Source organism: Hibiscus syriacus, unplaced genomic scaffold (assembly GCF_006381635.1).
Source record: "Hibiscus syriacus cultivar Baekdansim isolate YM2019G1 unplaced genomic scaffold, ASM638163v2 tig00000916_pilon, whole genome shotgun sequence".
Lineage (NCBI taxonomy): Eukaryota > Viridiplantae > Streptophyta > Magnoliopsida > Malvales > Malvaceae > Hibiscus > Hibiscus syriacus.
In genome coordinates, this window is record NW_024061833.1 from 2596959 (window position 1) to 2741137 (window position 144179).

General features: G+C 35.2%; 5 protein-coding genes and 1 long non-coding RNA gene across 7 annotated transcripts in view; 5 read left to right on the top strand and 1 right to left on the bottom strand.

Annotated features, from left to right (window-relative positions):
* Window positions 1–2669, bottom strand: part of LOC120118085 (probable transcriptional regulator SLK2) — a 6662-nt gene extending 3993 nt beyond the window's left edge. Inside the window, exons 1-4 of the mRNA XM_039138223.1 lie at window positions 2585–2669; window positions 944–1957; window positions 538–669; window positions 275–323 (exon numbers count right to left, since the gene is read on the bottom strand). Coding sequence (XP_038994154.1) covers window positions 275–323; window positions 538–669; window positions 944–1861 — 1099 coding nt within the window. The 5' untranslated portion in view covers window positions 1862–1957; window positions 2585–2669. The remainder of the gene's footprint in view (window positions 1–274; window positions 324–537; window positions 670–943; window positions 1958–2584) is intronic.
* Window positions 2670–4895: 2226 nt separating this feature from the next.
* Window positions 4896–8149, top strand: LOC120118096 (probable transcriptional regulator SLK2). Its single transcript, XM_039138228.1, has 6 exons — window positions 4896–4940; window positions 5755–6490; window positions 6776–6907; window positions 7117–7165; window positions 7750–7964; window positions 8045–8149. The coding sequence occupies exons 2-6, from the start codon at window positions 5885–5887 to the stop codon at window positions 8114–8116; spliced, it is 1074 nt and encodes a 357-aa protein (XP_038994159.1). The 5' UTR covers window positions 4896–4940; window positions 5755–5884; the 3' UTR covers window positions 8117–8149.
* An 8191-nt stretch (window positions 8150–16340) lies between these two features.
* On the top strand, window positions 16341–18049 carry LOC120118119 (probable transcriptional regulator SLK2). 2 transcript variants are annotated; one of them, XM_039138242.1, is made up of 2 exons: window positions 16341–16501; window positions 17466–18049. In XM_039138242.1, the coding sequence occupies exon 2, from the start codon at window positions 17531–17533 to the stop codon at window positions 17984–17986; it is 456 nt and encodes a 151-aa protein (XP_038994173.1). In that variant the 5' UTR covers window positions 16341–16501; window positions 17466–17530; the 3' UTR covers window positions 17987–18049. The 2 variants fall into 2 exon arrangements, with proteins under 2 accessions (XP_038994173.1, XP_038994181.1); XM_039138250.1 differs by lacking the exon at window positions 16341–16501 and adding an exon at window positions 17136–17235 and having other exon boundaries at window positions 17455–18049.
* LOC120118133 lies at window positions 17146–47551 on the top strand. Its single transcript, XR_005515718.1, has 4 exons — window positions 17146–17252; window positions 26873–26883; window positions 34187–34193; window positions 47540–47551. It is a non-coding gene; the product is annotated as an uncharacterized LOC120118133 (long non-coding RNA).
* A 27612-nt stretch (window positions 47552–75163) lies between these two features.
* LOC120117185 lies at window positions 75164–78561 on the top strand. Its single transcript, XM_039137492.1, has 5 exons — window positions 75164–75206; window positions 76002–76329; window positions 76564–76986; window positions 77310–77991; window positions 78085–78561. The coding sequence occupies exons 1-5, from the start codon at window positions 75164–75166 to the stop codon at window positions 78559–78561; spliced, it is 1953 nt and encodes a 650-aa protein (XP_038993423.1).
* Window positions 78562–78564: 3 nt separating this feature from the next.
* LOC120117196 lies at window positions 78565–78972 on the top strand. Its single transcript, XM_039137499.1, has one exon. The coding sequence runs from the start codon at window positions 78565–78567 to the stop codon at window positions 78970–78972; it is 408 nt and encodes a 135-aa protein (XP_038993430.1).
* The last annotated feature ends 65207 nt before the right edge of the window (window positions 78973–144179 follow it).

The window sequence follows — 144179 nt, forward strand, 5'->3', positions numbered from 1 at the left end:
GAGAGCATTTACTTGGGTTAAAATCAAGTGGTCAGTTGTCAAGTACCATCCAATATGTCAATATATAAGGAGAGAAAAAAAGGATATTATATAATCACAGAAGTGTGACAGATAAAAATGAAAATCAATGAAAAGAAAGGAATGAATTTACTGCAGATAGCATCCTATACCAAATATAAAATAAGGACCACCTTTTGTTTCTTACCGTACTCCTAAAATGTAATTCCTACCAAAATGAATATTCTCTACAAGCAAAAGCACATAAATCTCTTACCAAAGCCCCTTCCAGACTTAGACCCACAAATATCACAATGCCAGGCATCCTGAAATTTACATAAAGAAAATCAGAATTCTACTGATATAAGACGAGTAAAAAATCAAGAACCCAACTGATGGATATTATTATTCATGCAGAAGAATGCATGCAGGATACCAAATCAGTGCAAACAATTCAAGAAAAAGGCCCTACACTTCATGACATTAAGATAATTTTCATATGTTACAAACAAACTTGAGGAAAAAAGCATAAAGACTAACCATAGCAGCTTGAGGGAAAACACCAAGTGCAGGACTCCCAACATTATCATACAGTGACAAACACCATCTTTTCTTTGCACTAGGAGAATAATACTCTGCAACAAATTTCCTCCAGTACACAAATGCATTATCCTACAAAATCAAGGGAGACATAATAGGATTCTCAGCAATTACCAAGTTGAAAATGAGTTGATGTCAATTCTGCAACAAGAAGATAGTATATGGTAGATTTCTACACACAAAAGGGGGTGGGGATGATAACTTCATGACAGCAGCAAATTAACTAAGTATACATATTTCCACAAAAAATGCAATCTTCAAGAGCAGCGAAACTGTTAAATGAAACCAATTAAAATTCAAGATGCTTAGCCACGAGATGTAGAAAATAAAAAAAACATAAACTCACAGGTGGCCTTTGCCGTTGGTGATATAGGTATTGCATCAGCCGGCGAGCACATACACCACCATCAAATGGACGCTTCATTCCAGCTACTTGCTGCATGCCCTGTTGTTGCAATTGCTGCCTCAACTGCATTTGCTGCTGCTGCAACTGTGCTCTCTGCAATGGTGGCATTGACTGCAAAATTTGTTGCTGTTGCCTAAGTCTCTGTTGCTGGATCAAAGCTTGTAATTGCGGGTTTTGAGCTTGCAACTGCATGGAATCCTGTCTTTGCAGCAACTGTTGCAGCACCTGCTGCTGCAAACTGTCTTCTTGCTTGATGTCTAATCGAGGTTTCTTCTGCACCTGAGATAGATTATTAGGATCTTGCATGAAGGACCCTGGGGCTCGTGGACCCATGGGAAGTGAAACTTGCCCGGTTTGTGACGCAGGCAAAGATGTAGCAGTTGAGGCCCCTTGCTGCAGCGGCTGACTGTGATGCATTTGTTGGACACTTGGGTCCTGATGAGAGCACTGCTGCCCTACAGAAGATCCATCAACTACCGATGAACCCGACATGCTTATATAGTTGGACGAAAACGACATCGGCGATGCTGGTAAGCACATATATGACTCGGTATTAAAGCTAGCACTTCTCTGCAAGTGGGGACCTCCTGACAGCGCCGAATTTGTGTCTGTGACTAAAGAACTTGCCCCAACACTAGCTCCTGAGGTTGCCACACCGTTCAACACCGCACTGTTTATATCGCCCAAAACCGGACCCAGAATAGGATGCCCAGTTCCAGGAATTGAATTAGATGAGTTCTCATAAGGTGAGCTCAAGCGAGAGTTAACTACAGCCTGAGACTGCCCATCTCCTTGGGAGAAAATTCCAGAACTCGAGGAAGATTGGGTTAACCCTCCAGCCACCTGAGAAGGTGCCATTGGAGGCACTGCCCCCTGCTGGCTGGTGTCTAAATAGCTATTCAGAGCCAGACCTTTATAATGATAAATACACCCTCACCAATTTGATGCATATATCTAAAATCAATATACGATAGGTAAATATAAGAAAAAAGAATTTGAATTGCAGTGCTTCAAGAGAACAAAGTTGCAAACTTTTCTAACATTACTTCACTCAGACAAGTCATTCAATACTAGAAACACTGTGAAAACAAGTCCCAAAATCTTGAAGATTAATCAACAACCAAAAGAAAACCTAATTCTGAAACCAACTCACTAAATCAATAATGTCTAACTAGAATAGTCGAAACCAAAAATCTTTGCACTTTAAGAGCACATATCAGCTATCAAATCACAAAATACGCGAACAAAGTACTAATCAAAGTTTTCCCAAAGTGATCACACGCGTACCCATATCCCAAAGTGCAATCCAATTTAAATTATAAAAAAAAAGAATGAGGGTCCAAACAGAAGCAACTACAAATTGACCTTTAATTAAACCATTAGTAGCAAGTTAAACAATAAGACAAAAAAAAAAAGCAAGCAAGAATCACTTCAAAAAAAAAAGGAACGGAAAAAACAGTAAACTTCCCTGGTTTTAGAGATCGAGCAAAGCAGAATCGAACTAAAGAATTTTTACACTATTTTAATTAAATAAAACGGATTAAACAAATGAAAAGAAGAAGAAGAAGGGAAGCTATTAACCTTAAATCGCGAGCTGCAGACGAGAAAAGAAGAATACAAGCTAAACTTTACCTTTTTTACTTTTTTCACTTAATTTACAAAAATGGAAAAAATGGTAGATAAAGAGAGAGAAGGTGATATTTCATGAAATCTGCTTTTATACCTAGCGGGAATGGCAGTGACGGAATTACCGGCAGCGCTGGTAGCTTTACCCTTCGATTTTGGAGTCCCTAACATGATAGCCCGATGAATTCGAATTTTAGATCTCGGTACTGCCGATGCAAGCTCACGATTAATGATGTTAAAATTGTCCGGATTTGATAGGTTTATATTTCATTTAAATTTTTTAAAAATAAATGTTTTATAGGATCAAAATATTTATAATTACATATGTTTTAATTATACTTAAAAAATACTATTTTATACTATTTAATATTTTAAATTTCTTTATTTTTATGTGATTTTCAAACTTCTTCATTTTTTTCTTTTCAATTATTCTAATTAAACTCGGATGGAACGAAATAATCAAATTCAGGAGTAGTTACTTGTAGAGGTCTCATTCGAGATCATACTAATAATTGGTTAATAGATTACTTTAAACCCATTGGTATATGTTCAGTGTTTGATGTGCAATTATGAGGTTTATTCAAGAGACTACAAATGATATAATAAATACAAATATCGACACTCATCGTGGAAATAAATAGTATAGAGGCTCTTTCTGTACTTGGTTGGGATATAATCATATAAATGCATGAGGTGGTTTAACGATGACATCACATGTTGTTAACCTCATTAAACGAAATTGGCGGTCGACGTTTAAACACATTCCGTGCAAATACAATAAGAATACGTTTGGTTCACGGAATGTAAGATTATCAGTGAGAATAAAATATTACTAGTGATAATAAAAGATTATCAGTGGGAATAAAAGATTACCAGAGAATAAGATTACTGAGAATGTTGTATTTTGTGTTTGGTTGGTTTAGCAGGAATGTAAGATTATCGTGTTTGGTTAAAGAAATAAAATATTATTGGAATGTATATTTGATCAAATTGTCCTTATTATATATTTGTATAATATTACAAATTGTAAAATATTTATATATTTTCTTTAAAAAATTAAATTCATAATATTTATATAATTTTTTTTACAAAATTAAAAATATAAAAAAGGTTTAATGAAAGGGTAAATTTTTTTTAACTCCTGAACTTCATATAAAATTTTAATTAGACTTTTTTTTGTAAATCTAAAATAATTTAAGGATAAATTTGTAATTTAACCTTCGTAGAATTTTTATTATTCAATGACAGAAGAAAGATATTTTTGAAAAAAATAAAAATTTAAGGGTATTTTAGTCCAAAACGCCGGTAATATTAAAATACCTAAGGGAAGAGAGATAATAACATTCTCGGTAATATATCTAAAAAATCTACTATTGATAATAAAACATTACCGAGAATGAAATTTTCGATCAACCAAACATGAAAATATCACACAATCCTTAGTCGTAGATGGGATGACCAAGCTAACTTAGACTGCACATTTTGGTATTAGATCATTCTACGCTCTCCTAATAAATATTGATAATGCGCTCCAGATTAATGTTGCGCCTCCTTGACATATTTCTTATTAAAAACATTTTATTTTTTTATTATAACAAATATGTAACTTGTTGAATTTTATATTTTTATAAGAAAATGTTTTAACTTATATAATTGTCTCTATCAAACTTATTTTTCCTACATTTTTTTTATTTTCTATATTTGTATATTTTTAATATTGTTAAACAATAAATTTAATAATGTCATAATCACGTATATCTCACATTTTATGATGAATTTATATTTTTATTAAATAAAAATATATTTTATTTTTTTTTAAAAATATATTATATTTCTAAGACAGACAAGATAGACCATCTTTAATCATAAATACACATCAAAATAATTGGACTAATCTTCTAGCTTTAATTTTTAATGAAATATGAGAAACAATTTTTCATAAATTAAAATTGAGAGTTTAGTTTCCAACTTTAATAAAAACAAAAAATTATTTTAAATCAAATAGTAGCGGGCCATCTCAAAAAGTGCTGCATCGTCCTCACTCACGAATTAGATCTTAGCATGTCGGTCGCTAGCTCACATCGGCACTGTCGAGATCCCACACCGAGTTCTCCGGGCTATCATACGGGGACACGTGTTGGTAAAGCTACCGGCGCTGCCGGTAATTCCACTAGCTATAAAAACAGCTCCCATGAAATCAATCTCTTTCTATATCTACCATTTTTATAAATTAAGTGAAATTTTTTTTGAAAATAAAAGTAAAGTTTCGTTTTTGTATTTTTCTTTTTTCGGTTGCAGCTCGAGATTTCAGGTTATTAGCTTCCCTACCTTTCTTTATCTAGTTAGTTTCTGCTTTAATCGATCTTTAAATTACTCTTTTTTTTTGAAGTGATTATTACTTGCTGTTTTCTGATTCTTGTTTGTCTTGTTATTAAGTTCAATTTATTGTTGCTCCTGTTTGGACCCTCATTTTTTTGGGTTTCTAATTTGAGTTACACAATGGGATATGTGTATGCGTGCGATCACTTTGGGGCAAACTTTGATTAGTAGTTTTTCTTTTCTTTTTCTTTTGCGGAGTGTTTTGATAGCTGATACGTGCTCTGAAAGTGCAAAGATTTTAGGTTTTTGATTATTATATTTAGACATTATTGCTTTAGTGAGTTGGTTTCAAAATTAGGTTTTCTTTTGGGAGTTGATAAATCTTCGAAATTTTGTTTCTAGTCTTTATTAACTTATCTGAGTGGAATAATGTTAGAAAAGGTTGTAACTTTGTTCTCTTGAAGCACACGCAATTCGAATTCTAATTTGTGATTTGGTCTTCCTATCGGATATTATTTTTAGATATCTGCATCAAATCATTGAGGGCGCATTTATTATTATAAAGGTCTGGCTCTGGATAGCTATTTAGACACCAACCAGCAGGAGGCAGTGCCTCCAATGGAACCTTCTCGGGTGGCTGGCGGGTTAACCCATTCTTCCTCGAGTTCTGGAATTTTCTTCCAAGGAGATGGGCAGTACCGGGCTGTAGTTAACTCTCGCTTGAGCTCGCCGTATGAGAACTTATCTAATTCAATTCCTGGAACCGGGCGTCCTAATATGGGTCTGACTGCGGGTGGTATGAACAGTTCACTGTTGAATGGTGTGGCAAACTCAGGACCTAGTGTTGGGGCAAGTTCTTTGGTCACAGATGCAAATTCAGCGTTGTCAGGAGGTCCCCACTTGCAGAGAAGTGCTAGCTTTAATACTGAGTCATATATGCGCTTACCAGCATCGCCCATGTCGTTTTCCTCCAACAATATAAGCATGTCAGGTTCGTCGGTAGTTGATGGATCTTCTGTAGGCCAACTGGGATCTCAGCAAGATCCAAGTGTCCAACAAATGCAGCCCAGTCAGCTACTGCAGCAAGGGGCCTCCACTGCTACATCTTTGCCTGCATTTCAAACTGGACAGGTTTCACTTCCCATGGGTCCACGAGTCCCAGGGTCCTTCATGCAAGATCCTAATAATCTATCTCAGGTGCAGAAGAAACCTCGATTAGACATCAAGCAAGAAGACATTCTTCAGCAGCAAGTGTTGCAACAGTTGTTGCAAAGACAGGATTCCATGCAGCTGCAAGCTCGAAACCCCCAATTTCAAGCTTTGTTCCAGCAGCAGAGACTTAGACAACAGCAACAAATTTTGCAGTCAATGCCACCATTGCAGAGAGCACAGTTGCAGCAGCAGCAACAACAAATGCAGTTGAGGCAGCAAATGCAACAACAGGGCATGCAGCAAGTAGCTGGAATGAAGCGTCCCTTTGATGGTGGTGTATGTGCTCGCCGCCTAATGCAATATCTATTTCACCAACGGAAAAGGCCACCTGTGAGTTTATGTTTTTTCCCCCACTTTTTGGTGACAAAATATATTGAATTTTAAGTGGTTTCAATGAATGGTTTCACTGATCTCGAAGATTCCCTTTTTTGTGGAAATATGTAAGATTAGTTAACTTGCTGCAGTCATGGAGTTATCATCTCCCCCCCTTTGTGTGTAGAAATCTACCATATACTCCTATGAATGCTCAACAATCCTCTTGTTACAGAATTGACATCAACTCATTTTCAACTTGGTAATTGCTGAGAATCCTGTTATGTCTCCTTGATTTTGTAGGATAATACATTTGCATACTGGAGGAAATTTGTTGCAGAGTACTATTCTCCTTGTGCAAAGAAAAGATGGTGTTTATCAATGTATGAAAATGTTGGGATTCATGCACTTGGTGTTTTCCCTCAAGCAGCTATGGTTAGTCTTTATACTTCTTTCCTCTAGTTTGTAACATATGAAAATTATCTTTCTATCATGAAGTGTAGGACTTTTTATTGAATTATTTGCACTGATTTGGTATCCTGTATGCATTCTTATGCATGAATAATACTATCCATAAGTTGGGTTCTTGATTTTTTGCCCGTCTTATATCAGTAGAATTCTGATTTTCTTTATGTAAATTTCAGGATGCCTGGCATTGTGATATTTGTGGGTCTAAATCTGGAAGGGGGTTTGGTAAGAGATTTCTGACCTTCTGCTTTGTTGTAGAAAATTTTAATTTTAGTTTATTTGCTAGGTTACATTTTAAAAGCATGGTACGGGAAAAAAAAGATGGTCCTGATTTAATGTTTGTTATAGGATGCTATCTGCATTAAATTCATTGCTTTCTTTTCATTGATTTTCATTTTTATCTGTCACACTTCGATGATTATAAAATATCCTTCTTTTCTCTCCTTACATTGACATATTGGATGTAAGAGAGAAATGGAATTTCTTTAATTTTTAGGGTTATAGATTTCCTGATATTCTTTTGCCAGCTTAAAACTTTCCTCAAATAAGGTCTTATCATTTATTGTTTTCTCAGTTAAACAATATATTATATTCGAATGGCTTGAATTTAATATGTATCAGCTCATAATATCTCTGGATGTATGGACTGCATTGTTTATTCTTGTTTGGTCTCACTATTTAGAGAACATAGGCTCCATGCTTTCGGCTTGAATCTAGATTTTGCACTTCAGAAGTCACTTATAATCACTTTTTCTACTTGGCATCTGACCACTTAATTTTAACTTAAGTAAATGGTCTCATGTTTACAGAAGCAACTTTTGAAGTACTCCCCAGACTTAATGAAATCAAATTTGGTAGTGGAGTGGTTGATGAGCTTCTGTTTTTGGACTTGCCTCGTGAGTCTAGATTTCCTTCTGGAATAATGATGTTGGAGTATGGAAAAGCAGTCCAGGAGAGTGTATATGAGCAGCTTCGTGTTGTTCGTGAGGGGCAGCTTCGCATCATATTCACTCAGGACTTAAAGGTTAACAAAAGCTTATTCACATTTTGCAGTTTTTATTTCTTCTATTTAGGGAATAACCTATTGTCACTTCCCTTTTGCAGATATTATCTTGGGATTTTTGTGCACGTAGACATGAAGAACTTTTTCCACACCGTTTAGTTGCACCTTATTAGCTATAACTTCCTGTTGATGATTCTTCTGCAAATACAATCACTCCTTTGCTATTTCTCTTGCATTTTGTAAGAGTTATGATGTTATTTCTTTAATTATGGTTGTATCATGTATAATTGTACATACAATTGTATTTTCGTTTTTAATGAAAGATGAGAAATCGTACGAGTAGGACAACTGAAAGCCACTTGCAATGGCGGACATATTTACTCAAATAAACCGTAAGTGGTGTTATTTTAGTCCTGCCTTGTTTTCTTTATTTAGATTTGCATAGCACAGATACCAAATTGAGTAGAACATGTAAGGGAAAGAGATTGAATAGACAGAAACACTTTGGGATGAACAAAGGAAATCGAGGGAGGAAGCCCTACACTTTGGGATGAACAAAGGAAATTGAGAGAGGAAGCCCTAGGGGATGGAACTTGAAAGATTCAATTGTAATTTTTTTTTATATAAGTTGGAGGTCTCATTAAAAACTCCCTTCGTATTCGTCCACATACTAACAGGTATGTTAACGAACATTGGAAGGAAGAAAAGAGTACTTCATATTTCATTAAATAAAACACCTAGTACATTTAAAAACACGTAAAACCCTTAAACGGGGATATACACCATTACAAAAAATCAGAACCACCTAAATCTCTCGCCATCTCAACCACAAAAACCCAAAGACAATCACCCTATACCTAAGATATACTTCCAGCAAAAGAAAAACAACCCAAAACTTAATGACATAACATAATATAAACACAACAACTGCAACCATTAAAAGAAAACAACCTCCTCTGAAGGGAACTCCACAAAAACCATCACGATCCAAAGCCTGAAGGTATTTTGAGTTTTATTGCAACGTATTTGGGATCTGAAGCCTGAAGGTAAAGGACTTTGGAGTAAATAAGGTGAAAGATGAGAAAAGTATATTAGAGAAAATTTGAGAGTTTATGTGCTATTACATTGCATATAAACCATTACTAAAATCAGTTTGAGTTGGGAAAGGATTGCCGGTACTCTTATACAAGCCCTTTCAATTGAGATAACTTCTAAAATGAGGATTTTTACCATATACAGGTTAGGGATAACAGAATTCAAACATGGTAGGTTAATCCCTTCACTTCTTTCTGCTCTACTCTATTTTATTCCCTTTACATCCCAGAAGCTGTAAATTTTGCTCTGAATGTGTTGATAGTATTAGGGATCATAACAAGGAAGCCCAAAATAATGTTATCTAGATGACGATAACCCGTGACCTAATGTCATCCCTGATTAAAACAATTTTTACTGCTTTCATTTTATTCTTTATATATATATATATGTATATGTAAGGGGAAATGGTTGCCACTGATCGAACCCAAGACCTAATGTCACACAGGATTAAAACGACGTCTCTTACCAATTCTATCTTAAAAAAATGAAACTTCCTAAATCATATAAGGTCATATGCTCTTTGTTTTAAGTTCTTTAAGGACGCCTGATATAACTTGACTTCTGTAAATCATGTAGGTAAACCAGTTACTTCAGGTAGCACAGAAGTGCCAGAGCACAATTTCTGAAGGTGGATCTTTTTTTTTTGATAAGAATTCCAGGCCTCATTAAAAACCCCCTTCTTGATTAATAGAGCTTGTAGAGAAGCTCCTTAATCAGCGGAAGGAGGAAAAGAGTACCTTAGGTTTTTATTGAACAATAAAAACATAAGATACAACCAACAATACAACCGACAAAACCACCCCAACAGAACCAAATAAGCTGAAAACACCCATAAAACACCCTAACTAAAGACACAAAATCAACGAAAACAACACTAGTAATCCCCTTACAAAACACATAAATCCAGACACCACCCTAAACAGCCATCAACAACTTTACTGACTCAGCTTATGCCTTCTTTAACTAAGGCATCAGCCTCTAAATTGGCTGTCCTACTAACCCACCTAACAACACCTTCCAAGGCATTAAGCCTATGAGCAATATCTTTAATCAAGAAGGCATATACAACATGACATAATTCATCCCCCTTAATCCAATCCACAGCCACCTTACTATCACTCTCTATAATCAGACGGTCCTTGATCCTCTGTCGATAGTTTGCAAAGAAAGACAACCCCATAAGAATAGCCTTTAACTCCATCAACGTAGGAGGTCCCGGACCGACAGTTTCCTTGAAATAGCCTATAGTAGAACCTGAGGAATCTTTTAGAACTCCTCCTAACCCGTTTTTCTTCCAATCCCTTGTAGTGGCAGCATCAACGTTTAATTTAACAAAACCCAAAGGAGGAGGAGACCAAAGTAAAGTAGGAGAAATCTGAGTAGAGCAAAGAGAAAAAAGTCCCCAAGAGAAGGATCGGAAATGAGTGAGTCCTTAGGAATAGACGCATCTTTATACTTTGCTGAGAACCAAGAAGCTAGCCTAAACCTTGCTAAAAAGAATAATTCTGCCTTATCAAACTTCCCCCCTTCAAACACCACGAAATTCCTCATTTTCCAAGTGGTCCACAGAACGACCCCTGGAATAAAAGGCCAAATCAAAGAGTTAGACTTTAAACCATCCCAAGCTAGAAAAAAGCTTTTAGCATCCGCTGGTAACACAAAACAAATCCTCCAAAACCTTAAAAACTTATTCCAAAGGGACCACACCATCGAACAAGAGAAAAACAAATGAGAGGGAGACTCATCCGACATCTTGCATAGGGGACACAATATATCTTCAATTCCTTGAACACCTCTTTTGACAAGTTCAGTCCTAACAGCCAGATTCCCATGAGCGATCTGCCAAAGAAAACACTCTACTCTTGGAGGTAGTAGACCTCTCCAAATGATTTTTTTCCAGAAAAAGACCTCCTCCGATCCCAAAGTCTCCAATGAACCTAGATTTACAGCTGATCTAACAGTAAAAACCCCATCCCCAGTACCTTTCCAGATCACACGATCAGGAAATTCCGAAGAGAGTGAAAATTCTGTAATGATAGCCAACAAGTTAGACCATTGTTCAAGTTCCCAGTCATGAAGATTTCTTCTGAACTTGACATCCCAAGTCCAAACGGAAGAGATATACTCCCCAAATTCAGATAATTTCCCAAACTAATTTAAGGAAATAGAAAATAGTCTCGAAAAAATGACATAAAGTGGATGATCCATAGCCCAAATATCTTGCCAAAACCGAATATTTTTACCATCACCAACATGAACACTACTCATGCTTCTAAACTTAGTGCCAAAGAAATCTTCTTTAAAATAATTATTTAGCAGTGATCTCCAAATCTAGGATACCTTAGGTAGAAGCTGTCCAGAGTTAAAACTGAAGAATCGAGTCTATATTTGGCACAAACAACTTCCCTCCAAACCGAGTCCCTATCATTTGCAAACCTCCAAGTCCATTTCCCCAAAAGCGCTCTATTCATCGGGTTAAGATTAAGAACTCCTAAGCCCCCTTCACTCTTCGGCTTACTAACATTGGACCAGCTAACCTAGTGAATTTTTCTAATGCCATTTCCCCCTCCCCATAGGAAATTAGACATAATAGAGTTAAGGGTTTTAAGAAAAGAAGCTGGAATTTTAAATATGGAAAGATAATATGTAGGAAGCGAACATAGAACCGCCTTAATTAACACTAGCCTCCCTGCTAAAGAGAGAGATGATGCTTTCCACCCGGATAACTTGTTAAAAAAATTATTAATAACAGGTTCCCAAATAGCTGCAGAATTTCTAGTAGCACCTAGGGGAAGTCCTAGATATTCAGAAGGTCTCCCAATTGAACATCCAATAGAAGTAGCCCATTAGCCATTGGGAATTCTTCATAATGAACTCCATTTACAAGAACTGAAACAGAAGTTGTGGTTACACACTGCTCAATCCAGCCCCTCCATCTGGACCCGAATCCCATTTTCTCCATTAATTTAAATAAAATAGACCACTCAACAGAGTCGTAAGCTTTCTTGAAATCAACCTTGAATACACAGCCCTTGAGTCCATTTTTTCTCCAATAATCCACTCCTTCATTAGCAATTAAAGAACAGTCCAGAATATGTCTACCCGGTATGAAGGCAAACTGAGTTGGACTAATGATGTCTGAAATGCAACCCCTCAACCTCCTCGACAAACACTTAGAAATGATCTTATACAACCCACCAACTAGGCTAATTGGCCTAAAGTCATCTAGACCACCAATGTTAGAGACCTTTGGAATGAGAGTGATAAAGGTATGATTAATCCCATGTTCCCATTATTTCCCCAAATAAAAATCATGAAAAAATTTCATAATATCAACCTTGAGGACCTTCCAAAATCTTTTGAAGAAGCCCATATTTAAACCATCCGGTCCCGGTGCTTTATTACTATCACAAGATTGTAAAGTCTCCCAGATTTCCTCCTCTGAAAATTCCTTCTCTAAACTTAGATTCTGCTCAATTGAAATGCTAGGAAAAATCAACCTGATCTCTTCCGCCTCTAAAGTGGAATGCTCGTTGAAAATCTTAAAGAAGTGGTCCCTAATAGTGGTCTTAATGACATAAGGTTCTTGAATAACATTACCTCCAATATTCAAGGCATTCAAAGCATTCCTCCTCTTCCTAATCAAAGCACAATTATGAAAAAATCTTGTATTTCTATCTCCATCTTCTATCCATTTTGATCTGAACTTTTGGAACCATATTTGCTCCTCTATTTTATATAGTCTCCACAATTCTGTTCTTGCTGAAACTAACTATGTTGTCATTCCATTGTTAACACCATCCTGCGACTTTTGAATATCCAATTCTAGACTGTGGATCCTCGATTCTAAGGCTAAGATACTAGCCCCAGGAAATTGGTCCCTACGGCCCGCCCAATTCTTGATATCAGTTTTTGTATTTCTCAATATACTATAAATTCCAGCCTTCCTCTGTTGATTCTTCCTTTCTTGAATAGAAGATCTGACCAAATCCTCAAACCCAACTTCTTCCATGAGATAGTTAAAAAGTTTAAAAGGCTTTTTACCCCAATTGACACCTCCATTCTCCAGCAGAATAGCATTATGGTCTGAAAGAGATCTAGGCAGTAAGGTTTGCACCAAATCAGGAAATGCACCAAGAAATTGGCCATCAACCAAAAATCAGTCCAATCTAACATGTGTAGGGGTATCTTGGTTATTGCACCAAGTAAACCTTCCTCCATTTAAAGGTAAATCAATTAAGCCTGTTTGCAGCATAAAAAGATTGAATATCCTCATTGAATTCCTGTTCTGAGTTCTTCCGATCTTCTCTCCATCATGCAAATAAACATTAAAGTCCCCCCTATACAAATAGGAGCCCTCTGACCACTTATGAACATGCTCAACTCTTCAAAAAAAACTATTTTTCTCCTCCTCACTGAAGGGCCATAAACATTGATGAAAATACAACTGAAATTATTGACACGAAATTTTCCGGATAAGACAATGAATCTTCTGTAGATAGACTAATTTTCTAATTCGAAAACTTTATCATCCCAACAACTCATTAAACCTCCTGATGAGCCAACCGATGGAGATTCAAGGACTCCATTAAAATAACTAAATCCCTTTCTTCTAAGCATAGATCTAGGAATCTTCTCCATTTTCGTTTCTTGCAGCCAAAGAAACTGTGGGTGATTTTTATCAATTAACCTCTGAATAGCCCTCTGTTTTTCTTTCCTCCTCAATCCTCTCACATTCCATGAAGCAATGATAAAATTAATCTTCATCAATAATTAGTCCACAATCTACATCCCCATCAAGCTTACCTTGATTAACCTTATTCAAAGCTTTCTCCAAGCTGATAATCTTATCCAGAAAAGCCTCCTTCCCTTGCTTGAAGGACACCCCCAATAACTTGCTGATTTCCCAAGTTGCTAAGGCTTCCTCCACTAAAATCGAAAAATCTGAAGTAGAAACTGTTGAGATTGATACCTGTTCATAAGCTTCCCTTAACAAGCATCTTTTAGCTCTTCTAAAGTCCGAGCCGGAAATGAATCTAGATCTATCGCCTTCTGAAAACTCTCTTGCAACCTCCACTTTCACTATCTGTTGAACATCTTTTGAGGGCTGAAAATTCTCCTCCTTATTTGTCCAATCCTCCTCTCTTTCAGGAGTAACATTCTGAACATTTCCATGCCAGAATTTCCTATTCGTCGACCTTGAATAAAACCTCTTATAGCTTCTTGTTTTCCTTCTCTCTAATGAGACACTTTTTGAAGACATCAATCTTTTATTTCTGTACCGCGATCTCCCCCTTGAGAAGCTTTCTGCCATATTTATACTTGGCTCTAACAACATTAACTGCTGCCCAACTTGTCTAACTTCAGCCTGAAGACACTTCTCTGAATCTGACTCATTTCCCTCTTCTTCATTCAAATTTCCAGAGTTAACATTTTAACTTTCTAATTCCTAAGCCTACATAGTCACCAACTTTTATACTCCCAATACTCTGACTTTCTGATAGTCCACCATTAATGCCATTCCTATCTATAGAAAGTCTACCGAGCTGTTTTTCCCCACTAACTACCCCAGAACCAGAAAATCCTCTATTGTCAAACCAGCTGTCAACTTTTTGCCGAAAATCTTCTGCTGAACCATCTATATCATTCCCACTTTTTGATATCAATTTGAATTCTTCCTCTACAATGACCTTCTCTCCACAATGTCCCTCACCGTGAACTTCCACCGGAGAGTTGCCAAAAAAAGAACTTGAAGACTGGCACGCCGATCCCACCTTGATGCACACTTTAAATGATCTTCCATAGGAACCCAGAGAGATCACCTCCGGAACATCAAAACAACTTGCCACCCTTAATAAAATTTTCGCCGTTGTGAGGTCTTCTTTTTTCCTAGTGGCTTCGTGAATGTCAACAACTATCCCCCATCTTCATGCTATTTGTTTGAAGAACTGATCATTCCAACATAACAGAGGGACCCCCACTAGTTCCACCAAACAAAAGGCCATTGAGACACTATCATCATTCAACAAAGGGGCTAATCGATCAAACCATAACTCTAGTTCTTCTTTCCTCTTCAGCCAAGTATCCTTCATCTCTTCCGATGAATTAAAGACAATCACACAAGAATTCCACACATGTCCCCATCTAATAATTTGGACTTCGAAAACCTCCTTAAATAGCACATTCTTGACTGACTCAATCTACAATGAGTGCTTCATAATCCCCGTTAATGATCTTTTAACCCAATTGAAACTTTCAGAAGGAATATGCATTTCCAAAGTATTTTTCTTGACTTTCCCCCTATGAATATCATCGGATGAAATCGTCTTATTTCCCATTGCACTTCTGTTTAACAACAAAACCTCTTTATAAGACCTAGTATCCCTAAAACAATTGTTTAAAGCTTTCGTCTGATTGGAATTGGATGTTCCAACAATGTTCTGACTGAGGACCTTCATAGTAGCAACCTTCCTTCCCTCAGACCAGGAAGAAGCTCCCTTATATCTTGCAGGACCAACTGAAATCTTCCTCCCATCTATCAGAACACCATTTAAGACCTCGACTGCCCTCTTCAAACCATCCTCACTTCTAAACTGAACAAAAGCAAACGTTGAAAATTTGTATTTTGGGTTCCTAGTGACTTTGGGAATGAAAACTCTCTCAATAAAACCATGTACTATGAAAATATCCCTTAATGAATGATGAGACACCCTCCTACTAAGATTGTCGATGAACACCGTCCAGTTCTCATCGGAGACTGACTTTCCTTTGAGACTCTTCCTCTCTACGTTTTGCTCTCTCTCTCTCATCGGATCTGAGGGGGTTTCTCAGCAGGACTTGAAAACAAACAGCAATATGTGAGTTAATTGAACTAATATCACTTAACAGATTACTTTTGTCAGAGCCCTTAAGATTTCAAGAGATTACTTGCTTCAGAAACTAAGGAAATATGGTTTTTCTGATTGTTACTCTCCTTGAGTGCAGTAAGCCAGAGGCACCAGAAAAGTGATTTTGCAGGGTCTTGAAATATTGCTGTTTGTTTTAGTTGAGCTTTTGGTTGTAGGACCTTATACTTTTTATTTATTTATTTTTTAACTAAGGATTAAGTGAGTTGTTATTTACAAAAAAAAAGTGAGTAGTTTAGCTATTACATGTTTATTACTCATTAGAACTTTGCTGATTCAACATGATTACATGGCTGCTTTCTCTTAGGGTCCTGACAGCTGGACGGCAGCTTGTGAAGAGTTTGGAGTTACAGTCGCTGAATGACTTGGGGTTTTTGAAAATATATGTCGGGTGTTTGTAGGTACAATTTTAGCCTTTTGCATTTAACCTGCAGTAAATAGATACTCAATTTTGAGTTCCCTTACAATTTTTGCATAATTTGTTATAGATTGCTGAGGTTGTAAGTAGCATGAAAGATCTAATAGATTTTTGTCGAGAACACAAGGTTGGGCCAATTGGTAAGTTGTGCATTTTCCTTACTGACCTCTGACATTTTGATTGTTTTATTTTGTTCATCAAATCAAGAGGTCACAATCGTGGAATTGTATTTAACAGGCAACTGCTTTCAATTCTATCTATAATGTGGCATGCTTTCTTCTTTTATTAATGTCTAGAAAATAATAATTCCATGCTTTTTTAGGACCTTGTTCTCCTATTCTTGCTGAGATTTTTGCTATTAAAGTGGGGTTAGCAGTGTTTTTTGAGTCAGTTTGGAGGGATAAAGGTATTCTGATTTTGGAAAGTGACTCGTTCCTTGCTGTGAAGTGGATCAACAGCCCGAAAATTTGTCCGGTTCACCTTGTTGATTTGATCTCAGAAATTCAGAAGACAGTTGTGCAGTCTAATATTATTATTAAGCATATCAGTAGATGTATTAATGTGGAAGCTGATTGTCTAGCTAAGTCAGGAATTGGTTAGAGAGAGGAGTTTGTTGTTTTGAGTAGTGGTTATGGTGTTTTATTTTGGTTATGTTTCTATGTTAGGTAATTTTATGTAATGGTTGGTAATCTTATGTAATTATGGGTTATTAATATATTAAGGCACTATTTTCCTCCTTCCGCTATTCCTATCAAAAAAATAATTCCATGCTTTTAATTCTTACTCATGTAGCATGAGATGATATTCAGCTGCCTCATGCTAGTGTTTCATTTTTGTTTTGGGTTAATATGAAAATTTGGCTCCTTAATTATACCAGTTTTATGGGTTGGTGTTAGTCAAAATGATAACATGCAGATATTGGCCAATGTACACGTAGCATGTCACTATTTATTTATTTTATAAATTACTATTGATGTTAGTCAAAATGTTTCATTTGCATCATCTACCTATTGGTTAGGGACAACAGTTTATTTTATTTGAAATGGGAGAAATTTTATAGCTGTGATCCTAAACCATCTGTTTGCTTAAAAACCATATTTGCAGATGGCTTGAAAAACTATCCTAGACATGCCAGTGCAGCTAAGCTCCAAATGCAAAAAATGTAGGAAATGGAGCAGTTAGCGAATGCACAGGGTCTGCCAACTGACAAGAATACCCTCAATAATCTAATGGCACTTCGTCCTGGAATAAACAACCCAATGGGTACCACTCAGCAGATGGATGGTCGAGGAACTTTAAGCGGTTCAGCACAAGCTGCTTTGGCACTTTCTAACTACCAGAATATGCTCAGTAGGCGAAACTCGATGAATTCAAACCCTAACTCACTCAATCAGGAAGCCTCTTCTTCCTTCAATAATTCTAACCAGAGTCCATCTTCAAATTTTCTAGGACCTGCTACGGTGTTATCAGGATCCATGCAGATCCTGCCTATTAGTGGCTTATCGAGTCCCCATTTACCAACTCAACAGCAGCAACAGCTTACAGTAAGCGGTAATAACTTAATCCAAAAAAACCATCCGCAGCCTTTTCAGGGTAACCAGGTTTTACAACAACAAATGATTTAACAGCTGTACCGTGAGATGTCTAATAACAATACCGGAGTTCAACAACAACAACAGCATTCCCTGAGCGGGGAGAATGAGAATGCCAGTTCGGGAAGAAACTATGGTAGCAACACCACTGCTCAACCAGCTGCAGCCACCCATAATGTATCGGGAAGTGCAGCTGGGCCTGCCCCGAGTCGAAGCAACAGTTTTAAAGGTGCTTCAAACAGTGACTCCTCAGCAGCAGGTGGCAACGCTGGATTCAACCAGAGAGCACCTGATTTGCCTCATAGTCTTCATTTGCATGATGATATAGTTTCAGATATAGCTCAAGAATTTTTGGATAACGGGTTTTTTAACAGTGAACTTGACGACGATTATGGCTGGAAGGCATGACTAACATTATGTGGCCCAGTTAAAGGCTCTCCCATTTGGTGAGTATCGGGGCAAATCGTTGTACATATCATTCTAAAAAGCTGCCATTTCTTCCCATTATTTTATCTTTCTCGACCTCTTTAATATGGCATTGTTGCGACAACACTTGCTTTGTGCTTTCAGTAGGGATTTAGTTAACAATTTCCTTCCTCTTCTCTTTTTTGTTATATTTTTTTTTAAGGATTTCCAGTTTTCAAGTCTTGCAAGTGTAATCTATTGAACAAACTTTGGGAACAGATTCTGTTTCTTATAATATGATGTTTACATGTTTCACTGCCCATTATTCATTGCATCATTAGCATCAGCTGCCCTAGAATGAAATAGTGCATTCAATATCTTTTGTTCCCAACCTCTTGTGCACTCAAACAGACAAAGAGGGGTCAAAAACCATATCTTGAAGCTTAGAATGAAAAAACGAAGAAAGAAATAAAATGAAAATGAAGAATGCATTGTAAAAACTTTATTTCTTACACCAACAAAACAAAAATATCATTTTTGTCAAAAGTGTCAAAAATTCTCACTTTTAGAGCTCTTGAATTCATCTAGAAGCTCATGGAAAGAGGAGGAAAAATCTTGCCTTGACAGAAATGATAGGAGCAATGATATTCAGAAATATATCTCCTTTGAAAAGGCTTCAAGCTAAAGGAAAAAAGAGGGAAGAAGATGAAGGTACGAAAGAAAAGGATAAGAAGATGAAAAAGAGGGACAATGACATGTTCAGTCATTATCCCAAATAACTCAAGTAAAATACAATAAAATTATGCACAAGTTAAGCACAAATGGTTTAATAAAATTATTGATCATTCTTCTTATCACCCTTATTAAAAAAAATCTCCCATTTACTTCACTTTTGGCCCAATACGTATCACCCTAATGAACATATATAATTCATAATTATTGAAGCTTGAGGCAACACACGAATGTTGACTCGAAATTTGAGTAGTTAGACTGTGATTATAGAACATTGGGCTGAATCATTAGTGAGAAAGAAGAGAGTCACGTTGGGGTTCTTATCTACACAATTTTTGTCCGGCTCCATTATTGTGTTTGATTTAACAGATATATGGCATAGTTTTGTTGAATGATTGATTCATTTGATTGAAATCTACTATGTAAGAAACACATATCATTTATATGTTTTGTAATTCGGAGACAACCCATAATTGAGTAGTTTAAACTTATGGCCTCTAAAAGGTGTCAAATAAATTAAGATTCAACCACTATGTTCTGAATCATTAATTCTTTACTTGAAGAAAGGTGATTAAAAAGTGGGATTCAGAATTCTTAGTCCTTTTAGCTTATCTTAGGATCTATGCCCTCTTTTACTCTCTCTCTCTACAAAAGAAAGGGTACCTTCCCCTTCTCCTTTCACTGCACGCATTTACAGAAAGTTTGTTTTTTTACATCATTAAATCTAATATCTATTATGTTTCCATGATTGCTTGCATTATAGTAAGCTTACGAAGTATTTCATCTATGTATGGTTCCTTTCATTTTCTTTAACGACCCTGGAAGATAATTCTTGGGGATGCTGTATTTCATCTATGTTTTGTTCTTATCTTCTTTTGTGATTTATCTCGATGAATATTTGTAATTGTAGACAAATTGTGGATTTGATGTTTTTGTCCCCGTGCTTGGTAATTGAATCTTTGTAAGTGTTTCCCAAGCTGTCTTTTTGTTTTTCTGGCGTTATGCAGTATTGGTGAAGCTTACAAAGGATCCCAAATGGATGGTTGTGGTGATTTTATAAAATTTCATGGACCTGATACCCTTCCCTGAAATCTCTCGTGTCGTCCGCACCATCGAGGCGAACTACTTGACATAGCCTGTAGAATTTTAAAGAGCACGAGCAATAAGAGTTGGAATGCCATAGGAGGAATCATAGTGTATGCCTTTTTGTCTCAAGAGCTTAACCCTTCCATAACAAAAGATAACATATCGGAGGCCATTGATGCATCCAACAGAGACAATTAAACGGACTTGCTATGGTGAAACTTTTATGAGTGATAGAATTGTGTTTGCATATAAGCTTCTTTTGGTATGGCTTCCCTATAAATCCGTCTAAGGGTACCTGAGGAGTTGCAGAGTGAAACAGCGGGACAGTTCAAGTCATAAATTGGCTGACAACAAGTTCATAAGTACATGTTTCACCGGAATTTCCAATGGCTTGGGTGAGCTTCGTGTCAACTGGCTGCATTAGGCTTTCATTCGATGTTCAGTCAGAGAAATGAAATTCAGTAGGCTACATGGAAAGGAAGGCTGAGAATTATATTTCTAAATTGCGTCACCATCTGCTTCATTTAACAGCTCGAATAACGAGTTGTCAGAAAAACGGTCTTGCAAGTCGGGTTACTGGGCGGAGTTCAGCAACAAGAAACGGATAGTTCAGAGATGCTCGATTCCACAGGAAAGTGTGCTTCAAGTTACTTGCTCAAAAAAGAGAAATGTAAGCTTTCCTCGGCATCACCTGTAACAGAAAAAGGTGCATCTTCATCTAGTTTTCGTACTTTCACCGAAAGCTTAATACAGAGAGGCACAAGAGGTTGGGAACAAATGATATTGAATGCACTACTTACTACTTCATTCTAAGGGCAGTTGATGCTGATGCTGCAATGAATTATGGGCAGTGAAACAAGCAAACATCAAATTATAGGAAACATAATCTGTTCCCAAATAGATTACATTTGCAAGACTTGAAAACTGGAAATCCTTCAAAAAGAAAACAAAAAAGAGAAGGGGAAAAGGAAATTGATACCTAAATCCCTACTGAAAGCACAAAGCAAGTGTTGTCACAACAATGCCATATTAAAGTGGCCGGGAAAGATAAAACAATGGGAAGAAAGAGCACCTATGTCCAATGCTCCGTACAACAATTTGCTCCAATACTCACCGAATGGGAGAGCCCTTAACTGGGCCACATAATGTTAGTCATGCCTTCCAGCCATAATCGTCAAGTTCAATGTTAAAGAACCCGCTATCCAAGAACTCATGAGCTATATCCAAAACTATATCATCCTGCAAATGGAGAGACTCAGGCAAATCATGTGCTCTCTGGTTGAATCCAGCATTGCCACCAGCTGCTGAGGAGTCACTGTTTGAAGCACCTTTAAAACTGTTGCTTCGACTCGGGGCAGGCCCAGCTGCACTTCCCGATGCTACCAAAGTTTCTTCCCAAACTGGCATTCCCATTCTGCCAACTAAGGGACTGCTGTTGCTGTTGTCGAACTTCGGTATTGTTATTAGACATCTCATGGTAAAGCTGTTGAATCATTTGTTGTTGTAAAACCTGGTTACCATGAGAGGGCTACAGATGGTTCTTTTGGACCAAGTTATTATCGCTTACAGTAAGCTGCTGTTGAGTTGGCAAATGGGGACTCGATAAGCCACTAACAGGCAGGGTCTGCATGGATCCTGATAACACCGTAACAGGTCCTTGGAAATTTGACGATGGACTCTGGTTAGAATTATTGAAGGAAGAAGAGGCTTCCTGATTGAGTTGGGGTTTGAATGCATCGAGTTCTGCCTACTGAGCATATTCTGGTAGTTAGAAAGTGCCATAGCAGCTTGTGCTGAACCGCTTAAAGTTCCTCGACCAACCATCTGCTGCTGGCTGCTATCCATTGGGTTGCTTATCCTAGGAAGTGCCATTAGCTTATTGAGGGTATTCCTGTCAGTTGGCAGACCCTGAGCGTTCGCTAACTGCTCCATTTCCTGCAATTTTTGCATTTGGAGCTTGGCTGCACTGGCATGTAGAGGATAGTTTTTCAAGCCATCTGCAAATATGGTTATTAAGCAAACAGAAGGCTAGAATCAAATTATCATTATTTTTCAACAGGTACCAAAACAAAAATGAAACGCTAGCATGAGGCATCTGAAGATCATCTCATGCTACATGAGAAACAGTTCAAAATAAAAGCATGGAATTACTATTCTCTAGACATTAATAAAAGAAGAAAGCATGCCGCATTATAGTTAGAAATAAAAGCAGTTGCATGTTAAATACAATTCCATGATTGTGACCATTTGATGTGATGAACAAAATAAAACTATCAAAACGACATAGGTCAGCAAGGCAAATGCACAACTTACCAATTGGCCCAACCTTGTGTTCTCGACAAAAATCTATTAGATCTTTCATGCTACTTACAACCTCAGCAATCTACAACAAATTATGCAAAAATTGTAAGGAAACTCAGAATTGAATATCTATTTACTTAAATGCAAAATGCCAAAACTAATAATTAAACTAATAACTTTTTTTGGTAAATAACTTTACTTGATCCTTAGTTAAAAAATAAATAAATAAAGAGTATAAGGTCGTACGACCAAAAGCTCAATTTAAACAAACACTAATATTTCAAGACCCTGCAAAATCACTTTTTTGGTGCCTCTCTGGCTTAGTGGCACTCAAGGAGGGTAACAATCAGAAAAATCATATTTACATGGTTTGAAACAAGTAATCTCTTGAATCTGATAAGTGTCATTTGATGGAAATATGGACTGCAAAATAACACCGCTAGCACTGACAGGAAAGATAAATAGTAATTTAAAAAAAACAGATTCATAAACCGTGTCGTGGTAAAACCACTGCCTTAGAAACGAATTCGCCCCGATGTGTATAATCACTGCAATAGGTGGACTGTTCCCCCGAGGTTAACACGGCTGTCCAAGAATTCGTACACCCGAAAATTGGAGTGAACTTGGTGGTATTTCTCTTGTCTCAACTCAAACAACACTCAAAAGAGAAGAATGTTTCAAAGCAAATGTTTGCTTGGGATATATCAAAATGAATGAAATTGCTCACTATTTATAGGCTAAATAATGAGGGCAAAATCATCATTTCCAATACTAGTGGAAAAACCTAATTTGAGCATATTTCCAATGCTAGTGGAAAAACCTAATTTGAGCATTTTTCCAAGTAGAAATTCCTAATTTGAGCATTTTTCCAATATTCAAGTATAAAAACCTAATTTGAGCATTTTCCAATATTCTAGTGAGCATTATCAACTTTCCCCCACTAACGCGAAATAATTCCTTCGTAAAAATGAGAGTAATGAAGTTAAAACATGAGAAGAGCAATAGCGAGATTAGTTGCTTAAGCACTAGTGAAACTAGTCTTGAACTTTCTAAGATTAGGGTAAACTCATAACACAACTAACCCCTTCATCCACCAAAGTCCTCGATGTGTCTACAAAGAATATATACAAAAGCGTATATATGTTTAGTCCTCTTTCCTCATGATTCTAATAAGTGTACTAGAAAAACGGCCCAACATTTTTCATAGAAGGTGGCTAATCCTTCTCACTTACGTAGGTTATTTCATCAAGTTTATCTCAAAATAAACCACTCAAATTGAGCTATGAAATAATTAAGAGCTTTTATAATAGCTCAACCTCACAAAGGGTATGATGACTTTCTTCAAGTTCATTAAAAATGAACCACCCAAACTCTGGGATAAGAAATCATTAAGAATAAATATTCAACCTCATAATTCGGTGAATTCAATATGTCCTTTTCACTAGGAACTCCCATTCAATATGTCCTTCTCACTAGGAACTCCCAAACTCTTGGGTTTGAATTCATTAAGAGTTTAATAAAACTCACCCTCTCAAGCGGTAAGTTCATATAGTCCTTCGCGATTAGAACTACCCACTTAACTCTGGGTTATGAACGTATTAAAAATAGATATTTAGCCAAAAAATTGATAAATTCACCAAGTCTTTCTGACTAAGACCACCCAAAGCCTGGGCTATGAATTTATTAAGAGCAATTAAGCTCATCCTGGGCATGCACATTATTCATCATAGGGATAGGCAGTAGGAATGTGCACTATGAGTATTTCCATGGTTTCGCTTGACCACATGGAACTTAGATAACTAAGTTGGGTATCCACCATGAATTCCTCAACTAATGGGCTTTAGACCCATCCCCCTCGACAAATCTAGGACCAGCTTCCTACTTAACCCTTTGGTAAGTGGATCTGCTAGGTTCCTTTCCGACTTCACATACTCTAAAGAGAGCACTTCATTCTTTATTAAGTGTCTAACTTGTAACATCCTCAATTTCGGGTTAGAAACTAAATTGTAAAGTTTTAGAATTTGGTGATTTAAAGTATAATAATTGATTAGTGCAAGGACTTATATGAAATGTTGTGTAGGATCAAATTATAAAAAAAGAAAGAATAGAAGGATAGAATGGTCTTTTGCAAGGAAAATAATTAAGGAAGGGATTTATATATATTAGCTCCACATGGAAGAGAAGAAAGAAAAACCAAGGTTCCAGAGTTCTCTTCTTCTCTTCTTTTCTCCCAAACGTGAAGACTTATAGCAAAGGTGAGATTTTTCATAAGCTAATTATTTGCTGAAATTTAAGTTTGGTTTTGCTCCTTAGATGTTAATTAAGCTTAAGGAAAGCTTAATTTACTTTAAAACAACAAGATAAAGAGTGTAGGAATAATTAAAGATTAGGAGTACTTGAATGGAATTTTGAAAAAGAGTTTATATTTGGAATCGGAGGTTGAATTTGACTTGTTATCGACTTAATTAAGACATACAAAGTGTTAGAATTAGATTTAGAACATGTTGGAATTTAAGGGAGATTCTTGAAATCTATGTGGAGGATTGAATTTTTTAAGTATAAGAGGTATTGAATGGGTATTAATTAGTTTAATGTGATGTATGCAAGTTAAGGAGATAAAAAGATGGGAAATATGAAGTGTTGAGAGGATTATGAAGAGATTTTTGTGCTAAAATAAATTTTTGGGTTGTGTGCATCGATGCACATTCAATGTGTACCGATGCATCAAGGGTAAAATCCCAGAAATTGTTCAAGGTGTATCGATGCACATGAGGTGTATCGATGCACTCCTTTAAAATAAAAACATCGAATGTCATTAGTATATCGATGCACAAGTAGTGCATCGATGCACCCCCTTAAAATACAAACATCGAATGGGATTTATGTACCGATGCATAGATTGTGCATCGATGCACCCGTCAAGGGATGCATTGTTACATGGTGTAGTGCATAGATGCATACCTTCATTAAAAGATGAAAATAACTTTCTTTTTAACCTAAGGAGTGATAGTTTAGAATATATTAATTAGTATACTGATTAGTATCAATGTATTACTATATAGATATAAACCGTAATTTCGTTTCGGAACAAACAAAGGATTAGGATCAAGTCAAAATAAGCAAGGCCAAGGTGAGTGCATATCCTAGATGAAATGGAATTGAGACAAGACTTGCGATAAGTCTATCTCTAATAATTGAATTTATGATTTTATATTCATGCACATGCATACATATATATGTGTTAACGTTATAGTGATTTCATGCATTTTTCTTTCATGATTAACATGGTATTATATGAATGAATGCCATTTTCAGAGAATTCTTCCAGATATGTGAAATAATGAAAATGATCATATGAAGTGACTTATGTGTTTACATGGACAATGATGAAAGATATATGAAATGAGAAATATATTTATAATTAAGCCCGTGTTATTTAATATGAGAGCTATAGGTATAATTGGCATACCAAGAGTCGAGGGATTATCAGTGGTCCTTCGGGACACAGTGGTTCTTCGGAATAATAAGTGGTCCTTCGGGACATAGTGGTCCTTCGGGACAAATATTCAGTGCCCCTTGAGGGAATTATACGAGCTGTGGTGATAGCATATTGCACAACCTCTATGTACTCACATACCTTTGTTCTCCATAATGTACATGGGCAATTAAAAGATAAGTTAAAGTGGAATTAACATAAGAATATATGTTTTATATGTGCATGTTACCGTTATATATGTTATAGTGAAATAGATGCATACAAATAAAGATGTCATGATCAGATGGTAAGAATGCATGTTCATGAATGCATTGTTATATATATATATATATATTTATATTATGCCTCACTAAGTCTATGACTTAGCGTGTAAGTGATTTACACGTAGGTACCAAGAATCAAGAGGAGCAGTAATAGAGGCGGCAAGGACAACATCACTACTAAAAGACCAGATCAGAAGTAATTGACAAAGTAGGTATTTTGGTTGTGTATAGAGTGTTGGCATGTAATACGTGGTTAATTACGAATGCTCTGATCGATTTTGTATTTTGTGGTCTCTTTTATGTAAATTAATGTATTTGGTTTTAATGAAAGTTTAAAATTTCCCTGTTTTTCTTTAAGTGTCAAAGTTTGAAAAGTCAATGTGACACCTCGGACTCATATTCAGGTCGGATATGGGTTAAGGGTGTTATATTTAATGGTATCAAAGCTACGATTTAGTCGATTCTCGGCATAAACCGAAGTCTAGAGTGTCCTATAAAGTATATATGCCAACAAAATAGTAAAAACTTCTGATATGATATAATAGTAAGTATACTGTTTTGCTGATAGAATGATATGGGTATGTTTTTATAGATGTCCAGACATGGTAGCTCTAGAAGTGAAGTGGGAGATGATAGGCCCGTTGAAAGTAGTAATTCACCTGCCCTGGCCAGGCAGAGTGAAGATCAGACACCCTCTGGAGTACCTGTAAGTGATCAAGATGTGTTCTTCAGAACAATGGACGCGGTATTGGTGCGTTTTCAACCTTCTGTTACTTCAACTCCAAGAATGAATATTGCAAAGAAGTTGAAGGGTTTAGGAGCACCAGAGTTTAGAGGTGAAGCCGAAGAAGGTTTTGTTGCTGCAAACCTTTGGATTAATGATGTAAAAATCATGCTTGAGGGACTTCATTGTTCCGATCCAGAGAAGCTGGATGGAATAGTCTCATTGCTCCGAGGGCAAGCAAGGATTTGGTGGACCAACGTTACATTAAGAATGCCCGGTAATCAAGTAACTTGGTCTTTGTTCTTAGAAGAGTTCAAGTATAAATATATCGGAGATCAGTTCATCCGACAGATGAAGCAAGAGTTCATGAATTTGAAGAAATAGAATCGTACAATGTATGAGTACGAATGTGAATTCAACAAGTTGAGCCGTTTCGCTGCAGAGTTAATTCCTACAGAGAAGGATGTTTGTGATTGGTTTGTTGAGGGATTGCGTCCTCGTCTGAAAGAGATGCTTATTGTGTTGAATTTATCTTCGTTTCAAGAAGTGGTGAACCGTGCTAAAGCTCTGGAAAGAGCTTAAAATGAGAGGTTCGGGGATTCTCGAGTTCAGACTTCAAAAAGATCGGGCGCATCATCGAGTGCTGTACTATAAAAAAGTGGCAGAGATGTGAGTTCTTGACCCCAAGCAAGATCAGAGTCAGTTGCATCTTCTGCAAGGGGATCAAATCAGATGAGGGGTCGACAGACACAGTCAGTGGGATCTGGAGCTGGGAGATCTAACCCGAGCCAAGTCAGACAATGTACATAATGTGGAAGGAACCATTCGGGGATATGTAGAATGATTTCTGGAGCCTGTTTTAAATGTGGGGACACCGGACTTTTTGTTCGGGTTTATTCCATGTTAGCGGGTAAATCTGCTCATCCAGAGAGGTCTGCCTCGGCTATCCAGAGAGGAAGAGGTAGAGGTAGAGGTAGAGGAAGAAGTCAGTCAGAATCCTCGACTCCACAAGAGATACTCTCCACAGCTCGGGTGTATAATCTCAAGACTAGCGAGGATAGAGATGACCCAGAAATAATAACAAGTATCTTTCAGTTGTATTACAAGAATGTGTTTGTATTGATTGATTCGGGGTCTACATATTCTTACATTTGCAGTAAGTTAGTGAAAGAATTGAATATTTCGTTAGAATCTACTAGCAGTGAGGTAATAGTGACTAATCTGTTAGGACGCAGTGCTCGAGTTAATATGGTATGTCGAGGGTGTCCCATACAGATTCAGGGAATTAAATTCCCAGCTAATCTGATGGAATTACCTTTTGACAAATTCGAGGTGATACTGGGAATGGACTGGTTATATCGTTATTACGCTAATATTAATTGTAGACTGAAAAGAGTAACGTTGAGAAGTTCAGAAGATATATAAGTTATTGTATTTAGTGAAGGATGAAACCCATTGGCTAATGTAATATCAGTGATGTCGGTAAATAAGTTATTACTACAGGGATGTCAAGGGTTTATTGCAAGTGTGCTGGATGTGAGAGAAAAAGAGAAGGGGATTGAAGAAATTCCTATAGTCAGAGAGTTTTTCTGACGTTTTTCCTGCAGAGTTACCGGGTTTGCCTCCAGACAGAGAGGTATAATTTCAGTTTGAAGTAATGCCGGGAACTGGACCTATTGCCATGTCACCATACAAAATGGCCCCAAATGAGTTACAAGAATTAAAGATCCAATTACAAGAATTACTGGACAAAGGGTTTATCAGACCGAGTGTCTCACCATGGGGAGCTCCAGTTTTGTTCGTAAAAAAGAAGGATGGATCTATGCATCTTTGCAATGATTATAGGCAACTCAATAAAGTGACCATCAAGAATAAGTATCCCCTCCCCCGAATTGATGATTTGTTTGATCAGTTAAAGGGAGATTTAGTGTTTTCAAAGATTGATTTACGTTTTGGGTACCATCAATTGAAGATTCAAGATAAAGATATTCCAAAGACGACATTCAGAACGAGGTATGGTTATTATTAGTTTATCGTGATGCCGTTTGGAGTTACGAATGCCCCTGCTGCTTTCATGGATCTCATGAACCGAATATTTTAACCTTATTTGGATTAATTCGTTGTGGTATTCATTGACGATATTTTAGTGTATTCGAAGTCGGAAGAAGAGCATAGTTCGCATTTGAAGATCGTTCTACAAACTTTGAGAGAAAAGAAGCTTTATGCCAAAATCTCCAAATATGAATTCTGGTTGAAGGAAGTGACATATCTTGGATATGTAATTTCTGCAGAAGGGATTCGAGTAGATCCCCAAAAAATGAAAGTTATTTTAGAGTGGGTAGTTCTAAAGAATGTGTCAGAAGTTCGGAGTTTTCTAGGGTTAGCTGGCTATTACCGAAGGTTCGTTAAAAACTTTTCGATAATAGAATTACCCCTAACCAAGTTATTGAGGAAAGAGGTAAAATTTTCTTGGACTTCAGAGTGCCAAGAGAGTTTTGAAAAGTTAAAGAAGATTTTGACAGAAGCTCCAGTCTTGGTTCAACCCGAGTCTGACAAGAACTTTGTAGTGTATAGTGATGCGTCTCATAACGGGTTGGGATATGTGTTAATGCAAGAAGACAAAGTGGTGGCCTATGCTTTGAGGCAATTAAAACCACATGAGAAGAATTATCCAACACATGATCTGGAGATGGCGACAGTAGTGTTTGCTCTTAAGATCTGGCGTCACTATTTGTATGGTGAGCGATGCTACTTGTATACGGATCATAAGAGTTTGAAATATTTGATGACTCAGAAGGAGTTAAATTTAATACAATGAAGATGGGTGGAATTCTTAAAGGATTATGATATAGTGATCGTTTTTTCATCCGGGGAAAACGAATGTGGTAGCGGATGCCTTAAGTCGAAAGATGTTTGCAGCCTTAAAAGCTTTGGATGCCAGACTATCATTAAGAGGAGACCGTGCCATATGTGCAGAATTGACTCTCAAGCCATCATGGCTAGATCGAATTAAAGAATTGCAAGCTAGAGATGAAAAATGTTTAAAGAAGTTACAACAGATAAGGAATGGAGAGGTTACAAATTATGAAGTGAAAGCTGATGGGAACCTATATTATCAAGGGAGGCTAGTAATTCCAGATGATGATGAGTGGAAGAAAGACTTGTTAATAGAAGCTCATTGTAGTCCATTGACTATGCATCCGGGAGGAAATAAAATGTATATGGATCTCAAGAGTCGATATTGGTGACCTGGAATGAAGAGAGACATTACGAAATTCGTATCCAAATGTTTGACGTGTTAGCAAGTCAAAGCCAAACATCAGGTTCCATCCGGACTGTTTCAACCTATGTCTATTCCTCAGTGGAAATGGGAGAATGTAACAATGGATTTTGTAATGGGGTTACCTTTGACCCCGAATAAAAGAGATTCCATTTGGGTGATTGTAGACAGATTGACTAAGTCAACTCATTTTATTCCAGTATAAGTTGACTTTTCCATGGATAAGTATGCTAAGTTATATATCAGAGAGATTATATGTCTACATGGTGTACATGTTTCTATTGTTTCAGATCGAGATCCTAGATTTACTTCACAGTTTTGGAAATCATTACATAAAGCGTTGGGAACTCGGTTGAACTTTAATACAACGTTTCATCCATAAACCGATGGGAAATCCGAGAGAACAATCCAAATTTTGGAGGATATGTTGAGAGCTTGTGTTATCAAGTTCAAAGAATCATGGGAAAGGTACTTGCCTCTTGTTGAATTCGTATACAACAATAGTTATCAATCAAGTATCAAAATGGCACCTTATGAAGCTCTTTATGGAAGAAGATGTCGTACGCCTCTAAATTGGTTCGAGATTAAAGACAAAGAAATTCTTGTCCGGAGTTGATACAAGAAGTGGAAGAAAAGGTTAGAGTAATTCAAAGTAATCTCAAAGAAGCAGATGATAGACAAAAATCATACGCGGATCTAAAGAGAAAAGAGATCAAATATCAAATAGGAGATAAAGTGTTTCTCAAAGTGTCTCATTGGAAGAAGGTTTTGAGATTTGGTCGAAGAGGAAAGTTAAGTCATCGATTCATTGGACCTTATGAGATTGTAAAGAGAGTTGGACCAGTGGCATATCAATTAGCATTGCCACCTGAAATGGAAAAGATTCATGATGTCTTCCATGTCTCAATGCTTTGGAAGTATCGATATGATCCCTCCCACATTGTGACTCCAGAAGAGATCGAGATTCAATCGGATTTAACATATGAGGAAGAACCGGTCCAAATCTTAGCTCATGAGATTAAGCAATTAAGGAACAAGATTATTCCATTAGTCAAAGTATTGTGGAGAAATCACAAAGTAGAGGAAGAAACATGGGAGCATGAAGAGGATATGAGGAATTGGTACCCCCATCTCTTCATGCAATGAAAATTTGAGTACGAATTTTCTTTAGGGGGAGATTTGTAACATCCTCAATACCGGGTTAGTGACTAAATTATAAAGTTTCAGAATTTGGTGATTTAAAGTATAATAATTGATTAGTGCAAGGACTTATATGAAATGTTGTGTAGGATCAAATTATAAAGAAGAAAGAATAGAATGATAGAATGGTCTTTTGCAAGGAAAATAATTAAAGAAGGGATTTATATATATTAGCTCCACGTTGAAGAGAAGAAAGAAAAACCAAGGTTCCAGTTCTCTTCTTCTCTTCTTCTCTTCTTTTCTCCCAAACGTGAAGACTTATAGCAAAGGTGAGATTTTTCATAAGCTAATTGTTTGCTGAAATTTAAGTTTGGTTTTGCTTCTTAGATGTTAATTAAGCTTAAGGAAAGCTTAATTTGCTTTAAAACAACAAGATAAAGAGTGTAGAAAGAATTAAACATTAGGAGTGCTTGAATGGAATTTTGAAAAAGAGTTCATATTTGGAATCGGAGATTGAATTTGACTTGTTATCGACTTAAATAAGACATACGAAGTGCTAAAATTAGATTTAGAACATGTTGGAATTTGAGGGAGATTCTTGAAATCTATGTGGAGGATTGAATTTTTAAGTATAAGAGGTATTGAATGGGTATTAATTAGTTTAAGTAGATGTATGCAGGTTAAGGAGATAAAAAGATGGGAAATATAAAGAGTTGAGAGGATTATGAAGAGATTTTCATGCTAAAATAAAATTTCTGGGCTGTGTGCATCGATGCACATTCAATGTGTACCGATGCATCAAGGGTAAAATCCCAGAAATTGTTCAAGGTGTATCGATGCATATGAGGTGTATCGATGCACTCCTTTAAAATAAAAACATCGAATGTCATTAGTGTATCGATGCACAAGTAGTGCATCGATGCACCCCCTTAAAATACAAACATCGAATGGGATTTATGTACTGATGCATAGATTGTGCATCGATGCACCCGTCAAGGGATGCATCGATACATGGTGTAGTACATCGATGCATACCTTCGTTAAAGGATGAAAATAACTTTCTTTATCACATCATAAGCAATATCAGGCCGAGTATAGTTCATTAAGAACATTAAGCTTCCGATTAATTTAGCATTTTCTATTTGGAAAATGCTACTTCCTTTATTCTTAAAGAGATGTATGTTAGGGTCTTAAGGAGTTTTAATAGGGACGACATCAAAACTGTCAAATTTCTTTATCACTTTCTTTATATAATGTGCTTGATTAATTTGGCATCTCTTGACTCACAAATAGAATAATCTTGTAAAAATATGAATCTGTATGCAATACTATTCATAGCATACCCTATAAACACTGCATCAACGGTTTTAGGTCCGATGGTAGACTTCATAAAGTATGGCAAACCCACTTTGGCCAGACACCCCCACACTTTCAGGTATTGTAAATTAGGAGCGTATCCTTTCCATAATTCATATGGGGTAGAATCTAATTTCTTATGAGGAACTTGGTTCAAGATATGATTTGCCGATAGAATGGCTTCCCCCACATATTATTAGATAACCCTAAACTTACCAGTAAAGAATTCATCATTTCTTTTAAAGTTCTATTTTTCCTTTTGGCTATACCATTTTGTTGAAGAAAATAGAGGCTGAAGTTTCATGAATTATGCCATTCTTTTCACAAATATCTTTTAAAAAATTAGATCCATATTCACCACCTCTATCAGATTTAACTCGTTTGGTTCTTCTATCTAACTGATTTTCAACTTCTTTCTTATAAATAACAAAGAAGTTTTCATCTTTATCTTTACTTATTAGGAGATAAACTTTTGTATATCTTGAATAATCATCTACAAAAGTTATGAGTAGTGTTTTCCCCCTTTACTTTCAGTGTTTCTAAAATCTGCTAGATCAGTATGAATGAGTTCTAACAGTTCAGTCTTTCTATTAGAAACAATCTTAAAATGAGGTCTATTATGGTTGGCTTTTACACAAATTTCATGTTTGTTAAAGCTAGTTATGTCTAGTTTAGGCAGAACATTCATATCCATCAATTTATTTAAAGCATGAATATTCAAGTGTCCTAATCTAGCATGCCACATATCAATGGATTCAACAATATAAGCAGAAGTGGTAGCTTTATTTTCACTAAATTGAGTTTCTCTGACAAATAAACCATTGTTTAAAAAACATTTCCCAACATAATCACCATTTCGGGAAAATACGAGTTTATCTGCCTCAAAAACTATCTTAATGTTTGCCTTATTCATAATCCCACCACTTATCAAATTTCTACGCAAAGCAGGTACATACAGAACATTATTTAAGGCTAGAGTTTTACCAGAAGTTAACTTGAGTAAAACCTTGCCTTTTCCTAACACTTCAGAGCTGCCAGAGTTCCCCATGTACACACGTTCACCTATGTTCCCATTCTCGAATTCGGTTAATAACTCATTCCTTGCGCAAAAGTGCTTTGAAGCACCAGTGTTAACTACCTATTCCGAATTATTTTCCACTAGATTAACTTCTGAGACCACCGCAACAATGATTTCATCATCTTTTTCTACAACGTGCATCTATGACTTGTTATCATTCTGGTGGTCTGAGCGGTGTTGGCATTGATAAGCTTTTTGGCCAGCTAAACCACATATATAACACTTGAACATCTTTCCTTCAGGTTTGGCCTTTCCTGACTTCTTGAAGTTGGTAGCCTTATGAAGTTTTGTCTTATTATCTTGATTCCCTCGTTTCATGATCTTCTTGAATATAGACTCAACCAAGTTAGCTTTAAAAGATAAATTACTCAGAGAATTAGTAACCTTATCTTTTAAACGATTGGCTTCTTCAATCTTCATATGGCCCACCAACTCTTCAAGTGAAATTTCTCTCTTCTTATGCTTAAGAGAATTACGGTAGTCGGACCAGGACTTGGGAAGCTTCTCAATGAGAACATTGGCTTGTAGTACCTCATACATTTGCATCCCTTCGGCAATGATGTCAGCGACCAAGTTCTCATAGGCATGAACTTGATCCATTATCGGTTTGTCGTCTTTCATATAGAATTTAAGCCATTCACCGACAACGTACTTTTTTATGCCCGCATCATCTGCACCATACTTTTCCTCCAGAGTTTCCCAAATCACCTTGTCACTCCTTTCTCTAAGAAACATATCAAATAATTTATTTGACATGTGACTGAGCAGATGTCCTCACACCGTTTTATTGTCTTTCTCGTAGGTAGCGAGAGCGGCGGTGGCAGTTACTAAGGCATCATTATTCAGGACTGAATCCGTATCATTACCAGTAGTTGGGGTTGGCGGCATGGTAGGTGATGGCTTGAGCAGCACGTAGTCAAGATCAAGCTGCTCGAAAAATATCAGAATTCGTTGGGACCACATTCTATAATTCTTTCCATCAAGTGCATCGAGCTTGGAAAGATTGGGAATCAGTTTGCTCAAAGGTGTTGTCATGATTGCAGTATATAGAATTCGTTTCTAAATTGTTGGAAATATGGACTGCAAAATCACACCGTTAGTACTGACAAGAAAGATAAATAGTAATTTAAAAGAAACATATTCATAAACCGTGTCGTGGTAAAACCACTTCCTTAGAAACGAATTCGCCCCGATGTGTGTAATCGCTGCAGTAGGCGGACCGTTCCCCCAAGGTTAACACGACTCTCCAAGAATTTTTACACCCGAAAACTGGAGTGAACTTGGTGGTATTGCTCTTGTCTCAACTCAAACAACACTCAAAAGAGAAGAGTGTTTCAAAGCAAATGTTTGCTTGGGACATATCAAAATGAATGAAATTGCTCACTATTTATAGGCTAAATAATGAGGGCAAAATCGTCATTTCCAATACTAGTGGAAAAACCTAATTTGAGCATATTTCCAATGCTAGTGGAAAAACCTAATTTGAGCATTTTCCAATGCTAGTGGAAATACCTAATTTGAGCATTTTTCCAATATTCAAGTGGAAAAACCTAATTTGAGCATTTTTCCAATATTCAAGTGAGCATTATCAACAACATTAAGTCATGGAAAAGAAAGAATTTCACATTAGTTCAATTAACCCACATATTGCTGTTTGTTTGCAAGTCTTGCTGAGAAACCCCCTCAGATCCACCTTCAGAAATTGTGCTCTGGCATTTCTGTGCTACCTGAAGTAACTGGTTTACCTACATCACATACAAAAGTTGGGTTATAGCAGGTGTCCTTAAAGAGCTTAAAACAAACAAATCTCCTTTTCCATTTCATAGTATTTAAGTACAATTGAATCTTTCAGGTTTCATCCCCTAGGGCTTCCTCTCTCATTTCCTTTGTTCATTCCCTAATGTTGCTGCCTACTCTCTCTTTCCCTTATCTGCTCTACTCAATTTGGTATCAGTGCAATACAAATCTAAATGAAGAAAACAAGGCAAGAATAAAATAACGCCACTTGTGGATTATTTGAGTAAATACGTTAGCCATTGTAAGTGACTTTCAGTTGTCCTTGTACGATTTCTCATCCTCATCTTTCATTAAAAACGTAGCTACAATTGTATGTACCATTATATATGATACAAGCATAAATTAAAGAAATAGCAAAGGAGTGATTGTGTATTTGCAGAAGAATCATCAACAGGAACATAGAGCTAATAAGTTGCAAAATTTAGAACCTTAGGTGCAACTAAATGGCGCGGAAAAAGTTCATGTCTACGTGCACAAAATTCCCAAGATAATATCTGCAAAAGGGAAGTGCCAATAGGATATTCCCTAAATAGCAGAAATAAAACTGCAAAATGACAATAAGCTTTTGTTAACCTTTAAGTCCCGAGTGAATATTGTCATAATCATTTTTTTTAGAAAACAATTATGTATTATTTTAAAAAAAACAGTTATGACTTTTATTTGAAAAAATGGGGATTTATTAATTAAATTGAAAAGGATTCGCCATTGACCTTTAGGCTAGGTAGGTCGAATACCTAAAAACGTATTTTAAAACATTTTTAAGGAAAAATCATTTTTTAAGACAAAAATTGGTCTGCGTTTACCAAAAACTCGACTTAATAGGTCCGGGAGTTGGTTACGAGTGGGGAAGGATTAACACTCCCACAACGTTAAAAAACTGGTACTGGATCGCTTACACGTTGTCGTAACGGTGGTGGAACTTATAAATCGAATGTAAAGTAAAATTATGATCCATTTATTTAAATTTGATTAATTTATTTTGAATTATTTATTAGGGAAAATTCTTTAATTTGAAAAGAAATCTCGAGAATAGTAATCCTCCGTCGGAAAAGCTAATTAATCTATTTCTTTGTTTAAAAGAATATTCCCTCATTGATTAAAAAGCACAAATCGAATATAAATTGGTCATCAACATTTGTATAAGATAGAATAAGTTGATATTTAGCGAGACACGCATTGTATTAAAATAGAATAATAAAAATGAATTAATTAATAAAATAAAATCAATTTATTTCAAGTTCACATTTTGTTTGAACGTCTTATTGGATTACACTACTTCGACCAATCGGTGTTTTCCATGCCCATTCTACAAATGACGTTCTTGAAAATAATTTGAATAATATTAATAATTAAGGAAATACAATAGGAATAAAATGCGATTGGAATCATGTGAACTAAAATATTTATAGTAAAAACATAACATATTACAAGCACTGAAAATAAGATAACAAACGAAAGGGATTAAATAATAAAACAGGAAAGATAATGCCTAAAAACAAAATAAAATAAATAATACAACACATACTGTAAAAACAACACATTACAAACATTGAAAATGTAATAAACCCATACATTTAGGACAAAAATACAAATATCCAAAATTACATGATAAAAATCAAAATAATTAAAAATACATAATTTATAGTGACCAAAATAAATACGCGTAAAATAATATGTCCAAATCAGAAGCAATAATCTCTAGTGAGGAACAAACATGTAAATAAACCAAAATAAATAATATTATAACAATACAGTGGCTAAAATAAAACGTATGTAAAATAAAAAAGATCAAACATAATAATAACCCATTTCATTTCATGACCGAAATAAACAGATTACAATAGTGAGGGACCTAGGGTGTTATTATCCCCTAACTAGAAAACACGAAGAAGCCCCTTTTAGAACAACGTTGTTCTATACGGGGTATTTAAGGCCAAAACCGAGACCTATTCTCTCATCTCCCTTATTTACCTCGTTTCTAAAACTAGAGAAAGAGAGAGAGAGATTAAAACTCTCTCAACTTTTCTCTCGTCGGGTAAAAGAAGCCGCCGTTCATCAACGGCAGCCACGACAGAGCCCATGGCGACTTACGGTGGCCGGAGGGATCATATGATCCCAAAAGGTTCATTTCACTCTCAACTCCCTAAATCTCCACCTCTTTCGGCCTAAAAATGCCCCCACATGCCTAGATATTAAAAAGGAAACCAAAAGGTTTACCTTACGTCGCCGTTAAACCCACCGTCTGATGGGGCCACCACTGAGATATGTTGGTTTCCTCACTTCCACACACCTTTTCGTCGTTCGAATCCGTCATCTGACCATTGGAACTGCCGTCATCGAAGACCAGAAGGTAATTGTTTTTTTTAAATATATTTATTGTTTTCTGTTTTTTTCTATTTCCAACCCCAAATATTTCTCTCTGTATTTCCTTTCATTTTTTATGGTAATGGCTTATGATGGCTTTCCCATTGACTTGTTATATTTTCCTTTTTTTATTTGGGTTGTTGGTTTCTTCTCCTTTTTTTAGTGCATACGGGAAAAGTTTGGTGGTAACAGTAGCAATGATAGGCGACGACAACAACATCATACCCCTAGGGTTAGGTTTCAGAAACCCTAGGGGGCCGGGTGAGATCCTGGGTCGGGTCTGTATCCGGGTCGGATGTTGGGCGGGTTGGTTGTTGAGTAGATTCGGGTTGGGTTTGCTTGCTTGTAATTTGGGCTCTGTTTTGTAGGCTGCTGGTTGGCCTCAATTCGGCCTCGAGTTGAGGGCCTATATTGTAAATTAATTGTAATAATAATAATAATAATAACAATAATATTAAAATAATAATAATTATTTTAGGACCCGGACAAAAACGAGTGTCTACAGTTGCCCCTATTTGCACATTCTTGTGTTAACAAGAATAGGGCAAAGACGAAAAAGACATCAAGTTTTTGTCCTATTATCTTTTTTTTTGGTTTTGAAAATATGATATGTTTGTTGTTGGGGGACGACACTGCTCATACATGATGAAGAGTTCTTGTCATTTAAGGGTGACACGGATCCTATGTGATGAGGAGATCTGGTCGGTGGATTACACAGTTCCTACGCGATGAGGATGGTAAGCCATCTTTAGGAAGGGTGATAACACAATTCCTATGCGATAAGGATGACTGGTTATCTAGGGGTTTCACGGCTCCTACGTGATGAGGAGTCTGGTCGGTGGATGACACGGTTCCTACGTGATAAGGATGATAGACTATCTTTAGAGATGATAACACAATTCCTACGTGATGAGGACGACTGGTTATCTAGGGGTGACACGACTCCTATGTAATGAGGATGCCTTGTCAAGGGATGACACAGTTCCTACGCGATAAGGATGGTAGGCCATTTATAGGGATTTATTTCAAGAGAAACTGTCTCAAGAGAGACAAAATTCGTTTCAAGGGAAACCATCTCACAGATTGGTGTTTCAAAAGAAACTGTCTCAAGGGAGAAAACTTGTTTCAAGGGAAATAATCTCAAAGGTTTGTGTTTCAAGGGAAACCGTCTCAAGGGAGAAAACTTTGTTTTGAGGGAAACAGACTAAAAGATTATAAATTTTGTTTCCAATGAAACAATTTCAGAATTTGTGTTTTAAAGAAAAATTGTCTCAAACGAGACGAAATTGTTTTGAAAATCTCAAGTAAGATTAATTTTGTTTCAAGTAAAACAACTTTGATATTTTTATTCCGAGGGAAAATGTCTCAAGTGAGATGAAATTTGTTTTAAGAGAAAACTGTCTCAAGTGAGACAACATTTGTTTTTAAGAAAAATTGTCTCTAGCGAGACGACACTTTGTTTTGAGCGAAACAAGATCAAAGGAGACATACAATCTTCTTGTTCCTGTATGTTGAGGAGATCTAGCTGCCTTTAGAAGATATGATCGTTCACTTCAGGATGTTGAATCTTTAGATGACATGGTTTCTTCAAGCTAGAGACATTTGGTCATTTCGAACATTCATTTCATGAAAAATCAATAATGCATTTATGGATGATTATATTGGATGTTAATGAGTGTCATGATGAAGTTTATTTTACGTGTTTGATTTGATGAATTATTGAGTTTATCCTCAAGAGAGGGAAAAATGTCTTTAATTCATATGATGATGAATGTTTGATGCAAAGTTGAAAATTTCATGTATCATGTATGTATATGTTGATGTATGTTTTCTCGGTGGGAATGATTGCATGAGCAATCTTCATTCTATCCCTAATCCAGTTTGTCTTTATTTCTGCCAGGGTGTACTCTTACAAACCTCGACCTGAGACACTTTATTTTCCTTGCCCTAAAAATTTGGCTTCCTTTGCCCCAGCTTCGATCATGAGCTTCGGAGAGATATTTGTTGAATTCCAAGATATGCTTCCAGAGAAATTATCTTGTTTGAAAATGTTTTTCTTCCTTTGAAAACAACTTAACGAAAAAAGAATATGTGAATTTCATTGTCAAATGAACTAAAATAATGCCCCATCTTCGACCTCGCAATTGGAGTAAATCACAAAACATGAATTCATTGAATATCATAAAATCAACTGTTCTTTTAATATTTGATAGCTGCAAATCTTTGACAAATATCAAGATAGAATGGTTGGTTTTGAGATTAGCTACCTAAAATCTAATGTTTGTTTTATCAATTCGGTCATCGTGAAGATCATGGCATGCCCCTCTTTCTTGGTTTGTCATTTTGATCGGAGGTGGACAAAATATCGCAACTAGCATAGTCAATTTCTAGACTATTTAGATACTTTTGTTTCAGTTATCTGAAATCTTACATTTGTTCAAGCCTCATAGACTCCTCTAGTAAAAGGCAGTGCATAAATATCAGTCTAAAAATGAGTTTTCTGAGTGCTCATGTGAATTCGACTATAACAGGTGTTCCTCAACTCCCTTAGCCCATATTCACCAAAACTCCTTTTTTTTAGTAAATTTGATTTAATCTGCCATTGTTTGGCTAGCTGAATTCTGCTTTATTGTACAAATAATTTTTATAATTTCCTTTGTTCAGCTAGCTGAAGGATTTATGTCGTCACAAAGTCTTCGACTTGACAACCACATTAGAGTAAACACCGAATTACCAAGTACCCAATCAATGTCATGGTTTGAATATAATCTATTCATAAAGCCAGGGCTTTCAAGTTTCCTCTATAACCAATTGCTTTAGCGAAATAGCTCAACTTTATTGTACACACACACACACACATATTACGTGTATACATATTTTATTTTTTAAGCTTGCCAGAGAGAACCTGTTATAGTCCCGATGTTTGTTGAAAGTCAGAAAATCTCATCATTAGAGTTCAATTCCCAAGAAACTGACCTAAACTATATTCACCTACTTGACCATTCCATCTGAGAAGATCATGATCATCATTGAACGTCATCAACAGAAATAGAAACCAAATAGTTATGCAAACTCATGTGCCAGTTGCCCCATTTTGTCCACTCCTAACACATACCTGAATGCCAAACCCTGATTGACTCTCCATGATAGCATATAGTTAGCTTGATCCCTGCAAGAGAAGTGTATATATTCTGGTGTATCGTTTGGAGTAAGATTGGGGTTCTTCTTTTGCTGGGGTTCAATCTTGTCATTTGTCAAAGATTTATAACCTCAATTATTAAAAAGCTTTTAATTAAAGTGATATTTAAAGAATTTCAAGATTAGAATTTGTTCATTGTTCATTTCCTCAGAAGGAAGCATTTTATTAAAATGTTCTAACATCAAGTGACTTACAAACATTTAAAAGTAGGAAGAAAAAGAAAAACAAGTTCAAACAAGATGACATGCATTTGATGAGAATGCAACAAAACTTCTTATGGATGCCCCAACCTACTCTTGATTAGAATGCCCCATTACACATTGAATGTCAATGCCCCTAAATCGATCAGATCTTGGTCCTTGCGCTTCAATGCCCTATAATTCTCAATGGTGTGCCCTGAGCTTCTAATATGATAGATGCATATGACTTTAACATCATGACCTTCAAGATATGGGGTCTCTCTTGGTTTGGATTGAACTGGAGTCATAAGTTTTTTCTCAACTAGCATTGGGTGCAATTTCTCATACGTCATTGGGATAGGATTGATACGAGTTTTTTCACGGAATACATTATGAGTTCTAGTTCCTTGATTTGCTAGATAAGACCCCACTATGTTAATCTCAGTTCTTTCCTCAATGTCAGTACTGCTAGTTCTTCTTATCTGCCATTCTTGATAGCTCTTTTGATTATTTTTTCACACATGACGATGTCATAGAAACTCTTAGTAGTAGCTCCTATCATGTAGTTGATATATGGAGACTTCAATATGTCGATGAATAGAGTACTGATGAACTTTTTTTCAATTATTGGTGGATGCACTTGAGATTCCACATCCCTCGATCGTTGAACATATTGTTGGAAACTCTCACCACTCTTTATTTCCATATTTTGTAGCGTTGTTCGATCAGGGGCCATATCATTCATGTACTTGTATTGGCCCAGAAAGACACTAGCCAAATCCTTCCAGGAGCAGACTTGAGAACGACTTAGTTGATTATACCACTTAGAAGGGAGTCCAATCAAATTGTCTTAGAAGCAGTGGATTAACATATGATCGTTGTTGGTGTATCAAGTCATCTTTTGAAAACTAATTTTGAATTTGTACTTCTCAAATTTGGGCATCTTGAATTTGGACGGAAGTACCAAGTTAGGAACCAAGACTAGTTTTGTTGCATCCATCTTATTGTGAGAGCTTTGTCATCTCATTCCCTTGAATGTCTCTCTGCACCATTTTTTCAAATTCTCTAGGATCTCATTGTTGGCTCTTTTCATCTAATTATGATATGATCTATTGTAATCAGTAGAATTATCCCGATGATCTATCACAGTTGTATGAGTTTTAGTGGCAGAGAAACTTACTTGATGGCTTGGAAGCTTGTGGGGTGAAATGAGTATCGGTTGATTAGCATGGGCCATCACATGTTCGGAGGTTCTTCTGGTTGAGGAAATATTCTCTTTGCCTCTTTCTTGGTTGAGCTCAGCCAATTTTGCTACCTTTTGGTCAACTAGGTCTTTTTGGTTTTGCAAGATACGATCCACAGTGGCCTTTTACTTCTTCTCTATTTTAGCTTCCCACTCTTTTTGCATCCTTCGCAAATTCTCTTCCAACTCTTTCTTCAGTTTCTCAAATTTAGCTTTCATTCTCAGTACTGTGTGAATGCAGTTTCACAGTTAGAAGCGCTTCCTCAAAGTCCCCCACAAGATATAATTAATGCATGTAAAAATGCTTAAATGAATGTCATGCAGAATACAATGATGCAAATACAAATGAAAAAATATTGATCCCAACGGTGAATATCATAGAACAATTTTCATCAGAAATAAAAGGCTTCACATTACAAGACAATCCATTTTATAGACATACTTTCATTTAGATATTGAGTCTGGAGTGGATCACTACTTTGTCTCAGATCTTCTTCCTTGAAAATGATGCCCCTCAAGCATTCTGTAACCTAACTCTATTAATACCCCAACGGTACTGAAGTCAGTGAGTGATGACATGATTGTAGATAAGACTCCACTGTTGAATTACTCCTTGGATCATCATTTTAGTCTTGAATGCTGCACGATCTTCGAGCAAGTCTCATTCTTGTATTCTGAACTTCTTTTAGCCTTCGGTGCATGTCTGTGTACGTAACTGCTTGATTGAAAACTATTATCTATTCTTGTGAAGATTTTCTCATGAATATTTCCTTGCGGATCAACACTTTCACATTATGTTATGTCAATGAAATGTAATGCAAAGAATGATGAAAAATAACACAAACAAAAGAGAAAAACGAGTTAGTAACACAAAAAAAGAGAGAAACGAGTTAGTACAAGCAAGATAATCAATAGAGTTAAAAAATGTTATCTACAGGTAAACATAACACCTACCCAATCATGATATCTACCGGAGCATACTTTTATTAGATAGTAATCCTACCCATACATGTTTTCTACCCACAATGATATATTTCAAGAAAATAATCCTAATCGCATGGTATCTAATTCACATGCTTTTATTCAAAAAGAATAAATATATTCTACGAATCTTAAAGAAAAATGTAAGGGTTTAGAAATTCTCCTCCTTTGTGTACACTTATTTTGGGTACTTACTGACGGGAAAAGGTTCGATATAGCTATACCTAGGGTAACCATTCTACGGTTCACTATATGCATGGTTTCGGCTCTAACAGGAAAATGATACTCGAATTGTCCTTGATGTCGGTGCCCCTTTGGGCTGCCAATCCCTCGATCCTCACCCATTATATGTTTTGAACAAAACGAGTTCAATTCGAGGGGATTCACTGCCTTATACCTATATAAGGAATAAAGCCCTACGAAGGTATAAGGTATGTATCTTGTGGGTATTTGCTAAAACTCATACGAAGAATAAATTCTTACGAGAGTAAAGCATGCACCCCAACTTATTTGGATCGAAGCTCAGGTCTAGAGCTTATGTCATGCAAATGCACGTGATGTGTGTGAGGAGGAACATACAAACCTTTGACTCAAAAGATGAACAAATAAAAACTCTCAACACAAACTCGGACAAAGCTGAAAGTAAAAATTAAAATGTTAGTATGACAATTAAAAATGGAGAAATTAAAAACTTTAATAAATGGATCATAAGTTAACTAAAGACTAGAACTCATAATTTCCACCTCAACGACAATGTGTAAGTGACTTATAGCCTAACTCTCTAAAAAAAAGGTCAGTGGAGTCGCACAACTGTCATAACCATCTTTTAGAAAACAATTATGTATTATTTAAAAAATAACAATTATGACTTTTATTTGAAAAATTGGGGATTTATGAATTAAATTGAAAATGAGTCACCATCGAATTTTATGCTAGGTAGGTCGAATATCTAAAAACGTATTTTAAAACAATTTTAAGGAAAAATCATTTTTAAGACAAAAATTGATTTGCGTTTACCAAAAACTTGACTTAACGAGTCCGGAAGTCGGTTACACGTGAGGGAAGGATTAGTATTCCCACAACGCCCAAAAATTGGTACTGGATCGCTTACATGTTATCGTAATGGTGGTGGAACTTATAAATCGAATGTAAAGTAAAATTATGATCCATATATTTAAATTTGATTAATTTATTATGGAAAATTCTTTAATTTGAAAAGAAATATCGGGATTAGCAATCCTCCATCGGAAAAGCTAATTCATCTATGTCTTTGTTTAAAAGAATATTCCCTCCTTGATTAAAAAACACAAATCGAATATAAATTGCTCATCAACATTTGTATAAGATAGAATAAGTTGATATTTAGCGAGACAAGCATTGTATTAAAATAGAATAATAAAAATGAATTAATTAATAAAGTAAAATCAATTTATTTCAAGTTTACATTTTGTTCGAACGTCTTATTGGATTACACTACTTCGACCAAGCAGTGCTTTCCATGCCTGTTCTACAAATGACGTTCTTGAAAATAATTTGAATAATATTAATAATTAAGGTAATACAATAGGGATAAAATGCGATTGGAATCATGTGAAATAAAATGTTTATAATAAAAACACAACATATTAGAAACACTGAAAATAAGATAACAAACAAAAGGGATTAAATATTAAAACCAGAAAGATAATGCCTAAAAAACAAATAAAATAAATAATACAACACATACTATAAACACAACACATTACAAACATTGAAAATGTAATAAACCCATACATTTAGGTCAAAAATATAAATATCCAAAATTACATGATAAATATCGAAATAATTAAAAATACATAATTTACAGTGACCAAAATAAACACACGTAAAATAATATGGCCAAATCAGAAGTAATAATCTCTAATGAGGAATGAACATATAAATAAAACAAAATAAATAATATTATAACAATACAATGGCTAAAATAAAACGCATGCAAAATAAAAAGGATCAAACATAATAATAACCCATTTCATTTCATGGCCGAAATAAATAGGTTACAATAGTGAGGGACCTAGGGTGTTATTATCCCCTAACCAGAAAACAAGGAAAAGCCCCTTTTAGAATGATGTCGTTCTATACAGGGTATTTAAGGCCAAAACCGAGGTCTGTTCTCTCATCTCCCTTATTTGCCCCGTTTCTGAAAATAGAGAAAGTGAAAGAGAGATCGAAACGCTCTCAACTTTCCTCTCGTTGGGTAAAGGAAGCCGTCGTTCATCGGTAATAGCCACGACGGCTTACGGTGGCCAGAGGGATCAAATGATCCCAAAAGGTTCCTTTCACTATCAACTCCGTAAATATGAACCTTTTTCGGCCTAAAAATGCTCCCACACGCCTAGATCTAAAAAAGGAAATCGAAAGGTTTACCTTACGTCACCGCTAAACCCACTGTCCGATGGGGCCACCACTAAGATATGTTGTTTTGCTCACTGCCACACACCTTATCATCGTTCGGATTCGTCGTTCGACACCGGAACTACCGTCGTCGAAGACCAAAAGGTAATATTTTTTTCTTCTTTTTTTGGTTCAAATCTATTTGTTGTTTTTTTGTTTTTTTTCATCTCTAACCCCGAATATTTCTCTTTGTATTTTCTCTTTTTTTATGGTAATGGCTTCTGATAGCTTTCCCCTTGACTTGTGATTTTTTCTTTTTTTTTGGGTTATTGATGGTTTCTGATTGATTCGGTCACTGTATGATGGATTAGTGCAGGCGGGAACAGTTCGACGGCAGCAGAAACAATGACAGGCAGCAACAGCAGCATCATACCCCTAGGGTTAGTTTTCAGATACCCTAGGGGCCGGGTCGGATCTTGGGTCGGGTCTGGATCCGGGTCGGATGCTGGGCGGGTTGGTTGCTGAGTGGATTCGAGTTGAGTCTTCTTGCTTGTAATTTGGGGTCTCTTTTGTGGTCTGTTGGTTGGCCTTAGTTAGGCCTTGGGTTGAGGGCCTGTAATGTAAATTAATTGTAATTAGAAATACTAAATAATAATAATAATAATAATAATAATAATAAAAATAATATTTTTAAGATCCGAAAAAAATGAGTGTCTACAAATATGATGCGGAACTGCCCCTCACGAACAACACGAAGTTGCTCATAAACACTCTCTTGGACTACTTTTCCATACTCCAGCATCATTATTCCAGAAGAGAATCTACACTCATAAGGCAAGTCCAAAAACAAAAGCTCATCAACCACTCCACTACCAAATTTGATTTCATTAAATCTGGGGAGTACTTCAAAAGTTGCTTCTGTAAACATGAGCGCATTTACTTGGTTAAAATCATGTGATCAGATGCCAAGAAGCAAGGGTGACTATGAATGACTTATGAAGTGTAAAAGTTAGATTGAAGCCACAAGCATGGTATATAATATCTTGTCTAATTGAGAAAACAAAAAATGATAGACCTTATTTAAGGAAAGCTTTAAGCTAGCAAAATAATATTGGGAAACCCATAACCCTAAAAATTCAAGAAATTTTACTTATCTCTACCATCCAATATGTCAATATGAGAAGTGAACTATTATCCCAGAAGTGTGATTGAGATAGAAAAATAAAATCAATGAAAAGAAAGAAATGAATTTCCGACAGATATACCAAACATAAAATGACAATATTTTTCTCTTATCGTACTTCTAAAATGTAATTCCTACCAAAATCAACTAAGAAATATATTCTCTAAAACAAAGTAAAGGCTCAGAATCTCTTACCAAACCCCATTCCAGATTTAGACCTATAAATATCACAATGCCAAGCATCTTGAAATTTACATAAAGAAAATCAGAATTCTACTGGTATATGGCTGAGCTAAAAATCCAGAACCAAAATGATGGATAGTATTATTCGTGTAGAAGAATGCATGCAAGATACCAAACCAGTGCAAACAATTTGATAAAAAGGCCTACACTTCATGATAAAAAGATAATTTCATATGTTACAAACTAGAGGAAAAAAGAAGCATAAATACCAACCATAGCTGCTTGAGGGAAAAAACCAAGTGCATGACTCACAACATTTTCATACAATGACAAACAACATCTTTTCTTTGCACGAGGAGAATAATACTCTGTAACAAATTTCCTCCAGTATGCAAAAGTATTATCCTACAAAATCAAAGAGACAACAAGATTCTCATCAAATTACCAAGTTGAAAATGAGTTGATGTCAAGTTGGTAACAAAAATATAATTGAGCATTCATTGAAGTACATAGTAGATTTCTACACACAAAAAAGAGGGGAAGGATAAGTTCATGACTGTAACAAGTTAACCAAGTATACATATTTCCATAAAAAATGCAATCTTCAAAAGAAGTGAAACCGTTAAATGAAACCAATTGAAATTCAAGATATTTTACCACAAAATGTAGAGAAAAAGAAACATAAACTCACAGGTGGCCTTTTCTGTTGGTGATAGAGGTATTGCATTAGCCGGCGAGCGCATACACCACCATCAAAGGGACGCTTCATTCCAGCTACTAGCTGTATGCCCTGTTGTTACAATTGCTGCCTCAACTGCATTTGCTGTGAAATATTTTACTATTGCCTGGATCAAAGCTTGTAATTGGGGTTTTGAGCTTGCAGCTTCCTGGAATCCTGTCGGTTGAAAATAGGGCTAATGTAAAGTGAAGTAAAAGGAATTAAGTGACAAAATAAATTAAATGACAAAGGTAGGGAAAAGTGAAAAACTTCACTATCGTATATTCATCTAAAACATGTTACAAGTTTAATAAATAAATACATTAGGTGAGAACAAGCATTTAATTTAAACTAAGCTACTTAGTATTTATCCTTATCTATCTAAATTTCTAAGAGTTAGTGTTATATTAAAATACTAACTAATTATCCTTATCTACCACATAACCTAAACTCCCCCTCAAGTTGGGGAGTAAATGTTGAAAAGACCTAACTTGGATATAATCTCAACAAAGGTAATTCTTGGAAGTGCTTTGGTGAGAATATATGCTAACTGAGTCTTCGTTGAAACATAATTGAGTTTCACCGTTCCACCATTCACCTTTTCAGAGATGAAATGTCTATCAATCTCCACATGCTTCATTCAGTCATGATGAACTGGATTCTTTGCAATACTTATTGCAGATTTACTGTCACTTTAAAGTTCAAACTATTTGTTGGCACATAACCCTAACTCAGTTAACATTCTTTGAAGCCAAATTCCTTCGCAAATTCCAAGTGCCATTGCTCTAAACTCCATTTCTGCACTACTTCGAGGCACCACCGCCTGTTTTTTACTTCTCCAAGTAACCATATTTCCCCAAACAAATGAACAATAACTAGTTGTAGATCTTCTATCCGTTAATTCACCTGCCCATCTTGAATCCGAAAAAATTCTTACTGTACTATCATCACTCTTTCTAAAAATTAACCCATGTCCTGGTTTCATTTTCAAGTATCTTAGAATTCTATTCACATTCTCTAAATGTTATTCTCTTGGATCATTCATTTATTGACTCACTATACTGACATGGAACGCAATATCAGGTCTAGTAAGTAATAAATAAATTAGTTTACCTACTAGCCTTTGATTCTGTTCTTTGTTCACAACACTTCCCAATTCTTCTCTCCTTAACTTAAGATTTGCTTCCATGGATGTTTGTGCTGGCTTACATCCCCTCATTCCAGTTTCTGATAGTAGATCAAGAATATATTTCCTTTGATTGATCACTATTCCTTCTTTTGACCTTGCAACCTCCATGCCTAAAAAATACCGTAAAGTTCCCAAGTAGACAATCAAAATTTTCTTTTTGTTGTTTGAAGCTGTTTTGACAAATAAAGTGTGATCAGACTGACATTGCTTGTAACCATCCTGAATAATCACCTTTGTAAATCTGTCAAACCAAACTCTTGGAGATTGCTTAAGTCCATACAAGGACTTTAGTAATCTACATGCTTTTCATGTATTACTCTTCACACCCGGTGGAATTCACATATATACTTCCTCATCCAAGTTTCTATTTAGAAATACATTTTTGATGTCTAACTGATGAAGCACCCAATTCTCATTAACTGCTAATGACAATAACGCTTTCATAGTGTTTAGTTTTGCTACCGGAGCAAACGTTTCATGAAAATCAACTCCAATAGATTGAGTAAATCCTTTCGCCACTAATCTCACCTTATATCTTTCAATGTTACCATCAGCTTTGTATTTTACCGTGAATACCCATTTGCAGCTGACTGTTTTTTATCTTTCGGAAGATCAACTATAATCCAAGTATTATTGTTTTCTAGTGCTTTTAATTCCTCTTCTACTGCCTCTTTTTACTTGGGATCTTTTAATGCTTCTTCCACCGTATCTGGAACAATAATGCTATCTACACTTGTTGTAAAGTTATTAAAACAAGGCGTCAACTTTCCATATGCAACAAATCTCTCAATTGGATAATTTTTGCATTTTCTTACACCTTTCTTTTGAGTAATTGACAAGTCATTATCATCAATTAAAACATTTAATTCAGTGGAAAAACTCTGATTACCTTCTTCATTCTCCAAAGGATTCTCATTTGGTTTCGGGTAATGAAAGTGTCCATGTTGTGTGGAAGATGATCGCTTGTAAATATATATGCTAAGGCAAGCAAATATGTGCAAGTAATACAGTAGTGAGTGAGTATCATCTCCATTGGGATTGGATTAGAAATATATTTTCACAACAACTAGAACTAATGTCACAAACTAAATCCTACTAAGTATTCGAACTAAGAACTAATACGAATAAACTAAGAAGAATGATTCAATGATTTCAGAATAATGTAGTCGAGACAAAGGAAATATGCAAACATATAAAACAAAACTAAACAAGTATTGGTTTAAATATAATGCAAACAACCTCTTATATTAAGACGTGTCACAGAGCACTGATGCTAAACTACTGTCTTGACAACAATTATTCTAAGTTCTGAATGAATTATTATACCTCACTAAGCTGCCCAACAGGATTACTAGGTATTCTTGGATGGTTGCTATGGTAATACCTCTCGGCGTTAACTATAGACGTTGTCTTAACCTACTCTAGCAATTATCCCTTTTAGTCGCTTGAAACTCACTCCTTATCTCTAAGGTAGACAAGTTAGAACTTCACCATCCCGGATTCATTCCTTTGTTCACGTTGATCTATCTTAATTATCTCGAATCTAAGAATCACTATCTAGATAAAAGGCTATCTCTCGATGCTCTCACAATGCCAAGACATGTTTTACCGAAACCCCAGGCGATCTCTCGATGCTCTTATAGTGTTAAGGCAAAATATTTAAACTATGAGCAAAATAGACATAAGCAAACATAATTCATCATTCATAAACATAAAAATATTATTTAGGCAAAACAAAGTTTAACACTAAGTAAAGCATTCATGGTGTTATCAAAGATCATCCAAGATTTAACCATTTAATATAACCCCAAATAAAATAAGAATTAAGAAAAAGGAAGAACGACTCCCAAAACCAGGGGATCTATCGCGATAATCCTGATCAGCACCATGCCTGCCTTGGTGATCACCCTCTCTCGAGGCCTTATCACTGCTCTGCTATCGTCTGGCTATGGAGGACACCAAGGAATATTGGTGGGTAGATGGTGAGAAAGCACTGCAGTTGCTTGCTCATGCCTTAGGTAAAACGCTTTTCTCTTCTTCTTCCTTGCCTCCTTTCTTTTTGTGACTACGACTGAATATTTATAAGGAAAAATCTCCTAGGGCTTTGCATGCTTTTGGAGTTTCCTTAATTTGCCGTTATTAATTTCCCAAGATTAAAAAGGAAAGGCAGCTAGCGGCTGTCAGTACAATCAAGGCTTGCTTGCACGTGAAGTAGGTCTTCCAGCTGGCATGTGACATAGGCGGTTTTGCCACACCTGCTTCAGACTTCTTCAGATAAATGTTTCCTCGGCGAGATAATTCTGCTCTTCATGTTCTCTTCTGTTCTGTTGACCTTTGTAACTTTGCATTATCACGACTGAAATGTTCTTCCTCTATAGTATTCCTGCACAAACATAACTAAAACAACCCTTTCTCCCCAGCAGCATCAGTCAAACCAAATAAATCTTGCCTAAGAAAAAACTTATCCACCACAGGCTAATATAACATATATGCAACTAAATGCAACTAAAAATGCACTACATACTTTGTTTAGATGAGCAATAACTTAAGTGAAAAGACTAGAAATTGAGTCTTTTTACAGAGTTATCACACCCCCAAACTTAAGCTATTGCTTGTCCTCAAGCAATGGATAATAGCTAGAAGAAAATCAAAATTGTCATGGCAATGTAGTATCAAGAACATAATCAGGTTTGAGATTTCAGCCCTCAGCAAAAATATTTGGCCTCAACATGTTTGACAGTCATATCAATCAAGTCCCTTCCATAGTCAGGATCATTTGCTATGGTGTGTGCGTGATTGTAACCAGTCTATGCATAGAGGTAATTAGAAAACTTAAAGTAAGCACCTCTAGGTTGTCAAGGCAATAAACTATTCATCAGGCTTAGTTTATACTATTAGTTATTTATCAACTTCTATTCTCTTTATTCACACATTTTTTTTATAGGGGAGTCAGCTCATCACACCTACCGTTCCACACTCTAGGTGAAAGGGAGCATACCTTCCACCCCTAAGCTAGTCGGGCAGAGTCATCATGTGACTACTTTCATTCACTCATATGCATTGTCTACTCTTAATTTCTTTTGGAGTTTTTCTTGTTCATGCCTTTGCACAGAAGAGTGTCCCTTTTTGTTTTTCGAGTTTTTCAAGTTTTTAAACACTAGAGAGTTTTTACTTTACCCTTAGAATATTTTTTTGAAGTCTCAGCAATTAGAAAGTTATTTCCTAAAATTTTTACAGATTACCTAGAGCAAAGACAACCTACAATCGTGTTTATAAATGTGCTACTGCTTACATTGTAGTTGAGGATAACACTGGGAAAGGTTGGTAGTCTGATCATTATGGTCGGTAGCAACTCTTTGATGAAGGCATTGAGTTGCGTGTCCCTTGCCTTGGCATACTCGAAGTAAATTTTATGTGGTTCTCCAGGCGTCCGATCTTTTCACGCGTCTCTCGCGTGTGCGTGACCACAACAATCATTATAGCTGCGAACACCAATTTTGCACCCCGTTCCAGACCTTTCTTTGGGTCGTCATCATTGAAACTCTTCAACTCGGGGACCTTTTTCTTTGTAATATCCTCCTTGGGTTTGATAAAATCTTCGAATGGTTCCTCAAGAACCTTTTTCTTCCTGCACGGCGCGGTTCAGTTTGGTACAGTCATGGATCTGCTCAAAGATGATTTCACCCACATCGATCTTCCTACCATATATGATCGAGTGCAAGAGCATCAGTCGCTTGATGAGGACAGTGGTATTGTGGGACGTTGGCATAAGTTTGTCTTTAAGAAAGTGGTTCTATAATTTTACGTGCGGTTTTAGGGCTCGACAATCTACTCGTTTCCTTGTGGAGACATTCCCTTCGAACTTGGCCCACCCAAATCATAAATCCTGTAGAACTCCGCTATACATTTCTTGATCTTCTTCGGCCACACATCTCTTGTGCTGGTCATCCACTTTCCCCAACTTAAAGTATTTGTTGAGTGTAGAGGGGGAGAAGCGAATGAGTTTTCCTCGAACATATACTGTGTGGTTGGAGGGGTCATTAAGATGAGCATAGAACTCCCACACCATTGCTGGTGATGCGATGTTAGGATTTCGAGCAAACTTCTCTCATGTATACTTCTTTATGATGTCCATTACCTCGGGTCCAAACAGCTCCTCGCCCTCGGTTATAAAAATAAATCATCTTTCAAATATACTTGGTGTTGTTGAATGGTTTTGAAGCGTACTTCTGCTTCAACTGTTTGGAAATGTTTGAAACTCTGTTTGGGGGCTGGGGCCAGTTTTAATCTCACCATTTTTCTTGGCTGAATTTAGTGGTGGCGACGAGGAGGTATTTTTCAGAGAAAGAAGAAATTTTTTTTCTGGTTATGGAGAAAGAGGGAAACACGATGAAGAAGAGGTGGGTGGGTAGTTTTTCTTGAAAAGTGATGGGTGGTTTCGGGGTATTTTAGTCTTTACATGATGGGGAAAAGATTTCTCATTAAATGAGAAATATGTGATTTGACATAAAGGAGGAGAAAATATTTCTTTCCCCCTTTACTCTGCCGCCAAAACCTTTTGCCCTAGTTTGTCCTTTTTCCTTCATGCATGCTTCAACTCCCCATGTTGCCACATGTTTATTGCTTGCCTACAATATGAAAGAAGAAAATAATAAAATAAAATGGATTAAAGCAAAAAATAACTTAACTTATTTATGTACATATTTTAGATTTTCGTTGCCTAGGCAACGAATATTTGCTTAATTAAGTAAAGAAAACTCTTGGGCATCATGTGCCAACGATGCCGGTTTATCACGCATGACTGGGGCTCCTTTGTACTCCTTGAGTATATGTCCGTTCACCTTAAAGATAGAACCATCATTTTGGTTCTGGATTTCAATTGCTCCATTGTCATAGACTTGGTGAACAATGAATGGTCCTGATCATCTCGATTTTATCTTGCCTGGGAATAACTTAAGGCGTGAATTATAGAGCAGTACTTGTTGTCCAGAATAAAATTACCTCGACAATATTTTTCTGTCATGCCATCATTTTGTTTTCTCCTTGTAAAGGTGGGCATTCTCATATGCATGTGCTCTAAATTCATCCATCTCGTTCAGCTCCAAGAGTCTTCTTTCTCCAGCAAGCTGAGCATCCATGTTTATCTTTTTGATGGCCCAATAAGCTTTATGTACAAGTTCAACCGGTAAATGACATTCCTTCCCGTAGACCAGCTTAAATAGGGACATTCCCAGTGGTGTCTTGAATATTGTGCGATAAGCTCATAGCGCTTCATCTAGCTTCGGCGACCAATCTTTTCGACTTGGGTTGACCACTTTCTCAAGGATCTACTTGATTTCTCGGTTAGACACTTCGGCTTGTCCATTCTTCTGAGGGTGATATGCCATAGCAATTCTATGTCGTACTCCATATCTTTTCAGTGCCTTGGCAGTCAATTTATTGTCAAAATGTGTGTTTCATCGCTAATGATAGCTCATGGTGTTTCAAAGCGGGTGAATATATTTTTGTGCATAAACTTTAACACCGTCTTGGAATCGTTCTTAGGTGTTACAATGGCTTTAACCCATTTTGATACGTAATCCACTGCCAAGAGAATGTACATATCTCCGAATGATGTTGGAAACGGTCCCATGAAATCTATTCCCCATACAACGAAAAGTTTGATTTCCAAAATGTTTTACCATGGCATCTCATGTCATTTCGAGATGTTTCCTGTTCATTGGAATATATTACATGACTTATAGAATTCATGTGCGTCTCTGAAAAGTGTTGGCCAATAAAATCCTAACTGAAGCACTTTTGATGCTATACTTATTCCACCAAAATGCCCTCCATATGGTGACGAGTGGCATTAGCGTAGGATATCTTGCTGCTCTTCTTCTAGAATTCATCTTCGGATTATTTGGTCTATGCATTTCTTGAATAGAAATGGTTCATGCCAGAAGTAATGTCACACATCATGTCAAAATTTCCTTTTGCCCTGGCTAGATAAAACAAGAGGAACAATACCACTAACAAGAAAATTAACTATGTCAGCATACCACGGTGCAGCCGTGACAAATAATATTTTCTCATCAGGGAAATCCTCTTTAATTTCTGTAATGTCAGGACAATCAGGTTTGTTATCTAGCCTAGACAAATGGTCTGCCACTTGATTTTCTATACCTTTTCTATCCTTGATCTCTAAATCAAATTCTTTCAGTAATAATATCCACCGAATTAGTCTAGGCTTTGCATCTTTTTTATTAATCATAAATTTAATGACTGAGTGATCTGTGTGTACAATTACCTTAGTGCCTATTAGATATGGCCTAAACTTATCGAATGCAAATACTACTGCTGAGAGCTCTTTTTTAGTGGTGGTATAGTTCACTTGTGCATCATTAAGAGTTCGACTTGCATAATAGATAACATGAAAATTTTACTTTTTCGTTACCCTAGCACTGCTCTGACTGCATAGTTACTAGCGTCGCACATGAGCTCAAATGGTTCGTTCCAGTCTGGTGGGATAACAATTGGTGTTGCCGAAAGCTTTTTCTTCAAATCTGTGAAGGCATTCAAACAATCATTAGTAAATTCAAATGGATGATTTTGTTGAAGCAAAAGACATAAGGGTTTAGAGATTTGAGAAAAGTCTTTTATGAACCGCCTGTAGTATCCTGCATGTCCAAGGAAACTGCGTATACCTCGCACATTAGTAGGTGGGGATAGATTTGCAATTGCATCCACCTTGGCTTTGTCGACTTCGATGCCATGGCATGAAATTTTGTGACCCAATATTATTCATTCGGTTACCATAAAATGGTATTTTCCCAATTCAGTACTAGGTTGGCTTATTCACATCATTTTAACACCTTGGATAAATTGTCGAGACATCGATCAAAGTCATCACCCGAAACGGAGAAGTCGTCCATAAATATTTCCATGCACTCTTTCACCATATCTGAAAAGATTGCCTTCATGCATCTTTGGAACGTAGCTGTGGCATTACAGAGTCCAAACGACATTCGTCGAAATGCATAGGTACCATACGGGCATGTGAAAGTTGTCTTTTCTTGGTCCTCGAGTGCTATGAAAATTTGGTTATATCCCGAGTATCCATCGAGGAAGCAATAAAATGCTTTTCCCACTAATCTATCTAATATTTGATCGATAAAAGGGAGGGGAAAATGATCCTTCTTTGTGGCTTTATTGAGCTTCATGTAGTCCATGCATAGGTGCCAGCCCTTGACTATTCTCGTGGTGAGTAACTCATCATGCTCGCTTTTGACCATGGTCACACCATCTTTCTTTGGTACGTAATGTACTGGGCTAACCCATGAACTATCGGATATAGGATAAATTACTCTCGCATCCAGCCATTTTATTATTTCCTTCATGACTACCTTATTTATGATTGGGTTGAGCCGTCTTTGGGGTTCTATCGAGGTACTGTGGCTATCATCGAGATTGATTTTGTGCATGCATATGGTCGGACTGATTCCCTTCAAATCTACCATCGTCCAACCTATAGCTTTCATGTGTTGTGACAAAACATTCAACAAACTATTCTCCTGTTCAGAGGTTAGGTTGGCTGAAATAATCACTGGTAGGGTTTCATCAACTCCTAGATAAACATATTTCAAATGTGATGGCAAAGTTTTAAGTTCCAATTTCGGTGCATGTTGTGAAGATGACTATTGAGACTTAACTTAATCATAATCTAAAGGTTCAAATTTCATACCTGACCTATGAAGAAATCTCAATTGGTCCTTTGTCTTTCCTTCGCATCTTACCTTGGTATCACTTTCAGAGTGTTCATTGCTCAGATTTCTATGGTTGGGGCCATAATTGTCAGATTCATCTTCTGAAAATAATTCGTCTCAGCTAAAGTTTTCTACTTCATGAATCTCGGTTGTAGGTTCATGGTACAAAGTACTGTATTCATTAAGCCTTAAGGATTCACCTCGTCCAAGGATTGCCTTTTCTTCATTCTTTTTAATGCATTGGCATTCCTCTGGATCGTCCACGTATTTCATAAAGTTGAATACATTGATCGTGACTCTTTGCTCTCTAACTCTCATGGTGAATTCTCCCTTTTCACAATCTATTAAAATTCTGTCGGTGGCTAAGAATGGGCGTCCCAAATGATTGGTGCATTTTCATCGGCTTCGCAATCCAGGATGAGAAAATTAACAGGAAATACAAATTTATCCACCTTTACTACAACGTCTTCAATTCTGCCCTCAGGTCGCACATAAGACCGGTCAGCAAGCTGTAGGATGAATGATGTGGGATGGGCATGATATCCATCTAGTTTCATGGATATGGACTTTGGTATCAAGTTTACACTTGATCCCAAATCAATAAGAGCTCTCCCTATGAAGTCATTACCAATGGAACATGGTATCACAAAGCTGCCAGGGTCTTTTTTCTTTGGTTGGAGTTTGCTCACTACTGAGTAGATTTATGTTGCCGTGGCGACACGTTCTACCTTCCTTTTTTTGTAACAATTTCTTTTAGAAACTTGGCATAGGAAGACATTTGCTCAATGGCTTCAAGTAGGGGCACATTGATTCACAACTGATCGAGAACATCAACGAATATCTTGAACTAGATGTCATCAGTATACATCTTCAACTGTTGAGGGAACGGTGGTGCAGGTCTCATATCTATTGCTGATGGTGTTGAGGAATCGCTGGCCGTGACCATGAATTCCTTCTCTTCAGGCACTTGCTATCGTTTAGCATTCTCATATTGATCAGGTTGTGTTATGCCTTGGAAAGACTTGTTCAGGTGATCTCCCCCAAACTTATCATCTTGGTCGACTTGTTTTTCACTCCTTAGTATTAGTACAATGCATTGCTCCTTCCCATGATGCTTGGTGACTTCAGTATCACTAGGGAGATTTTCATGTGGCCGAGAATGTAATGTCATGGCAATTTCTCCCACTTGATTCTCCAGCGCTCTGAAAGATGAACTATGGCTTTGCAACAGTGTTGCTTGGCTTTGTAACAAATTTCCTTGATTTTTAATTGTTGCATAATGTTCGTACGTCAAGGTCTTCGTAGAAGCCATGAAATCTTTTGTCGAGGCCAAGAATTCCTGCAAGGATGATTCCAAGGAGTTAGTATTGGAATGAGTGTTAGAGGAAGAAGCTATACCTTTATTGTTGATGGTCAGAATTATTTTGCTGTGGCCTGTAATTTGCGGTTTGATTGTTGCTTCCTTGATTATTCCATGAGAAATTTGGGTACTGTCTCCAACCAGGATTGTACGTGTTCGAACAGGGATTATTGTTATTCCAATTATAGTTGCCCATAAAATTGGTTGACTAATGGTTTTCAGAACATTCGCTCTCATGATGGTTGCCATGAAAGAACAGGCACACATTATTGGTTGCTTTGACTTCTCTTACCTCATTAGGACGTTGCAAAATTTTAAACATGTTGGTTATGGCAAAAAGTTGAGATGCTACCGAATATTTACTCTCTAATTTATATGCTCCATGGGTTTTTTTGCCGGTTCCCAATCTTCCACTTGGAAATTGATAGTCATTATTTGCTATTCTGTCGAGAATGTCAAAAGCTTCCTCGGGTGATTTGTCTAGTAAGGTGCCATTCGCTGAGGCATCTAGCATCATTCGAGTTAGTGCGTTGACTCCATTATAAAACATCACCACTTGCGTCCAATTGTGGAATCTATGGTTAACACATTTACGAAGTAAACTTTTATACCTATCCAAAGATTTGTACATTGATTTATCATCTCCTTGGCGAAAACTCGCAATGTCATTCCGAAGCTGTGTATTCATATTGGGCGGATTATATCGGAGTAGGAAACTCTTGCATAAATCTGCCCATGACTCCATTGATCCGGAAGGAATTCCGCTAAGCCAAGCTCTTGCCCTATCACGTAAGGAGTAAGGAAAAAGCTTCAGTTTGAGCACATCTTCATGTACTCCTTGTTGTCGAAATGAATCACATACTTCAAGGAAAACACATACATGTTGGCTAGCATCTTCATTGGGTGTACCTCCAAATTGGCCGATAGAGTTCAGCATATTAAACATCACTGTTTAAGTTTGAAATGAGTGACTTGTATCTCGGGTACCACTATGCCAGGATTAAGGTCATCGAGAATGGGGTTCAAATGATCTCGTATCTTTCTTGGTCTTGCAACTTGGAGATTAATCGCTGCATCTGGGTCTCATAGATCTCCCATGTCGTTTTGCATTTGATTCAAATGTTCTCTGGTTCTTTGGGCACGCAACCTTTGTCTTAATGATTACTTAACTTCGGGGTCGAATGGTTCCAAAGGTTTACCAGCAGATCTTAATGTCATGCAATAATAAAAACCTATAAAAGAAAATAAAAACTATGTTAGACTAAATAAATATAAAGTGACAAAAAGAACTTATTATGGAAAATATATTTTCGTCAGTTGCCCCTCCCCGAAAACAGCGCTAAAAACTTGATCGCTTGTAAATATATATGCTAAGGCAAGCAAATTTGTGCAAGTATACACAATCGATGCAAGTAATATAGTAGTGAGTGAGTATCATCTCCACATGGATTGGATTAGAAATATATTTTCACCATAACTAGAACTAATGTCACAAACTAAATCCTACTAAGTATTAGAACTAAGAACTAATACGAATAAACTAAGAAGAATAATTCAATGATTTCAGAATAATGTAGTTGAGACAAACAAAATATGCAAACAGATAAAACAAAACAAAACAAGTATTGCTTTAAATATAATGCAAACAACCTCTCATATTCAGACGTGTCACAGAGCACTGATGCTAAACTACTATCTTGACAACAATAATTCTAAGTTTTGAATGAATTATTATGCCTTACTAAGATGCCCGACAGGATTACTAGGTATTCTTGGACGGTTGCTATGGTAATACCTCTCGGTGTTAACTATAGACGTTGTCTTAACCTACTCTAGCAATTATCCCTTTTAGTCGCTTGAAACTCACTCCTTATCTCTAAGGTAGACAAGTTAGAACTTCACCATCCCGGATTCATTCCTTCGCTCACGTTGATCTATCTTAATTCTCTCGAATCTAAGAATCACTATCTAGACAAAGGACTATCTCTCGATGCTCTCACAATGCCAAGACATATTTTACCGAAACCCCAGGCGATCTCTCAATGCTCTTACAGTGTTAAGGTAAAATATTTAAACTATGAGCAAAATAGTCATAAGCAAACATAATTCATCATTCATAAACATAAAAATATTGTTTAGGCAAAACAAAGTTTAACACCAAGTAAAGCATTCATGGTGTTATCAAAGATCATCCAAGATTTAACCATTTAATATAACCCCAAATAAAATAAGAATTAAGAACAAAAGAAGAAAGACTCCCAAAATCGGGGGTTCTGTCGTTGCAATCCTGATCAGCACCACGTCTGCCTTGGTTATCACCCTCTCTCGAGGCCTGATCACCGCTCTGCTATCGTCTGGCTATGGAGGACACCAAGGAAGATTTGTGGGTAGACGGTGGGAAAACACTGCAGTTGCTTGCTCACACCTTAGGTAAAGTTATTCTCTCTTCTTCTTTCATGCCTCATTTCTTTTTTCGGCTACGGCTGAATATTTATAAGGAAAAATATCCTAGGGCTTTGCATGCTTCTAGAGTTTCCTTAATTAGTCGTTATTAATTTCCTAAGCTTAAAAAGGAAAGGTGGCTAGCGGTCGTCAGAACAATCAAGGTAAATTTGATTCAGAAGTCTCGGGATTAGGTTCAGGGATTGATTTAGAAATAGGTTTTTGTCATCTCTTATAAATTTGCAACTCGGATTGAGGAATTTGAGGTGAAGTGATATGTTGATCATGCCGAGATAAATGTGTTTCGGTGGACTTGTTTGACAAGGATACTTTTTCTGGGTTCGGTAGTGTTGTTTGGTCTGGCTGTAGTGATTTTATAGGCTTATTCGACTGGTTTAACTAGTTTGAAGGTGCTGGTTAATCAAAAAGAGCTGGTTGCAAATAAAGTGACAATTGTTGTGAGTCTACAAACTGATATTCATTATATGACTCCCCCTGAATAGCAGTTTTAAGGAAAAAAAGGTGTTTTTTCAAAGAAAGTAACATCCATAGTAATAAAGAATTTCTTTGTACGAGGATAATAACTCCAAAAGCCTTTTTGAGTCGATGAATAACCCAGAAACACACACCAAAATGCTTGAGGATCTAATTTGGACATGAAAGGAACATTGTTATGAATGAACACATTACAACCAAAAACTCTGAGGGGTAACAATGAAGTCATCGGTTTAAAATTGGGAAAAAACTGAAGAAAAACATCTCTCGGACACTTAAATTGTAACGGTTTACTAGGGAGACGATTAATTAAATAAGTGGTAGTTAAAAGGGCTTCCCCCAAAAATAGTTAGGAACATTTGTGGAAAAAAGTAGAGACTGAGTAACCTAAAAAAGATGCTTGTTTTTTCGCTCAGTAATCCCATTTTGTTGAGGATAATTGACACACGAAGTGAGATTGACAATCCTAGTTTCCTAAAAGAAAGAACCCAAAACATTGGCGAAATACTCACTACCATTGTCAGAATGAAACATTTGGATTAAACACTGAAATTGGGTTTCAACCATCTTATGGAACAATTTAAATATTTCACAAGCTTTAGATTTGGTTTTCATGAGAAAGGTCTGGGTAGTACGAGTGTGATCATCAATAAATGAAATAAACCACCGAAACCCATGTAAAGATGCGACCCGATATGGTCCCCAAATATCACTATGGATCATGGTAAATGGTTTGGAAGGTTTATATAGGGAAGGTAGATAAACACTCTTAGTTTGTTTAGCAAGTAGACAAATATCACAAGAAAAAGATTTTGGACTTTTATTGACAAACAAATGTGGAAACAATTTTGTAAGATAAAAGAAATTGGGATGTCCTAACTGAAAATGCAATAGCATAACATCGGTTGAAGGTTCAAGTAAAGGAAATTGGTGTATAACATTGAAAGAAGTAGATGGGTGGGAAAATAAAGTTGTTGGAAGTAGGTAAAGACCCCCACAAAGCCTAGCACTGCCAATCACTTTCCCCGAGCTATAATCCTGAAATTCACAAAACTCAGAGTTAAATTTCGTGGTACATCATAAATCGGCAGACAACTTGCTAATGGAGATAAGATTGCAAGTGAGATTGGGAACATAAAGAAAATGACAACAAAATTTCCTGATTTATTCGAATAGACCTATGACCGACAACACCAAATAGAGAACCATCAGCTGTTCGAAATATGACAGATAGACGAGTCGACATGAAAACTGTGAAAGAGCCGAAGATCACCTGTCATATGATCACTTGCACCAAAATCCACATTCCAAGTAAGAGTGGTGGATGTATTAGCCAAAGTAGCATATGGAATTCCACCTACAGGTTCTGATTGGGAATGAGTGTTTAACTGACTAAAAACTGCTGCAACTCTTCCATTTGTTTTTTAGTAAACGAATTTCCTTGTAAATCAGTATTCATAACACAATTTCCTTGAGTATCACGTTGTTGATGATATTTTGAATACTTCCCATCAGTAGGCTTCTACGACATTTGAATATCATGAGGCAAAGAACCAAAGGGAACTTTTGTTCCTGATGCTTTTGTTATAGGATCAGGTTCTGGATCACGTGACTTTTGTTATTATCCATACCTGGAAAATCTAGCCTTCTCAAGTCATCGTTCAAAGCTCCTTGATTACCAACGAATTGGTTTCTCGATGAATACCAAGGGTTTTGGGGAAACCCTAGAAAATTAGGCGTGAAAGGTGGATGGGTTATTTGCGGCCAGAGAGTCTGGAGATCCCGTGCATTAGATCGCCAAGATGGCAGCAAAGGGAGTGCACACCCAACTGCTGCAACGGCCGGATCTAAGGGCAACGGCTCTGCTGCCACTATTGCGGTTGAGGAATAAGCATGGCAGTAACACTGGACATTAATGGAGATTGTTGTTGTTGTTTCTCCAACGCTTCAGTGGGGAAATCAATTGGCACAGGGAGATGTGAGAACCTATCAGGTTAACTGATGAATCAACTAGATTTAGGTGAAGGATCGGTCACCTAACTGATACCATGTTGAAAATAGGGCTAATGTAAAGTGAAGTAAAAGGAATTAAGTGACAAAATAAATTAAATGATAAAGGTAAGAAAAAGTGAAAAACTTCACTGTCGTATATTCATCTAAAACATGTTACAAGTTTAATAAATATATACAGTAGTTAAGAACAAGTATTTAATTTAAACTAAACTACTTAGTAGTTATCCTTATCTATCTAACTTTCTAAGAGTTAGTGTTATATTAAAATACTAACTAATTATCCTTATCTATCGCATAACCTATATTGTCTTTGCAGCAACTGTTGCAATATCTACTACTGCACAATGTCTTATTGCTTGATTTCTAATCGAGGTTTCTTCTACAACTGATATAGATTATTAGGATCTTGCATGAAGGACCATGGGACTTGTGAACCCATGGGAAGTGAAACTTGCCCGGTTTGTGACGCAAGAAAAGATGTAGCAGTTGAGGCCGTATGTTGCAGCTGCCTGTGGTGCATTTGTTGGACACTTGGGTTTTGAAGAAATCCCTTCTGGCCCACAGAAGATCCATCAATTACTAATGAACCTGACATGCTTATATTGTTGAAAGAGAATGACATGAGCGATCCTGATAAGCGCATATATGAATCGGTATTAAAGCTAACACTTCTCTACAAGTGGAGACCTCCTGACAATGTTGAATTTTCATATGTGACCAAAGAACTTGCCCCAACACTATGTTCAGAGTTTGCCACACCGTTCAATAGAGCACTGTTCATATCGCCCGAAACCGGACCCAGATTAGGATGCCCAGTTCCAGGAATTGAATTTGATGAGTTCTCATAAGGTGAGCTCAAACGAGATCTAACTATAGCCTGGGACTGACCATCTCATTGGAAGAAAATTCCAGAACTCAAGGAAGTTTGAGTTAACCCGCCAACCACCCAAGAAGGTGCCATTGGAGGCACTACCCCTTGTTGGCTGATGTCTAAATATCTATCCAGTACCATACCTTATAATAATAAATACGCCCTCAACAATCTAATGAAGATATCTAAAAGTAGTACATAATAGGAAAATCATATGACAAAAATGAAAATTTCAACGTGCTTTAAGAGAACAAAGTTCTAATTTTTACCAACAAGATTCCACTCAGATGAATCAAACAATACTAGAAACACTATGAAAACATGTCGCAAAGACTTCGAAGATTAATCCCACATTTTTAAAGAAACTAACTTCTTTAATTATTGGAAAACCAATGCAAACACCATAGAAAGAAAAAAAAATAATGTAGAAATCAGCTCATTGATCGCGTGTATAAATGTATGTTGTGGTACGTAATTTTGTGCAAGTATACACAATCGAAGCAAGTAATATAGAAGTAGGTGAGTTATTATCTCTATAGGGATTAGTGAGAATCTTTGATGATTACTACAACTAAAACTAGGTGTCACTAACTAGTCCTAAGATTATTTTCTAATAGTATTCACAAAAGAAAAACAAGTAATAGCAAACAGATGAAAAAAGGTATGGTCGAGGCAAGAAAAATTGTAAAGTGAAGTGAATAGAAAAGTTTTGTCGTGGAAAGAAAAATAAGAGAAGGTAAACAAATAAATGTTGTCAAGGCAAAGAAAAATGTTTAGTTCAATATATTCTGAGAAACCTCACATAATCAAACCTCTAATGGAGTACTTGAGTTGGATTCGCTAAGGCAAGAAATTATTCTATGTCTAGGATGATTTAGTATGCTATGCCTATGTTGTTCGACATGATTTACTAGAGTGTTCCTAGAACTTTTGCTACGAAAATACTAGCCAACGTGAACGAGAACCCTTGGTTTGTCAAACTGTTGCTGCAGCAATACCCCTCAGCGTAAACTATAGCTCTAGCCTATCTACTCAAGCATTTACCCTTCTTGGTCGAATGAAACCCTCTCCTTATATCTAAGGCAAATTAAAACATCACCATCCCGGATTAGTTCCCTTGTTCACGTAGATCTAACCTAACTCTTTCAAATATTATGTACCAACTCCTAGAAAAATGGCAATCTTTCAAAAGCTCTTACAAAGACTAAAAAAGTTTTTTCGTGGCACCAACAATCTTTCAAAAGCTCTTATAGTGCCAAGGCAAAAGATTAAAACAATGAACAAAACAACATTAAACAAAAACATACTTAATCATTCATTAATAATCGAATAAAGTATCATTCAAGCACTTCTAACACCAAATAAAACAGTTTATGGTGTGACAAACATTATCCCAAAAATAATCTTTAAATACAAGCCATTAAATGATATGAAAATGAAAAACAATAGGAAGAAAAACTCCTAGAACAGAGCTGTGTTGTGACATCAGACCACCACCATGACTGATCTAGTGGCCAACCCCTCTCGAGGGCCTAGCCGCTGCTCCAGTAAAGCCTGGCTATAGAGGGCACCAAGGACGGTCGAGTGGGGGATGGTGGAAAAGGATGTGTTGCAACCACCTTTCTCCAAGCCTCACTTTTAGGGTATTTTCTCTCCTCTCTTTTAGGGTGGTATAACGAAATATTTATAGTGGGAATTTTTGGGGTTTAGTACCCTTGAAAATTCCCTAAATACCATTGGTTTCATGCCTATTGTGTGAATAATATGGCAGTTGGTAGTGGTCCCAAATTCCTTAGCAGGGGCATGGTTTCACGAGAGGTGTATTGGACAGCTTGCCAAGTGATGTCAGCAGTTTCATCTCATGTTGCGTCAGACTTGTGAGATAAAAACTCACATGGGCAAGAAAATTTGTTCCTCACTGTCGTTGTCTTCTATCTGCTGACCCTAACAAATTAATCTGTCTCGGCAAATAAATTCTTCCTATTTCCTGTATCATTACAACCAATAAACAACCCTTCTCCTCAACAGTATCAGTTTAGTCAAATAAACTTTGCCTCGATAAAACTTATCCACCACATGCAAATATGTCATAAATGCAAATATATGCAGCTAAAATGCCATGTCAATGGCTTTTAGACAATCAATAACTTAAGTAAAAAGACCTAAAATATAGTCTTTTTACGGAGTTATCACACCCCCCAAACTTAAGCTATTACTTGTCCTCAAGAAATGGATAATGAGCAATAGAAACATAAAGTGTCAATGCAAAGTATAAATTAAGACAATCAAGTGGTTTAAAATTTCAGCCCTCAGCAAAAAGTTTGACCTAAACATGCTAGACTGAATGAGAAATCAAGCACCTTTCCTTAGGCAGGACTCTTTATCAGTGTGTGTACATGATTGTATCTAGTCTATGCTTAACGAATTTAGAAAACTCCTAAGTAAGTTCTTTTGTTTTGCCAAGGCATAAAATTATTTATTAAGCACAACTTCTCTCATGTTTATTCAACATGTAACTTTATTTTTTTTCAACACTACTTCAAGGGGAGTCAGCTCATCACACCTACATTCCCACACTCTAGGTAAAAGAAAGCATACCTTCCACCCCCGAGCTAGTCAGGTAGAGTCATCCCATGACTGCTTTCATTCACTCATGTGCTAAGGCTACCATTTATTTAAGGGGGTTTCCAGGTAAAGCTGTTGCATTGAGCATTGTCCCTCTACATTTATGCAGAGGCATTTATTTACAATCATTTTCAATCTTAATCTTCATTTTTATTCAACATGTAATTTCATTTTTTTCAACACTACTTCAAGGGGAGCCAACTCATCACACTTACCTTCCCACACTCTAGGTGAAAGGAAGCATACCTTCCATCCCCGAGCTAGTCAGGTAGAGTCATCCCATGACTGCTTTCATTCACTCATGTGCTAAGGATACCATTTATTTAAGGGGGTTTCCAGGTAAAGTTGTTGCACAGAGCACTATCCCTCTACATTTATGCAGAGGGAATTTATTTGCAATCATTTTCAATCTTAATGCTAAGGAGTTTATCTTAATCTTTTCAATCATTTTATGCCATGACGAGAAAAAGTTATATCCTAAAAATTTTCTAAGTACCTTAAGCATAGAAAACATACAATTATGTTAACAGGATCACAAAGAATCAAGTCATAAGGTTGGCTCCATCATTCTAAATAGTCATGTACAATAATTCTTGCCTAGGCAATAAAAAATTTCTTTCATCATTGGGCATCCTTAATTCATTCTAATAAACTATCCTAACCATAACTCATATTATGACAAAAATATTTCTACTAATCATTATCAATGCAATTAACTAAGTGTGAAACACACCACATCCCCCAAACTTGAGGGATACATTGTCCTCAATGCATGAAAACGAGAGCAAGATAAATTACTCTAAAATGCTATGCGAATGCAAATGTAAAGATGTACCTTATTATGGTGGTTCAATTCTGCTGGACGCTTGAGGTTTAGCGTTTCTTGAGAGGAAGGGTCTGATAGATCCTATTTTATATGAGGGTTACGGTGATTGAGGTTAAATATTAACATGACCAATTGATCATTTGATGCGACGCCTGGTCCTGAGAGGACTATCTTGTAGTAGCATCTTCTCGGTGGGTGAGGTCTCAGCAGGTGCGTTCAAGGGCTGGCTAGCTTCAGGATCGACAACCGGATCAATGGTCAAATCAGGTGGCTGATCTGGGGTGGGATGTGTATCAATTGGTTCAACAACAAATTTGGTCGTGGTAAATTCTTCTTCGAACAATTCGGGTGAAATCACCTGAATGTGCTTCGAGGAGGAGGAAGAGGTCGATATGAGGTAGTCATAAGTCTTGGCTGGTGCCACAAACTTCAGGTGCCTTGAAAAATTCTCCCACTTGTGTTGCTTGACAATATCCATCACTTCAGGCCCAAAAGGCTTCTCATCAGCTTCATAGAACACAAATCCATCTTCACGATAGACTTGACATTGTTGTAACATTTTAAACTTCTTCTCAATTCATTAGCACTTTGAAAGCTCCTGGGTTTGATTTGTAATTAACCATGTTGTCTTGGCAGCAGATTTTGAACAGAGAAAGAAAACAATTAGACTTGAAATGGAAAGCTATGGAAGTTTCGGGGGAAAAGGAAAAAAACAAAGAAAGAGAAAAAGATGAAGATGAAGAGGAAATAAAGAGAAACTGTGATAGAGAAAAAAAGTGGGTGGTTTTTTTAGGAAAAATAGGTAAGTGGGCAGTTTTCTGGGGTTAACAAAGGAAAAGTAAAAAAACAGTAAGATAGGATAATAAATAAAAAAGATTTTAGGATGTGATAAAAAAGAATAAAATAATAACGGAAAAGATATCTCCCTCTCAAAATTGTCACCCAAAATTTTTTATTAGGGTTTTGCTTCCTCCCATGTGTGTGCCTCAACCCTAAGTTATCATGTGTCAAAAGATTACTAAAGATACAATATAGAGAATAAAATAAAGATAAATAACTCGTGTAGAATAAAGTAAAGAAGAGTTATTTATGTACAAAATACAAAATATTATACTTGGGCAAAGAAATTTGTTCATAGAAGAGAAACACACTCTTGGGCATTGTGGAGTAGCAACTCTGTTTTGTCACGTAGGATTGGTGCTCCATTGTATGCATTCAGTCTTTGACCATTCACCTTAAAAGTTATCCCACTATCCAAGTTTGTGATTTCTATTGTGCCATGGCTATAAACTTGAGTTGTAGAGTAGTACTTGTTGGCCAGGAAAAAATTATCGTGGCAAAATTTTCCAGTTGTGCCACTTTTTTGTCTTTTCTTTGTAGAGACAAGCATTCTCATACGCTTGAGCTCTAAATTATTCCATCGCATTTAGCTCCAACAACCTTCTTTCTCTAGCAAGCTGTGCATCTATATTAAGTTTCTTGATGACCCAAAATACCTTGTGTTTTAGTTCCATGGGCAAATGACATGTTTTTCCATAAACTAACTTGAATGGAGACATCCTTAGTGGCGTTTTAAATGTTGTACGATAAGCCCAAAGTGCCTCATCGAGCTTTGGTGACTAATCTTTTCTTATTGAGTTAACCACATTCTCAAGTATTTGCTTGATCTCACGGTGGAGACCTCAGTCTGTCCATTAGTCTGGGGGTGGTATGCCGTGGCAATTTTATGTTGCACCCAATATCTTTGCAATGCCTTGACAATTAATTTGTTGTCAAAGTGGGTGCCCTCATCACTGATAATTGCTCTTAGAACTCCAAAACATGTGAATATATTTTTGTACAAGAATTTTAGCTCGGTCTTGGAGTCATTTCTAGGTGTTGTCACGGCCTCAACTCATTTGGATATGTAGTACACAACTAAAACTATGTACAAATCATTAAAGGACGATGAGAAGGATCCCATAAAATCGATTCACCATATATCGAAGAGTTCAACTTCCAAAATATTTTGCTATGGCATCTCATTTCTCTTCGATATATTCTCGATGTGTGGGCATTGATCACGTGACTTATAGAAGTCTTGCACCTCCTTGAATAAGGTGGGCCAATAGAAGCTAGATTGGAGGACCTTTGTAACAGACCTCATCTTACCAAAGTGCCCTCTACACGAGGATGTATAGCAATGAAATAGGATCTCTTTGCATTCTTCTTCGGAGACGCACCTCTGGATTATTTGATCTACATATTGCTTGAATAAGAACGGTTCATCTCAATAATAATGGCGTATATCATGTCTAAACTTTTTTCGGCCCTAGCAAGATAAATCTAGAGGCATAATACCACTAACAAGAAACTTAACTATGTCATCATACCACAACACTGCCGCGACAAATAAAATTTTCTCGTCAGGGAATTCCTCCTGAATTTCTTTCATGTCATGGAAAATGTTTTTGTTCTCTAGCCTAAACATGTGATCTACTACTTGGTTCTCGGTTTTCTTCCTATATTTTACCTCTAAATCAAATTCTTGCAGCAAGAGTATCTATCTACTAAGTCTAGGCTTGGCATCATTTTTATTCACTAGGTATTTAATGGTTGAGTGATCAGTGTGTACAATGACCTTAGTGCCTATAAGGTATACCCTAAACTTATCAAAAGTGAATACTAAGGCAAATAATTCTTTTTCAGTGCTGTTATAGTTAAGTTGTGCATCATTTAGGGTACTACTAGCATAATAAATAACATGAAAGATTTTACTTTTTCGTTGCCCGAGCATTTCCCCTACTGCGTAGTCACTTACGTCGTACATCAGCTCAAAAGGGGCGTCCCAATAAGGTGGAACATAAATTTTTTTAAAAAATAATTCGTACCGAGGTAAGTTTTTTCTTCAGATTTGTGAACGTGCTGAGACATTTATCATTGAACACGAACGACTGATTTTGCTACAGCAACAGACATAAAGGCTTTGAAATCTTTGAAAAATCTTTGATGAAACTCCTATAGAATCCCACATGCCCTTAATAGTGGTGGGTGGAGGCAGATTCTCAATCACTTCCACATTAAGTTTATCAACTTCGATGTCGTGGCGAGAAATTTTGTGTCCTAACACAATTCCTTCTGTCACCATAAAGTGACATTTCTCCCAGTTTAGCACAAGGTTGGACTCATCACATCGCTTCAGTACTTTAGATAAATTTTCGAGGCATTGGTCAAAGTCACTGCCCTAGACGGAAAAATCATAAATGAATATTTCCAAGAAGTCATCTACCATGTCTGAGAAAATGGCTATCATACACCTCTGAAAAGTTGTTGAGGCATTGTATAATCCGAATGACATCCTTCTAAAGGCATATATGCCATATGGGCTGGTGAAGGTGGTATTCTTCTGATCTTTGGGCGCTATGGCAATATGATTTAACCCATAATATCTGTCGAGAAAACAATAAAATGCCTTGCTCACCAAATGATCAAGCATTTGATCGATGTAAGGGAGGGGGATATAGTCATTCTTCATCGCCTTGTTTAGTTTTCAATAGTCCATACAAATCCTCCACCCCATGACAGTTCTTTTTGTCAAAAGCTCATCATTCTCTTTCTTTACCACAGTCACGCCACCCTTCTTCGGTACACATTGAATCGGGCTGACCCAAGAGCTATCGGATATAGGATAGATCACCCTAGCATCTAGCCATTTGATGATTTCCTTCATCACCACTTTCTTTATTATCGGGTTAAATCTCCTTTGAGGTTCCATAGAATTACCGTGGTAATCATCTAATTGGATTTTATGCATGCATAATGTAGGGTTGATTGCCATCAAGTCTTCCATAGTCCACCCGAGAGCTTTTTTATACTATGACAAACATTCAACAAATTACCCTCTTGCTCGGGGGTTAGACTAGAAAAAATTATAACTGTTAAAGTATCATCACTACCTAGGTAAGCATATTTCAAATGTGATGGCAAAGGTTTAAGCTCCAAGGTAGGTGCATGCTAGAGCGAAGGTTTTGGAGGAATGAATTCATTAAAATCAAAGGGTTTGAATCTCATACCTGGTCTAGCTTGAAATAAGCTAGATTGTTCCACATCCCATGAATAATCCTCGGACTCCGCATTTGCTCTATCTTCAGTATGTCTGTCATTTGCCTCAATCGAAAAAATTTTGCCTAGGCGAATATTTTTGTATGCCTCATTCTGAGAAAATTTGCATGGGCCAAAATTATTGTATCCCTATGGCTGTAAAATATCAATGTGGTAAAATTTTTTACATTCATTCACCTTAAAGATATTATCTTAGCAAAGAGTATCATACTCGTTTAGATGTAAAAAATTGTTTTTAAAAAAAATTTATGTTCCAACTTCTTCCATTGACTTCATGTCTCCAATGCAATGGCATTCTTTTGAATCATCAATATATTTAAAAGTATTGAAGACATTGATTGTAACGTTTTGATCAGCCACCCTCATCGTGAACTCTCCCTTCTCACAATCTATTAGGATGCACCAATTGGCTAAGAAGAGATGCCCAAGAATAATATGTGCATTTTCGTTAGCCTCGCAGTCTATAATAAGGAAGTCTACTGGAAAAAAAATTGTCCACTTTCACTATAACATCTTCAATTTTACCCTCGGGACGAACATGTGATTGGTCAGCTAGTTGCAAAATCACGGTGGTTGGTCGAGTATTACCCATTCCAAGCTTCAAAACTATGGACTTGGACATCATATTTACGATGGATCCTAAGTCAAATAGGGCTCTTCCAAAATGATTTTCACCTATGGAACATGGTATAACAAAGCTGTCAGGATCTCTTTGTTTCGGCAAAAATTTACTTAATGCAGAACAATATTCTTTTGCCATGGAAACATTTTCTAGTCTTTACACCTTTATCTTTTTCGTGACAATATCCTTCAAGAATTTGGCATAGGAATGCATCTGCTCAATGGTTTCGAGCAATGGAACATTGATATACGACTTATCAAGGACATACACAAACTTTTTGAACTGGACCTCGTTGTTATGCTTCTTCAACCGTTGAGGGGAGGGTGGTGGGGGCCTGACTTCATCTGCTACAGGTGGGGGGTGAAAATTTTGCATTGACAATGAATTTTCCACCATCAGTTGGGTGACTTGTTGAACCCTCGTCCTTTTCTTTCTCATTAGGAAAATATTATTGTTTAGCATGTTTAGCTTGACCTTCAGTTCTTCATGTGTCATGCCTTAGCGAGAAATTTCTTGCTTCTTCCCCCCCAAAACATATCATCAAGATTAATCTAGGTGTCACTCCTCAGCGTAAGCGCACTACATTTCTCATTTCCATGAGGCTTAGTGACCTTAGTGTCATTAGGGAGGCTTCCTTGTGGGCGAGAATGTAATGTCGTGGCAATTTGGCCCACTTGGAGTATTTACCTTTCTTAGTCAAATGAAAATCTCTCCTTATCTCTTACGTGGATTATAACCTCGCCATCCTGAATTAGTGTCCTTGTTCAAGCAGATCTAACCTAACACTTTCAAATATAGGTGTCAACTCCTAGAAAATTGACAATCTTTCAAAAGCTCTTACAAAGAGTAGGAATATTTTGTCGTGGCACCAGCAATCTTTCAAAAGCTCTTATAGTAACCGTCGTAACCATTTTTTCGAAAAAAAATAATTAAATATTATTTTAAAAATAGTTATAACTTTAATTTGGAAAATTTGGCGAGTTGGAATTAATTTGGATTAAATTGAAAAAGGAGTCGCCATCGACCTTTGGGCTAGGTATTTCAAATACCTAAAAACGTCTTTTAAAACAATTTTAAGGCAAAATCATTTTTTAAGACAAAAATTGGTCTGCGTTTACCTAAGATTCGTTTTAAAAAGATTCGGGAGTCGGTTATGCGTGGAGAAGGATTAGCACCCCCACAGTGCCCAAAATTGGTATTGTGTCGCTTACACGTTGTCCTAAATGGTGGAAATCATGAATCAAATATAAAGTTAAAATATGAACCCTTTATTAAAGTTAATTAATTTGTTTTGAATCAATTAATTAGAGAAAATTCTTTAACTTGAAAAGAAGTCTTGAGATTAGCAATCCTCCATCGGGAAAGCTATTTCTACTATTTCTTATCCGTAAAAATTATCCCCTCATCGATAAATATGTGAATCGAATATAAAAAAATCGATGTTTACAAACAACAAAATAAATTATTTAACTTAAAAATGAATCGAATATAAAATGTAGAATGATGATCGATAATTTGCATGAAATGAAATAAATTTATTTAGAGACATTCATTGCAATATTTGACTTAAAATGAAATGAATTAATAATTATCAAAATACAATTGATTTATTTCAAGTTCGTATTTGGTTCGAATGTCATATTGAATTACATCACTTCGATCAAGTGGTGCTTTCCACGCCCATTCTACAAATTTCGTTCTTGAAAATAAAAATTGAATATTTCATCCATGGATATAATACAATGGAAATAAATGTAATTAAAAATACAAAATAAAATGGTTACATTAAATGGAACTAAAAAAAATTATTTACATAATACAAATAACCACGTAATATGTAAAATACATTCATACATAAATGACTAAAATAAAAATAAATAACTATTACAAACCAAAATAAAATATCAAAAATAAGCATTTAAGGGACTAAAATATTATTAACAAAAATTTAAAGGATTGAACAGTAAATATAGAAAGTTAAAGGACCAAAATAGCAAAAATAGAAACTTAAAGGACTAAAATAGCTAAAATAGCAAGTTAAAGGACTAAAATAGAAAAAATAGAAACTTAAGGGATTAAACAATAACTACAAATAATCCAGAGCCAAAATCACAAATACTAAATAATACATGTACTAAAAATGAAAATAACCCAAAAATAATATAAAGGACTGAAATGAAATAAACAAGAACACCAAGGAGCAAATAATAATTAATCTTAAATACCAAATAGTGCCTAAAATAAAATATTTAAAAATTCCATGGTCAAATTAGAATATCAGCTAAAATACAAACCACACAAAACCAGTGACTAAAATGAAACTTTTGAAAATATCAAAACCAGAATCAAATATAAACAAAAATGGTATAATACATATGATAGTGACTAAAATGTAAACATGGAAAAATAAAGGTTCAGAACAAAACAACGTAAACTCCATTCCATGGTCCAAATCTTGAGATTACAAAGAACGGGGACCTAATATGCAAATATCCCACATGTAAAATTACAGACCCCCTCCCCCATCAAAACTACGTCGTTTTGGACATGTTATATAAGCCCAAAAACAAAGCCAAAATTGGCTAACCATTTCATTTTGTTCGGTTTCAAACCGAGGGAGGAGAGAGAGAGTTTCAGACTCTATTAACTCCTTCATCGGAGAGAATAGAAGCATCTGTCGCTGGTGGCACCTCACAGCGGTGCAAGGCGGTCGGCATGGCGGCTGGAGGGACCCAAACATCCTCAACCAATTCTCCTCAACCCCCTCCACCCATATCTCAACATATTTAATCCTAAAAGCAACCCATTAACCCTAGATCTAGATATTACCTTTCGAAAAAATGAGGCTTCCAACGACCCTTGGATTTTCAGCACCAAATCGAGGTAAGAACCCCCTATTCTTCTTTGTTTTTTTTCTTTCGTATGGTTCGAATATGGGTGGTTGTTAGGTTCCCCTTCTTTCTCTATTTATTTTTTAAAGCCCTCTATTTTTTTCTGTTCAAAGCTATCTCTTCCCTCAATTTTCTTCTGCTTTTTCTCTCTCTCCAAAACTTGTTCCCCAATCTCGAATATATCTTCTTTCTTTGATTGCATGTCTTCTTATTCCTATTGTCGAGGAGATAGGATAATGATGTCCTATCTCCATTGATTGACATAGTAAGATTGCCTTACGATAGTGCTATTTTATTATAATTATTATTCTCTGATTTCCCCGCCAATTTACTGTTGATTGATATGTTGTCACTGTTCAGTCATATTTATCGACAGCAGAGTCAGAGGCGGTCGGTGAGGGAAAGCCTCGGCTTGAGCGGCGACGGCTGAGCTGGTGTTAGGGTAAAAACTGTAATCTGAGTCCACTTGGACCATTGGATCAAATCTTATCCAACGGTCATGGGGATTGGTGTCTGAAGCATAAGGGTAAAACCCTAATCTGTTGGGTTATCCAATGGACTGGTTCGGGTTTCGGGTCACGGGTCTAGTGATGGGCTTTAGTCGGGTTTCTTGGTAAATGTAATATGGATTGGGCATTTTAGTGGCCTGGTTGGTTGGGTCTGCTGAGTGTTGAGTGGGTTGTATTTAATTGTATTGGGCTTTAATGAGGGCCTGTATAAAAATATGTAAAATGTATTTTAATAATAATAATAATAACAATATTAAAATATGATCCCTGGTTGATAGAGGGTGATTTCAACATTATTTTGAAGCTGGAAGAAAGCTCTAATCCAGTTAACTCCAATATCATTAGTGACATCTCTGATTTCCAGGAATGTGTTGAGGATCTGGATGTTTTTGATCACCAATTCATTGGTCCATTGTTCACTTGGTCCAATAAGCAGCAGTACACCTACCTATCTCGCAAACTGGATCGAGTCCTCATCAATCATTGTTGGATCGAGGCTTTTCCTTCTTCTGAGGTTGAGTTCCAAGCGCCAGGGGACTCACATCATAGTCCAGCCCTAGTCTGGATGCACAGAGATGCGCCTACTGCCATGCCAAAACCCTTTAAGTTCTTCAACTTCTAGGTACTGCACCCAGATTTTTTTACCATTGTTAACGATTCATTGTAACTCCCGGCCTCAGGGAACCCTGCACAAGTCCTTTTCCTTAAACTGAAAATATTGAAGTGCTACCTTAAGTAATTGAATAAAAATCATTTCTCTGATATTACGGGGCAAGTTCAAAAAAAAGATGAGCTAAGGGCTTTTCAACTTGCTAATCTTAACGCTGCTACTGCTGGTAGCCTCATTTCTGATGAGCTGAGGACAGAGGATGAATTAAGGGCCCTTGAGTACATGGAGCTCCTTTTCTACAAACAAAAAGCGAAGGCTGATTGGATCAAAGAGGGGGATCAAAGTACCCGTTTCTTTCATGCTATGGTGGCTAGTAAAAAGTTGAGTAGAACCATTCGGGTCCTTTATGATCATGAAGGAAATAGACTTAGTACATTTGATGCAATGTCAAATGAAGCTATTAATTTCTTTTACAAACAACTAGGGGTGGCTGATCCGGATGTTAACTGCTGTAATGTTAGCATTATCAAAGAACTTCTTGGCTACTCTTTGCCAGAGGGTGCAGCCGAGTCTTTAACCAGAGATGTCTCTGATTCAGAGATCAATGAAGCTATATGGGGGCAAGGGAACAATAAATCCCCTGGCCCTGACGGGTACAATTCTTTCTTCTTCAAAAAAACTTGGCATATTATGGGGAATGATTTGGGGCAGCTATCTAGTATTTCTTTGATACCTCATTCATGCTCCCTTCTTTCAATGCTACTGCTGTTGTACTTGTTCCCAAAATCCCTAATCCGAGTATGGTCAAGGACTTTCGGCCTATTTCTTGCTGCTCGGTTATTTACAAGACTGCCACTAGAATATTAGTGAATCGTTTGTCATCTATATTTCCAAATATAATTTTGATGAATCAATCTACTTTTGTGAAAGGGATAAGCATTATTGATAATACCTTACTAGCGCATGAACTTGTTAGAGGATACGCTAGGAAGAAAATTCCCCCTAGATGTGCCCTCAAAATTGACTTGCAAAAAGCTTTCGACTCCTTAAATTGGGATTTTGTGGGAATTGTTTTGCATGCATTAGGACTTCCTGAAAAGTTTATTGGCTGGGTCTTGGCTTGTATTACTAAACCTAGCTACTCAATAGTGTTCAATGGGAGTCTCGTTGGCTATTTCAAGGGTGCTCGGGGTGTTAGGCAGGGAGAACCCCTATCACCATATATTTTTGTTATGGCCATGAATGTTCTATCATGCCTTCTGAATGTGGCTGCTATGAAAGAAGTTTTTAGATTTCATCCTAAGTGTATAAAGGTTGGGCTCACCCACCTTTGCTTCACGGATGATCTTCTTGTCTTCTGCAAGGGTTCGTTGGACTTTGTTATTGGTGTGCAGGTAGTTTTAGACATGTTCTACTCCATGTCTGGTTTAAAATTAAATGTCAGCAAGTGTGAAATATTTTGCACAGGGATTTCTGATGAGTGTTGTGCTGCTATTAAAGAGGCCACTGGCTTTAAGTTGGGTTCCCTTCTTGTTCGATACTTGGGAGTCCCTCTTGTAACCAGGAAGCTCGCAGTTAAGGATTGCCACAGTCTTATTGACAAGATCAGGGCCAAGTTGAACTTGTGGGCCAACAAGTACCTCAGTTTTGTTGGGAGGGTTTAACTGATTCGTGCTGTCCTTATCAGCATGGCTAGTTTCTGGTACAGACAACTTATTCTTCCATAAGAAGTTATTCATTCTATTGAACAGCTTTGCTCCAGATTTTTCTGGAAGGGATCCGATTTACCTGCTAAAGGTGCTCGGGTTAGCTGGAAGAATATTTGTTTATTGAAGTCTGAGGGTGGGTTAGGTGTTCAAGCTGTCGGTGACTGGAATAAAGCTTGTGCTGTACACCTAATCAAGAAATTACTAGCAAATAAGGGCTCTCTTTGGGTTGCTTGGATGCGAGCCTACGTGATCGGGAATGATGACTTCTGGCAGATGAATATTCCCATGAATGTGAGCTGGGGCTTTAAGTACATTCTGAAAATCAGACCTAGTGTCTCCCATCTATTTGCTAGCCCAGACCGTAACTTAAGCACTAGAAGCATATGGGAAGCTCTACGATCTAGAGCTCCTAAGGTTCCTTGGCAGCATATTGTTTGGTTCCCTGGGCGTATCCCTAAGCATAGTGTCAAAGCGTGGATGACCATTCTTGACAGGATCCCTACTCGGATTAGGCTTTAAAGAATGGGATTAAACATTGAGAACGTTGATTGCTTACTGTGTGGTTTGGAGGCTGAGTGTAAAGACTATTTGTTTTTTGGTTGTACCTTAGCAAAAGGCTTATGGGGAGCTATTCTTGCTCTTTGTGATGTTTATTGGGGGGTCAGTTGCTGGGATGGTGAGTTAGCTTGGGCAATTCGCTACTTCAAGGGAAAGTCTTTCATTGTGGGAGTGCTTCGACTTACTTGGACTAGCCACATCTATGGTATTTGGAAGGAGAGAAACTGCAGACTCTATGGAGGTAGAGCGCGGTTAGTGGATGAGGTTCTACAGGACATCAAAGATGCTTTGCGTGTCCGTATGGAGGGTAAAGCTATCAATAGAACTGATCCTAGAAATGCTATCATCTGTGCTAACTGGGGCATTTCCTAAGCTGATGTTTTTTGTTTTGTTCCTCCACTATGTTTGTTGTTTTACTGTGTCTGCTGATTTATTTCAGCTGATTATTGTACGTTGTTAACTGTAGCAGATTTTCTGCTTTCTTGGGTAATGAAATGGAATTATCCAAAAATAATAATAATAATAAGATAAGATAATATTTTTGTAGATCTGATCCAAAACGGGTATATATAGCTGCCCCTCTTTACACATTCTTGTGTTAAGAAAAATAAGGCAAAGACGAGAAAGAAAACAAGTTTTTATCCTATTCTCTTTTTTTGGTTTAGAAAATGGATATGATTTTTGGTGGGGACGACACGACTCATACGCGATGAAGAGGTCTGGTAGTCAGGTGACACGACTCCTACGTGTTGAGAAGATCTGGTTGATGGATGACACGGCTCATACGCGATGAGGACGACTGGTTATCTAGGGGTGACACGACTCCTACGTGATGAGGAGGTCTGGTCGGGTGATGACACGGTTCCTATGTGATGAGGACGACTGGTTATCAGGGGTGACACGACTCCTACGTGATAAGGATGTCTGGTCGGGGGATGACGCGGTTCCTTCACGATGAGGATGGTAGGCCATCTTTATGGATTATGGTTTCAAGAGAAACCAACTCAAAGATGATGCTTCAAGAGAAGTTGTCTCAAGAGAGACAAAATTCTTTTCCAAGGAAACAACTCAAAGATAGGTGTTTTGTTTCAAGGGAAAGAAACTCAAAGATAGGTGTTTTCAAAAGAAAATGTCTCGAGAGACAAAAATTTGTTTCCAAAGAAACAGACTCAAAATTTTTTTTAAAAGAAACTGTCTCGAGAGACAATTTTTTTTTTTCAAGAGAAACAACTCAAAGGATACTGATAATCTGCTTGTTCCTGCTGTTGGAGGAAATGCCTTCAGAAGATATGATCGTTTGCATCAGGATGTTGAATCCCCAAAGATGCCCTAATAGTCGATGTTGAATCTCCAGAGGTGGCCCAACATTCATCATTTCTTGCTTCAGCACTGATTCTAAGCATGAGCTTTGTGTTTGAGAACCACATGTTAACTACCAAGATCCACTCCAGAGAGATTATCTTGTTTGAAAAGCATTTTTATTCTTCTTTTATTTTCAAGAGTCTGAAAATATCAGTTAAAAGAGTTATGAAAAATGTTTAATCAAAGCTTTTGAAAATATTTCCCCTTTCTAGGTTTTACAATTGAGACAAATCATAAAACAAGAGCTCATTTGATATCAAAGAATTAATTACACTTTTAATCCTTCAATAAATTATAGCTATTTGACATGTGTCAAGATTAATGCTATCATTGAGGTATGGCTAAGTAAGGAAACGATAAAAAAGTCTCAAGTTGTTATTTTTGGTCAATGGTTTGGTATTCTCATTTATTTTTTGTTCACTAATATGATGGAGTAGCTTCTGTTCTTATTTATTGGAAGTGTTCTCCGACTCCCAGCTCTCATGTTCTCATTCATGTTGTGCGATTCCTTATCAAGGGATTTGTGCGATCACCTCTTATGCAATAGTTGCACAGTCTTCATTTTTCACCAGAGTGTACTCTTGCAAACCTCGACCTGAGACAAGTTGTTTCCTTGCCCCATTTTATTTTGTCCCAAATATTGGCTTCACTTGCCCCTACTTCGATCTTAAGCTTCGGAGAGATATTCATTGAATTCCAATATACTTTTGGAGAACTTATCTTGTTTGAAAATGTTTTTCTTCCTTTGGATTTTCAAAATTTTGAAAAATATCAAAAGATTTTTGAAGAAATTGTTTTGTCTCCTTCTCTGTTTCACAATTGAAACAAATCATAAATAGGAGTTCATTGGATATCAAAAGAATCAATTGCTCTTTTAATCTTTGATAGTTGTAAATGTTTGACAAACATCAAGATTGAAAGGTTGGTTTTGAGGTTAGCTACCTAAACTCTAAGGTTTATTTCATCGATTTTGTCATCGTGAAGATCATAGCATGCCCCTCTTTCTTGGTTTGATAATTTGATCGAAGGTGGACAAAAATGTCGTAACTAGCATGGTCAATTGCTAGACTCTTTAGAACACTTTTGTTTCAGTTCTCTGAAATCTTCCATTTGTTCAAGCTTTGTAAACTCCTCTAGTAAAGGTAGTGCATAAATATCGGTCTAAAAATGAGATTTATGAGTGCTTGTGTGAAGTTGACTATAACAGGTGTTCCTCAACTCTTTTAGCTCATATTCACCGAAACTCATTATTTAATAATTAATTGGCCATTGTTTAGCTAGCTGAATTCAACTTTATTGTACATATATTTTATAATTGCATTTATCAGGCTAGTTGAAGGATTCATGTCGTCACAAAGTCTTCAACTTGACAACCACAGTGGAGCATACACCGGATTGCCAAGTACCTGATCAATGTCATGGCTTGAATGTAATCTATTCATAAAGCCAGGGCTTTCGAGTTTCCTCCATAACCAATTGCTTTAGCAGAATAACTCATCTTTATTGTATATATGTATATATATATATTATGGGTATACGGATTTCATTTCTTAAGCTCGTTGAGGAGAACCTGTTATAGCCTAGGTGTTTGTTGAAGGTCAGAAAATCTCATCGTTAGAGTACAATTCCCAAGCAACTGACCTAAACTAGATTCACCAACTTGACCATTCAACATCATTAATATCATTAACACCTAGGAATTGTAATTTCATGTGCTAGTTGCCCCATTTTGTTCGCTCCTAATATATACCTAAATGTCAAAATGATTGACTGTATATGTGAGGAGAGAGCTATCTTGGTTCCTTCAAGGGAAGGGTATGCACTCTGATGAATTTATAGATTAGGATTAAGGGTTCCTTATTTTTTAGGGTTCAATCTTATCATTTTCATAGATTTACAACCTCAAATATTTAAAAGCTTTTAATTAAAATGATATCCAAAGAATTTCAAGATTAAAATTTGTTCATTGTCTATTTCCTAAGAAGGAAGCATTTTATTAAAATGTTCAAAAGTCAAGTGATTTACAAACATTTAAACATAGATAGAAAAACAAGTTCTAACAAGATGACATGCATGAGAATGAAACAAAGCTCCTGATGGATGCCCCAGCCGACTTCTGATCAGAATACCCCCATCACACATTGAACGTCAATGCCTCTGAATCAATCAGATCTTGGACCTTGCGTTTCATTGCCCCGCAGTTCTTAGTGGTCCTGAGCTCCCAATATGATAGATGCATATGGCATTAATATCATGGCCTTCAGGATATGGGGCTTCTCTTGGTTTGGATTAAACTGGAGTCACAAGGTTCTTCTCAACTAGCGTTGGGAGCAATTCCTCATATGTTATTGGAATTGGATTGATGCGAGATGCCCCACATAATTTATTATGGTAGGAAGGTTAGTGTTCAAGTGAACATCCTATATTCAATGTCTTAAGGTTTTATTGGTAGAAAAATGTTGGTTTTGAATCTAAGAAGATGATGTTGTGACTTTATTGGCTCAATGAAAGGCATGTGTATGACTTTTGGGTCTCAGAGAAGATAAAGGTAATATTTCAAAGTCTCAAAGATGAATAATGTCAAAATTTGGTCTTTTGGTAGTAACCATGAATTATTTCGGGTAAAGAATCGAGAGATTTTATTTTTGACTTTAGATGGTATAAGAAAGGTATAATATTGACATATGTAAAAAATCTATAATTCTTGAAGAATTAAGAGAATATGTAATTCATTTGATATTCAAAGAACTACAAGATTAAAACTTATTCAATTATTCAACCTTATAAGGTAACATAAATTCAGTTATCAAAAGATTAAACATATTTAGGCAAATATTAAAGAAAGAACAAAAACGAGTTCAAACAAAACAATCTCCACGGATGCAAATGATAGATGCAATGCCCCCATCCTTATTCAATTGTCCATGCCCCTGAATTCATCAGTTCTGGATCTTGAGATTTAGTGCCTTACAATTCTCAACGGAATGTCTGGAGCTTCCTATATGGTAACTGCACATGGCTTCAACATCATAAACCTTAGGATATGGGGACTCCTTTCTCAGATCATCCTGGAAGGCTCAACCCTACAACCAGCTGAACAAGCTCCCATCGTGCTGATTTCAGCTTCTTGCTTCTATTCTCAAAGTGGTTAGGACCACTTCATCGAATCCTCCAAGGATTAATTTCATGTTTATGTTGAAATGCTTAAAAATGAAATGCAGATGCAAAATGCAAAGATGCAAATGCAAAAGAAAAAATATTGATCCCAACAATGAATCTTGTAGAACAATTTTCACCAGAGATAAAAGCCTTCACATTACAAGAAAGTCCACTTTACAGACATGCCTTCGCTTAGATATTGAGTCTGAAGTGGATTATTGCTTCGTCTCAGATCTTTGTCCTCGAAAATGATGCCCCTAAAGTGTTCTGTAATCTGACTTCGTTAATGCCCCGGTGATGCTGAAGTCAGCATGTCACTCCTTGGTGGTTAGCGATGAAACGATCGCAAATAAGGCTCTACTGTTGGATTACTCATCGGACCAGTGGATCATCATTTCAGTCTCGGATGTTGCATGATCTTTGAGTAAGTCTCATTCTTGGACTCTCTGAACTTCTTTAAGCTCTCAGTGCATGTCTGTATATGCGACTACTTGATTGAAAACTTTCACCTCTTCTTGTGAAAATTTTCTCTCGAATATCCCCTTGCTATCAACATTTTCACATTATGTTATGACGATGCAATGCAATGCAAAAAAATGATGACAAAATGACACAAACAAAAAAGAATAAATAAGTTAGTGTACACAAACAAAAGAAAATAAATTAGTCAGTACAGGTAGGATAATTGATACAAATAAAAATGTTATTCAGAGATGAATATAACACCTACCCCATCATGATATATACCCGAACATGCTTTAATTAAATAACATTCCTACTCAGACATGCTATCTACCCAAAATGATTTTTCAAGAAATTAATCTTAATCACATGGTATATAGTTCGCATACTTTTATTTAACAGAATTTAAAGCAAAAAGGAAAGGTTCATAAACACTTATCCTTCGTGTACACCTAATTGGGTACCTAGTGACGGACAGAGGTTCGGTATGACTATACCTAGGGTGACCATTTTACGGTTCACTATATGCATAGTTTCGGCTCTAATAGAAAAATGATACTCAAATTGTCCCTGATGTCGGTGCCCCCTTGGGCTGCCAGACCCTCGATCCTCACCCATTACAGGTTTCGAACGGAACGAGTTCAATTCGAGGGGATTCACTGCCTTATACCCATACAAGGAATAAATCTCTACGAAGGTATAAGGTATGTATCCCATGGGTTATTTGCTAAAACTCATACGAAGAATAAATTCTTATGAGATTAAAGCAATCACCCTGACTTAATTGGATTGAAGCTCGTGTCTAGAGCTCATGTTATGCCAATGCAAGTGATGTTTGTGAGGAGGAATGTATCTACCTTTGACTCAAAAATGAAAAAGAAAAAACTCAACAAAAACTTGGACAGATCTGAAAGCAAAACAAATTCAAATGTTAGTATGACAATTAAAAACTTCAATAAACGAATTATAAGTTAACTATAGACTCGAACTCGTAATTTCCACTAGGACGACAATATGTAAGCGACTTACAGCCTGACTCTCTAAAACAAAGTCCCCAGCGGAGTCGCTAAGATGTCATAACCATTTTTTTGATAAAACAATTAAATATTATTTTAAAAATAGTTATGACTTTAATTTGGAAAATTTGGTGAGTTGGAATTAATTTGGATTAAATTGAAAAATGAGTCGCCATCGACTTTGGGCTAGGTAAGTCGAATACCTAAAAATGTTTTTTAAAACAATTTTAAGGCAAAATCTTTTTTTAAGATGAAAACTAGTCTGTGTTTACCAAAGATTCATTTTAAAAGGATTCAGGAGTCGGTTACGCGTGGAGAAGGATTAACACCTCACAACGCCCAAAATTGGTGCAATGTCGCTTACACGTTGTCGTAAATGGTGGAAATCATGAATCAAATATAAAGTTAAAATATGATCCCTTTATTAAAGTTCATTAATTTGCTTCGAATCAATTAATTAAAGAACATTCTTTAACTTGAAAAGAAATCTCGAGATTAGCAATCCTAAATCGAAAAAGCTATTTCGACTATTTCTTATCCGTAAAAAATATTCCCTCATCGATAAATATACGAATTGAATATAAAAAAATAGATGTTTTCATATAGCAAAATAAATTGATTAACTAAAAAAATGAATAGAATATAAAATGTAGAATGGAGATCGACAATTTGCATGAAATGAAATAAATTTATTTAGAGACATTCATTGCAATATTCGACTTAAAATGAAATGAATTAATAATCAGCAAAATACAATTGATTTATTTCAAGTTCTTATTTGGTTCGAATGTCATATTGGATTACATCACTTCGATCAAGTGATACTTTCCATGCCCATTCTACAAATATCGTTCTTGAAAATTAAAATTGAACATTTCATCCATGGATATAATGCAATGGAAATAAATGTAATTAAAAATACAAAATAAAATGTTTACATTAAATGGAACTAAAAACATTATTTACATAATACAAATAACCACATAATATGTAAAATACATTCATACATAAATGGCTCAAATAAAAATAAGTAAACATTACAAACCAAAATAAAATACCAAAAATAAGCATTTAAGGGACTAAAATATGATTAATAGAAATTTAAAGGACTGAACAATAAATACAAAAAGTTAAAGGATCAAAATAGCAAAAATAGAAACTTAAAGGACTAAAAAGTAATTACAAATAATCCAGAGCCAAAATCACAAATACTAAACAATACATGTACTAAAAATGAAAATAACCCAAAAATAATATAAAGGACTGAAATGAAATAAACATAAACACCAAGGAGCAAATAATAATTAATTCTAAATGCCAAATAGTGACTAAAATAAAATATTTACAAATTCCATGGTCAAATTCGAATATCAGCTAAAATACAAACCACACAAAACCAGTGACTAAAATGAAACATTTGAAAATATTAAAATCAGAATCAAATATAAACAAAAATGGTATAATACATATTATAGTGACTAAAATATAATTGTGGAAAGATAAAGGTTCAAAACAAAACAACGTAAACTTCATTCCATGGCCCAAATTGTGAGATTACAAAGAACAAGGACCCAATATGAAAATATCCAACACGCAAAATTACAGACCCCCTCCTCATCAAAACTACGTTGTTTTGGACATGTTATATAAGCCCCAAAACAAAGCCAAAATTGGCTAACCATTTCATTTCATTCGGTTTCAAACCGAGGGAGGAGAGAGAGAGTTTGAAACTCTCTCAACTCCATCATCGGAGAGGATAGAATCATCCGTCGCTGGTGGCACCTCACAGCGGCACACGATGGTTGGCACGTAGGCGCACGACAGCTGGAGGGATCCAAACACCCTCAACTAATTCTCCTTAACACCCTCCACCCATATCTCAACATATTTAAGCCTAAAAGCCACCCATTAACCCTAGATCTGAATATTACCTTTCAAAAAAACGAGGCTTCTAACAACCCTTGGATTTCTAGCACCAAATCGAGGTAATAACCCTTTATTCTCTTTTTCCTTTTGTATGGTTCGAATATAGATGGTTGTTAGGTTCCCCTTCTTTCTCTATTTTTTCTCAAAACCCTCTCTCTTCTTTTTTTTTTGTTCGAAGCTCTATCTTCCCCCGATTTTCTTCTTTTTTTTTCTCTCTCCAAAACTTGTTCCCCAATCCCGAATATATATCTTTCTTTGATTGCATGTCTTCTTATTCCTACTGCCGAGGAGATAGGATAATGATATCCTATATTCATTGATTGACATAGTAAGATTACTTTGGGATAGTTGTTTTTTTATTATTTTTCTTCTCTAATTTCCCTGCCAATTTACTGTTGATTGATATATTGTCACTGTTCAGTCAGATTTATCGACGGCGGAGTCAGAGGAGGTCGGCGAGGGAGAAACTCGGCTTGAGCGGCGACGGCTGAGCTAGTGTTAGGGTAAAAACCTAATTTGAGTCCACTTGGACCGTTGGATCAAATCTGATCCAACGGTCATGGGGAGAGTCAACTGAAGCATAAGGGTAAAACCCTAATCTATTGGGTTATCCAGTGGGCTGGTTCGGGCTTCGGGTCACGGGTCACGGGTCTAGTGCTAGGCTTCAGTCGGGCTACTGGGTAGATGTAATCTGGATTGGGCCTTTTAGTGGCCTGGTTGGTTGGGTCTGCTGAGTATTGAGTGAGTTGTATTTGATTGTATTGTGCTTTAATTAGGGCCTGCACAAAAATATGTAAAATGTATTTTAATAATAATAATAATAAAATATAATATAATTTTTTTTGTAGACCCAGATAAAAACGAGTGTCTAAGTACCAATGCAAAAGATTAAAATAGTGAACAAAACAACATTCAACAAAAAAAACTTAATCATTTATTAACAATAGAATAAAATATCATTCAAGCATTTCCAACTCCAAATAAAACAGTTTATGGTGTGACAAACTTCATTCCAATAATAATCTTTAAATACAAGCCCTTAAATGATATGGATATGAAGAACAAGAGGAAGAAAAACTCCCAGAACATAGTTTTACCGTGACATCAGACCATCACCATGACTGCTCTAGCGGCCAACCCCTCTCGAGGGTTTGACCGCTGCTCCGGCGAAGCCTGACCATGGAGGACACCAAGGATGGTCCAGTGGAGGACGGTGAAAAAGGATGTGTTGCAGCCGCCTTTCTCCAAACCTCACTTTTAGAGTATTTTCTCTCATCTCCTTTAGGGTAGTATAATGAGATATTTATAGTGAGAATTTCTAGGGTTTAGTGTATTTGGAAATTTCCTAAATACCCTTGGTTTCATGCCTATTGTGTGTATAATATGGCAGCTAGTAGTGATCCCAAATTCCTTAGTAGAGACATGGTTTCACGTGAGGTGTATTGGACAGCTGGCCAAGTGACGCCAACATTTTCGTCTTGTGCTGCGTCAGACTTGCGAGATAAAAACTCTCATTGACAAGAAAATTTGTTCCTCACTGTCATCGTCTTCTGTTCCATTGACCCTAGCAAATTAATTTGTCTCAGCAAATAAATTCTTACTCAGTCATTTCCTGCATCATCATAACCAACAAACAACACTTCTCCTCAGCAACATCAATTTAGTCAATTAAAATTTGCCTCGACATAACTTATCCACCACATGCAAATATATTATAAATGCAACTATATGCAGTTAAAATGCTATGTTAATGGCTTTAGACAATCAATAACTTAAGTAAAAGGACATAAAATATAGTCTTTTTACGGAGTTATCACCCACAAAATCAAGAATGTCTAACTAGAAGACTCAAATCCTAAAATATTTACACTTCAAAAATCATTTATAGCAATCATATCACCCAAATACATGAAATGAACCAGTAATAAAATTCTACCCAAATTGATCAAACTAAATTATAATCAAACTAAAATTAAATGAAAATCAAAACAAAAGCAGGATATTGACTTTAACTAAATCCTTAACAAGCAAGCTAAACAAAAAAAATCAAGAAATAAAAAGTCACTTCAAAATGAAACATAAAGTGAGAGGAAAAAACATTAATTTTTCTTGGTTTTGGAGACCGATCAAAGCAGAATCAAGCTAGCATAATTATTAAACTACTTTAATTAAATAAAAACGATTAAACAAAAAGAATCGAGGAAGAAGAAGCTACTAACCTCAAATCACGAGCTGGAATCGAACAAAAAAATATAGGGTAAACTAAACGGGAAACCACCAAACTATGGTCATTAATCGATCTTGTCACCGAATTATTTTTTGTCTCAATTCGATCACCAAACTTTTTAATTGATTCAATTAGACCACTCTCAATTAAAAAAAACGGACTTGCTGACTTGTCCGTTAATAAAACTGGCATAATTATATATTTGGTCCTTATATTTACATATTCTATCAATTTTGTCACTATTTTAGTTCAATTAAAGAAATTTAACTATCCAATTAGAACATAACATGTGTCAATACATGATTGGAAGATTTTATTTATGAATTTTAAATTATTTAATTAAGTGATTTTATAACCAATCAGGTGGTGACACATGTCACCACCCTGATTGAAATGGAAAATTGAACAAGAAAGATGTGCCATAGGAGATTTGAATCTGCATTCAAGGGGAGACAAGAGTAATAAGGCACCCAAACCACTGGGCCAAAGGTCCCCAATAGTTCCAACTTATAACAATTTACATTTGACTTGTACTGTTAAACAAATTATTTGGTTAAATAAATTTCAGTTCGATTAATGGTTACAGAAAAAAATTTCGGTTTGATTAACGGTTAAAGAAAAAATATTTTATTTGAAAATTATTAACCAAACCAAATTAACTGAATTTTTTTCTTTAACATTAATCGAACCGAAATTATTTGACCATTAATCGAACCGAAATTTATTTAATTTTTTTTCTTTAACCATTAATCGAACCGAAATTATTTGACTGTTAATTGAACCAAAATTTATTTAAAAATTATTAACCGAATTTTTTTCTTTAACCATTAATCGAAACGAAATTATTTGACCGTTAATCGAATCCAAATTTATTTGAAAATTATTATCCGAATAAAATAAATTATTTTTATTTAATCGTTAATCGAACCGAAATTTATTTGAAAATTATTAACCGAATCAAATCAACCGGTTTTTTTCTTTAACCATTAATCAAACCGAAATTATTTGACCGTTAATCGAATCGAAATTTATTTGAAAATTATTAACCGAATAAAATAAATTTTTTTTTCCTTAACCGTTAATCGAACTGAAATTTATTTGAAAATTATTAACCGAATCGAATTAACCGAATTTTTTTCTGGAACCATTAATCGAACTGAAATTTATTTATCCAAATAATTTGTTTAACCGTACAAGTCAAATGTAAATTGTTGTAAGTTAAAACCATTGGGGCCTTTGGCCTAGGGATTTGGGTGCCTTGTTACTCTTCTCTTCCCTTGGACGCGGGTTTGAATCTACTCGGTCGAAATTTTCTTGTTCAATTTTCCATTTCAATTAGGGTGGTGACATGTGTCACCACCTGATTGGTTATAAAATTAATTAATTAAATAATTTAAATCCATAAATAAAACTTTCCAATCATGTATTGACACATGTCATGTTCTAATTAGACAGTTAAATTTCTTTAATTGAATTAAAATAGTGACTAAATTGATAGAATATGTGAATATTAAGGACCAAATATATAATTATGTCAGTTTTATTAACGGACACGTCAGCAAATCCGTTTTTTTAACGGAGAGTAGTATTATTAAATCAATTAAAAAGTTTGATGATCGAATTGAGACAAAAAATAATTCAGTGACAAGATCAATTAATGACCATAGTTTGTTGATCTCCCGTGTAGGTTACCAAAAAAATATACAAAAGCGAAACTTCACTCTCTCTCACTAATTTTACACTTATTTTTTTGAATCAATTTTACACTTAAATTGAAAAACTAGCGGAAAATAGGCAGAGAGATTTCTAGGAAATCTTTTTATATACCAAGCGGGAATGGCCGCGATTGCAGCGTCGGTAATTTTACCCTTTTCACTTCACTAGTCGTTTCGGTTCAAGGACACGTGTACTTCGTATGTTATCCCGACAAATTCTTTGTTAGATCTTGCAGCGGCGATGCGAGCTCGTCACTGACGCGGCAAGATTTAATTCGTACGATAGACCGGGTAGTATCGTTTAGGGTATGCTTAGATGCAGATATGACGTATAGTAAGGATTTTGTTTGGTATGGTAAAGTCGTGAGAAAATATTACGTGGCAGTATTTGATTGAACGTGAAAGTAAGTGTTTTTAGAGGCTGTAGGGTTTGAGCTCGGATTTCACCGTGTACAATTAATAATTAATTAATATTATAATTCGGTTAAGGATAGGGATGGATCTTGATAGCGCCACGTGTAATAGTAAATCACAAATAAAAAAACAGACCCTATGAACTTGTGGTCGTTTTTTTTAGTACAAAGGTAAAGTATTTTTAAGATAAATGCAAGGTTTGAACTCATATAAATTGAGATAATATAACTATTTTTTATTATTTGATCAATTAATAAATTTTTAGACTTGAAGGTTTTGATCGGGGATGATTATGGATTGAGTTAATTGGATTCTTTTTTTATTTCAATTTGGTTTAATATAATATTCATTTATTTATTATTCGATTTAAGTTAAGTTTATAAAATTTTATTTTATTCAAAATTTAATCACTCAAGTTAAGTTTATAAAATTGTTAATCTACTCAAAATTTAATTATTCGAGTTAAGTTTATAAAATTTTTATTCTATTCAAAATTTAATCTAACATATATATATATATATATATATATATATATATATATATATATATATATATATATATATAATTTTTATATTTATATAACAGGTAAAATAAAAATTTTATTGAAAAATATATAGATATAAAGGTTTTATAATGTACTGTTCTTTCTTAAACTAAATTGATATTTTTCATATTGAAATCGAATTCATCAAACGGTCTCAATAGTTAAAGAGTGTGTTGTTCTCTCTAAAATCTAGAGGTATTGAGTTCGAGCAGTTATGTGTTGTCAATGGCTAAAAGATATAAAAAAAACTCGAACCCTATGTACTCAGACCTTATCCTTCAAAAAAAATTGATCTGATCTGAACTTAAAATAAAAAATACGACTATACAAGATCAAATTGATCAAAATTTATTAAATTTGGATTAAATACTAGTCTATAATTTTGACAGAAGTTTGATAAAACAATAAATATAAATAAATTTTATATACGACATAACATTGATGTATAATAAATTTCGAGAATAAAATCTTAATAATCTTTTAGACCTTAACTTTACATATAAAAAGTTAAAAAAGTTTTCATAAATGATTTGCGTCCGAATAGCAAAGATATTATCACGTGTGTGTCACAGGTAATGAAACAAATGGATGTGACGCATGTTTTAGGGTGTATTATTTCAATTGTTTCCTATAATTTGTAATTTAGTTAATGTTAAAAGTCCAAATTCTTAGATATTGACATGTATTAATTAAAGCATTAAATTTAATTTGAAAAAATTTGTAATTGAAAACCAATAGTTCAATGCATCGACGCCATGTTGAATGAGCCGGTTTTAGCACATTATAGGGCCGGATAAACTATACATTTGATTCTTCGTTTTCGAACGTTGGTTGTTTCTTTCCCTCCTCCGCCGGCCGTTCTTCTAACCGACACCCCACCGTCGTCTCTCTATGGTTCCCTTTTCCGTCCCTTTGTTCTTATCTATGTTTCATTTCTTCCCATATCTTGTGTTTTATGTGTTTTGTTTTATTTCTCTTTTTATTTTCATTTGATTTACTCTTTTCAGCCGCAACAAAAACTGTTACATTGCTATGGATTTAAATTGGACAACAGAAAAAATTATACAAGTTTATAAAATTTTCGGTTATAATCGAAAATGTTATAGATAATATAACATTTTTTATTCAACCAATTTGTCCAACATAAAAAGTTATGTTCTTGATAATATTTTCGGTTGTAGCTTATTTATGTCGTTTTTTAACCTTACATTAACAAGTTGTATTTTAGACTCTTCCTTACCTGAATGGTCTGGTGCATATGGGGATTGTTACTGATGGGTTGTTTCTTTTTTTCTTTTTTCTTTTTTTTCTTTTGAATAGATTTGAATGATTACAAAGTAATAAATGTTTAGAATTTTTTAGTCATTAAAAACCCATACATCATAAACATAGTTACTTAAACTTAAGATCTTTAAGAAAGAACAATATTTCTTTTATGTAGTTTCTGATGACTCTTTCTCAATTATGCATTATGAATTTAGCTTTTTAGTCTTTGTCGAAGTTCATGTTATTTATTATTTTTATTTTTATCTTCACTTTAAAAATTTTAACATATATACTAATAAGGTTAAAATAAAATGATTAGACTCGGACGACTTATTGCATGTTCTTTTATTGTTTGTTATTATATTGTTGTTGTTTTCTTGAATTTTGGGTTTGATGTTGTGTGGCAACTAATTTAAGATTAATTTAAGGTGATTTTTAAGTTAAAATGTTATCATGTTCAATTTAAAGTTATACAATTTTATAACATTTTCGATTGCAACAAAAATGTTACATTATTATGAAGTTAAGGTTTACAACCAAAAGAGTTATACAAGTTTATAACATTTTTTGTTGTAATCGAAAATGTTATAGAAAATGTAATATTTTCTATAACATTTTCGATTCAACCTAAATTGTTACTCTGTCCAAACTACAAAATTATGTTCTTTATAACATTTTCGATTGTAACTGATATTTGTCCTTTTTTAACCTTACATTAACAAGTTGCATTTTAAGCTTCCTTACCTGAATGGTCTAGTGCATATGGGTATTGTTATCGATGGGTCGTTTTTTTCTTTTGAATAGTTTGGGGTGAATACAAAGTAATAAATATTTAGAATTCGGCTTAGTCATTATTAACAACACACACCTTACAGGTAGTAATTGCTTGAACTCAGGACCTCAAGAGAGAACAACAATTTATTTAAATACTAAGATCACTCAATAGATTTGGGTCGTGTCTTTTTTTAATTTACTAATATGGTACATGGATTTAATTAATAATTTTGACGTCTGAGGACATGAGAAATCACATATTGAACCAGCACTTAATCTTTAGTACTTGTAGAGGGGCACGGGCTTCATATCATGGCATGGCGGGCACAGGCTGGGAAATGTAGTGAACCCACGACTTGCAAGCAACCCAAATCAAGCCATGGACAGGCAGTGGAAATCCGACATAAAAGTTACAAATAAAAAACCCAACATGAACACCCAAATTTGGAATCCTAAGCATGTATAATAATTTCAAAATTTGTTAGATAAATAGGCTTTAGATATTACATTCTAAGTGGAACTCAATGTTATACAGTTAACTTGGGGGAGTTGTATTTTTTGAAAATTTAAAATTTTATATATTTTAGATTTTTAATATATTTTCTATTGAAAATATATTTTCGTCATCTTAAATTTTATAAATTTGTCCACTCCTAAAATTTTAGAGGTTTACCCCCTAACATAAATGTTGAGACGATTTCTCTAAAAAAATAATTTAATTATTTTAAGTGTGATTTAAAAAATCTCGTCTCAATTAATTTGGTGTTTCCTTTTTAAAGTTAAAAAAACGATTTGAGGAGTTACCACCAATCTTTGATTAGGGTGTGATTAGGCACCCAAAATGTTGTCATTTTAATAAAATTTAATTTAAAAATTATTAAAACAACATTTTAAGGTCTTCATACCAAAAATTGAGTTCGGAAGTCGATTACACGTGGGGAAGGATTAATACCCCCATAACGCCCTAAATCGGTACCTAGTCGATTAATTAGTTGTTTTTGACAAGTTCGAATTTAATTTAATTTAAGATCCCTTCAAATAATATTCTTTGAATTTTAGGATGAAAAATAATAATATTTAATTATTTTCTATCGAGAAGAAAATATCTCTCATGCTTTAAAACAGTCAATTCTCACTCAAATCGAAATAAAGAAATATTACTATTTCATTCTAAATTTTATTATTAATTTAAATTGCATGGATAATGATGAAATAAAGTGAAATCAAATTAAATAAAATTACCAATCCTTTTAGAAAGAATAAGGATATTCGACTATTCAAAGATGTCGAGATCATACCTTTTTATAAGTTCTAACGATCTTTTCTCGAAGAATTAAATAGATGAACATTTCTTTTTCTCTCGTTCCCAAGCTTTAGTTGTAGTCAATTTTTAGGGGTTCACTTAATGGGATACACTTTCATTTTAAAATCGTCGGAAGTAACATTCTTATACCTTAAGACAGTCACTTCACAACAACCCTAGAATGAAGAGTATTACCCTTAGTCCAATTATTTGAATCGGGTCTAGGTATGCTCATGAGTATATCATACATGTTATGCGAAACGATGACATGTGGAAATCTTATATGCAAATAAATGCACATCGAAGAAACACATAAAATATGTAAAGAAGATGAAAAAAATGTGTGCATACTCATACATTTAGTCATTTAACAAAGGACCCATAATACATTAAAATCATAAATGTGATTTGCCATACAATTTGATTTATATGCAAATATAACCCGATAATATATATAACATAACCAAATGTGTCATTTTGATTTATATGTAACATGCGCGAATGTATATTTTATAAGTTCTAACAATCTTTTCTCGAGGAATTTAAATAGACGAACATTTCTTTTTCTCTCGTTTCCAAGTTTTAGTTGTAGTCAATTTTCAGGTTTCACTTAATGGGATACACTTTCATTTTAAAATCATCAGAAGTAACTTTCTTATACCTTAAGACAGTCACTTCACAACAACCCTAGAATGAAAGGGTATTACCGTTAGTCCAATTATTTGAATCGGGTCTAGGTATGCTCATGAGTATATCATACATGTTATGCAAAATGATAACATGTGGAAATCTTATATGCAAATAAATACACATCAAAGAAACACATAAAATATGTAAAGTAGATGAAAAAATGTGTGCATACTCATACATTTAGTCATTTAACAAATGACCCATAATACATTAAAATCATAAATGTGATTTGCCATACATTTTGATTTATATGCAAATATAACCCGATAATATATATAACATAACCAAATCTGTCATTTTGATTTATATGTAACATGCGCTCATGTATATTTTAAAATACATAACCTATATATAATAGAAATCTAACATGATGACTAAAGTGAACAAACAACAAACATGGTAGTCCTAAAAATAGAAATAATGGCGATTAAGTGGATTTAACTAACATGTGACCAAATAAAAAAAAAACAACAACCCTAAGGATATAACAACAAGTTTAATAAACATAGGTCATCAGGCACGGAAACTTAAATATTCCAGGCACCAAAATCATAATGAACCCAAAAAAAGACATACATGTGATTAAAATAAAAGTTTTGAAAATGGCATGTCAAATGTACAAACAATGTGAAATATAAGCAAACAAAGAGTATGAACCAAAATGAAACACGCGAAAACTTGGAGACAAAATCAAAATCCCAAAACTCTCCAACTAGGGACTAAAATGCATTCGAAATAAACATGGGTGAGCCCTTACAGAGATAACCCATCAGGCGCTTAGACATAAAACGATGCCATTTTAGGTGCATTCTTAAAGTCTTTTTTAGGCTAAAACCCAAACCTTAATCACATTATCATTATATTACCTAACAACCCCCTGTTTTCTCTCTATTCATCATTTCTCTCCATTTTTCATTTTATGTTTCGAAGTAAGACCACTGTAGCCACCATCATCTAATGACTCCTATGAGGAGTGAAACTACCTAAACCACCTCTTTTTCAAAACTCAAACCTATAAAGCCACATAAAACTTGAAGAACTGACCCCTCAACCCCAAAAGAGACCCGAGAGAAGATTGCCTTTGAATTAGTGGCGTTTTGACTTCGGGAGACGGTGACAATGCTTCTTTTTCGACGGGGTATAACACCCCAAACACCGGGTTAGTGACAAAAATTGATGAGTGTTCAGAATAGTTAATCTTTGCTCGTTATTTCGTCGATTTTGTGGAATTATTGCTGCTGAATTGGTCGTGTTATACTTATTTTCGTACAGGTCCTTGCTTTCCAGAATTTGTGATAAAACGGACGAATTCTGCATTTTTTTTATTATTTGGTCACGGCTGTAGACATGGGCACGACGCGATCTGACGTGGCATTTCTAGAAGGTCCAGTCAGCGGCGGTTTCTAGAAGACTTCATCTGCACGCCTTCTGGAAGATTGATGTGTAGAGTTGCATTAGGAGACTAGTTTAAGTTTGAATTTAAATTTAAAAACAATTATCTTTTGTATTATTTTATTATTTTCTTTACTTATCCTTTAGGTTTTGAGAGGCTATAAATACCCACTTGGGGTAAACCTAAACTCATCACTCAAATTACATTCTTCTTTTCTCTCTAGTTTTATTAAAGTTTTCTCTTTTTTACTTTTCAAGTTTTTCCCTTTTTTATTTTATTTTCAAGTTTTGTTTTCAAAATAATAAGTATGACTTTTTTCATGCTTAGCTAAATTTTTCAAAAGCCGAGAGTTGTCGCGATGATTCAATTCCAACGGGAGGAAGATTCGGCGTATAGAAAGCAATTCGACTTCCTGGGAACACACTTGGCGAGATAGTTTCGCCAAGAGGGAATTGATATCGGAATTGAATGTTATAGAAGCAACAATCTGAGTCGAACGCTACGAACTTAAACGGTAATTGATCTACGACAATTGATGTAGTTAGAATCAATTATCAAAACCGGAATCAAAGATTGCCTTGGGTGTTCAGTATACAAGATAGAGTCACGAGGCCTGTAGACAAAGTAACCGACGTGAATCCCGAATAGAAAGTCTTATTCGATGATCATAAGGAAATTGAATCAAAGCGAAGCTTGAGGCGATTTTTACCATATTTATTCACAATCTTCATCATCCTATTTTTACTTTAATTGCTTTAATTTATTTACTCGTTTTTACTATTTAAATCTCATATTGCAAACCCCCCCATTTTACTATTTTTCCCTGGTTAAAAACCATTCAAACATAAATTTGTGATTTTCTAAGTCTCTGAGGATTCGACCCTTATTTCTCTATACTACGTATTTCCTTATTTATTAATTGAGAAAAAGGAATTTATTTTGACACCGAAACAACAGTTGTCAAAAATGTAAGAAGTTAAAAATTTAGTGGTTAAATTGGACTAAGTTGAAAAATTCAATGACTAATTTTGGAAAAATTATGTTTAAGACTTATTAAAAAAGATGGAAGAGTGAAAGGGAAAATAGGTCTTTTGGCTGGAAATGAATTTAAATTAATTTTTAAGATATATTTAACACGTGAGAAAGAGGAAAGGAAAGGAAAGATCAAGATTGTTGGGCTATCTTCTCTCTTATTCTTCTTCTCTTCCACTGTAACCTCTATTTCTAAGGTGAAATATGTTTCTATTTGGTTATTTCTTTAATTTGTGGGTTAGTTGTGAAGTTTTGAAGAGTATATAAGATTAAGGAATTTAAAAGTTGAAGAGAAACTAAGTGATTAAAGAATTAATGGTGAAATAGAAAAATGGGTTTTAAGTGAAGTTATGAAATATGGTTAGTAATTTTATTCTAAGTGCATATTTGACTTGTCAAGGGTCAAATTAAGGCGTTTGAAATATTAGAGAGGATTAAGAACATGTTGGAAGAATAGGTATGATTTTTAGTTTTATGGGTTATATAGAGACATGAGATGTTATCAAAGGGATTAATGAAGATAAATTATTTAGGATAAGTAATAATGAGTTTGAGAGTATGAATGGGGATAAAAGCATGAGATTTAGGTGAAATATGGGTAAATTTTGAAGTAAATTAAGGGAAATCTAGATAAGGGTATCGGTACTGGAAGAATAGTACCGATACTATCAGACTAAATTGAAGGAAAAACGTATGAATCTGATGGACAATATTGATATTGATTGAAGAAGTATCGATACCAAGAGTAAGGTATCGATATTGTAATTGAAATAAAATTTCTAGAATGTCAAAATGGTATCGATACCAAAGTGGGTGTTGGTACCATAGAAGAGAAGTATTGGTACTGTAGGAGGGGTATCGATACTATTAAGATTGAAATGGTAAATTAGGTGCTTCATTTCGTTTATGTAAGTGCAAATTTGTTATTCAATTATGGAAAGTTGGTTTTGATATTGGATGTATTGATATGTAGATTTGGATCGAAAGATTGGATATAGTACGAGATTGATCGAAAGGAAAATGATTTCCATTTAGGACTTACCTGAGACAAAGGTGAGTGCAACTCATATGTTTTATATTAGATTTGAGGACGGCTTGCGATAAGCCAACCTCAGAGTTTTTGATAAAAAACTGTTTTATTTCTTTTATGTAATATTTTTATTTACAATGCTTTATTCAAGTTATACTTCTTAAGCTATGTTTTGATATATACATGGTTACAAAAATGTGATATGTGAATGTGCTTATACAAAAATGTTCGATGTGAAAGTGCCTATGTGAACAAGAAATGCTCTGAATAATGAAATAAGAAATAATTATTTGGTTAAAATCCCAAGGTATATGTATGAGAATTAGAGGTATAGTTGGCATGCCAAGAGTCGAACTTTCTAAGTGGTCCTTCGAGACAAAACTATGTGGTCTTTCAAGACAATCTTATGTGATCTTTTAGGACAAAACTATGTGGTCTTTCAGGACAATCCTATGAGAATTAAACGGCACACGTTAGTAAAACCGACATGAAATTCGGGGAGTACTATATTCCTTCTCTTGCACTTTAGTTTTTGTTTTGAGGCAAAACGCTTTAAATGAGGGGGAGTAGAGTGTAGGATTGAATTTCACCTTTCTTATCTTCATGTTTCAATGCTAGTATGTGTTGATTGAATTTGTCAGAAAATTCATTGAATTTTTTTTGTCTTGTTGAATTTTTTTTGGAATGTTATGCTTGTTTGGGAACACATAATTGTTTAGGTTATGATGTTCTTGATAATGAATAGCATGAATTGTGATAAGTTGGTGTTTTTGTGATATTCCATGATTTTATTGGTTGAAATGTGATTAGCTCAAAGTATGAAATAATTTGGTGAGATTTGAGCCTTTACGAGCATATCATTTTCGCTCTCATTTTGTTGGATTGAGTGTGTCGAATTTGACATTGGTATTCTAGAACCTGCATGTTAAATACAGTCGAGATTACACATGAACATGATGCTAAAAGATGATTTGGGCACCTTAGGATTAACCATTCCGTTTCCCCACTAAATTGCCTACCCATACATTTTCCCCTTAGTTAACCACTTTTGTGCCTATTCTCGCTTCTTTGTTTTCACCATGTTCATAAACCTGAGCCTTTTTATTTTATCCCTCTTTTCTACCTTTTTCAGGGCAAGTGAATAATTTTACCATTGTATTCTCCATCGAAAAAAATGTTGAATGAAAGAAAGAAAAAAACAACAGTTCGAAAAAAAAGCTGTTCGAAAGAAAAATGGAGAAAAAAAAGACATGAAAAAAATGGAAAACAAAACAACAAAAGTGTGAAAAAGAAAAAATGCATTTCGACAAGAAATTTGTTGTTTGATATGTCGTCTTTTTATCTTATTGTGCTTAATGTTTTGATGGAGTTGAGATTATTATTTGTTAGTTCATTGCCTTGAATTTTTAGCCATATTTTTAGCATTTTCCCCACCTTTACCTAAGCCCCGTTACAACCAATAAAAGATCCTTTGATTTATGCATTTTGTTCTTATTAGTAGTGGAGATTTGATTTACTTGCAGGCTTATGGTAATACCGTGTCAATTCTGACATTGAGAGTTTCTTTACCCCAAACACATCGAGTGATTTGAGTGAATCCCGGTAAGGTGTTGAGTTATGAGCATTGAGATTAATGAATGAATGGATATTACAATTGCACTTGACTTGCTCCAATTGGTGATGTTCAATTGATTGATTTCTTGACTTGAATAGTTATTGTGGTCTCTACCTTGCTTCCTTGAATGTGAAACTTGACAAAAGAACGTTTAATGAAGTTTTTTACTGATTTGGTTAATCATACTTGAGGACAAGAATGAGATAAGTGAGGGGGAATTTGATGAGTGTTCAGAATCGATAATCTTTGCCCATTATTTCTTTAATTTTGTAGAATTATTGCTGTTGAATTGGTCGTGTTATACTTATTTTCGTACAGGTCCTTGCTTTCCAGAATTTGTGATAAAACGGGCGAATTCTGTATTTTTTTTATTATTTGGTCACGGCTGGAGACATGGGCACGACTATGGGCACGACGCGGTCTGACGTGGCAGCTTCTAGAAGGTTCAGTCAGCGGCGGTTTCTAAAAGACTTCATCCGCACGCCTTCTGGAAGATTGACGAGTAGAGTTACATTAGGAGACTACTTTAAGTTTGAATTTAAATTTAAAAATAATTATCTTTTGTATTATTTTATTATTTTCTTTGCTTATCCTTTAGGTTTTAAGAGGCTATAAACACCCACTTGGGGTAAGCCTAAACTCACCACTCAAATTACATTCTTCGTTTCTCTCTAGTTTTATTAAAGTTTTCTCTTTTTACTTTTCAAGTTTTTCCTTTTTTTATTTTATTTTCAAGTTTAGTTTTCAAAATAATAAGTATGATTTTTGTCATGCTTAGCTAAACTTATCAAAAGCCGAGAGTTGTCGCGATGATTCAATTCCAACGGGAGAATTGAAACGGTCCCTTAATATCTTCGGAATATCTCTCTCAATCTCTGTGCTTATTTTTCAAAATCAAAACAGTTTTCAAAATCAAAGATTGACTTTGGTCAAGAGGTTGTTGCGATTAAATGTGTGGGAGGAAGATTCAGCTTATAGAAAACAATTCGACTTCCTGGGAACACACTTGGCGAGATAGTTTCGCCAAGAGGGAATTGAGATCGGAATTGACGGTTATAGAAGTAACAATCTGAGTCGGACGCTACGAACTTAAACGGTAATTGATCTACGACAATTGATGTCGTTAGAATCAATTATCGAAGCCGGAATCAAAGATTGCCTTGGGTGTTCGGTATACAAGATAGAGTCACGGAGATAGTCCTTGTAGATAAAGTAACCGACGTGAATCCCGAAGAGAAAATCTTATTCGATGATCATAAGGAAATTAAATCAAAGCGAAGCTTGAGGCGATTTTTACCATATTTATTCACAATCTTCATCATCCTATTTTTAATTTAATTGCTTTAATTTATTTACTCGTTTTTACTATTTAAATCTCATATTGCAAACCCCCCCCATTTTACTATTTTTTCCTGGTTAAAAACCATTCAAACATAAATTTGTGATTTTCTAAGTCCTTGAGGATTCGACCCTTATTTCTCTATACTAAGTATTTCCTTATTTATTAATTGAGAAAAAAGAATTTATTTTGACACCGAAACGACAGTTGTCAAATTGGCGCTGTTGCCGGAGACTTCGCCAAAGTTACTAATTTTTGTTTTTGATTTATAACCAGGACTACTCCGGGAACATTAGTGGAGTACGACCCGAAGATCGAAGCTAAAGCTAGGATACTCCACGCACAGACACTTTGGGAAAGAAGGAGACAACAATCAAATCTAGAAGAAGAATCAAATTCAGGTGAATCTTTTAATACAATTCCGATGGCTGAACCTACTATTCGGGAGTTAGCCGCGGCACCCACTGAACAAGGACCTATGTGCATTGATTTTCCCCAAGGCGAAACTCCATACCAGTTGAAAATTATCCTTATTCATCTTCTCCCTACATTCCGTGGATTGCCAAACGAGGATCCACACAAACATCTCAAGGAATTTCACATGGTCTGCTCCAGCATAATACCACAGGCAGTAACCAAGGACCAAATAAAACTTAGAGCTTTTCCTTTTTCCTTAGCCTATTCGGCTAAAAAGTGATTATTTTATCTTCCTCCTAATTCTATTACTACATGGGTTAATATGACTCATCCTTTTCTTGACAGGTTTTTCCCTGCGGCAAAAGTAAGTGAACTACGAAGAAGAATACTTGGAATCAAACAGCTTGACGGAGAGTCACTTTACGACTACTGGGAGCGGTTTAAGAAGTTATGTTCTAGTTGCCCACAACACGGGTTAACTGAACAAACACTCCTTCAACACTTTTATGAAGGATTATCTCCCTTGGAAATGAAGATGATCTACGCTGCCAACAGCGGAGCCTTAGTGAATATGACTCCCACCGAGGCAAGGCACTTAATATCGACGATGTCTGCAAACTCCCAACAGTTTCGCGCAAATAATGAACCTTCTCGAAGGGTTCATGAGATAAGTTCATCTTCCTTAGAAAATAAAATAGACAAGTTAACTGAAGTCGTAAACTCTCTTGTTGCAGGAAAGATAGAAAAAAACCAATTATGTGGAATATGTGCATTACCTGATCATCCGACAGACGGTTGTCCACTGATTCAAGATGACGCAACATCTCAAGTCAATGCAATCGGGGATTTTTCAGGACCTCCCCAAAGAGCTTATAGTCCCTACGATAATACATACAACCCATGATGGAGGGATCATCCGAATTTCAGCTATGTTCAAAACTCAAGACCAAATCAAGGCTGTCAAGCGAGACCACATCCACCACAACAACAACTGCAAAAGAAATCACTAGAGTTGATTGTCGAGAGGTTAGCACTATCCTAGGAAAAATTCTAGAATCATACTGAAGCCCACTTACAAGAGATAGACAAGAAGATGAGCCAACTGGCTCAAATCGTAGGTCGCTTGGAATCACGAGGTAAACTTCCATCTCAAACTGAAGTAAACCAGAGGGGGAACGTTAGTGCCATCACTCTTCGGAGCGGTACAGTAGTGGCACCACCTGTTCTATCAAATGAAGCAACCTAAAAGGAGAAAAAGACTGATGATTCAGGGTTCTAGAAAGAGAATAACAAAGAACAAATAGATAACCCGACGCCATCCCCCTACGACGTGCCACCAGCTTTTCCATCAAGGTTAGTTAAAAAGGACAAAAAAGCTGAGGAAAATGAAATATTAGACGTACTTCGGAAGGTGAAAGTTAACATACCTCTCCTTGAGGTTATTCGAAAGGTTCCAAGGTATGCCCGGTTTTTAAAGGATCTCTGCACGTCCAAAAGAAAGCTTACTGGATTCGAGAAAGTGAACTTAGGAGCGAACATCTCAGCCATTTTCCAACGAAAGTTACCACCTAAACTAAAAGACCAAGGTATGTTCGCAATCCCTTGTAAAATTGGAAATGTTGAGATAAAACGAGCAATGTGTGATCTTGGTGCATCAATTAATGTAATGCCTCTATCCTTTTAAGGATACAAAGATTTCGATTCAACTTGCCGACAGGTCGGTGATCTATTCAGAAGGACTTTTAGAGAATGTATTGGTGGAGGTAAGTGACTTGATATTTCCCACCGATTTTTATATAATCGACATGGAGAATGATTGCACGAGCACATCATCTGATATTCTTTTGGGGCGCCCTTTACTAAGCACTGCAAATACAAGAATTGACGTGAGGAGCGGAATTTTAACTATAGAATTCGACGGTGAGGTCATTAAATTTGACGTATATAAGGCAATGCGATATCCTGATAAAGTGAAAAGTTTAAATTTTGTCGATTTAATTGATCCTTTGGCTGATGAATTTTTAAGGACTAATTTTTCCTTTGATATATGTAGGGAGCTGGAGGATCATGATGAAAATATGAGTTCCGATCATACCGAGTTGAATTTGATTTCTTCTAAGCCCAAAGTATTTCCTTCTATTTTGCCGGCACCCGAAGTTGAACTGAAACCATTGCCTGATCATTTGAAATACACCTTCCTCGGAGAAAATAACACTCTACCAGTAATCATATCAAAAACGTTATCCGATGAGGAGGAAAATGACTTAATCACTGTTTTGTGCTAATACAAGGAGGCCATAGGATGGACCATCGCTGATATAAAAGGGTTGAGTCCATGCACTTGCATGCATAAAATTAAAACCGAAGAAGATGCAAAACCAACACGTGAAGGTCAACGCCGGCTAAATCCACCAATAATGAAAGTGGTAAAAAAGGAGATACAAAAACTCCTAGATGCAGATATTATTTATCCAATTTTGGATAGCAAATGGGTAAGTCTGATACACGTAGTTCCTAAAAAAATAGGAGTTACTGTGGTCAAAAAATTCCGTCGGAGAAATTGTACCAACACAAGTTCAGAATAGATGAAGAGTCTGCATCGATTCTAGGAAGTTGAATTCTTTAACTCGAAAAGATCATTTTCCTCTTCCATTCATAGATCAGATGATAGAATTATTAGCCGGTAAATCTCACTATTGTTGTCTTGATGGATTTTCTGGTTTCTTCCAGATTCCAGTAGCACTAGAAGATCAAGAAAAGATGACGTTTACATATCCCTTTGGCACCTTCGCTTACCGACGCATGCCTTTCGGACTCTGCAATGCACCTGCCACATTCCAAAGGTGTATGATTAGTATTTTTTCTAATTTTATTGAGAAAGGTATTGAAGTCTTTATGGACGACTTTACTGTTTACGGTAATTCATTTGATGAGTGTTTATTAAACTTGAAAAATTTGTTGCGTCGATGCCTAGAATTTAACCTTGTTCTGAATTATGAAAAGAGTCACTTTATGGTTGATAAAGGTTTAACCTTGGTCATGCAGGTTTTTACCATATATTCATTAAGGATTTCTCTAAGGTGGCGCAACCCTTGTGCGAGTTATTACAGAAGGATAAAGCCTTCAATTTTGACCAACAATGCCAAGAATCATTCAACGTACTAAAGGAGAAGTTGGTTTCGGCACCCATAGTCCAACCACCAAATTGGGACTTCCCCTTCGAAGTCATGTGTGATGCTTCGGATGGAAGCGTTGGGGATGTGCTCGGACAAAAGATCGAGAAAAAACCTCACGTTATCGCTTATGCATCCTGTACCTTAGATTCTGCATAACGGAATTATTCAACAACCGAAAAAGAATTATTTGCTATTTTTTTTGCATTAGATAAATTTAGATCATATCTTCTTGGTACTAAGGTTATTGTTTTCTCTGATCATGCAGCCTTGAAGTACTTGCTCAGCAAAAAAGAGGTGAAACCACGACTAATACGTTGGATCTTACTCCTCCAAGAGTTTGATTTAGAAATCAAGGACAAGAAAGGATGTGAAAACTTAGTAGCCGATCACTTAAGCCGGCTTCCAATCACTACATTTGATCCTCCTATTCTTGAAGAATTCCCGGAGGAGAGCTTGATGATAGCACAAACGTCGATACCTTGGTTCGCAGATATAGTCAATTACTTAGCTACAGGTAAATTACCATCTGATTTAACGAGAGCTGAAGTAAACCGTATTAAAAGAGAATCTCGTTTATTCATTTGGGATGATCCATATCTTTGGAAGCATTGTTCAGACCAGGTAATTAGACGATGTGTTCCTGAAAGCGAGGTAAGCTCAATTTTAAATTTTTGTCATTCTTATTCATGTGGAGGACACTTTGGACCAAAGCGGACCGCTCATAAAATTTTGGAATACGAATTCTTTTGGCCTTATATTTTCCGTGATACTTATTTGTTTTGAAAATCTTGTGATAATTGTCAACATGTAGGTAATTTGAGTCGAAGAAACGAAATGCCCCTTAATCCTATACATATATGCAAAATATTTGATGTTTGGGGGCTTGAATATATGGGTTCATTTGTTTCTTCTTTTGGCAATTGTTATATAATCCTTACGGTTGATTATGTTTCGAAGTGGGTAGAAGATAAATCCACTCGAAACAACGATGCTAAAACTACTGTTCAATTTCTAAAGAATTGTATTTTTCCAGGTTTGGCACACCGAGAGTGATAATTAGCGACCGCGGCACACACTTCATCAACCGGGTGATTGATGTGCTTATGAAAAAGCATGGAGTGAATCATAGAATTGCCACGGCCTATCATCCGCAAACGAACGAACAAGCAGAAGTTTCAAACTGAGAAATAAAGATGATTCTTGAGAAAATAGTTAAGCCAAATCGCAAGGATTGGAGCTTGAAATTAATTGACGCTTTGTGGGCTTATTAGACCGCATATAAAGGACCTATCGACATGTCTCCATATCGCCTTGTGTTTGGTAAGCCGTGCCATTTACCTGTCGATCTAGAACATAAGGCATATTGGGCCGTAAAACAGTGCAATATGAAGTTAGAAGCGGTTGGCGAAACACGAAAGCTACATATACAAAAGCTTGAGGAAATCCGGAGAGATGCTTACAACAACGCCAAGATATATAAGGACAAAACTAAAGAATTTCATGATCGAAAGATTGTTTCTAAATCTTTTTCTATCAGACAAAAAATTCTTCTTTTTAACTAAAAATTGAAACTTTTTGTAGGTAAACTTCGATCAAAATAGAATGTACTTATACGGTAACTGGAATATTACCTCATAGCGCAGTCGAAATTGAAGACAATTTGGGCACTCGGTTTAAAGTAAATGGACACAGGATTAAACCGTATTATGCGAATAGCAAAGTTTTCATAGTTGAAGATCTCAACTTAGAAGAACCTATAGTCTGAACCAGGTCGTCAAGCTAACGACGTTAAACAAAAGCACTTCATGGGAGGCAACCCCATTGTTTTTAATTCCATTACATATTTTTTTATTTTTTTGTTTTATTTTTCATTTTGATCGAGCATGTTTTATTTTATTTTATTTTTATTTTTTAGCAATCAAATTTTTTTATTCAAACTTGAACGACAAAGATTTACGAAATTATGATTCGAACAGTGCTAATTTTGGAGACTACTGAGCAGTAAACAGTCGAACAAAGCAGAAAAAAATAATGCCCCAGCCGTGCGCACCGTTTAATTAAACGACACACGTTAGTAAAACTGACATGAAATCCAGGGAGTACTCTATTCCTTTTCTTGCACTTTAGTTTTTGTTTTGAGGCAAAACGCTTTAAGTGAGGGGGAGTAGAGTGTAGGATTGAATTTCACCTTTCTTATCTTCATGTTTCGATGCTAGTATGTGTTGATTGGATTTGTCGGAAAATTCATTGAATTTTTTTTGTCTTGTTGAATTTTTTTTGGAATGCTATGCTTGTTTGGGAACAAATAATTGTTTAGATTAGGATGTTCTTGATAGTGAATAGCATGAATTGTGATAAGTTGGTGTTTTTGTGATATTCCATGATTTTATTGGTTGAAATGTGATTAGCTCAAAGCATGAAATAATTTGGTGAGATTTGAGCCTTTACGAGCATATCATTTTCGCTCTCATTTTGTTGGATTGAGTGTGTCGAATTTGACATTGGTATTCTCGAACCTGCATGTTAAATACTGTTGAGATTACACATGAACATGATGCTAAAAGATGATTTGGACACCTTAGGATTAACTATTCTGTTTCCCCACTTTTGAGCCTATTACCGCTTCTTTGTTTTCACCATGTTCATAAACCTGAGCATTTTTATTTTATCCCTCTTTTCTATCTTTTTCAGGGCAAGTGAATAATTTAACCATTGTATTCTCCATCGAAAAAAATGTTGAATGAAAGAAAGAAAAAAAAAACAGCAGTTCGAAAAAAAAGCTGTTCAAAAGAAAAAGAGAGAAAAAAAAGACATGAAAAAAATGGAAAACAAAACAACAAAAGTGTGAAAAAGAAAAAATGCATTTCGACAAGAAATTTGTTGTTTGATATGTCGTCTTTTTATCTTATTGTGCTTAATGTTTTGATGGAGTTGAGATTATTATTTGTCAGTTCCTTGCCTTGAATTTTTAGCCATATTTTTAGCCTTTTCCCCACCATTACCTAAGCCCCGTTACAACCAATAAAAGACCCTTTGATTTATGCATTTTGTTCTTATTAGTAGTGGAGATTTGATTTACTTGCAGGCTTATGGTAATACCGTGTCAATTCTGACATTGAGAGTTTCTTTACCCCAAACACATCGAGTGATTTGAGTGAATCCCGGTAAGGTGTTGAGTTATGAGCATTGAGATTAATGAATGAATGGATATTACAATTGCACTTGACTTCCTCCAATTGGTGATGTTCAATTGATTGATTTCTTGACTTGAATAGTTATTGTGGTCTCTACCTTGCTTCCTTGAATGTGAAACTTGACAAAAGAACGTTTAATGAAGTTTTTTACTGATTTGGTTAATCATACTTGAGGACAAGAATGAGATAAGTGAGGGGGAATTTGATGAGTGTTCAGAATAGATAATCTTTTCCCGTTATTTCTTCGATTTTGTGGAATTATTGCTGCTGAATTGGTCGTGTTATACTTATTTTCGTACAGGTCCTTGCTTTCTAGAATTTGTGATAAAACGGGCGAATTCTGCATTTTTTTATTATTTGGTGACGGCTGGAGACATGGGCACGACTATGGGCACGACGCGGTCTGACGTGGCAGTTTCTAGAAGGTCTAGTCAGCGGCGGTTTCTAGAAGACTTCATCTGCACGCCTTCTGGAAGATTGACGAGTAGAGTTGCATTAGGAGACTAGTTTAAGTTTGAATTTAAATTTAAAAACAATTATCTTTTGTATTATTTTATTATTTTCTTTGCTTATCCTTTAGGTTTTGAGAGGCTATAAATACCCACTTGGGGTAAGCCTAAACTCATCACTCAAATTACATTCTTCTTTTCTCTCTAGTTTTATTAAAGTTTTCTCTTTTTACTTTTCAAGTTTTTCCCTTTTTTATTTTATTTTCAAGTTTTGTTTTCAGAATAATAAGTATGACTTTTGTCATGCTTAGCTATATTTTTCAAAAGCCGAGAGTTGTCGCAATGATTCAATTCCAACGGGAGGAAGATTCGGCGTATAGAAAGCAATTCGACTTCCTGGGAACACACTTGGCGAGATAGTTTCGCCAAGAGGGAATTGAGATCAGAATTGACGGTTATAGAAGCAACAATTTGAGTCGGACGCTACGAACTTAAACGGTAATTGATCTACGACAATTGATGACGTTAGAATCAATTATCAAAACCGGAATCAAAGATTGCCTTGGGTGTTCAGTATACAAGATAGAGTCACGGGGATAGTCCTTGTAGACAAAGTAACCGACGTGAATCCCGAAGAGAAAGTCTTATTCGATGATCATAAGGAAATTGAATCAAAGCGAAGCTTGAGGAGATTTTTACCATATTTATTCACAATCTTCATCATCCTATTTTTACTTTAATTGCTTTAATTTATTTACTCATTTTTACTATTTAAATCTCATATTGCAACCCCCCCCATTTTACTATTTTCCCCTGGTTAAAAACCATTCAAACATAAATTTGTGATTTTCTAAGTCTTTGAGGATTCGACCCTTATTTCTCTATACTACGTATTTCCTTATTTATTAATTGAGAAAAAGGAATTTATTTTGACACCGAAACGATAGTTGTAAAAAATGTAAGAAGTTAAAAATTTAGTGGTTAAATTGGACTAAGTTGAAAAATTCAATGACTAACTTTGGAAAATTATGTTTAAGACTTATTAACAAAGATGGAAGAGTGAAAGGGAAAAGAGGCCTTTTGGCTGGAAATGAATTTAAATTAATTTTTAAGATATATTTAACACGTGAGAAAGAGGAAAGGAAAGGAAAGATCAAGATTGTTGGGCTATCTTCTCTCTTATTCTTCTTCTCTTCCACTGTAACCTCTATTTCTAAGGTGAAATATGTTTCTTTTTGGTTATTTCTTTAATTTGTGGATTAGTTGTGAAGTTTTGAAGAGTATATAAGATTAAGGAATTTAAAAGTTGAAGAGAAACTAAGTGATTAAAGAATTAATGGTGAAATAGAAAAATGGGTTTTAAGTGAAGTTATGAAATATGGTTAGTAATTTTATTCTAAGTGCATATTTGACTTGTCAAGGGTCAAATTAAGGCGTTTGAAATATTAGAGATGATTAAGAACATGTTGGAAGAATAGGTATGATTTTTAGTTTTATGGGTTATATGGAGACATGAGATGTTATCAAAGGGATTAATGAAGATAAATTAGTTAGGATAAGTAATAATGAGTTTGAGAGTATGAATGGGGTTAAAAGCATGAGATTTAGGTGAACTATGGGTAAAATTTGAAGTAAATTAAGCGAAATATGGATAAGGGTATCGGTACTGGAAGAATAGTACCGATACTATCAGGCTAAATTGAAGGGAAAACGTATGAATCTGATGGACAATACTGATATTGATTGAAGAAGTATCGATACCAAGAGTAAGGTATCGATATTGTAATTGAAATAAAATTTCTAGAATGTCAAAATGGTATCGATACCAAAGTGGGTGTTGGTACCATAGAAGAGAAGTATTGGTACTGTAGGAGGGGTATCTATACTATTAAGATTGAACTGGTAAATTAGGTGCTTCATTTTGTTTATGTAAGTGCAAATTTGTTATTCAATTATGGAAAGTTGGTTTTGATATTGGATGTATTGATATGTAGATTTGGATCGAAAGAGTATCGAAAGATTGGATATAGTACGAGATTGATCGAAAGGAAAATGATTTCCATTTAGGACTTACCTGAGGCAAAGGTGAGTGCAACTCATATGTTTTATATTAGATTTGAGGACGGCTTGCGATAAGCCAACCTCAGAGTTTTTGATAAAAAACTGTTTTATTTCTTTTATGTAATATATTTATTTACAATGCTTTATTCAAGTTATACTTCTTAAGCTATGTTTTGATATATACATGGTTACAAAAATGTGATATGTGAATATGATTATACGAAAATGTTCGATGTGAAAGTGCCTATGTGAACAAGATACGCTCTGAATAATAAAATAAGAAATAATTATTTGGTTAAAAACCCAAGGTATATGTATAAGAATTAGAGGTATAGTTGGCATGCCAAGAGTCGAACTTTCTATGTAGTCCTTCGAGACAAAACTATGTGGTCTTTCAGGATAATCCTATGTGGTCCTTTGGGACAAATATGTGGTACTTCGGTGATATTTATGTGAGCAGTAATGATTGCATTAGTGCACAACCTCAATGTACTCAAATACCTAGAGTTCTCAATAGTATACATTGGGCTATTAAAAACAAAGTTATATAAACCGAATAATTTTTAAAAGTATACATTTTTGTTATGAAATGCAAATTTGGATCCCTTATGAAATGAATAAGAAATTCTTTATAATGTTCTATCTTACTCGTACTTACCTCACTAAGTCAACGACTTAGCGCGTGATTATTTCACACGTAAGTTCAAAGAAAGCAGAAGAGTAAAGCTAGGAGAGGACACCATACTCCTGAAGAGGATCAAATCATAACAATTCAAAAGTAGGTTTATTAATTTGAAATTTTGTTGGCATATAATATCATGTTTTAAATTGTAATGCTCTGATCTGTTTTGTAATCATGCACATATTATATTTATGTAAATTATCAAATGATGTATTTTTTTCATTTTGAAATTTTAATAGAAATTTTATTATAAGGGTTTCACCACTATATTACAATTTAGAATTTGATATTTTATATAATTTTTTCAAGAGCAAATGTTTTGAAAAGTCAATGTGACACCTCAGATTCTTATCTGGGTCAGGTACGGGTTGGGGTGTTACATTTATTGGTATAAGAGCTATGGTTTAATTGATTTTAAGTTTGAAATGAAGTCGTTTTGTTTTAAAAAAGTATACATGCCATTTAAAAGTTAAATTTCTCTGATCTAATAAGGTAGTAAGTATGTTGTCCTTACTAATTGAATATTGATTTGATTTCAATATATGTCAGATTATGAGGGCTCCCGAAGTGAAGCGGAAGATAGGAATGAAGGTAGTAGTAATTCACTTGCCCCAAGTAGGCAGGGTGAGGAACAGACACATCAGGGAGTGCATGTACAAGATCAAAGGACTTTCTTCCAGACGTTGGATGTGATTCTGATGCGTTTCCAACCATCTACTTCCTCATCTCCTAAGATGAATATGGTTAAGGAGCTAAGAAGTCTGGGAGCACCTGAATTTAGAGAAGCTAAGGAAGGTCCCGTTGCTATTGACCTAAAGCTAAATGACACTAAGATTAACTAGAGAGTCTCTATTGTTCTGAAATGGAGAAACTGGATGGGGTAGTTTCATTATTGTGAGACCAAGAAAAAATTTGGTGGACTAATGTGTCGATGCGAGATACAAGGGACCATGTGACATGGTTATTCTTTCTGGAATAGTTTAAGAACAAGTATATTGGTGATCAATTCATCTATCATATGAAACAAGAATTTATGAGTTTGAAGCAAGGGAATCACACTGTGTATGAGAACGAGTGTGAGTTCAATAAGTTGAGCAAATTTGTAGCAGAGTTGGTTCCTACGGAAAAAGACTCATGTGATTGGTTTGTTGAGGGTTTGTTCTCCCGATTGAAAGAGCTGATGTTAAAACTGATCCTTTCTTTATTCCAAGAGGTAGTGAATCGAGCCAAAGCCTTGGAGCGAGCTCAAAACGAGAGATTTGGGGAGCAAAAGACCCTGTGGAATAAGAGAGCTGGTGCCTCGTCAAGATCATCGTAATCGAAGAAAATTCAAGGTTTAGATTTTTGACCTCCGACTAGATCAGAGTCAGCTGCATTCTCAGGTAGAGGATCTAATCTTGGAAAAGCTAGAATGACTCAATCAGTGGAATCGGGAGTAGAAAGGTCAAATCAATGTCAGTATTGTGGTAAACAGTATAATGGCATATGTTGAAGAATCTCAGGAGCATGTTTTAAGTGTGGTGAGACGGGACATTTTATTTGGGATTGCCCAATGATGACTGGAGAGCCTGCACAAACAGAAAGATCTGTTACTGTACCTTTGAGAGGTGGAGGACGAGGACAAGGAATGAATCAGTCCGAGTTGAACACTTAACTTGAAGTGCGTTGTACTGCTCGAGTGTGCAACCTTAAGTCTAGTGAAGATTGTGATGATCCTGAAATCATTACAGGTACTTTCTAGTTGGCTGATAAATTTGTTTTAGTTTTGATTGATTCGGGATCAAATTACTCTTACGTTAGTAGTAAACTGGTGAATGACTTGAGAATTCAGTTAGAACCTATTAGTAATGAGGTGATTGTGACTAACCCATTAGGGTATAATTTTCTAGTGAAACAAATATTTTAAGAGAGTCCTATAAGGATTCAGGGAATTAAATTCCCTACTAATCTAATGAAATTACCCTTTGACTAGTTTGAGGTTATCTTGGGAATAGATTGGTTGTATCTTTATCATACTAATGTTGATTGTCAATTAAAGCGAGTTGTTTTGAGAATTCCTGATGTATCAGAAGTTAGACTGGTCAACGAGAGACTCAACCCCTTAGCTAATATGATATCGGTAATGTCAGCTAAGAAGCTATTTATGCAAGGGTGTCAAGCTTTCATCGCCAATGTGATCGATACTCGAGCCAAGGAAAGAAGATTGGAAAACATTCTGACTGTCCAAGAATTTCAAGAAGTATTTCCTGAGGAATTACCAGGATTACCTCCAGACAGGGAGGTAGAGTTTCAAATTGAGACTTTGCCAAGATCAACACCAATTTCAATGACCCCTTACCGAATGGCACCAAAAGAACTAAGTGAGCTAAAATCTTTGTTGTAAGAGCTTTTGGATAAAGGATTCATCAGACCGAGTGTATCACCTTGGGGTGTGCTAGTTCTATTTGTAAAGAAGAAAGATGGTTCGATACATCTCTGCAATGATTATCAATAACTCAATAAGATAACCATAAAGAATAAGTATCATCTCCCAAGAATTGATGATTTGTTTGATCAACTAAAGGGAGCTTCGGTATTTTCTAAGATCGATTTGTGTTCTGGTTATCACCAGTTTAAGATTCAATATAATGACATTGCAAAGACATCTTTTAGGATGAGGTATGGTAATTATGAATTCATATTTGTACCGTTTGGGTTAATTAATGCACCTACCGCGTTTATAGATCTTATGAATAGAGTGTTTCAACTCTATCTTGATCAGTTTGTAGTCGTCTTTATTGATGATATTTTGGTGTATTCAAAGACACATGAAGAGAATGACGCTCATGTGAGGGTGATTCTTCAAACATTACGAGATAAGAGACTGTATACTAAACTATCTGGAGAATGTGTCAGAAGTTCGAAGCTTCCTAGGTCTTGCAGGTTATTATCGAAGGTTCATTAAGAACTTCTCAATGATAGCTTTGCCTTTGACCAAGTTGTTAAGAAAAGATGTGCCTTGATGTAGGAAGGTAAAGTGGCGGCTTATACATCGAGGCAATTAAAACCGCACGAGAGAAACTATCTAACACATGACTTGGAGATGGTTATAGTAGTGTTTGCTTTGAAGATATGTCGTCACTACTTATATGGTGATCGTTGCTAAATCTACACGGATCATAAGAGTTTAAAGTATTTGATGACTCAAAAAGAGCTAACCTTAAGACATCGAAAAAGAATTGAGCTTCTCAAGGATTATGATGTGGTAATTAATTTTCACCCTATGAAAGCAAATGTGGTAGCTGATGTTCTGAGTCGGAAGATGTTATCAGCTTAGCGAGCCTTAGATGCGAGATTATCATTAAGTAGAGATGGTACATTACTTGCGGTGTTAAATCTTAAGCTGATGTTACTGCATCGAATTAAAGCATTTACAAGGTAAAGATGATAAGTGTTTGAAAATATTGGAGCAAGTGAAAAATGAAAAGAATAAGGATTTTGATGTTAAGCTCGATTGCAATCTGTATTATCATGGGAGGCTTGTTATTCCAGATGATGAAGAGTTGAAGAATGACTTGTTGTCAGAAGCTCATTATAATCAGTTAACTATGCACCCAGGCGGAAGCAAGATGTACATGGATCTTAAAAGTCGTTATTGGTGGCCAGGAATGAAAAAAAAAGGATTACAGAATTTGTGTCCAAGTGTTTGACGTGTCAACAAGTAAAAGCTGAACATCAGGTTCCTTCGAGATTGCTGCAACCAATCTTTATTCCTCATTGGAAATGGGAAAATGTTACAATGGATTTTGTAACGGGTTTACCTTTGAATCTGAACAAAAGAGACTCAATTTGGGTGATAGTTGACCGTTTGACCAAGTCAGCACATTTTATTCCTATTCGAGCTAATTTCTCTATGGACAATTATGTTGAATTATACATCAAAGAGATTGTTCGACTTCATGGTGTGCTTGCTTCGATAGTATCTGAACGAGATCCACGTTTTACTTCAAGATTTTGGAAGATGTTACATGGAGCTTTAAGGACTTGATTGAACTTTAGTACATCCTTTCACCCTAAGACAGATGGACAATATAAGAGGACTATCCAAGTCCTGGAAGATATGTTAAGAGCGTGTGTTATCGAGTTCAAAGGATCTTAGGAGAAGTATTTGCCTCTTACAGAATTTGCCTACAACAACAGTTATCATTTGAGCATTAACATGGCTCCCTATGAAGCTTTATATGGGAGAAAGTGTCATATACCACTGAATTGGTACGAGCTCAAGTATTGGGATGTTCTTGGTCATGACTTGATCAAGAAGGTAGAAGAGAAAATTCAAGTGATTCATCATAAATCTCAAAGTGGCAGCCGATAGGCATAAGTCATATGTTGATTTAAAAAGAAAAGAGATTGAGTTTGAAGTTGGAGACAAAGTATTTTTTAAAGTCTCTCATTGGACGAAAATATATTACATTTTGGCTAGAAAGGAAAACTTAACCCTAGATTCGTTGGCCCATACGAGATTTTTAAAATAGTTGGACCGGTAGCATATCAGTTAGCATTGCCACCAGAGATGGAAAAGATCCAAAATGTCTTTCACGTGTCTATGCTCAAGAGATATTGATCAGATCCTTCGCACATCATAATACCGGTTGAAATAGAAGTTCAATATGACCTGGCCTATGATGAAGAACCAGTGCAGATTTTAGCACATGAAATCAAGCAGCTAAGGAACAACATGATCCCATTAGTTAAAGTCCTCTGGAGAAATCATAAGGTAGAAGAGGCGACATGGGAACGTGAAAAAGACATGAGACGACAATTTCCCCACCTCTTTGTGCAGTGAAAATTCGAGGAAATTTTTTTTAAGGGGAGATTTGTAACACCCCAAACACCGAGTTAGTGACAAAAATATAAGAAATTAAAATTTTAAAGGTTAAATTAGAATAAGTTGAAAAGTTCAATGACTAATTTTGGAAAATTATGTTTAAAACTTATTAGCAAAGATGGAAGAGTGGAAGGTCAAAGAAGTCTTTTGGCTGGAAATGAATTTAAAAATTCATTTTTAAGATATATTTAACACGTGAGAAAGAGGAAATGAAAGGAAATATCTAGATTTTTCGGCTTTCTTCTCTCTTCTTCTTATTCTCTTCCACCATAACCTCTATTTCTAAGGTGAGATATGCTTCTACTTGGTTATTTCTTTAATTTATAAGTTAGTTGTGAAGCTTTGAGGAGTATATAAGATTAAGGAAGTTAAAAGTTGAAATAGAAAAATGGGTTTTTAGTGAAGTTATGAAATATGGTTAGTAATTTCATTCTAAGTGCATATTTGACTTGTCAATGGTCAAATTAAGGTATTTGAAATATTAGAGATAATTAAGAACATGTTGGAAAAATAGGTAAGATTTTTAGTTTTATGGGCTCTATGGAGACATGAAATGTTATCAAAGAGATTAATGAAGATAAATTAGTTAGGATAAGTGATAATGAGTTTGAGAGTATGAATGGGGTTAAAATCATGAGATTTAGGTGAACTATGCGTAAAATTCGAAGTAAATTAAGGGAAGCCTGGGTAAGGGTATCGGTACTGGAAGAATAGTACCGACACTATCAGGCTAAATTGAAGGGAAAACGTATGAATCTGATGAATAATATCGATACTGAGGTAGAGGTATCGATACTAAGAAGAAGGTATGGATATTGTAATTGAAATAAAATTTCCAGAATGCCAAAATGGTATCGATACTGATATGGGTATCGGTACCATAGAAGAGAAGTATAGGTACTATAGGAAGGGTATCAATACTATTAAGATTGAAATGCTAAATTAGGTGTTTCATTTCGTTTATGTAAGTGCAAATTGGTTATTCAATTATGGAAAACTAGTTTTGATATTAGATATATTGATATGTAGATTTGGATCGAAAGAGTATCAAAAGATTGGATATAGTAGGAGATTGATCGAAAGGAAAATGATTTCCATTTAGGACTTACATGAGGCAAAGGTGAGTGCAACTCATATGTTTTATATTAGATTTGAGGGTGGCTTGTTATAAGCCAATCTTAGAGTTTTTGATTGAAAACGTTTTATTTCTTTTATGTAATACTTTTATTTACAATGCTTTATTCAAGTTATACTTCTTAAGCTATGTTTTGATATGTACATTGTTATGAAAATGTGATATATGAATGTGCTTATACGAAAATGTTCGATGTGAAAGTGCCTATGTGAACAAGATACACTCTGAATAATGAAATAAGAAATAATTATGTGGTTAAAATCCCAAGGTATATGTATGAGAATTAGAGGTATAGTTGGCATGCCATGATTTGAGGGTTCTATGTGGTCATTTGGGACAAAACTATGTGGTCATTTGGGACAAAACTATGTGGTCATTCGGGATAATCCTATATCGTCCTTCAGGACAAATAAGTGGCACTTCACTGCAATTTATGCGAGCAGTGGTGACTGCATTAGTGCACAACCTCAATGTACTCAAATACCTAAAGTTATCAATATATGCATTGGGGTATTAAACACAAAGTTATATAAACCAAATAATGTTTAAAAGTATACATTTTTGTTATAAAATGCAAATTTGGATCCTTTATGAAATGAATAAGAAATTCTTTATAATGTTTTATCTTACTCATACTTGCCTCACTAAGTCAACGACTTAGTGTGTGATTATTTCACACGTAGGTTTGAAGAAAGAAGAAGAGTAAAGCTAGGAGAGGACATCATACTCCTGAAGAGGATCAGATCAGAACAATTCAAAAGTAAGTTTATTATTTTGAAATTTTCTTGGCATGTAATATCACGTTTTAAATTGTAATGCTCTGATTTATTTTGTAATCATGCACATATTATATTTATGTAAACTATCAAATGATGTATTTTTTCAGTTTGAAATTTTAATAGAAATTTTATTATAAGGGTTTCACCACTATATTACAATTTAGAATTTAATCTTTTATATAAAAATTTTCAAGATAAAATGTTTTGAAAAGTCAATGTGACACATCGGATTCGTATCTGGGTCAGGTACGGGTTGAGGTGTTATACGGGGAAGGTAAGGTGTTTCCTCTTTATTGTCTTTTCTTCTGTTTTTTTGTATCCCCTTCAATCATCAAAGAAAAACCCCCTTTTATGTTTTTTCTTTGTTGTTATATATATATTCTATCTCAACTGAAAAAATGTCTTTTTTTTATTATTTTATTATATCCTTTTTAGTTTTTTGGCTCGCATATGAGAGGAATGGGAAATGAGGCTCTTTTCTCCGTTGGTTTTGGTTGCATGGAAATATGACTTATTATCTTTTGCAGGTTTGTTACCATAAGGACCCCTGTCATCTGCCACTGTTATGGTAGCAGGGACTGTTAGAATCGTATGAATGATCGTACAGTCGAGGTGACTGAGTTAAGTAGGGGCCATAACCACAGGAGCGTGAGGCCACTGGAGAGTCCCACATGAATCTCATGTGTGAGATCTGGCGATTGAGGTCCCTAAACCAACGTTCGGCCATTAGATCGTTGATCAGATCCAACGGTTGTGACGTGTTGCAGAGGCAACATCATATGCCATGAGGATAAAACACTAAATCCTCTGTGTATGAACTATTAGATCCATTTGATCTAATGGTTGGATCTTCTAGCGACGCAGATAATGGGAAAGGCTTCCACAAACCCTAGCTGGCACTTGGGTTATTGCTCAGGGCCTCCAACCAGTTGGGCTTGGGAATGTTGGACTAGTCTTTTGGGTCTTGGCTGCTGTTTGGGCATGTAAAATGAAATTAATAAAATTAGTGCTCTTTAAATTCCACTAATATTTATGTGTACATATATATATATATATAAGCAAATGAAACTCGAATAAAAACTCCAGACAAAATGAGTATCTACAGATGCCCTTCTTTGCTCATTATCGTGCAAAGAGAATAGAGCAAAGATCAAAAGATGGTCATATTTGTCTAGTTGTGAGGAATTCGAAAGGTTAGTCCGCTCCACTGTAACTTCAGGGTAGGACATACTTGATTTACTCTATTTTTTCGGGTAATCAGTTCTCGAAAAATTTTGATTCACTTCGCTGTTATTCAGGGAAGATTGACTCAAACTTGATTTGCTTCATTACTCTTCAAGAAGACTAAATCTGAAAGAACGAGGATCTGATCCACTACTCTTTCTGGGAGATCAGAATCAGAAATTTTGATTTAATTCACTGTTCCCCTAGAAATATTGAATCAAGGTTGACTTGCTTCACTACTTTTTAGGAAGATCAAATCTGAAAAAATGAGGATTTGCTCAGTTACTCTTTAGGAGAGATAAGATCTTTTAAATAAATTGGATTCACTACACTCCTCTTTGGAAATGAATGAATCAGGATTGATTTATTTCTCTTGTCTTCAAGATGATCGAATCTAAAAATAAAATATTACCATTTATTAGTGTATGCTTAAGAATTTGAAAATATCATACCCAAAGAACTAGAACTCAAGAGAATCTTTGAAAATCAATTTCTCTTGTTGAGACTCATCTCGCAACCACTAGATATGATAATATTCCTTGATCGGGTGTCTTTTGAACTTCTCATTTTTCAATACTTTGAATTGATTACTTTAATCTTGAGGCTTAAATATCTTTGATCTTCAGTTTTCTTTTCGGAAACCTATAAGTTCTTAATTGCATTGGTTATCATGCATTTTATGAATGTCGTGCTCCTATTTATTCCTAACATGTATACAATGATACAATTTTTAGTATATTTTCACTTTCAAATGAGAACTATAACACCCCCACCCATACCCGACCCGGATACGTGTTTGAGATGTCACATTGACTTTTAAACTCTTTGACTTTTTGAAAATCTAACTAAAATTTTAAACTTTTATTGGAAAATGAAAACATCTTTTCAAAACATATCAAACCATCTACAATTTAAAACATTATGAGTACATGCCAACAACATTTCAAATAACCAAGACACATGCAATTCAACTTTTAGCTAATATGAAAGTCTTTACAAGTATATTGTACTACCCTTACTTAACCAACTTACTCCTCAAAGCTCTTTGAACCTATGTGTGAAAACAATCACACGCTAAGTTTATGACTTAGTGAGGCATTATGAGTAAAATAAAATCATAAAATATTTATTTAAACTTTTCAAAGAAAAATACTTACTATGAAAAAGCAATTTATGTTTCATATAAATAGAATAGGCTTTTATTCACTGTTAAACTTATAATCAATTTACCTTTCATATAAATACATATACACTTTTACACTTTTCGCTTCATATCAATTTGTTAAATTTATATCCATTTATTAATTATTTAGCCCAAATTATATCGCTGAGAACTCAAGGTATGCGAGTACATTGAGATTGTGCACAAATATAGTCACCATTTCTTATATAATTTGCTCCGAAGTGTCATGTAGAATTTGTCACGGAGGACCTCGTAGAATTTGTCCCAAAGGAGCAAGTAGAATTGTCCTGAATGACCACATAGACTTGTCCCGAAGGACCGCGTAAAACCCTCGACTCTTGGCATGCCAACTATAACCTTAATTCTCATAAAATATACTTTGGGCTTTAACCATATAATTATATTTTTATCTCATTATTCATAGTGTGTTTTATTCACATGGAGTAAATTCTCATAGCGTATTTTCACGTAGGACATTTTCACTTAGAACAAATTTCATGTAGCATTATCCAAATTTAACATTTATTCACATGGAAGTTATTCTCATAGTATTTCCTTTCACATAGCATATATTCACTTGTAACATATATTCATACCTTGGATTAATTCAATATCATTTATTGTTCTCTATAGAAATCATTCATATAAACAATATAATTAAAATATTTCGCATATACTAAAACAAACTTATCATCTAAATAGATTTGGTAATTCATACCCAAAATTTATTCAAAGAATCATTTAACAAAACATTGTGAAATATATACAACATAGAATAATTTGAAAATAATTTCTTTCAAAATCATCTGAGGTCGACTCATCGCAAGTCTTCCTCATTCCATACTTTAAAACATAAACAAAATGCACTCACCTTTGCATCACTTAAGTCCTAAGCATACATCTTTTTCACTTTAGCTTACTAACTTTACACGTCTATTCGTTCAACACTTGCTTTCAATCACATCTACACATTAATATAACTCATGAATATCGGAGCTCATTTACATCTAGCCAATTAACTTTTACTTGAATAAAATGGAACACCTAACTTAACATTTCAGACTGAATAGTATCAATACTCTACCCATAGTACTGATACTTCTCTTCTATGGTATCGATACCTACTTCAATACCGATACCATTTTGGCATTCTAGAATTCATTTTCAATTACAGTATCGATACCTTACTCATGGTATCGATACCTCCACATCATTATCGATACTACTTAATTCAATATTGATATTGTTCATAGGAATCATACACTTTCCTTCAATTTAACCTTATAGTATCGGTATTGTTCTTCCAGTATCGATACCCTTACGCAGAATTCATCTATTTTATTTTGAACTTTACCCAAATTTCACTTAAATCTCTTAACTTAAACTCTATAAATGCATTCAAACTCATTTACACTCATTCCCACTAACTTATGTCCATTAAAATCCCTTTAACATCTAAAATCTTCCATAAAACTCTTGAAACTAAAAATCATACCAATTCTTCAAACATGTTCTCAATCCTTTCTAACACTTCTAACATCTTATTTCAAACCTTTACAATCTAAATATTCCTTTAGAATCCAAATATTAATCATTTTTTAACAATTCCCTTAAAAACCCCGTTTTACTAATTCATCCTTAATTCACCATACTCATAGTTCTATTCATTCTTAAGCTTTCCTTAAACTTCTATACCACCCAAGACTTCAAAACCAGCCCAAAAATGAAAGAATTAACCAACTTCCATTTACTTACCTTAACCATGGTGTATACGGTGTAAGGAAGAATAGAAGAGAAGATGAAGAGTATCCAAAAATCTCCTTTCGTTTTTCCTCATTTCCCACATGCTTAAATAAAATTTAAAATGAATTTTTAATTCATTTCATGATAAAAGACCAGTTTACCCTTCTAACCTTCAATCTTTGATAATAATTTCTATACAAAAATTTTCCAAATCAGTCCTTGAACTTTTTTATTTATCAAAATTTAACCACTAAATTTTAATTCATTATACTTTAGTCACTGACCCGATGTTTGGGGCATTACAAGAACCCTCTGTCATTGACCACCTCCTAATTTAGTCAAGTCTTAGGCACGAAAATACCACCAGTTCACCCCAACTGAGAATCTTGATCACATGCTCTAGGTTGGTTATAATCTTCAATTCCTTCTTTCTTGAAACCATACAGTATTCATAACCAGTTGCTTGATCAGTGATAAATATTTTGGGTTATCCTCAACTTGATGAAACTTTCTATGTACCCCGTGTAGAACTTTGAGAAACACTTTATCATTTACTTGAAATTCAATTTCCTATCTCTTCAAACCCGTATAGAACTTTTTTCGATCATCAGTTATATTAAAATTATCTTTAAAAATATTAAATTTTCTTCAACTTGTTTGATTAAATCTGGCCATACTAAGTCTTGATCTTTCAATTCAAACCAACATAATGGTGTCCAACATTTTCTTGTACGAAAAACTTCATATGAATCTATCTTAATACCTTCTTAAACTTGTTGACATGCCACTCATTTAAAAACAAACTTGCTAATAATTCTTTCCATGGCATATAAACATTATCCAACTTTAAGTCTCTAAATCTTCCTTTTCCTACCTATTTTTTACTTAACAAGTACAAAAATTTCATATTTCTCTTAAGATCCTTAAATTGATCCAACAACTAATGATTATTTTAATTATACAATCAAAACACTATTTATCTTTAAAGGCAATTATATATATTCAAAATTCTCAAATTATAAATATTTGTCAGCTTTGTCATCATAACCACCACAACAATCTTTCATACTTGCAGTTTAAGCACATCTTCAATCTCCAAAGAATTCAATCCATTTCATGTCTTTTCATTCCTTCAATTCTACACCTATTTTTTACTTTTAAAATTTTGAATAGATAAAACATCATTCACCATGTAGATAGTGGTGTTCTATCAACATAGCAACCTCAATCATTATCAACTCAAGATCGTGAGTCAGTTAGCATGGATTAAATCTTTGCTCTTGTACAAACGCACATCTTAAACCATTATAAGAAACATTTTTATAATTCACATTTCTTTTCCAGATTCTAATCATATTGGCCTTGTAACTTAGGTCAATATTCTTTTTAACATCTCATAATTTCTAGTTACTTAGCAATCCAAATAAATGATATGTCTATCCTCAATAACTTGGTTAGAGAAAATATAATCATTGATTATATCCTTATCATTCTTTGGAATTTCATTTGACTATATTTCAAGTTTCCTTAATATACATATCCTTATCCTCTTAGCTGAGTCTATTTAGCCAAGGAATACAACCTTATAAAATCCACAATTATGCTTGGTCAACTTAGCATACCATTTTTCTCCTGATCCTTTAAACTTGATCACATATGCCTTAACATAACTTCTAAAATTTGAATAACCGGATCGGGCCAACTATCAATCAACGGATGGACAATAGTGTCAAAATTAGATCAAATTCCGAAGGCCTTGCTCAAATAATTCCAAAACCTTGAAGTAAACCTTAGATTCCATCCAATACAATTAAAATTGGCACTCCATGAAGTCTAACTATCTCCATTGAAAATCAGTTCGAACAGGAATAGAATGTGCGGTCTTTGATAATTGCTCCACAATTACCCAATAAATCATTTTTGTTCGATTCAAAGGTAACCCAATTACGAAATCCATTGAAATCATTTTTATTTTCTACTGAGAACTGAAAATTGTTTACTTTTAATCCAAATTTATTTAATACCATATTTTCAACATATCAAACTTATCAGCTACACCTCTTTAAAATCCTTGTCGTACTTGGTTCTCTAAACCTTTCACTTTAATTTCTCATGTCTTTATTATTTTAATATGTCCTATACTCTTCAATTTTCCTCAATTTTCTCGTCATATCCTTAACATGTACTTATATATTCTTCCTTTATTCTAACAAAATAAACTTTAACTTTCTTCTGCATTCATTGTGTTATCTTCTTCTTCAAACAACAATCAATATAACATATCACTTTCCATAACATTCTTATAATCTTTAAAAGTCCTAACCTTTTTCTTTGTCTTACTTTTGACTTTTCAATTTGACCAAACCTTTAAGTTTCACTTCTTCATCTCCAGTTCATTCGATCCAATATTTTCCTATCATCTTTAAGCAAGTACAATATTTGCTAACTTCTACTCATAACTCAGAAAACTTTCCTTCTTAATTCAAAAACTTACTTATAACATAGGTCATCTATTTTTCCTTATACTTCAATATCCTTTTCATATCAATAGGATAAATATCATTTTACTACTTGTACTCATTACTACTTGTCTATTTTATTGCACATTCCTAACTTTTATAGTTTAGCCTACTTGTATAGAACACTATTCTTTATTAATCCTTACTTACATTTCTTCACTTGAATCTTCAAGAACTAGATTCAAATATGTACTGAATCATTTAAGATGCATTTTCTACTTCAATTTATACAATTTCTTATGGGTCTTCTAATCTAGTTTATAAAATTTGCATTTAAACCTGACTTCTTATCAATTAACAATTCCTAACTCCTTGTTTACTTTTTGAAATAATTTCTCTTACTTAGAACGAAACCCAATTACTTTATTTTATGTACTACTTTAAAATCATTCTTCAAATGTCCTCTATAACATTACAATTACTTTTCCAACAGATCTTATTATTACTTACCTTGTATTTCCTTTTTTCTTGCTAATCCAAAAAATTGTTGCCTTCTTTACTAATAACTTGCTTAGTGGGGAGGAATCTTAGAGACTTTCTCCATGAATCTTTTGAATAATCAAATAATTCCAAATGATTTTGAATTCAAAATAACTTTTCAAACTTCCACTCAATCATAACTCGAACTTATATTATAATTTCTACCATATCACCAATATCTTCTTTCTGAAAGTTTAAACCCTTTGTCAAAATTCTACTTTAGGTCATTATTTGATCTTAATCAATCTATTAAGACTTAACAACTTTATAGCAATAACTTTATAATAATTATTTACAAAACCCCAGTAGGGAACATGTTTACTCTCATTATCACATTAATTCATCATACAAGTGCTTGACCTCTTAGTAGTAAGACTACTACATCCAACTTCTCCATTTAAGAACAATAGAGACTATTCAACAAAATTATTTCTCATCAATTAGCCAAAGATTTGCATAAATAGAAATTTCCTCAGCTTCTCCCTTAAACTCAGGTGCTTCTAAACTTTTTAACTCTTTACTAACATTTCTTCTAATAATCGAGGAAGTATTTGATTAGACATGATTCAGAATTATGTCCAACTTCCAAAAAAACTCCATGAGGGATTTGTTGTCCACTTTGCCTAATTAATACTTTTCCCTTTATCTCTATATCTCATTTCACTTTGAAAGACCTCTTAGTCTTAAATCTATTAATATCAAATCACATAACTCTATTAGTAAGGACAACATACTCATTACACTATCAGATAAGATATTCTTGTTATTTCGTTGGCATGTAGAAGCCAAACATTTTTTACAGTTGATCGACCAGTCTATTTCGAAAACTTGACTCAACCTAAGCTCTGATACCAATAAATTTAACACTCTGACCCGTACCCGACCTGGATACACTTCTGAGATGTCACATTGACTTTTAAACTCTTTTACTTTTTAAAAATCTGACTAAAATTTTAAACTTTTATTGGAAAATGAAAACTTCTTTACAAACATATCAGACCATCTACAATTTAAAACATTATGAGTACAAGCCAACAACATTTCAAATTACCAAGACACGTGCAATTCAACTTTTAGTTGATCTGAAAGTCTTCACAAGTATATTGTCCTGCCCTTGCTTCACCAACTTACTCCTCGAAGCTCTTTGAACCTACGTGTGAAAACAATCACACGCTAAGTCTATGACTTAGTGAGGCATTATTAGTAAAATAAAATCATAAAACATTTATTTAAACTTTTCAAAGAAAAATACTTACTATGAAAAGTAATTTATGTTTCATATAAATAGAATAGGCTTTTATTCACTGTTAAACTTATATCAATTTACCTTTCATATAAATACATATACACTTATGCACTTTTCACTCCATATCAATTTCTTAAATTTATATCCATTTATTAATTATTTAGCCAAACGTATATCGCTGAAAACTCAAGGTATGCGAGTACATTGAGATTCTGCACAAATACAGTCACCACTGCTCATATAATTTGCACCGAAGTGCCACGTAGAATTTTTCTCGAAGGACCGCGTAGAATATGTCCCAAAGGACCACCTAGAATTATCCTAAATGACCACATAGACTTGTCCTGAATGACCAAGTAAAACCCTTGACTCTTGGTATACCAATTATACCCCTAATTCTCATAAAATATACTTTGGTCTTCAACCATATAATTATTTTTTATCTCATTATTCATAGTGTGTTTTATTCACATGGAGTAAATTCTCATAGCATATTTTCACGTAGGACATTTTCACTTAGAACAAATTTCACGTAGCATTATCCAAGTTTAAAATTTATTCACATGGAAGTTATTCTCATAGTATTTCCTTTCACATAGCATTTATTCACTTATAACATATATTCATACCTTGGCTTAATTCAACATCATTTGTTGTTCTTTATAGAAATCATTCATATAAACAATATAATTAAAAATATTTCACATATACTAAAACAAACTTATCATATAAAATAGATTTGGTAATTCATACCCAAAATTTATTCAAAGAATCATTTAACAAAACAATGTAATAAAATAAACATAGAACAATTTGAAGACAATTTCTTTTCAAATCATCTGAGGTCGACTCATCGCAAGTGTTCCTCATTCCATACTTTAAAACATAAATAAAATACATTCACTTTTGCCTCACTTAAGTCCTAAGCAGACATCCTTTTCAATTTTCCTTACTAAATTTACACGTCCATTCGTTCAGCACTTGCTTCCGATCATATCTACACATTAATATAACCCATGAATATCATACCTCAATTACATCTAGCCAATTAACTTTTATTTTAATAAAATGGAACACCTAACTTAACATTTCAGGCTGAATAGTATTGATACTCTACTCATAGTACCAATACTTATCTTCTATGGTACCGATACTTATTTTATTACCGATACCATTTTGGCATTCTGTAATTCATTTTCAATTATAATATCGATACCTTACTCTTGGAATCGATACCTCCACACCAGTATCGATGCTACTTAAATCAGTATCGATATTGTTCATCGGATTCATACCTTTCCTTCAATTTAACCTTATAGTATCGGTATTGTTCTTCCAATACCGATACCCTTACGCAGAATTCATCTATTTTATTTCGAGCTTTACCCAAATTTCACTTAAATCTCTTAACCTTAACTCTATTCATGCCTTCAAACTTATTTACACTCATTCCCACTAACTTATATCCATTAAAATCTCTTTAACATCTAAAATCTTCCATAAAACTCTTGAAACTAAAACTCATACCAATTTTTCAAACATGTTCTCAATCCTTTATAACACTTCTAACATCTTATTCTAACCCTTGACAAGCCAAATATTCCTTTAGAATCCAAATATTAATCATTTTTCAAAAAGTCCCTTAAAACCCCATTTTACTAATTCATCATTAATTCGTCAAACTCTTAGTTTTATTCATCCTTAAGCTTTCTTTAAACTTTTATACCTCTCAAGACTTCAAAACCAACCCAAATATGAAAGAATTAACCAACTTCTATTACTTACCTTAACCATGGTGTATACGGTGGAAGGAAGAAGAGAAGAGAATATGAAGAGTATCCATAAATCTCCTTTCCTTTTTCCTCATTTCCCACATGCTTAAATAACATTTAAAATAATTTTTTAATTCATTTCATGACAAAAGGCCACTTTGCCTCAATCTTTGATAATAAGTCCTATACAAAAAAAATTATATCAGTGAAATATTTTTAGTATATTGTTTGAGGTATTACAAGAACCCTCTGTCTTTGACCACCTTGTAATTCAGTAAGTCTTGTACACGATAATCACCATCGGTTCACCCCAACTGAAAATCTTGATCACATGCTCTAAGTTGGTTATAATCTTCAATTTCTTCTTTCTTGAAACCAGACGGTATTCATGACCAATTACTTGATTAGTGATAAATATTTTTGGGTTATCCTCAACTTGCTGAAACTTTCTATGTACCCCAAGGCTTTAATTTCCTAGAACCCATCACCATGCCAGCCTCATGCTAAAGTCATTGTCAGCTTCAAAACACCTGCACTTTTCCAAAACTTTTTGCATAATAATACACGATGATCTCATGTTTTTAAAGTTAAACTACATGTTTTTACTTTCAAAGTATGATGTTTGCAACAGGGTGTTAACAAGAAAAATACTTCTTTTTATTTATAAAAATGTAAAGAGTTTTTAGGGTAAATACCTGACAAACTTTTAACTAGAAAAATTAAAAGAAAATGAAGTAGGCACCCCAAATATCTATAGTACGAATACTTTTGAACTGGCACGCCACAGAGTGAGTCAAGTGTAGCTTCTGTTAAAGGGATGTTGAGAATTATAACAATGTGTAAGAGTGTGAAGTTCCCTCTAGACTACCAAATCTCTAGATATTAGATTACATAAAACCAATATTAGATCAGATCTTCATTTAATTTCTTTTATGGTTGTTTTAATCGAGACTTTTTCAATCTCCAGTCCCAACCCTGATCATCATTTGATGTTATCGGCTAAATTATGAGTTCTTTTGGATTCTAAATAGATTCAAAACCTCCACCATGTACGAATCCTAAATTTAAATTGCACTCAAGCTGCCCTTAGCGGGTTTTCAACTTGAGACCTCTTTTGGTTTTAAGACGCTCTTTACGGATTTTCATCTTGAACCCCTTTTTGTTTATTTACTTTTTCTTTTTTTCCCTTTTTTTCTTTTTCTTTATTTTTTTATTTTTTAGATAAAATATTAATTGACAGAATCAGAGTTCACAGTGTTAGGTAACTCTGGTCCATCCATCTCGGTGAGGATCAAAGCTCCTCCAGAAAAGGCTTTCTTCATGACAAAAGGTCATTCCCAATTTGGCATCCACTTTCCTCAAAAATCTTTTTGAATAGAAGGTCCTTCTAAGCACCATATCTCCATCGTGAAACTCTCAGGGGGTAAACTTTCTTATCATGTACTCGTATCATGTGCCTTTGGTATATCTGACCATGACAAATAGCTTTCAATCTTTTTTCCTCAATCAAATTCAATTGGTCATATATGGCTTGTACCCAATTTGCCTTTTCTAGCTTCACATCTAACAAAACTCAAAGTGAGGGAATTTCTACCTCAATGGGTAACACAACTTCCATTCTATAGGCTAAAGAAAATAGAGTTGCCCTAGTTGACGTCCGTACTGAAGTTTGATAAGAAAACAAAACAAATGGTAACTTCTCATGCCAGTCTTTATATGTCTTAGTCATCTTTTCTATAAGCATCTTGATATTCTAATTAGCTGCCTCTACTTCCCCATTTATCTTTGGACGATAAGTGGTGGAATTATGATACTTTATATTGAATTGCACACAGATTGATTCCATCATCTTATTGTTTAAGTTCAAGGCATTATCGGAGATTATTATTTCTGGCAAACCATATCGAGATATAATCTCTTTCTTTAAGAACTTACAAACTATTGACTAAGTGACATTTGTATAAGAAGTCACTTCTACCCATTTAGTGAAGTAGTCTATTTCCACCAAGATGAAACGATGACCATTTAAAGCCTTGGGCAAAATTTGTCCAATGAAATCCATGCCCCACATAGAGAACGACCACGGAGCTTTCATCACGTGCAATGGATAAGGAGGGGTATGGATCTTATCTCCATAAATCTGGCACTTGAGACATTTTCTAGTATAATTGATACAATCGGTCTCCATTGTTGACCAATAATACTCAAATCTTATTATTTGTCTAGTCGTTGCATACCCATTGGCATGGGTACTACACACCCCCTCATGCACTTCCTCGAGAATTATTTTAGCTTTCTTAGCATCAACACACCTCAGTAGAACCTGATTTGGACTTTTCTTTTACAAGATCTCACCATCAAGCACATACCCTGCAGTCATCCTCCTCTTCCGTGTTATAACAATGGGTTTGATACTAATAAGCCTATATCTCAATGGGCATCATATTTGAGTGTTCGTCTACCTTAAATGATGCTGCCAAAGTAGCTAAGGCATCTGCCATTTGATTCTATTCTCTGGTGAGGTAATTGAATGTTACTTCTTCAAATTCTTCGATAAGCTTCATGACCAATTTGCGATATTCTACCAATTTGGAATCTTTTGTCTCTCATTCTCCCCTGAGTTGATAAATTACTAGAGCTGAATCCCCATATACCTTGAGTGTTATTATTTTTCTTTCAATGGCAGCTCTAAGCCCCAAAACGCAAGCTTCGTACTCAGCCATGTTGTTTGTTAAATCAAAATTCAATCGATTGGTGAAAGGATAATGTTCTCCATTAGGTGAGACCAAAATTGCCCCAATTTCATGCCCCAAGGCATTTGAAGCACCATCAAAGTTCAACTTCCAATGTTCACTAGTAAACGTAACTATTTCCTCTACTGAAATAACCATTAGATCTTCATCTAGGAAATTGAAATTCAGTGATTCATATTCATTAGAAGCTCTACTTGTAATAAAATCTGTTATGGCACTCCTTTTAACTGCTTTCTGGCTTACATATTGGATGTGAAACTCTGACAACAAAATCTGCCAACGAGCTAATCTTCCCGATAAAGTTGGTATACCCATAAGATATTTTAAAGGGTCCAATTTGGAGATCAACCAAGTGGTTTGATACAACATATACTGCCTGAGCCTTTGAGTAGCCCAAACCAAAGCACATCACAACTTTTTAATCTGTGAGTACCTTGCCTCACAATCAGTGAACGTTTTACTCAGATATTAAATTTCTCTCTCTTTCTTCTCAGTTTGGTCATGTTGGCCTAATACACACCCGATGGAGTTCTCAAAGACTGACAAGTAGAGAATTAAGGGTTTACTTGGGATAGGTGGCACTAGGACTGGGGTATTTGACAAATATTACTTGAATACTTAAAAAGCTTCCTGGCAATCATCACTCTATACTCCTGAGTTATTTTTACAGAGAATGCGAAAAATGATATCATATTTCTCAGTCAATTGTAAGATAAATCGAACGATGTAATTTAATCTCTCTAGGAATTCTTTAACCTCTTTTTATTTTATGTGGGTGTTAAATTTTGAATATCTTCGACTTTGTCTGGATTTATTTCAATCCCCTTTTTACTTGCTACAAACCCCAAGAGCTTCACATATGTCACCCCAAAGGTACACTTACTTAGATTAAGTTTCAATTGACATTTCCTTAATCTCTGGAATAGTTTCCTCAATTTTTCAATGTGTTCTTCCTCTGACTTTGCCTTTACGATCATATCATCGACATACACTTCTATTTCTTTATGCATCATGTCATAAAATAATGTTACTATGGTACTCTGGTATGTTTCCCATATATTCTCCAGCCCAAACGACATAACCTTGTAGTAAAATATGCCCCACATGGTGACAAACGTAGTTTTTTCCATATCTTCATAATGCAAATTTATTTTATTGTAGCCAGAGAACTCATCCATGAATGAAAATATGGAATTTTTAATAGTATTGTCCACCACCGTATCTATGTGTGGCAAAGGAAAATTATCCTTTGGACTGGCTCTTTTGAGATCTTTCTAGTCAACACACATACTAACCTTCTCATACTTATTTGGTACTAGGATAATATTTGCCACCCATTCAGGATACTTGGCCACCTTAAGGAAACCAACATCAAATTTCTTCTTTAATTCTTCTTTAATTTTTAGCAGCATCTCGAGTCTCATTCTTCTAAGCTTTTGTTGCACAAGTTTACATTCTAGTTTATCAACAACTTGTGTACTACCAATTTTGTGTCCAAACCCGACATGTCTTCATATGACCAATTAAATACATCATTGTACTCTCAAAGTAGTTCGATCAGACTTTGAAATTCCTCGGTAGATATGGTGGTGCCAATATTTATTTATCTCTTTTCTATCTTCATCTGATCTCAGATTCAAAGTTTCAGTAGGCTCTTCATAATGTAGAATCTACTTATCCTCCCTTTCCACCATTTTTAATAGTTTAGAAGGTAAGTCACATTCCTCATCATTATCACAACCCTCAATTTCCCCCTGACATATAGGTAGCTCGAATCAATCTCTGGGTCAGTGTCATCGGTAATCATGCTATTGATATCTCAGGTCCTGAAAGAATAACAAACAAGAGGATATATATATATATACACATACAAGAGAATCTATCCCATATCAAGATAAATAAAAGGAAATAATAATAATATATAAAGAATAATGAAAGAAGAAATGCATGGAAGAATGTTTGTCACTTTGTGAATTAATAGAAATGCATCTTTCATTGAAAATAAAAACAAATAGATTAACCCTTTACATAAGATCACCTATTGCCCCGAGTTCAGACAACAGGGAAAGTTTTCGTGTATTACTCTAAAAAAGTTTTGTAAACTACAAGTAACTCTTCTATAGTCCAGTTGTTCAACACGAAACCTGGCGGTGCGGGATAACTTCCTACAGTTATTATTTTCTCAACCTCATCATCCAGTATCACATTAATACCCAGATCTTTCAGTGCATCCTCGACGATGGGTTTCTTGACTTGATGACTACCCTGGAACATATGACCTCTATATATAAAGGTATCATGCAGTGGTGGGAAAGTCATCGGTTCCTAACTGAGGTCCTCTCCAGCTAACCTCATTCTTCTCCTTTCTTGGCCCTTTTGGATTCCCTTCAATTTTTCCCTCAAGGTTGGTTGGTATCCTAAGCCAAAGCGGTCTCTTTTTGTGGTGGGAAGAACGGGATTAACAGATCCATACAGGCGGCTCCCTAGCCCTTTTCCAACCTTGGCTCCTCTTCCCAGAGTTAGCTTGATCTCTATTCGGGTGCAGTTAGACATTATAGGTTTGGGCATCTTTCTTCCCTCAGCTACGAATATGGCATTGACAAATTCTAGAGATCGAAACGAACTCTCCACAACTTTCTAATCTACTTCAACATAAAGGAAAGTTGTGGAAACATAAAGCAATAATGTATTCTTCAGCGTTAATGCATATCAACCTCCCCTCAATTACAAATTTTAGCTTTTGGTGTAGAGTGGATGAAACTGCCCCTCTTGATGAATCTAAGGCCTTCCCATCAGAAAATTTTAGGTAGGCATGATATCCATTACTAGGAACTCAACCTTATAGGTAGATGGACCGATGGTCAAAGGAATTTCAATTTTCCCCAACACTTCTCTTTTGGTTCCATCGAATGCTCGAATGGTGCTTTGATAGCTCCTCATGTGTGTATTATCAACAGGTAACTTCTTTAGGGTTACCAATGACATCACATTTAGTGCATAGCCATTTTCCACTAGTACTCGAGATAAAACATGCCCCTTGCACCTAATAGTGATATATAAAGCTTTGTGGCTATTGATTATCCCAGACGAGATCTCATCATCGAAAAAGGAAATAAAGTTATCAGCTTGAATATTTGCAACCAATCTATCTAGCTTATCCACTAGTAAATCCTTTGGCACGAAAGTTTGATTCAAAACTTTAAACAGAGTGTCTCGGTGTGCCTCAGAGCTCAATAGAAGGGCAAGTACTAAGATGTGAGCATATAGCTTATACAGCTGTTCAACGATGCTATATTCGCTGTGTTTCAAAAATTTCAAAATTTTTACAACCTCGTTCTCGATCACAAGTTTGTTAATGACTGGTTCATCATCTTTTAACAGCAAGTCAATCTTCTTTCCATTGTCAATACTAAATATCTTCTCATATTCCTTGGGTTGATTGGGAGAATAACATCTCTCACTTCTGGTGAAATGGCATACTTCCATCACTTCTTCTTCCTCCTTCTCTATATTTTCCATCTTGCACTTATATCTCCAAGGAACTTTCTTCTTGTCTTTATAAGGGAATGGAGATGGGGGCATGATTATAACCTTAGGAGTTACTTTTTCTACCACACAGGTTTTTGGTGAGATGAGTAGAGAGCAATTGGCTTTGTAAACTCCTCTAGAAGAACCTTCAGATGCACAAACCTCTACCTCTTCTTCTTCAATGACTTATATTTGTAAAATTCCATCTCTTTGTCGTTCATCATTCTTTGTACCAAAGATCAGAATTCATAATAATCTTGTATGGTGTGTCCATCGTAATTATGATACTGGCATACATTCTCTTTCTTAACTCGTTCAGCTGCTAGATCAGGGACCAATAAGTCTACCTTAATCATTTTACCCCATATCCAATTCATTGGTGATTTTACCTCACTCACTTTGGTTATAATCTTCTTTCCTCATTCTTTATCAACTGCATTGATTCATGTACCCACATGGTTTGGTAATGGGTTTTAGGCCACGTTTGGTTGCTCACTATCACCCAAGTTGATAACGTTCTTTTGCCTTAACCTTTATACAATATTATTAAAGGCGATACAATTCTCTATTAAATGTCCAGGAACCCTAGAACTCACATTGGACATTAGCATCATACCATTTAGGTTAAGGAGGTTGTAGAGGTGACACATGGTAAGGTGACACCATATATCTGTCATATGAGATCTGGAATAACTCCTTATAGGACATAGGGATCAGATCAAACTAAAGTTTATCTCTCTTGCCTTGGCTCCCTTGCCCCCTGCCTAGCAAAATTTTGTGTAGATGATCTTGTGGCTTGAGGTCGAGATATAGTGATGTTATTGGAGTTGTATTTCCTTACGTTGTTGACTTCATTATCCTTCTTTCTCACCGGTGGTTTGTTTCTAAACTCACCACCATCGAGTATCCCACTTTTAATTGCCATATCAATCATCTCCTTAACTGTGACTAAGTCAGCAAAACTCTTAAATGAATTCCCTATGAGGTGACTAATGAAAAGAGCTCTTAAAATGTTTATAAAGAGCATGTTTGTCTCCTCTTCTTCAAATGGTGGATGAACTTGTATAGCCATGTCTCTCCATCTCTAAACATATTGTCTAAATATCTCATTGGATCTATTTTCCATACTTTATAGCTTAATTCTATCAGGCCTCACATCCTTCACATGCTTATATTGCTCAAGAAAAGCTTTGGCCAAATTTTTCCACTACCTTATATGAATACTGCTTAGTTGATTATACCATCGAATAGCGAAACATGTTAAATTCTTCTGAAAGAAATGGATTAACAGTTGATCATTCCCTATGTAACAATCATTTTCCTATAGAACATTGTGATGTGGGCAAAGGGACGTCTTGTGCCATCAAACTTTTCAAAGTCAAGAACTTTGAATTTTGGATACAGCACCAAGTCAGGAACCAGACTCAAATCCTTGGCATCGATACCATACACACTAGTATCTTACTTCATAGCCCTGATTTCCTCCTCTAGCTATTTCTACTTCTCTTCCAGCTATTTGTTTTGCTCCAACCTGGCTTCTTCATCAAAATCTGAGACTTGGTGATACTGATGTTCTTCCTTGTGTGAGCTAGCTCCAGGATATAAATTTACAGAGGCACTAATTGGATTAATGTGCACCTTCCCTGTATGAATAAGCATTTCTTAGAGTGTTTAGGATTGAGTCAGGATAAACCCAGGTGGGTAGAGTGGTCCCTCAGTCACAGTTTTAGGCATCGGGCTTTTTTCATGCTCGGGATTCCTTCCTTCAAGTAGACTAGAAAACTTAGAAAACATCTCTCTCTGGGTTTTTAGGATATCTTCTTGCGTCTTTCGCATGTTTTCTTGTATCTCTTGCTGATTTTTCTCAATTTAGGTGATTTTGTCATCCATTTTCTTTTTCCTGGTGTTGTATGGATGCTTGGAAGTTCCCAGTATTCTACCACATAGTCTTTTTTTATTAAGGTTGATATATAAAAAATATGACTATGAATGATTATTATGTAATGTTAAAGGTAAAATGCAGTACAAAAAGTAAAATGCAGATGAAAAATGCAAGGTGTTAATTCTAGAACGATTCCTTAGAGCAACTTTTTTATATTAAAAACAAAGTTCGATTTCAAGGCTTAAACATATCACAAATATATCTGAGCTATCTCCCCTAGTTGTTGCATGTACCCAAGTAAATCTAAAATCCTTTGATCTTCTTCAGTCTCGGGTTCCAATCCTTCGCTCACAGTTGCAGCTTCATGTGCTAAATAGACCAAGTATTAAGCCACTCCTTGAGCATGTTCCAAGTAGGTAGCAATGTGGTCATCCCTTTATTTAACTCTTCAATGAGACTGTTCCCAATGATACCACCATTGTATAGCTCCTTAATATGGGACAATCGAATGTTCACTTGCCATCATCTGAAAATCTTGAACCATAGTCTCGAGTTCATTCACACGCTTTCTTAGGCTTTCGACCTCCCCATGACTCGATTTGCCTTCTCGGCTTCGGTATCTTTTGTAATTTTTCCTTCTGTTGTTTTCTTTCAGCCTCAAAATCACACTTGGCTAATTTTAATAGAGATGTTATAACTCTAAGATATTCTTCCATGGGTTGGGTATAACTCGATTACTTCTCCATTCCTCGTATTCTTGTTAAAGTTTTAGGTCGAAGGTGAAGAGATTTAGTGGATGAGTCTACTTCCATGCGTCAATAACTCCTCTGACTTTTCTTTTGTACTGCTTTCCTTTGAATGCAAACTCTTACCTAGGTAAATCCCAAGTTGCAAGAATAAACTATCTTGATCCATACTATTTGGAAACCAGTAAAGGAACATATCCCACGGAAACCCATATGCCTGGAAAAGGAACCCAATCTCGCTCTCCACATCTATAAAGTATGTCTGAAGAGATATTCCACGAGGCACGGAACAATATGTCCCCATCTTGGATATATTTGAAAATAACCATCCATTTTTCCTCAGTAAAACCCCAAGGCCATTCAAATGAGAAAACGGTTCTAGAAACACTCGATTTGGCGCCCTATCAACGTGTTTGAAATGATTATGGATCCAGACTAATAAAAATGGTGCACATCCTATGAAGCGTCATTCTCCCTATCATATGTAAGTGTTTAAATAGCGAAAAGTCTCAATTAAAGTAGCTGAAATAGAATCCACATGTTTGTAGAATCTTTCAAACAAATCAACTATTGATACATCAACATGTCCTAGGACCTTCGGGAATATGACTAGCCCATAAATACCCAAAGAAAACATATCAATCTTCTTTCTTGATATATCTTACGACCCATTCTTCACTCATCCTAGACATCAAATGTATTTTCTTTCCTAAAGAATGAGTATTTGGCAGTTTAGTGTATACCCTGTCTACTTGGAATCTTAGGCAACAAATCAAAGCATAATACTCCTCTATGGTAGGTGTCAGATCAACTCAGCCAAATGTAAAATAATTATAAGTGGGGTTTCATAATTACGCAAGAGCTCTAAATAAATTTTGATCAATCGGGACGTCTAGGAGATAGGAGATGTCACCATAAAATTGATAGAACAACTTCTTATCGACTGCTTCTCATCTTCCCCATATATCTTTCAGCTCACCCAAATCATTTTCACGGACATTGATATGGGTATAAACTATCAAATCTGACACATACCAAGGCTGTAAACTATCTCCATTGGTAAGTAGGGACTGCACGAACCATCTCAGAACATATGCATTGTCTTTTACCTCTTTTTGGACCCTTCATTCCATATTACTAACCTTCTTTATGGACATCGATCATGTATCAACACCATGAAATGAATAGTATAATGCAAAAAAATGAAAATAAAATAAAAAACAAAAGAAGGTTAGTCATGAATCATAAAGAAGTTAATCGAGCATAATATAGTTTGTCAATAAAACCTACCCTCACATGTTGGCTACCCAATCATGCTTTAGCAGATCCTACCCACACATGATTTTTACCCTCATGTTTTGTTTGACATAAAATATCCTAACCTCATATCATCTTGTTTGCATGCTTATTCGGAAAAAATAAACATAGCCACATGATCTTTAGTTCTCATACATTTATTCAGAAAGAAAAATTATACTACAAAAATTATAAGACTCAAAAGAGTTTTTCCTTGTGTACTCTCCTCACGAGATTCTTAAGGGTTGGGGTTAGGCTCTACCTAGGTTCAGGTTCTAGGTTCACTATATGTTGGATTCAACTCTAAAGTAAAAGGTTCTCAAATTGTCATTGTTGGTGCCCCCTTGGGCTACCAGATCGAGTTCAATTCGAGGGGACACACCTCTTTATGTCCATATGGAGGAGAAAACCATCACGATGACTATAAAGCGTAAGCCCCAAGAGCGCTCCAAAATCCCATACGGAGGTGAAAACCACACGAGGGAGTGGTTTCTCACTCCTACTTAAATAAAACGAATCGAGGTTTTATCTTGTGTTATGATAAACCAAGTGCACAGTGTGTGAGAAAAGTCGAAAAAACATTAAATCATACAACACACAAAACTCATTTATCAATTCCCTTTAAGTGATATTTAATCTGAAAACATTAGCAAACAAATTATTCCAACTATTTAGTAGTTAATAAAACAAAAAAATTATTTAAACCAAACAAGGGATCAAAAACTAAAGTAGAACGAACTTGTAATTTTCAATGCAAAGACAATTAATTAATTGACTAACTGCTTGACTCTCTAAAAAATGTCCCCAGCGGAGTCGCTAAGTTATTGAGACGATTTCTCTAAAAAATAATTTAATTATTTTAAGTGTGATTTAAAAAATATCATCTCGATTAATTTGATATTTCCTTTTTAAAGCTAAAAAATGGTTTGAGGAGTCGCCACCAATATTTGATTAGGGTATGATTGGGCACTCAAAATATTTTGTCATTTTAATAATATTTAATTTAAAATTATTAAAACAACGTCTTAGATCTAAGTACCAAAAATTGAGTTCGGGAGTCAATTATGCATGGGGAGGGATTAGTGCCCTCACATCGCCATAAATCGGTACTTAGTCGATTAATTAGTTGTCTTTGCAATGAAATTTACGATTTCAAATTTAATTTAATTTAAGATCCCTTCAAATAATATTCTTTGAATTTTAGGATAAAACACAATAATATTTAATTATTTTCTATCGAGAATAAATGACCTCTCATTCCTTAAAGAAGTCAATTCTTACTTCAATCGAAATAAAGAAATATTATTTGTCCATTCGACAATTCATTATTAATTCAAACTTCAAAATGCATGAATAATGATAAAATAAATTAAATTAGAGATTACCAATCCTTTTAGAAAGAATAAGAATGTTTGATTATTTAAAGACAAGGAGATTAGACCTTTTATAAGTTCTAACGATCTTTTCTCGACGAATTTAAACAAACGATCATTTTTTTCTCTTATTCCCAAATTTTAGGTGTGGTCGAATTTGAGTGTTTCACTTGACAGGATACACTTTCATTTAAAATTATCGGAAGTGACTTTCATATACGTTAAGACAGTCACTTTACAACATTCATAAAATGAAAGGGTATAGCCTTTATTCCAATTATTTGATCGAGTAAAGTTATGCCCATGAGGATATCAAACATATTATACAAAAGTGATGTCATGCAATTTAGAAGTAATTCATTCGCATACTCATACGTACGTAAACATGCAAAAACAAATATTTACAACTAATTGACTAAGGCATCTTGTAGAGTTAATCGATAGATGATCGACCAAGAGGGGGTGAATTGGCAATAAAAATTTTGGTGGAAGCTTTTGCAGAAAATTGAAAATATTTGCACAGCGATTTAGAGTGGTTCGACTTTCTTAACCAAAGTCTACGTCTACTACCTTAGCTATCCACACTAAGGATTTTCCACAAATTCACTAATTTGTCTTTCTTTTGAGGACAAAGAGTAACCTTACAACTCCCTCAAGAATTATACCCCAAATTATTGAGAACACTCTCTCCCAAAGAGAAAATTACAAATTTTGCAAACTTACAGAAAAACCTCTCAAGGCAAGATGTTTGCACAATTCTAGAACAAATAAAGAACACTCAAGAATGAATACAATTGAGTACAAATGGTGTTCTTGAAAGTAAAATGAATATTGAATGAAAATAGGCTTGAAATGCTCAAACTTGAGGTTTGATGATTTCTCTTTGATTCTCTAGCTTCTATTCCTAATTGTTGTTGATCAATGGATTCAGAACTTGTTTAAATACACCTTGGATTGATTCTGAACGTTGGAGATCATTGGTGAAGTCCATAGAGTCGTTGTGGTATGAATACCATTTAAAAAATCTGTTAGGAGAGTAGGTGTATCAGTACACTCAGTGTAAAATTTAAATATTTCGACCGTTATTTGACCAAGTGTATCGGTACACCCTAGGTGTATCGGTACACTAATTACATTCGATGTTTTTCGGAGCTTGGAGTGTATCATTACATCAACTGTGTATCGGTACCCTTATTATATTCAAAATTTAGGGTGTATCGATACATTAGGGAGTATATCAGTACCTCCCTTTATAAAATTTATTTTTGGCTTGATTTAGGTTCTAAATACTTTGTAAAAATTGATTCAAAAATATTTTAAGATTGAAACAAAATTTTACACTTAAGTAAGGTTTAAAATTGACATTTGAAAACTTGGAGTAATATTTTCTATATTCGAATAATTTAATCGAATATATAATTTTGAAATCGAATATAAAACCTTAAAATTCATTTACATTTTATTTGTTATATGGAAACATCAAAATGTTTTCAACAATCTCCCCCTTTTTGATATAACAAAACATTTTAGTAATTTTAAGATTTTCTTCTTGAAAATCATTTTTGAAATCAATTTTGAAAAATTACTCCCCTTACTTTATTCTCTCCCTTTTTGTTAAATCAAAATACTCTATTAAAAATTTTAAACAGGGTTTTTAAAGAAAATATTCATTTGATTTATATAGATATAGCTTAAGCTGTTAATATCACAATCAAGAGAAAGATTAGCCATTAGTCCATAAACAATATTCATAAATGTGTAATGGTAATTGGTCATAATCTGTCTAAAACGTGAATGATGCATATTTTATCATGAAAAATAAGTTCAAATAACATTCAACCAAACCAAAATCAGCAATTAAATCCAAACTACCATCATATATATATATATAAACATCCAAGTTTAATCATCCAAAACACACAAATCCAAAACATTCAAAATGTTTTAACAATAAGTTTTAAGTTCAACACAAGAAAACAAGTAAGAAAAAAAAAGGTTCAATCATCCATTGGTGGGTCAGGAGGAGGAAAATGTGCTCGTAGAGCAGCCATTTCTAGTGTGAGCGCATTGAGTCTTTCATTCGTTGCTTCATTGTTAACTCGCATCTCCCGTTGAATTTCTAATTGTTGAGCCCCCATAGCGGTTAAGTGTGACTCTATGGATGCAAACCTCATGTCAAATATCTCAAAAAACCTGAAAGTATAGAGGCATTTGACTCTCTTGCTGGACCGACTCGTCCTCAGCTAAGTTTACGGGATCTTCGACATCCCTAAAAAGATCTTCAAGTTCTAGATCGTCATCAGCCGGTGCCGATTCTGCTCATGAAGAACTAGCACCCGGTATTTTATGGGTTGATCAAACCCATTGATCTTTATCCCTAGACCATCTCGATTTACGCAAGGTTTTGAAATTTATTTGTCTCTTAAGAGGGATGGCTACATCAAGTTGGACCCTAAGCTTGGATTTGATAAATAAATTACTAAGAAGATAATCATAAACCAATGTTTCTACGTGTTTAGACGGGACGTTGTTTACGTTTCAACTAGTTCAGCAAAAATGATTTGTGGCAAATTTATTTTCTTATTATGTTGGATACAATGTATCCACCATAAATCTAGAGCTCTAAGGGTGGAGTATCTACCTCCGGATGGTCTAAACCACCAAGAGATTATCAACTAAAAAAACACTCGTTATCTAAATCAAATGTCCTAGAGATAGAGTCAGAGTCAATATGAATGTATTGGCCTAAAAGATAAGACCGAATACTGACAGTGGCAGTTTGAGACTCATTTTGGACACAAACCGCATTAGAATAGAAAATATGGACGAGTTGGTGATAGACGATAGGTTTAAGCTGAAAAAGTTTATCAAATTTCCAAGAACGTAGGGTAGGAAGATATGGAAATTTCATATCGATCATAGCTTGAATAGAAGGGATATGCTATTCTCGGATATTATATGACTCAAAAAAGTTAACAAACCTATGGTAGAGATTTCTCGATGGCCAGGTTCGTTAAAACATGAATTTAGGATAATCATATACGGTTGGTTTGGGTTTGGATTTGGAAGGTGGAATAGGAGGTTGGTTTGATCGACTAGACGAAGACCTAGGGCGTTTAGACATGATTATAAATCAGAATGGATAAGGATACCTGCAATTTTGAAAATACATGTATGCAACAGTATCAATCCCAAAACTCAATATGAGTCCCAATATTTCAAGGTTCTCTAAATAATATCCTAATGGGCAAAATTTGAAAACTATTTTGAAAAACGATGTTTGAAAAATCATAATAAGTATAGTCAACATAATTAAATCAAAAACAATAATTTTAAAAACAAAACATTTTTTATTTTGAAAATTTTGTGTTTTTGATGAAATTAGTTGTATATTCTAGTTCTAAACCAAAATTTATAAAATGCCAGATATCTATTTCAACCTAGAACTAACTAAAACTTGTCTTATGTTCAAAATTCAATAAAATAGTGGTTTTAGAAAAATTACCTTAAAAATTTTGGATTGAGTGAGATGTGATGTAGTTTACATGAATTTGTTGAAGCTAGCAGGATTAGAAGTTGAAAAACTAATGAAATCCGACTTGATTTTGTTGATTTTAAGTAAAATGGAGATTTGGGGGGTTTTTAGAGGGCTAACGGCGGGTGTTTTAGAGAGAGAGAGGTTTTGGGTAAAATGATGATATTTAGGGATTTAAAACCAAAAATCCGACGAGTGTATCAGTACACCTGTGAGTGTATCGATACACATTCAAGGAATGTATCGGTACATAGTGTATCGATACATAGTAA

Coding starts and splice junctions, on each gene's coding strand:
- LOC120117185 (XM_039137492.1), top strand. CDS start 75,164: ATGAGGCTTCCAACGACCCTTGGATTTTCAGCACCAAATCGAG. Junction 75,207..76,001: donor ATTTTCAGCACCAAATCGAG/GTAAGAACCCCC, acceptor CCTGGTTGATAG/AGGGTGATTTCAACATTATT. Junction 76,330..76,563: donor GCCATGCCAAAACCCTTTAA/GTTCTTCAACTT, acceptor TACTGCTGGTAG/CCTCATTTCTGATGAGCTGA.
- LOC120118119 (XM_039138242.1), top strand. CDS start 17,531: ATGGAGCAGTTAGCGAATGCACAGGGTCTGCCAACTGACAAGAATACC.
- LOC120118096 (XM_039138228.1), top strand. CDS start 5,885: ATGCGCTTACCAGCATCGCCCATGTCGTTTTCCTCCAACAATATAAGC. Junction 6,908..7,116: donor TTTTCCCTCAAGCAGCTATG/GTTAGTCTTTAT, acceptor TGTAAATTTCAG/GATGCCTGGCATTGTGATAT. Junction 7,166..7,749: donor TAAATCTGGAAGGGGGTTTG/GTAAGAGATTTC, acceptor TCATGTTTACAG/AAGCAACTTTTGAAGTACTC.
- LOC120117196 (XM_039137499.1), top strand. CDS start 78,565: ATGGGATTAAACATTGAGAACGTTGATTGCTTACTGTGTGGTTTGGAG.